The sequence below is a fragment of the Pristiophorus japonicus genome, chromosome 14 (assembly GCF_044704955.1).
Source record: "Pristiophorus japonicus isolate sPriJap1 chromosome 14, sPriJap1.hap1, whole genome shotgun sequence".
NCBI classification, from domain to species: domain Eukaryota; kingdom Metazoa; phylum Chordata; class Chondrichthyes; family Pristiophoridae; genus Pristiophorus; species Pristiophorus japonicus.
In genome coordinates, this window is record NC_091990.1 from 41,956,686 (window position 1) to 42,100,864 (window position 144,179).

The 144,179-nt window shown below is 42.6% G+C and overlaps 1 protein-coding gene across 4 annotated transcripts; it reads left to right on the forward strand.

Moving 5' to 3' along the window:
• The first annotated feature begins 26,525 nt into the window (after window positions 1-26,525).
• Window positions 26,526-117,577, forward strand: zmym4.1 (zinc finger MYM-type containing 4, tandem duplicate 1). 4 transcript variants are annotated; one of them, XM_070899193.1, is made up of 28 exons: window positions 26,526-26,597; window positions 32,754-32,823; window positions 40,175-41,146; window positions 52,781-52,842; window positions 54,501-54,668; window positions 57,678-57,756; window positions 60,891-61,158; window positions 68,444-68,606; window positions 70,086-70,298; window positions 72,742-72,895; window positions 73,772-73,887; window positions 80,774-81,037; window positions 81,475-81,625; window positions 82,806-82,978; window positions 87,781-87,931; window positions 89,336-89,458; window positions 93,710-93,753; window positions 93,854-93,998; window positions 95,038-95,153; window positions 96,728-96,899; window positions 99,518-99,739; window positions 105,641-105,744; window positions 105,910-106,081; window positions 107,313-107,464; window positions 110,128-110,242; window positions 111,550-111,798; window positions 116,723-116,849; window positions 117,037-117,577. In XM_070899193.1, the coding sequence occupies exons 1-28, from the start codon at window positions 26,535-26,537 to the stop codon at window positions 117,245-117,247; spliced, it is 5,019 nt and encodes a 1,672-aa protein (XP_070755294.1). In that variant the 5' UTR covers window positions 26,526-26,534; the 3' UTR covers window positions 117,248-117,577. The 4 variants fall into 4 exon arrangements, with proteins under 4 accessions (XP_070755294.1, XP_070755297.1, XP_070755296.1 ...); XM_070899196.1 differs by having other exon boundaries at window positions 93,710-93,741; XM_070899195.1 differs by having other exon boundaries at window positions 93,713-93,753.
• The last annotated feature ends 26,602 nt before the right edge of the window (window positions 117,578-144,179 follow it).

The window sequence follows — 144,179 nt, forward strand, 5'->3', positions numbered from 1 at the left end:
ATTAACGTCTATTTCAAAGTTGCCAGTTATTGTGTCTTATGTGCTCTGTTTATTTCAGGCAGAAACAGAAGATGCAAGATGCAGTGATAAACTTAAAAGAAGTTTCTCCTTGGGTACTGTCAACTGATAATAGGGAAAGCAAGGAGAAACTCTGCAAACCAAACCCAGATTAACTGAAAATACTGTCAGCGCTACCCTGCTATCTCATGACTATTCTGTTCCATACACAATGACAGTCAGTCATCAGAAAGCTCTCCTATTACAATAGTCTACCGTTTCACAAAGAACTTATTCCAAATGACAATAATAGATCCATTTTAACAGTCAATACAAAAAGGCTGTAATTTGATATAATCAGAGACACCGCTATAGTAAATTGTTAACGGTTATCTTGACAACTGCTATTGAATGGGTTCCAAGCAGATTTTTGTAAAAATGAAAACCATTAAACAAGAGTTATGTATTGGTTTTGAAGTTGACCAATAGTAATAAAAGCACAGCTGTAAAATACTTAACTGTGGCACCATATCAGCTATACCGAGGATCACAGATATTGGGCAAACCACGTACGCACAGACACGCCCAGTGTAAGTGGTGGGGACTGTAGATCATGGCTATCTGTACCTCAATTCCATTTCCCTTGATGCCCTCATTCAATAAAAATTTGTCGATCTCAGTCTGGAAAATTCCAATTGACCCAGCATCCACAGCCTTTTGGGGTTTGTGTCATGTATCTTACATTATTATATATAACTGTATCCTAACATGCTATACATGACTGTAATAAGATATGACCTGTAACCACCAGCATACCTTACCACCAGGGGTGCACTTGCAAGAGACAGGTATATAAGGACAGGTCTCAGGCAAGTGCAGCATTCCAGAGCTGTGAAATAAAGGTGCAGGTCCAGAGCGACCTTGACTTCACGACATGCCTCGTGTGAATCTGTACTGAGGGGACAGGACTTTACAGTGGCGATGAGTTACGGGATTACAGAATCCACAGAATGGCGAACAACGGATCAGATGAAAAGCACAATGCGGGAGACAATTGGGAGGACTTCAGAGAAAGGCTCCAGCAAAGCTTTGTAACCAAAGACTGGTTAGGCGACGATAAGGCAGACAAGAGAAGAGCCCATCTCTTGACCAGCTGTGGCTCGAAAACATACGCTTTAATGAAGGATCTGTTGGCACCCGAGAAACCAGCAAGCAAGTCGTTTGAAGAATTAAGCACACTGGTAAGAGACCACCTGAAGCCAGCGAGCAGCCTACACATGGCCAGACACAGGTTCTACAACTACAGACGCTGTGTGGGCCAGAGCATACCCGACTTCGTGGCGGAACTTCGGAGGTTGGCTAGTTTATGTGAGTTCTCCGATGAACTGAGGAGAGAAATGCTGAGAGACTTTTTCATTGAAGGAATAGGCCATGCAGGCATATTCCGAAAGCTCATAGAGACCAAGAACCTGACCTTAGAGGCAGCAGCACAGGTTGCACAGACATTCTTGGTAGGGGAAGAAGAAACGAGGTTGATTTACAATGCAGATACGACAACTAATGCAGTATCGGAACAAGAAGTTCACAGCATTAAACAAGCTGCTACCCCCACACAGACAAAACCAGCATACCTTACCACCAGGAGAACAGGCTCTCGACAGCAGGCAGAAGCCATCAAGGGCCACAGGAACGGCCGTTCACACCTCATCAACCCACAATGCGAGCAATTAACTACAAACTGAGAGAAGCTCAAGAGAGATCAGCCAGACGCAGCTCATTTTTTGGGAACACTTTGAACAATGGAACAGGTCTGTGCTGGAGGTGTGGGGGTGGGCACTTGTCAAGGGGATGTCGATTTCAGCAGGCTGTTTGCAGAAATTGTGAAAATACAGGGCATTTGGCCCGCATGTGCAAAGAAACGGCAGCTCGGCTGGTATACGAATCGGATGGGTCGGAAAGTGGACCAGAAGATGGTGGGGACAGTACCCGGGGCACCGATGTACAGCGGGTCAACACGATCAATGGCCGCTGCTCCTACAACAGGACGCCTCCTATAATGATGAGGGTCCTACTCAACGGGATATCTGTCAACATGGAGCTGGATACGGGAGCGAGTCAATCTCTCATGGGGGCTCAACAATTTGAACAACTGTGGCCGCATAAAAGAGACAGACCAAAACTCACACGGGTCGACACCACACTAAGGACCTATACCAAAGAAATCGTACCAGTCCTCGGCAGCGCCATGCTCTCTGTCACACACAAAGGGACAGTGAACTGACTTCCCCTGTGGATTGTCCCCGGAGACCCCCCAGCACTGCTGGGGAGAAGCTGGCTGGCAAAACTAAACTGGAAATGGGATGATGTCCATGCCATGTCATTAGAGGAACGGACCTTCTGCTCAACAGTTATAAAGCGATTTGAACATCTTTTTTAAGCCAGGTGTGGGCACTTTCAAAGGGGCCATAGTCAAAATCTACATCACACAGGATGCTAGACCGGTCCATCACAAGGCCAGAGCTGTAACCTATGTGATGAAGGAAAAGATTGAACACGAACTAGACAGGCTTCTGCGGGAAGGCATTATATCACCTGTAGAATTTAGCAACTGGGCATGTCCCATCGTCCCAGTCATGAAGCCTGATGGATCCGTACGAATTTGTGGGGACTACAAATCTACCATAAACAGAGTCTCCCTACAGGACCAGTACCCGCTGCCCAGAGTGGAGGACTTATTTGCCATATTGGCTGGAGGTAAATTTTTCTCAAAATTAGACCTCACATCTGCGTATATGACGCAAGAATTGACCGAGGAATCCAAGCTACTCACCACCATCAACACACATCGAGGCCTTTTCATGTACAATCAATGCCCATTCGGCATCAGGTCGGCAGCTGCCATATTCCAACGCAACATGGAGAGGCTGCTCAAGTCCATCCCAGGGACGGTTGTATTTCAAGACGACATACTTATCACGGGCAGGGACACCGACTCCCTTCTCCGTAATTTGGCTTTTACTGATACTGTGCCTGGACACCAAATTGCTTTGTTCCTCTGTGGATCCATGGGCTAGAACCTTCACTTTTTTTGCATGCTTAATGCCCACTTAATGCCCATTTTACCACTGAAATGACCTATATCGCCCATTTTGGCACACTGACGGGTATTTTTCAGAAACTTATCGCTGAGCGTTACTTTCCCCATTAGCTTAATGCCAAGTAAAAATATTACCGCCAGCCCAATTCTTTTGGGCGGAATCATCAGACTGGGCAAAATCAATGCCCATAATATTGCCCAGCGTTACTTTCCACACTGATTTAATGTCGAGGTTCAATATTAATGCCCGCACAGTTTTTGCCATAAAGAGCATATTTACCGAAACTAGTGGCCATAAGATCGCCCAGCATCAATTTCACCACCTCACACGCATATCGGCCACAATATCGCTCACCCAAAAAACTGCCCAGAAAAAGTGGAACTAACCGGAACTAATCACAGCATTATGGATGCCATGTTCTAAATCACATGTCGCGTCCTTTAAAAGGCTGCTGTGCTTCAACCTTGGCGGAGTTCGGATGTACTCTGCAAGTCATTAGAGTTGATGTGAACATCTCTACAAACATCTTGACCATACAGTGACCGATTGGAATTGAACAGGTGTCTTCGTCGGGACATTCCTTGGTTGTGACCAATCGGTGGAAAACAGAGAGCTACTGCAATGAGGCCTGTCCTTTCTCACCCTTTCTTGGTGACCAATTACATGCAGCAGATTCGAGATCGCCGAAGGAATGCTCCACTGCATTATGTGCCCAATGTAAGACGTGACAGACCAATGAGGAGAACCAGATGATACACGCCCTGCAAGTACAAGAGAAGCATTCTTACCTCGACTTTCCCGACACCACCTGCCTTCGGAGACTGCGCTTCCACAAAGAGGTTTTCACTGAGGTATGCCAACTGATTAGGGGAGATCTGCAGCCTGCCAACACCATCAGTACTGCACTGTCTGTCGAGGTCAAAGTCACCGTGATACTGTCGTTCTACGCCTCGGTTTCTTTTCAGGCCACAGCTGGAGACATTTGTGGACTTTCTCAGCATGCCACACATCGCTGCATTAGACAGGTCACTGAAGCCCTGTATGCACGCAGGAGGGACTTGATCAGCTTCCCTATGACCAGGGAGGCACAGAGTGAGAGGGCTCTAGGATTATTCAGAATTGCAAACTTCCCCAATGTGTAGGGAGCAATAGACTGTATGCACATCGTGATGCGGGCACCTTTTCAGAGTGCAGAGATTTTCTGGAATCGCAAGGGATTCCACTCCCTGAATGTCCAGCTGATTGTCGACCACCAGCAAATTATATTGGCAGTGAATGCTCAATTTCCAGGCAGCATCCATGATGCTCAAATCCTGCATGAGAGCACTGTATCTGACTTGTTTAACAATCAGCCACAAGGTCAATGCTGGATGCTTGGTGACAAAGGATATGGCCTCGCCACCTGGCTGATGACCCATGTGCGTGACACCTACAGCGAAGCCGAGGGGCGATATAATGAAAGCCACAGAGCAACTCGTAATATTGTGGAGAAAACCATTGGAGTGCTGAAGAAGCGCTTTAGATGCCTGGACCACTCAGGAGGCGAGCTCCAATACCACCTTGAGCAAGTAGCTCAGTTTGTGGTAGTGTACAACTTGGCTATCAGGAGGGGACAAGAATTGCCTGATGAGTCTGACAGTCCACCTCACCAGAGAGAGGAAGAGAAGGACACGGAGGCGGACGCTGACATCGGCCCAGTCAATCAGGCTGATGCTGAAGCCATGCTCCCGCCCCGCTGTAGACCACATGAAAGGGCCCATGGTGGCATGATAGCTGCAAGAGCCTTATGTCAAGAGCTCATCAATGATTGCTTTGCCTGAAAGAACATTAGTGTTATTTACAAGGCTGACACACTGCTGGGTGTGCAGGTCATAACATCAATGGTGGGCATCACCTTGGTGACAGTTAAAGTTTAAGTTGATTGAAGTTAAGTGTAATTATATCCTTTGATGTTAAGGAATCACCAGCGTGCAACGGTGCAGCTATCTGAGCCAATGCGCTACAAGGTTTTATTAAATAAAAAACATTTAAACCGAACATTATTCTGAAATCATCAGTATTTCTGCACAAACCAACTCCCCACTCCCCCCTCGCTTCTCCTCCCCACCTCTACCCCTTCCCCTTCCCCTCCTGACTCCAAACCGACTGGTCGAGGAGCTCCTCAGGCGATGCTTCATTGCGGGGGGTGGGGTGACAGCTGAAACGCTGCTTGGACGGATACGAGACAGGATGGTCCCGAGGTGGGAACGTGCACCGAGCCAGAAGCAAGATGCTGCTGCTGGCTCTCATGTGTGGTTGGTAATGGGGGTGCGGCACCTTGGATGCAGTGCAGTGCTCCAGGACCACTGGGAGCTCTCTGCCACCAGTTTTCCTGGCTCCAGGGTCTCCTCCATCCCTTCCATGTTATATCTTATTTGTTGGACGAAAACTCGCTGCCAACTATGTTCTTGTTGCTTGGTAGGCTTTTTGCTACTGGTGAATCTCCCTCGTGCTTCCCACAACAGCATGACAAGCACACACCACAGCCACACACGCTTTCAGTGCCTCTGAGCTCCCTCTCTCTCTGTCTTCTCTTCTGCGCATGTCATGATGACCCTTGACCTCCTGAATCGCGGGAATCGAGTATTGCTATGCCGTTGCTAAGGACAGCCACACTTTACGGCAGATGGTCAAAAAAAATTTATCGCTACCGCCCATTTCATATCGCTCGTGGTAAGGCTCATTTTTAGGTGCTTTGAGAATGAACGAGAAGCCGGCGATCTGAAAACCCTTTTTTAACCGCCCATGCCAGAAATAATGCTCATTTTTGGGCTATAAGCACAAAAGTGGAGCTTCTAGCCCCTAGTCTCTCGCCACAAAGAAAATATTCCGATTTGTCCAAAGTGGATGACCTGTCTATATCCCTTTGTAACTTCCTGCTCTCATCCTTACTAATGAACTGCTCATTTTAACTGCCCATCCACCTAGTTTCCAATGGATAAGTAGGATTAAAATCAACCTCTGACACTTTTACCTGAGGTAAGTACGTTTCAGGGAAATTCCGATATTTTTTTAATGATTGATTGCAAGATTTCAAAGAGGACCTTATTTACAAACTCTGTCCCCTAACCCACTAGTCAAGAAAAGCAAATTCTGCTGACAGAATTTTATTAGTTGAACATAAAAATAAATCTGTTCATTAAAACGGCCATGTGTTTGTTTACTATTTCATTGAGGTATAGAGTGGAATCTTAATATTTCTTTATACAACTGTGGTATTTCAGCAAAAAAAGGTGTTTATTTATTTTCCAAGAACCAGACAAAAACTTAATTCAATGTCTGTCCGGTGATCTGTTGCAGAAGTATGGAGACCTGCTCTGCTGCACAGACCTAATGCGCACACATATCACAGTGTGGACTGGCCCGTGCTGCCCCTGGGCCCTCGCCTCTTTTGGGCCCCACACCCTCATTTGCCACACCTCCGCTACGATCTTCCCGCTCCTCTTCTGTGCTTGGACCCTGCCGATGTTCTTGCCCACGCTCTAACAGGCAACCTGGGCCTTGATGATGCTTGATACAACTACTGAACGCACGCTTGTCATGATGCCCCAGGAAGAACCTCCTCCATTTACCATCATAAACTAGTATTGTCAGACACTCAACCTCCTACCTCAATGCTGACAAACCTGTGCACTCACCCCTCCAATGCTGGCACAGGAAACCCCAGAATGTCAAATCCCACATTCCATCCTCATTATCACAAGTGCGTGGTTTAATTGCACTTCCAATGTTTCACCTTGGCATCCCATTTTCTTCTATTTCTTATATGAGGAAACAGTAGCACAGTGGTTATATGACTGTACTAGTAATCCAGATACCTGGACTAATGATCTGCAGATGTGAGTTCAAATCCTGCCACGGCAGTTGGAGAATTTATATTCAATTAAATAAATCTGGAATAAAAAGCTAGTATCAGTAATGGCGACCATGAAACTATCTGATTGTCATAAAAATCCATCTGGTTTACTAACATCCTTCAGGGAAGGAACTCTGCCGTTCTTACCTGGTCTGGCCTATATGTGACTCCAGACCCACAGCAACGTGGTTGACTCTTAATTGCCCTCTGAAATAGCCTAGCAAGCCACTCACTTGCATGCAACTGCTACGAATAGCAATAATAAGATTAAAACTGGACGAACCACCCAGCATCGCCCTCGGCACTGGCTTCGGACACGAAAACTGCACACCCAGCCCATTTGACTCGTGCCAAAAGTGGGAGAGCTGTCCCACAGATAAGTCAAGCAACAGCCTGACATAGTCATGCTCACAGAATAAAACCTTTCAGCCAATGTCCCAGACTCCTCCATCACCATCCCTGTGTATGTCCTATCCCACCAACAGGACAGACCCATCCAAGGTGGCGGCGCGGCGGTATACAGTTGGGAGGGAGTGGCCCTGGGAATCCTCAACATTAACTCCGGACCCCATGAAGTCTCATGGCTTCAGGTCAAGAATGGGCAAGGAAACCTCCTGCTGATTACCACCTACCGCCTTCCCTCAACTGATGAATCATGTTGAACACCATTTTTTTTATTCGTTCATGGATGTGGGCATTTATTGCCCATCGCTAATTGCACTTGAGAAGATGGTGGTGATCTGCTTTCTTCAACTGCTGCAGTCCGTGTGGTGAAGGTACTCCCAAAGTGCTGTTAGGGAGGGAGTTCCAGGATTTTGACCCAATGACGATGAAGGAACAGCAATATACTTCCAAGTCAGGATGGTGTGTGACTTGGAAGGGAACATGGAGGTCATGGTGTTCCCATGCACGTGCTGCCCTTGTCCTTCCAGGTGGTAGAGGTCGCAGGTTTGGGAGGTGCTGCGAAGAAGCCTTGATGAGTTGCTGCAGTGCATCTTGTAGATGGTGCACACTGCAGCCATGGTATGCCAGTATTGAAGGAAATGAATGTTTAAGGTGGTGGATGGGGTGCCAATCAAGTGGGCTGCTTTGTCCTGGATGGTGTCGAGCTTCTTGAGTGTTGTTGCAGCTGCACTCATCCAAGCAAATGGTGGGTATTCCATCACACGCCTGACTTGTGCTTTGTAGATGGTGGAAAGGCTTTGGGGAGTCAGGAGGAGAGACACTCACCGCTGAATACCCAGCCTCTGACCTGCTCTTTTTGCCACAGTATTTATGAGGCTGGTCCAGTTAAGAACATAAGAAATAGGAGCAGGAGTAGGCCATTCAAGCCTTCCTTCCATTCAATAAGATCATGGCTGATCTTCTACCTCAACACCACTTTTCTGCACTATCCCCATATCCCTTAACTCCCTCAATATCCAAAAATCTATCGATCTCTGTCTTGAATATACTCAACGACTGAGCTTCCAGAGTCCTCTGGGGTAGAGAATTACAAAGATTCACCACCCTCTGAGTGAAGAAATTTCTCCTCATCTCAGTCCTAAATGGCCTTATTCTGAGACTGTGACCCCTGGTTCTAGACTCACCAGCCAGAAGAAACATCCTCCCTGCATCTACTCTGTCAAGCCCTGTAAAAAGTTTGTATGTTTCAATGAGATCACCTTTCATTCTTCTAAACTCTAGAGAATATAGGCCTAGTCCACTCAATCTCTCCTCATAGGACAATTCCCCCATCCCAGGAATCAGTCTGGTGAAGCGTCATTGCACTCCCTCTATGGCAAGTGAACAAAACTGTACACAATACTCCAGGTGTGGTCTTACCAGGGCCCTATATAATTGCAGTCAGACATCTTTACTCTTATACTCAAATCCTCTTGTAATAAAGGCCAAAATACCATTTGCTTTCTTAATTGCTTGCTGTACCTGCATGTTAACTTTCAGTGATTCTTGTACAAGGACATCCAGGTCCCTCTGAACACCAACATTTCCCAATCTCTCACCATTTAAAAAATACTCTGCATTTCTATTTTTCCCATCAGACTGGATAACTTCACATTTTTCCACATTATATTCCATTTGCCACGTTCTTGCCCATTCACTTAGCCTGTCTATATCCCCTTGAAGTCTCTTTGCATCCTCCGCACAACACATTCCCACCTAGCTTTGTATCATCAGCAAACTTGGATATATTACATTTGGTCCCCTCATCCAAATCATTGATATAGATTGTGAATAGCTGGGGCCCAAGCACCGATCCTTGCGGCACCCCACTAGTTACAGCCTGACAACCCGAAAATGGCCCGTTTATTCCTGCTCCCTGTTTTCTGTCCGTTAACCAATGCTCAATCCATGCACCCCCAATCCCATGAGCCCTAATTTTGTTTAATAACCTCTTGTCGAATGTCTTCTGAAAATTCAAATGCATCACACCCACTGGCTCCCCCTTATCTATTCTGCTAGTTACAACCTCAAAACACACTAACAGATTTCCCTTTCATGAATTCGTGTTGACTCTGCACAATCTTATTATTATTTTCTAAGTGCCCTGTTACCATGTCCTTAATAATAAATTCTATTTTACCTACTACTGTTATCAGGTTAACTGCTGTAGTTCCCCATTTTCTGTCTCCCTCTTTTTTTAAATAGCGGGGCTGCATTTGCTACCTTCCACTCCGCGGGAACTGTTCTAGAATCTATGGAATTTTGGAAGATGATAACCAATGCATCCACTATCTCTATAGCCACCTCTTTCAAAACCCTAGGACATAGGCCATCAGGTCCTGGGGATTTATCGGCTTTCAACCCCATTAATTTCTCCAGTACTATTTCTTGTCAATTGTGACCCCTGGGATGTTGATGATGGGGAATTCGGCAATGGTAATGCCATTGAATGTCAAGGGGCGATGGTCAGACTCTTGCTTGTTGAAGATAGTTATTGCCAGGCACTTGTGTGGCACAAATGTTGCTTGCCATATATCAGCCCAAGTCTGAATGTCGTCCAGGTCTTGCTGCATGCGGGCAAAGACTGCTTCTTTAAATGAGGAGTTGCGAATGGCACTGAGCACTGTGCAGTCATCAGCGAACATCCCACTTTTGACCTTATGATGGAGGAAAGGTCATTGATATAGCAGCTGAAGATGGTTGGGCCGAGGACATTGCCCTGAGGAACTCCTATAGCGATGTCCTGGGGCTGTGATGATTGAGCTACAATCCCCATAACCATTTTCCTTTGCGTTAGGTATGACTCCAGCCAGTGGAAAGTTTTCCCTCTGATTCCCATTGACTTCAGTTGTACTCGGGCTCCTTGATGCCACACTCAGTCAAATCTACCTCGATGTCAAGGGCAGTCACTCTCACCTCACCTCTGGAATTCAGTTCTTTTGTCCATGTTTGGACCAAGGCTGTAATGAGGTCTGGAGCTGAGTAGTCCTGGCGGAACCCAAACTGAACATCAGGGAGCATGTTATTGGTGAGTACGTTCCGCTTGATAGCACTTGGAAGAAGCTTTGAGGGTAGCAAGGGCACACAATGTACTTTTGGTGGGGGAATAAAATGTCCATCACCAGGAGTGGCTCGGTGGCACCATTACTGACCATGCTGGCCATATCCTGAAGGATATAGCTGCCAGACTAAGCTTGTGGCAGGTGGTGAGAGAACCAACACGAGGGAAAACCTACTTGACCTTGTTCTCACCAATCTACCTGTCGCAGATGCATCTGTCCATGACAGCATTGGTAGCAGTGACCACTGCACAGTCCTTGTAGGGGCGAAGTCCCATCTTCACACTGAGGACACCCTCCATCGTGTTGTGTGGCACTACCACCATGCTAAATGGGATAGATTCAGAACAGATTTAGCAATTCAAAACTGGGCATCCATGAGGCGCTGTGGGCGACCAGCAGCAGCAGAATTGTATTCCACCACAATCTGTTACCACAATACCCGGTATATTCCTCACTTTACCATTACCATAAAGTCAGGGGACCAGCCTGGTTCAATGAGGACCGCAGAAGAGCATGCCATGAGCAAAACCAGGCGTACCTAAAAATGAGGTGCTAACCTGGGGAAGCTGCAACACAGGATTACATGCATGCTAAACAATGAAGGTAGAATGCTACAGACAGTGCTAAGTGATCTCACAATCAACAGATCATATCAAAGCTCTGTAGTCCTGCCACATCCAGTCGTGAATGGTGGTGGACAATTAAACAACTAATGGGAAGAGGAGGCTCCATGAATATCCCCATCCTCAATGAGAGCGGAGCCCAGCACATGAGTACAAAAGACAAGTCTGATGCATTTGCAACCTTCATCAGCTAGAATTGCCGAGTGGATCATCCATATTGGCCTCCTCCTGAGATCCGCTCCATCACAGAAGCCAATCTTCAGCCAAATTGATTCACTCCACGTGATATCAAGAAACGGCTGAGCGCACTGGATGCAGCAAAGGCTATGGGCCCCAACACCATCCCGGCTGTCTTGTGCTCTAGCCAAGCTGTTCTAGCCAAGCTGCCATCTATCTGACAATGTGGAAAACTGCACAGGTATGTCTTGTCCACAATAATCAGGACAAATCCAATCCGGCCAATTACCGCACCATCAGTCTACTCTCAATCATCAGCAAGGTGATAGAAGGTGACATTAAAATGTTAGCAAGCGGCACTTATTCAGCAAAAACCTTTTCACCGCTGCTCAGTTTGGGTTCCGCCAGGACCACTCGGCTCCAGACCTGATTAAAGTTCAAACTTGGACAAAAGAACCGAATTCCAGAGGTGAGGTGAGAGTGACTGCCCTTGACATCAAGGCAGCATTTGACCGAGTGTGGCATCAAGGAGCCCTAGTAAAATTTAAGTCAATGGGAATCGGGGAAAACTCTCCACTGGCTGGAGTCATACCTAACACAAATGAAGATAGATGTCGTTGTTCGAGGTCAATCATCTCAGCCCTAGGACTTCGCTGCAGGAGTTCCTCCTAGGCCCAACCATCTTCAGCTGCTTCATCAATGACCTTCCCTCCATCATAAGGTCAGAAGTGGGGATGTTTGCTGATGACTGCACAGTGTTCAGTGCCATTCACAACTCCTCAGATAATGAAGCAGTCCATGCCCGCATGCAGCAAGACCCGGATGGCATTCAGGCTTGGGCTGATAAGTAGCAAGTCACATTCATGCCACACAAGTGCCAGGCAATGATTATCTCCAACAAGCGAGAGTCTAAACACCGCCCCATGACATTCGGCGGCATTACCATTGCCAAATCCTCACCATCAACACCCTGGAGGTCACCATTGATCAGAAACTTAACTGGACAAGTGATATCAGTACCGTGGCGACAAGAGCAGATCAGAGGCTGGGTATTCTGTGATGAGTGTCTCACCTCCTGACTCCCCAAAGCCTTTCCATGTGATAGAATACTCTCCACTTGCCTGGATGAGCCCAGCTCTAACAACACTCAAGAAGCTCCACATGGTAATGTATTTGTTTCATGAGTTCATTGCTTAAGAATTCATAGCAACACATTGCTATTAAGAACAGTTGGTTTATTAACAAAGGTTTAACAATCACACTACACATTACCAGTTCCTATACTAGGCTCACAACCGCATGCCTCATCATGGATGACTAAGATTCAATTGACTGGGGTTTTATTGAACCTTGTGAACATCACATGACTGACTAAGTCACTCACAATGCAATAGCTCTACAACTATTTTAGAAGTAACTTTCAAACAAGTGCTCCCTTTTTTTTGAGGCAACCAGAAACCACAAATTAACAATTAAGCATTAAAAGGAACCATATCAAATCAAATTAAATTAAAATGTTGTTCCCCGATGAGATGATGCACTCCAGTCCCTCTGGCGCCCACCTCTCGCAGAAGGCCGCGAGTGTACCAGTGAACACCGCGTGCTCCATCTCCAGGGTCATCCTGGCGTGAACGTAACCGCGGAAGAGAGGCAGGCAGTTGGGCTGAACGATCCCCTCGACTGCCCGCTGCCCTGGAGCAGTCCTACGAGGAGGCCCTCTGACCTAGCCGCTCCCCTCCACATTGGGTGCCCAAAGATCAGGAGCGTGGGATGGAAGTGCAGCCAAAAATCAAGGGCCAGCCTCTTTAACTAATGGAAGAGGGGCTGCAACCTCACACACCATAAAAACATGGAACATGGACTCTTCCAGACCGCAGAAATTGCAGGCGGCCTGGGAGTCCGTGAACCGATTAAAAAACTTATTCAAAAGCAAAATACTGCGGATGCTGAAATCTGGAATAAAAACAGAAAATGCTGGAAATCTCAGCAGGTCAGGCAGCATCTGTGGTGAGGAAGCAGAGTTCGTGGGCCCAAATTTGGCCCTCCAGTTTTTCCAGCGCACTCACTTGAGTTGCGCCGACTTCCTTCGCTCAAAACGGCGCCAAAAAGATATTCCCATATTCTCCCCGCTCTGTCAACTGTACTTGTGCTTGGCGCGGCGTGGCAATTCCATTGGGGGGGGGGAGCTAGGACCATGCGGCTGAAAGAGTGCCGGCGGGGGGGCGGGGCTAGGGCCCAGTGCGTGTAACAGTGCCGACAGCATTGCACATGCGCATTGGAACGTTCGCGCATGCGCAATAGGGAATAACATTGGCAATCGGCTATTTTTAAAGAGAAAGGAAGCTGATTGATTTTTGGTGCCTGAAGGAGTGTTGTGAGGAGTGCTGTGGAAGAAATCAGCTGCTGGAATCAGTGAGTGCTCTGTGTTGCTGCTAAAGTTCCAGAAGGAGTGCTGCATAGGTGAAAATCATTGCTGCATGCAAAATAAAGACTGTATTTTGAAAAATCACTGAGTTTCAATTCAATACAGCAATGCAACAACATGCACCAAGAAAGAAGTGGAGATACTAGTTAATGTCATTGAGAACAGATGGCAGGAGTTGGATACCAGCAACAGAGGTCGCTCAAAAGTGCTACCCAAAGAAATGAAGAAACGCTGGAACCAAGTTGCAGAAGATTACTGTGGAGTGGTGAATACCACGAGATCTGGAAGCCAGTGTAAAAAGAAATGGCAGGACCTTGGTCAAGTAGTTAGTGTAAGTAATATTTTCATTTATTCAATACAATTGCAATTGTAAATGTTACCAGCTGTATATGTCCCACCCAGCAGAAAGTTGCATTTTCATCTTTGCAGAAGAAATTGGCCCACAATAAAAGGGAAAGAACTCGAACTGGAGGTGGCCCGCCAAATCTGCACCAACTGACACCCTTGGAAGAGAGGGTCGCTGCTTTGATGGGTCCTACCTGGAGAAAAACAATCAGTACTGCACAAGCTGGGCCCACACGTGAGGGAGAGGGTAAGTCCTGAAAATTCAGCATGGCCCTTCAAATCAACCTGCTGCCTGGCCTGCTACATGTGAGTCTACTCATGCCACCCATCCTGCCCCCTCCTGCGCTGCTAACCATTTGACTGTTCTGTTATATTTTGCAGAACCTGATGCCAATCCTGAAGATCCAGAAGAAGATTCAAACACGTACGAGCCAAACCAACTTGGGGGAGGTGGGGGGAGGGGGAGGGCATGGCGATGTATGAAGGGGACAATGTTGAAATGAATATAGTTGAGGCCACGGTACAGGACTTCGCGTTGCCAAACACTTCCATGAGTTCTGGTGCGACATTCTTTGGTTTCAGTCCGTCCCCGTCCATGTATAGTGCTTTAAGTTCTGATGTCACATTCCATGGTTTCCCAAGTTCCGAGGTTGCGGGTCCTAGTGGTGGTGGAATGCAGCATGGAACGTCCAGGGCCCCACCGTCCAAGGTTGCGCCTCCCAGTGCTGGTGGAATGCAGCATGGAACACCCAGTGCCCCATGGTCCCAGTTTGCGGGTCCCAGTGCTGATGGGATGCAGCATTGAACACCCAGGGCCCCACCGTCCGAGGTTGCGCTTCCCACTTGGGTGGTGCCGCGAGGCAGACCCAGGGTGAGGGAAAGGAGAAATTGACCACGCTTCCTGAGATGCAGGATGCAACAGATGTGGTTCAGATGATGGCATTGGGTGTGGGGAGCAATGCCCTTACCTGATCACTCGTGCACTCCATCAGTGGAGTGAGTGATGAGGTAACGGGACTGTCGGGAGAAATAGCAGTAATGTCACAGGAAATGAAGGAGGTAATTTCAGAAGCAGTGGGAACAACAGCACAGGCCATCAGGGAGGGTATGTGTGAGGTAGCTGCTGCAGTAAGGGAACACAGCCAGGCCAACCAACTGCCAATCCCACTGCAATCCCCGCACCAGCCTCTGTAGAGACCCAAGCCGGGTCCTCCACATTAACACCTGCCCCCGCCCACCCCCCGCCCCCCCATGAAGAAGTGCACATTCACCGAGATGTGGATGAGAGATGGGTGCAGCCTTTCTTTGCTGCTGCTGCTGTTGTTGTTGTTGTTGATGTTACTGTTGTAACTGTTTTCAAATTGAAAGTTTTTTGTAAGTTATGTAAATTTACAATTTTATAAGTGATCTTAAAGTTTTTAAGTGATCTTGAAGAGTCATATTAAAGTAAAGTTTGATACAAGAATTATTTTATTACACTAAAGTGAAGTACATTGTAAACTTTTCAATAAAATATATTTTACATTAAAACTGAATCATGTTCCATTAACACAACACAATATTTAGGAACAACTGCAAAAATTAAACATGTCCATGCAGAACAGTTGTCGCTGAGCCCTCAGGCATCAGTAAAGCATTCACGGATAAGCTGCTGGCGCAAGTTTCAAGCAATCGTTAAAGAAGCACAATGGCCCGTCCTCCTCCGACATCATGCTCCGGCCTCAGGCACTTGCATGGTTTCCTGATCGCGCATCATCTTCCTCCAGCACGTCCTCCTGCTCGTCATCTGCATCTTCCAAATCATTATCATCAGCCACTCTCACCACAGGCGGGTCTTCTTCTTCCACTATCAGCTGCTGTTGCCTCATGCTGGCTAAGCTATGCAGCATGCAGCACACAATAGTGAACTGACCGACAATCTCAGGGGAATATTGCAAGTAGCCTCCGGAATATTGCAAGTAGTCCAGGTACCAGAAACACTGTTTCAAGATGGCAATGGTCCTCTCTATGTGTTGTAATGTGCGACATGTTGAATTGATGGTCAGCTTCCGTCCGGTTTACGGCAGGTGGCCAGGCCGTACCCTTTGTCTCCCAGTAACCAGCTCTGCCCTTCTGGCTGCTGCTCAAACATGTCAGATATAACGCTATCGCGTAGGATGAATGCATCATGGGTGCTGCCAGGGTATCTTGCATCGATTGACATGATGCGATGCATGTCGTCACACACGAGCTGCACATTAATGGAGTGGAAGCCTTTCCTATTCCTGAACTGCTCGGCATCCTCCCCAGGTGCTCGCAAGGCGATGTGGGTACAATCAATGCAGCCCCGTACATAGAAACATAGAAACATAGAAACATAGAAAATAGGTGCAGGAGTAGGCCATTCGGCCCTTCTAGCCTGCACCGCCATTCAATGAGTTCATGGCTGAACATGCAACTTCAGTACCCCATTCCTGCTTTCTCACCATACCCCTTGATTCCCCTAGTAGTAAGGACTTCATCTAACTCCTTTGGGAAACCAGCAATTCTGGAGAACCCCACAGCCCTGTCATGGATTGCTTGGGCGGTCATTGGGAACTTGATGAAATCATTCCACGGCGCAAACAGTGCAGCCGTGACCTGGTGAATGGAGACATGTATTCCACGTTGAGAGATGGCGCACACATCTCCAGTTGCAGCTTGAAATTATCCTGAGGCACAGAAGGAAAGTGCAGCTGTAACCTTCACTTCAACAGACAAGGCAGTCCACCTGCCACTTCTCGACTGTAAATCTGGTCTCAGCAACTCACAGATCTCACGGACAACTTCTCTGTGGAAACTGCAGCCTTCTGACACAATCTGCCTCACTCAGGTCCAGGTACAAACGCCTGACTCGAAGTGGGTAAGGCCTCCTGCCCAGCAATCTACAGCTATGATGTTCCTAATGTGATGAGCTCTAATCAATTCTCTTCTACGTAGCACAATGATGCTGAACCGTTGCAAAATTCGTGGCATTGATATTGCTCCACCCATACTTAAAGTAAAAGTTAAACTTTCAAAGGTCAAAGAAGGTGAAAAAGGGCAGCACAGCAGAGTTTTGCACTTCTCCCTCCCCCCAAGGTATGTAAATGGGTCGCACCCAAAGCTCCTTTGCTCTCTCCCAGTCTCCCCTTCAGCCATGTGACTTCTCTCTCCCTCCTCATCCACCACCCCCCGTCCCGTCCCCAGCCTGTTGCAACCTGGTTCATTCCTGCAGCCTGTGTGTTAGAAACATAGAAAATAGGTGCAGGAGTAGGCCATTCGGCCCTTCTAGCCTGCACCGCCATTCAATGAGTTCATGGCTGAGTTCTGCCGAGCCCAGCCCCCTTTTAAGTTCCCGCCTGCAGCCTCCGTGTTCTGCGAGCCCAGCCTGTTCCCTGTGGTCTCTCTCCCTATCGCCCGTGCCTATCCCCGGCCGAGTGGCCTTTTGTACCGGCAGGCCCACTGACTTCCCAGGCCGAGTTATGAAGGTAGGACTTAAGTTTTATTTTTTATTTTTTTAATTTATTATTGATGGTTTTTATGCTTCTTGAATGTTATTGGGAGGGTGTTTAGTGCTTTGCAAGGTCCTCTCCGCTTCCCTCCCTCGCCCCCATCTCTGGCTACCTGCGCTGATTTCTTAACTCTCTGCAAGGGTTTTCTATGCGGCCACAAGTGGCCACATACGCTGGCCTAAGTTAGTTTGGAGCAACTATTAGCTGTCCAAACTGGCTTAAATGGCCAAAACGGCATAGGTGGCTGGTAACGCTCCCTTTTGAAAAAAAAACTAAACTAAAAAAAATCCTAACTAACTCACTTACACTGGCACAAATTAAATGTGCAGAATGGGGATTTTTAAGATACTCCAGAAAAATCAAGTTGCTCCAAAAAACGGAGCAACTCCTGGGCAATTTTGGGCCCAATGTTTCTGATGAAGGGGCATCGACCCGAAACGTTGGCCCAGAAATCCCTGTTTCTTTTTCCTGCGGGCGTTTGACTAAAAGTAAAAGAAAAGTTGTGCACTTACCTTTTGCCTGCCAGAGATCCTGGACTCGAGGCCTCCTCCTCTTCTTGCACTCTGAGCGCGTTCACGTTGGGACGTCCATAGGAGTCATGTGGGCCTGGACACCCAATCACGGTAAAGTACTTTCTCATTCATAGTAATAGCAGTTTCGTAAATCCGAAACTGCTATTACTATGAATGAAACACCCCCAAACACCCAAACACTACATAAAACATAAAAAAAACCACCTCACATAAATACACTATAGAAATTAAAGTTGATAGAAATGTTTTTAAAAAAAAAAAAATTTGCCGATTTTTAAGAAAGTTTTAATTATGGTTAAAAATAAATGTAAATAGTGGGCAGGGTTTTTAAAAATAAATCATTTAAAAAAATTTAATTTAGTTATATTTTTGAATGTTTTTAAACTCTTACGCCTGTAAAAGTAGGCTTTTATCAGGCGCAAGAGTTTTGAGAACATTTGCTGGACAAGCTATGGGTAAATCCTGCAATCTTGCCCTGGCAAATGTCCTCGCTCCCGAGATGCGGAGGATCTGTCAAGCTAGAAACTTGACAGGTCGGAAAAGCCAGTTTTCAGCACATGCGTATTGCACGCTGAAAACCGGCTTTTCCATTGTCTTCCCGGGTCCGTAGAAACTTCGTACCGACCCGGGGAGGCTGCGATTTCTGGGCCGTTAACTCTGCTTCCTGTCCACAGATGCTGCCTGACCTGCTGAGATTTCCAGCATTTTCTATATTAAAAATCTTATTGCACGGGACTGCTCCCTGCAACACCCTCCAGGCTAAGTCTCCGATAAATAAAGGGAGGACTCCCGCGTAGAGAGCACTCCATTTGGGACCCCCCGCCTCCTCCGGACGGCAAGATGCAACAGTTCTACAAACCTGTGCGCACAGGTGTATACATTACACTACTTTCGCTTTTTTTTTAGAATCAGAGTATTTATACAATATTTCAAAAGATTACATATTATGATTAAAATTTTTACAAATTCGACTGCTGAGCCTGAGTATCTTGTTGTAAGCTTTTAGCTTTCTCCTGCTCCGACACCCATTTCTTTGCAATTGGCTGCAATGTCCATTTTCTATATTCTCATTTGACTCAGGAGACCATCTTAGGAAATTTCTGTTTTCAGGGCATGTAGCCCAGAGTTCCTGACCTCTAACTTCCTGTGTCTTCTTGAGTTTACTTGGAATCAGTCCTAGTATTAGCTTTCTTTCTAAGATCTTGATAGTCCCAGTTATCTAAATCCTGTCAAGTTGATTTGCGTTTTCTCATTGATCTTCTCAACTGAACCCCAGCTCCACCTCCCCCCTCCAAGATACAGAGTCTCTGCGAAACTGTCCCATACCTGCAGAACCATCTTCAGTCGGCAGCATCTGAGTTGTTGGGGATATGGACGTTGAGTCCATTGAAGTACTTGGACCTGCCAACTCACTCTGATCATCGTCCAAGTCAGACTCATAATCATCTACTCATGGTACTGAAGGTGCATCACTCGCTAGAATCATTAGATCCACATGAATCTTCCTGATATATTCACCAATTTTGACCAAGTACTGCTTGGTGCCACATACCCGAGTAATTGTATCAATGTCCCATTTGCGTGGACTTGCCCTTTTCGACGGACTGAGAACTCTGGCCTGATCACCCTTCTGAAAGCACCGCACTTTAATACTGGAATGATAATGACGTTTCTGCACCGATTGTGCCTTCTCTACCTTATCCGATAAATTCAGTTGCAATAAACTGAGACGCGTCCTCAGCCCACACTTCATCAATATTTCAGCAAGTGTGTATCCTGTTGTAGAATGGAGTGTAATTCTGCATTTGAAAAGAAAATTTGCTAACCTGTGCTTCATGCTCACCCATGATCCAGTCTGTAGAACTTGTTTCTCCAAATCCTCCTTGACAATCCTGACTGACCTTTCAGCAGCACCATTCGAAGCAGGATGATATGATGCTACCAACGTGCGTTTGATACCACTTGTGTCTGGCAAAATTCGCAAGTTGCGTGGACTGAAATTACAGCCCATTATCTGACACCATTTCTATGGGCAGGCCACAGCATGCAAAAATATCCTGTAATTCGTCCAATGTACGCTCTGTAGTCGTAGATGACCCTATATGCCGTACTTCCAGACATTTCAAATGGCTATCAATTAGAAGCAAAAAATGAACACCACCCCTCTCGCAAAAGTCAATGGGCTGGATTTTTGGCTTGTTAACGCCTCTGTTTTCGCCCCGGAGGAGCGGCAATGGCGGCACTGAGCTCTTCTGGGCGGGCGGCCAGCTTTTAGCACCTCGCCGGGATTTTCGGTGCCGGTTTCGGCGCAGAGCCATATCGCCCAGAAGGGGTGAGCCAGTTGCGACACTGGCTCGATTTTTGGCTTCTGCCCGATCCGTAGCGCTCCGTAGAGCACCGTGCTGGGAGTGCCTGTGCAAGCGGGCGGTCCGAGCTGTCGTGGCTGCAGGTAAGTGTGATTGTTTTTTATTTTATTTGCGATTTATATTGTGGTGGTGTGAGTTATTTATTGAGAATACTTTTGGTGTTTTTTTTTCATATTCCCCCCCCCCCCACCCGCCAGGCCTCTCTTAAATCACTCCGAGGCCGACTGTTTAGCTCGGGATTTTCGCTTGCTCAGCTGGCCGAGCGCCTAAGAGAGTTGTGCAACATCTTCCTTAGTGCTCCACCCCACACTCAAGGCCCAGCTGCTGAATTTTGCTGTCTGAGGTGCAACTGGTTCTGTGCACAAACTTTACTGTTCCGCCGCCATTACCGCCCCGAAATGAGCAGAGCTGAAAATCCAGCAATATGTATTCTTTGGGACTGGTCTCGTTGGCTAAGTCCATGTTTGCAGTGATGTTTTAGCTGGCATGGCCCTGCAGTCTTGACAGATAGTACACTTACTTACTAATATTACTAAGTCTTTATCCAACCCAGGCCCATAAACAAAACTTCGGGCAACCGCTTTCATGCCCACAATGCCAGTATGCTCACCGTGATATTTTGCCAAGACTTTGGCCTGTAGTACAATGGGTATGACTAATCTCAGACCCCATTTTAGACATCCCTGCTCACATGATAATTCGTGCCAATGATCATAAAAGGGCTTTATTCCCTCGTCTAAATGCATCTGATCTTCAGACCACACTTGCAGGGTGTCTCATAGGCCCACTGTAACGTGGCATCTTTCTGTGTGTGCTCTGCAATAATAGAGACGGTGACTGGAAAGTCCTCATCAATGACATCCAGAGTGAAGATTTACTGTTCGCGGCCAATTTCTGAATCTTCATGAGGCAACCTCGAAAGGGCATCCGCCACTGCATTCTACTTGGACGTACGATACTCAATTTTGTAATCATACTGAGATAATAAAATAGCTCATCTTTACATCCTGGAAGCCGGCATAGATGGAATTGCCGCCTTTGAGCCTAGGATAGCTAGTAACGGTTTGCGACTTGTTACTAACATGAATTGGCGTCCCAAAAGAAACTGGTGAAACTTTATAATACCAAATATAATTGCCAAAGCGTCTTTCTCAATCTGGGCATAATTTTGTTCGCTTTTGTTGAACATATGCGATACAAAGTCAACCGTTTTTTCCTGCTCATCATTCATTACATGGCTGATCACTGCTCCCACACCATACCCAGAGGCATCACATGCTAGTCTTAATTCATGTGTCAGCTTATAATGGATGAGAAGAGCACTACTTCTCAAGCGTCGCTTGCATGTGTCGTATGCATTCTGTTTCTCTTTGTCCCATATCCAACGCACACCATTCTTTAATAAATAATGGAATGGTGCGAGCACTATTGCTAGTCCAGGAAGGAAAAGAGCATAATATTGGACCATGTCTAAAAAGGATCGTAATTCAGTAATGTTTTTTTGGGTCCGGAGCCATCATGATGGTTTTCACTTTCTACTTAACTGGTTAGAGACCCTTTTCATCAACCTGCAATTCCAGATAAACCATCTCACGCTGTATGAATGCACATTTACTCCTCTTCAGCTTCAGATTATGGTCATTGAACCATCTGAATATTTCTTCTACGATCTCCAGGTTTTCCTTCTCTGTGCTGGTGCCTATCAACATGTCATCTTGATTGCATAAACAGTGATTTATTCCCTGTAAGCTCTGATCCACGGTAGCCTGAAATATCTTTGGTGAGGTCTTAATACCATATGCAACTTAGTGTATGAATATAAACCTTTGTGTGTGTTGACTGTCAAATACTGCTGACTATCATTGTCAATATGGAGTTGAGCATAGGTGTGGGAGAGATCCAGTTTTGTGACGACTTTGGCTCCCGCCCATTCTGCATACAGGTCCTGAGATGTTATAAAAAGGTACTGTTCATCATCAACTGCTTGATCAGGGTAATTTTATAATCCCCACCAAACTGTCCCGTTTTGTCTGCATTTAGAACTATAACTAACGGGGTGACCCAGTCACTCCTATCAGTCCTCACTAAAACTCAATTTTTCTCCAACTTATTAAGCTCTTGCTCAACCTATGATTTTAATACATATGTTACCGGCCTTGGTCTACAAAAAGTAGGTTTGATATCCAACCTAATCCGAATATATGCATTGTAGACCTTGATGTCCTCATATGAGTCCTGAAACATGAAAGCATATTTTTCCAGCAGAGTATCTAGCCGAGACTTAAGCATTTCTGTACTACAGACACTGTACCAATCCAAACAAAGCACTCTTAGCCAATCCTTGCCCATCAGTGTTGGGCAATTTACATATTTCTCTACACTTCATTTGTCCAAGTGTCTGCAGTTTTTCTCTTGAATATGTTTTCAGCTTCACTGAGCTCGCTTTTAGTGGCATCCAGGACAAAGCAGCCCGCTTGATTGGCACCTCATCCACCACCTTAAGCTTTCACTCCTTCCACCACTCATGCACCGTGGCTGCAGTGTGTACCATCTACAAGATGCACTGCAGCAAGTCGCCAAGGCATTTTCAACAGTAGCTCCCAAACTCGTGGGGGCTGAAATTCAGGGCCGCCAGAAAGCTGGTGGACCTACGTTTTTCTTGAAGTTTTTTCCGCCGGGATCGTTGAGGCGGCCTTTCCATTGATTTTTGGGACTTTGTAGTTTTTTTGCCATCGGACCGGAAGTTGGTCATAGTGGGGGCAGAAATGTGGCGGTAAGTGAGGCTGAGAAGTGGAAGTTGGGGTGGGATCGGAGCGGTGGTGATGTCACAGCGCGTAACGAGGTGTATGGATTTGTTAGTTAACCAGATGATTCCTCAACCCATCGACCATTGAATGAGACAAAAGAATTCTTTGCAATGGAAATTCTTCTATTTAACACAGACACCATCTGCAAGTTAACTCAATGAACCGATCTGCTCTTACATGAAATACACCATTTGAAAGTTCAAGTCAAGGAAACAATCAGTATAGACTTTGTTATGACAAGAAACATCACTCTGAGAGAAAACTATGGAGATTGAAAAGGAAAAAGGTAAGTGTCTCCTACTTGACCATCAAAAAGCATAGTTCTGGAGATTCTGCCTGGCAATATATCCATCTTTAGGAACAGTCATTAAGTTGTATGGAGAATAAAATCTTTCCTCGTTCTGTTTCTGGATCTCAATAGAAACCATTAACCTAACGGGACTTGAGATATCTGTGATGTTTTTTTGCACTTTTTCTGTTTCTGCTTCTTTCATTATTCACTTTCTTCGAACTGCTGAGCCTTTTTGGCTTCTTCGCTGGCTTCTTCCAGCTGACTTTGTTCTGCAGTATCTCTATTACCGTTAGGTTATTTGTGTTTCATTAACTTGCATGATACTTTATTGCTTAGATTTGCAGATTTCTGCAGGTCCTTTGCCCGCTTAGCTTTGAATGTCTCAGCACCTCCTACTTCTAGGCTTGACTTTATAAGGTTCTATGACCCTCTCTACTTCGTAGGTTTGTCCACCATCCACCACAGATCCTGAATCAGCTTCACATCTATTACCTCTTGTCTTGGTCTCGTCACTCCTATTATGCTTTTAGATTTTCCATAAATTGCAATATTCCCTTGGTTTTCCGACCTCAGTGCTCCATCAACAGTTTCTGCACTTCAAAGCAGTTTATTGTCTGAAGCATTTTGCAATGTTTCTGAGTCACGTGATAAGGTGTTATATAAATACAAGTTCATTGTTGCTAACTGCATTTGCTTTACAAGTCTTTGTACTAGACATCCTGCTGAGTACTATTGAATTCCTTACCAGAGCATTTATTACTGATCTGTCATCATCATCATAGGCAGTCCCCAAGAATCGAGGAAGACTTGCTTCTGCTCTAAAAATGAGTACTTAGGTGGCTGAACAGTCCAATACGAGAATCACAGTCCCTGTCACAGGTGGGACAGATAGTTGTTCTATGGCTTCTTCCAGCTGACTTTGTTCTGCAGTATCTCTATTACCCATTAGGTTATTTGTGTTTCATTAACTTGCATTATACTTTGTTGCTTACTTTTGCAGATTTCTGCAGGTCCTTTGTCCCTCTTAGCTTTGAATGTCTCAGCACCTCCTACTGCTAGGCCTGACTTTATAAGTTTCTATGACCCTCTCTACTTTGTAGGTTTGTCCACCATCCCCAGCACTGAAGCACTGACCACACTGATCTATAGAACCATGCCAGATAGTGGATTGGGTGAATACTTGTAAATCTCAGATGCATGACATTTGTTAATATCTCAACCCCATCATCTCTGCTTTCCAGTTTAGCTTAAGTAAATATACATATAGACATAGTAGTTGATCTGTCGTGACATTGCACATGGGGAGTAATGACCAAGTATAGCCTTGAAGTGAAGTGGTTCGGACCAGTGTATGCAGATGCAATTCAATTGCCATTTAGAATGTATTCATTCTGACCTTATTTTTTAACTTTCCATTATAAATTTCTATGTCCATATTTAAAATGGAAACTGCTTATATATATTTATCATGCTGTATTTACACCATCCTGCCAGTGATGGACGTAGGGATTGATAATGGAAAAAATGACAGGAAGTGCACGCAAATGTAACCTATTACATTTCTAACTGTATCCAGTTCTGACGAAGGGTCATAGACCTGAAACGTTTACTCTGTTTCTCTCCACAGATGCTGCCTGACCCGATGAGATTTCCAGCATTTTCTGTTTTATTTCAGATTCCAGCATCCGCAGCATTTTGCTTTTGTATTAGTGTTTAATTTGCTGCCACTTCTCTTCTAGTAATAAGTTTATTAGTTTCCTTTGGTTTTGTGGTTAATGTCTTTTGGATGGGACGTTAAACTGAGGCTCCGTATGCCTTCTCAGGTGGATGTAAAAGATCCTGTGGCACTATTTCGAAGAAGAGCACGGGAGTTATCCCCAGAGTCCTGGCCAAAATTTATTCCTTAATCAACAACACTAAAAAAAAACAAATGATCTGGTCATTACCGCATCGCGGTTTGTGGGAGTTTGCTGTGCACAAATTGTCTGATGCTTTTCTAATGTTACAACGATGACTACACTTCAAAAAAGTACTTCATTTGTTGTAAAGCGCTTTGGGACATCTGGTGGTCATGAAAGGCACCATATAAATGAAGGTCTTTCTTTTTATTAGTTGTGTCTCTTTGCATTAGAGGCTTTTCAAAAAAGATTCATGAGGTTGATTCCTGAGATGAAGGGGTTGCTTATGAAGAAAGGTTGAGCAGGTTGAACCTATACTGATTGGAGTTTAGAAGAATGAGTGGTGATTTTATTGAAACATATAAGATTCTGAGGGGGCTTGACAGGGTAGATGCAGAGAGGATGTTTCCCCTCGTGGGGGAATCTAGACAAAGGGGTATAGTTTCAGAATAAGGGGTCGCCCATTTAAAACAGAAATGAGGAGGAATTTCTTCTCTCAGAGGGTCATGAATCTTTGGAATTCTCTGCCCCAGAGAGCTGTGGAGGCTGGGTCATTGAATATATTTAAGGTGGAGATCGACAGATTTTTCAACGATATGGTTGTGGGGAGCGGGCGGGGAAGTGGAGTCGAGGCTAGGATCAGATCAGCCGTGATCTTATTGAATGGCGGAGCAGGCTCGAGGGGGCCAAATGGCCGACTCCCGCTACTATTTCTTACGATCTTTAAAACGGGGGGGTGGGGTGGTACTTTTGTTCGGTTGTGCAGCGGGTGACACTGGGCCAACCCAGTGCCTGCTTCTGGCTTGATTTGAGAACAGAAGTGCAGTGAGCACCCAAAGGTGGGAAGAGTGTAGCTGAATTCTCGCGAGGCTTCACTCCCCGGTCTGGAGGCGGGACATGAAAGAACCGCCCCACGCCCCCCCCCAGCCACTCATTAGCCCCGCCCCTTAGCCCAGTGACGTCGCCGCGCGGTCGCCCCTGGTGCCGCTGTGCGTGTGACGTAGCCGGGCGGAGCGGCGCACGGCGGTTTGCGTGACATTTTAGAGCTGGTGCCACCAACATGGCGGACCCGAGAGAGGAGGGCGATCCGTGCGCCTCCAGATGCCCAGGCTCGCCGCACACGGTAGGTCTGGCAAGCCCGCTGCCTTCGCGTCCCCCAGGCCAGAGCCGCCCCGGTTTTGTTATCTTTGTGGGGGGAGGGGGTAAATAATAAAACAAATATAAAACCGCCGCATTGGAAATAAAGGGGGAAGCGCATTGAGGCGAGCGGTGTGCCGGGGAGGGGGTCACTTGTCAGTCCAGGAGACACAAACACACACACCACACACACATGCAAGGCCTTGGGTGCCGGTGCGAGGGAATGATGCGGGCACCCCCCGCCCCCGCTCATGTACCTTTAAATACGCCCAGTTGCATTATTTACCCGTGAGATGTGCAGAGCCTTTGCTGCCTGCAGCCTCTTGCAGTTCAAAATATTGGCCAAGTGGCGGGAGGTTGCTCCGTCCTTTGTAGTTATGTTTTATGTATCTTCTACATGACACAAGGTGGAACTTTGGCGATTTTAATATCGCGATAGTGGCTCGGTGTGGCCCATGCTAAGTGGTCCTGCTTTTGTGTGTGTGAGCGAGAGGGAGTAAGGTTTCTTTCTCAAGACCCACAGCATTGCTTTCAAATAAAGAAATCTATACAATACAACATTAATTTTACAATTTGCTCATGATCTTTGTTAAGGTGCGCCTACTTTTGGATCAAAACTTCAAAAAGGAGGAAAACTTCTGTATGCATATCATTTAATTTTTTTTTTACTGAAACTTTGGATGTTTTTATAAGATAGTTGGATGCTGCAATGCTTTATTGAGTATGAGTGTGTTAATTGTGGGAAATTAATACTCGGGATTTGTGGTGATAGTTTGGATAAATGCTATTGGTTTTGGGGTTTTTAACAGTTTCACAATGGTTCTTATAACTGGACCTTTTCTCTACAATCCCAAAGCTGTACTCTTCCTTGTTGAATGGTGCAAGTCATGGATTAAGAATTACTCCATGTGTAATAACTTTTACTGGATTAAACGTGGTCTTCTACAAACACAGAATCAAAATACTGTAGATGCTGGAAATCTGAAAGAAAAACAAAATACTGGAAGTACTCAACAGATTAGGCAGCATCTGTGGAGAGAGAACCTTTAAGGTCGGTGACCTTTCATCAGAACTAGAGAAAGTTGGAGATATAATAGGATTTAAGCAAGTGCAGAGGCAGGGAAAAAGGGGAAAGGAAGAGCAAAAGGAAAAGTCTGTGATATGGTGGAAGGGAGGAGAGATTAAATGACAAAAGGTATAATGGTACAAAGCAAAAGGAGATGGTAATGGGACAAGTAAAGAAACAAAAGATGGATCTAGAAGAGGTGTAAATGGGAATGGTAGAATCATCAGCAACAACTGCCATCAGAAAAAATGGGTGCAGAGGTTATGATTTGAAATTGTTGAGTCAAGAAGGCTGCAAAGTGCCTTATCGAAAGTCGTCTTCTATGTTGCTGTACTCACTTCAGAATAGCATGTTAAATTTAAATAGGGTTGTAAAGGTAAATTTAATGTTACATTTATAAATAAAGTTGATAATACAACATATGTAAAATCAAAATATGTTTATCCGAGTGTGAATCTGAATAGATTTATTCCAATATTTATTTGCAAAGATTATTTAATTCACAAGTAGCTAGATAAAAAGGTCTATTAGCCAAAACATAACCAAACATACAATTTAGCTTGTTCAGATGGCAGGAAATTTGAATTGATGTGGTCTTTAGCAATCACAATCGATTTAAACAAGCTTCATCTATGATCAAAAACACCTCTGTATTGTGGTAGAAACCACAGTCTGCTCTTTAAAATTAAATGTGCACATTCAGTAATTGTGATGTATACTTTATTTGCAATTTTTAAATGTTGAATACATATTAGAGTCCCATATAAAAAGTGTAAATAATTTGTTCATGGGCTGCTGGCAAAAGAAAGAGAGAACTCATTTATATAGTGCCTTTCATGTCCCAGGATGTCCCAAAGCGCTTTACAGCCAATGAAGTACTTTTTGAAGTGTAGTCACTGTTATAAGATAGGAAACACAACAGCCAATGTGCAAACGGCATGATTCCATGAACAGCAATGACCAGATGATCTGTTTTAGTAATATTGATTGAGTGATAAATGCTAGTCAGGACATTGGGAGAACTCCCCTGTTCTTCGAATGTTTTAGTTCCACCTGAGAGAGCAAACAGGGCTTAGATTTAATGTCTTGTCTGAAAGATGGCATCTCTGTCCTGAAATATAAGCCTAAATTATGCATTTGAGGCAAGAGATGCTACCACTGAGCCTTGGTTGACACCTGTATACTCGGTGATCAACTGATCAGAAGCATGCTTGTTGTGAGATGAAACAACTTTAAAAGTAACATTCATTCATGAACCAACTCAATGCGAGTTGATTTCTAGCTTTGTTGAGTCTGGAAAGCAAAGCAACTCATTAATTTGCAAAAGGCAGCCATTTGTTTACCGTTTCATTTCAGAACTTTCCTTTCTGCATTCCTGAGGATTTGATTCAATATATTGCAGCTTTTATCCCATAGCACTGATTTTTCTCTTCTAAAACTAGAGATACGGGTTTTTCCTCCTCTAGCTTTTACTTTCCTTCACTACTGAAGGGTGTGCCATGCACCAGAGTATGATTTGAAGGGCAGTGGCATTCATCTGAGGAGTCATTGCTCTGTGAGCATGGATAGAGTGTGCTGCTCATGCACGAGGACATCATGGCCAAGCACAGTTCTGCTCTTTGTTCAGTGTAATGATCAAAAGTGAAAACTTGCTAATTTTTGTTTTGTACTTTCTTTTACTTGATGTTGAGGCCAACTTTAACAGCTGTAATGCTGAGGTTGGCTAAGTCGATGCAGATCTGGGATTGAACTGTCTAGTCGCTCTGGTCCCAAGTCACGTGGTGCATTGGGGAACTATCTAAATGTGATGTATTTTGTTCCTTTATTTGAATTAAAATGAACTGGTTAAAGTTCAAGTTTATTTGTGGCAAGTTTAATACTTTGGGAAATTAAAACAAAATAACCAGTTAATAACTTTCAAAATAATATTTTAGTGCTCGAATATAACTGTGCCAAAGTTGTGTAAATCGTGGGATGGGAGAGGAAATCAGAAACAGTTATTCATGTGAGTTTTGAAGCTGAATACTGACAGGCTATAAAACTGTGGAAATAATCACAACTGACTCTATCTGTTGTATAGTGATTAGGAGTGAGAATCTTGACAAGTTTCCCCTTCCCGAACCCAAGGATGCTGTGGGCTATTGTAACATCCTTATTCCAGTCCCCCTATGATCCCAAATAAAATTACAGGTGAGGAGGCCGTTTGGCCTATCTAGTACATTCTTCTATAGAAACAACAACTTGTATTTATATAGCATCTTTAACGTAGTAAAATGCCCCAAGGTGCTTCACAGGAGTGTTCTAAGACAAAACAAATACTTTTGACACCGAGCCACAAGAAGAAATTATGGCAGATGATCAAAAGCTTGGTCAAAGAGGTAGGTTTTAAGGAGCATCTTAAAGGAGGAAAGAGAGATGGAGAGGTTTTGGCAGGGAGTTCCAGAGCTTGGGGCCTAGGTAGCTGAAGGCACGGCCACCAATGGTTGAGTGATTATAATCAGGGATGCTCAAGAGGGCAGAATTTGAGGAGCGCAGATATCTCGGGGTGGTGGTGGCTGGGGGTGGGGGGTGGGGGGGGGGGGGGGGTGGGGAAGAGTGTTGAGGCTGAAGGTGATTTCAGAGCTAGGGAGGTGCAAAGTCATGGAGGGATTTGTAAACAAAGATGACAATTTTACATGATCCCTCACCCCACCTATATCTTGGCATCTAACTGCCTGTTGAATAACTCCAGAGGTTTTTCCTCTATTACCCTACTTCCCAGATTTGGTCAGTGTTTGTGTGAAGAAGCATTTCTTGACATCAGTCCTGACTTGATATTACCAGTTAGCTATGTAGCCTTGTCCCGCAGTATAAAATAGCACTCGGGGTTAATTATCATATACCACTGTAAGGTCTCTTCTCAAATCACCTTTTTTCAAGGTTGATTTAACCAAGGTTGTACTCTTTCCTCATAACTCAGTATTCTGACACGAAGGATTGGCCTGGATAACTTCCAGGGCTTGGGTGCTTCTCTTGACCAGTTAGCAGAGATAGTATTCAAGGTGGAGCCCGATCACAGCAGTGCACTGTGTCAGCATGATGGTTTCTTATCAGCTTATTTAGTGCAACTTGGGGATCAACTGTGAACCTCTTGGTCTTTGTGGAGGTTTTACTTTTGAACCATTGGGATATCTTGCAAACATTTATATAAGAGTAAGTATCCTAATGGGATGAGTGCATTTCCTGATGCAAAGTTATGATATTAAATACTTAATGAATTGGCACAAAACAAAAGCCCTATCACTGTTTTTTCTTTAAGGTAGGAGACAGGTGCTCACATCTCTTGGAAACATTTGACCCTGACAGCCTATGGTACTGATGCTGATCCAAAATATAATTGTCCTTCAGTGTTCCAACATTCGTCTTTTGAATGCTACTAATATTGTGGCAGAATTTAAACACTGCAACAATAGAGTTGATTTACTCTCCATTGGTCCATCGATCTTTATAGACTTACTGATTTGGGGATGGGGTGCCTATCTTCAAATAGTGGCACTGAAATTTTCTCCATGTGGCGTCTTCAGTTTTGTAATTTAATTGTTCATGTAAAAGTCAAAAAACGAGATCCCTTTATTTGGTTCAAAAATGCAGATTGTTCAATTGTATGCTCAATATTTAAAAGTGTATTCTATTTAAGAGAATACTATACATTCAAATATAATTTGGAATAATCCCATGATATATATGCTTTATGACTTATTTGGTGGGGCAAAAAATTGGGCAGCATTATGAATTAATGCACTAGCAACTGATCTGTGCAGTGTGTATTCAGATTTAGTTTAGACTGATGACTCCAAAGAAGGTGCATAAAATAATTATGGACGATTTCCAAACAGTTCGTAATGTTTGTAGGTTCACATCATTAAACTGACTAGATTTTTACCGAGGCCATAATAACTGGTAGAGTAACTAAATACTCATGCTGACTTGTGTGAGGGGCGTTAAAGTAAGCATTTGGGTCGAATATTGCGAGCTTTACACTGAAGCTGTTGGTGTGCGATGCTGTCATTGAGCACTCATCCCTCACCTTGATAAACACAGCAACATGACAGTGTCAGCCAATTGGCCACTTCATCACTCGATTTCAGCAGCAATCGCCAATCCAACTTCCTCAGTCGGAGCTTGCTTAGTTTTCAATTTTTCCAGATGTCAGAACATTAGAAAACACTTACTGGAAGTTGTGAAGGAAAGTATGAATGGACAATCACTTGTACTGTATTACATAGGAGAATTGATCAACCTGTTCATTCTGACATTCTCAGTATATTGCAGCAGATGCTTTATTTTTACTCAAATTTCAATGCATAACTTAATAATTTGCTTTTAATTTGTCTGTAGTATATGTTCTTTTTACTACTAGTATTTTAACCTAATCTTCACACAACCCAGAGATCTGTCACCATATGGAAATATATAGGTCTGTTGTACTCTCTACAATAATGATCTATTTTAGCAACCAGTGGCTGTCCTGATAGAGATGAGCTAACAGAATATACTGAGAATCAAACATTTGACCCATGGCCTCTGTGTCTTAATGCTACACTGGATGTTCATTTGTGTTTTATTTTAGAACAGAATTCTGTTCTGTCTTCTAAAAGTTCTGACAATTGTGCACCATTAATAATTGCATTTCTGTGGGTTCAGAAGTGCTTCTGTTAAATGCCTTTTTATATGATATTGCAGAATGGTTACATTTGCTTAGCAATTCTATCGAGGTTGGAATAAACTTGGACTGATTATAATAAATATGACTACGATTAAGAGAGAGGGGTGATTGAAGGTGTGATCGCAATGTGTTACAACAAGTAAGAGTGACACTTGGAGGAAGTGTACATAATGTGCAGGACTATTACATAAATATTTAATACACTGGAGTATCATATATATAACTTACTGAAATAAATTAATGATTTTTGAGCTGAATAACGTTCAGGAGGATCATTTCTCCTGGTGAGAAGTGGAACAGAGTGCAGTTGTACTCAATGATTACTTGTCAGTTGTTTCACTCCAACATTTTTGCGACCTTTCTGCTTACAGGATGATGACGAATTTCTCAGCAATGCTGCTTGTCAGTCTCCTGGAACGTGGGAGGAAGATGGCGATGCTAGTAAGTGCCTTATTTTTGAATGTTGAAGAATTCAGAAAATGTTTCTTAACAAAAACATTCCATTGATCCTATGACAGGTTAATTCTCCATCTGTTGAGATTGTACAATAAGATTGGAGAGTCAACAGGTCACTACAAAACTAATCACCATTTTACCATACGAAACATAGGAAAACCATAAGTTAATTGGAAATAAGCATATCAGATATACTCTTGGTGGGATGTATGATTGGGCATCGAGTAAGGAAAAAAATGTTTGTTGGAAATCGATCCCAAATGTAAAATTTTATTGAACACTAATGAATCTCCTATGGCGTTGCTTATGCTGAGTTGGTTCAAGAGGGTAGGGGTGGGAGGCATGTGGCTGCTGAAGGGATTTTGGAAAGTTTGTAAGAATTCTACTCTGTGAGGCAGATGTTTATTGATTGGTGTCTGGAAAATTTGAGCCGGTTGGGACATTTTGTGTGATGGACACTGAGACCAATCGTACTGCCCTACTGTATTACTGGCTGAAATCAGATAACTAAACACAGATTGGGAAGTGAAGCTGGACCTCCTGGTCTGCATAGCTCAGATACTTGCTGAGAAGAAACAGTCCCATTACAGTTTGTACTTCGCAGCAATTTAAAGTTGAAACTGCAACATCACTGATGATGGAGCTTGATTTGCTTTTCTGAAGAAAAAAACATGAGAAGGGGAGGAAGGAGTTGGAGAACCATCAAAAATTTGCAACGTTTATGAAGAACTGGTAAGATTTCTTTCTGAAAAGTCTACATAAAGTTTTGCCAACAGTGCTGAAGGATTTAGTGGACTTCTGAAGGTATTTGTTAGCACTGCTTGGAATTTAATTCAAACTGTTGTGTCTGTGTGGCTGCCAGTAGTTTGTTATTTTTTAAAACAAAATTTATATTGTAAACTGGTATTTCAGAGACAACATTTATTTTTTGTCTCCTGAATTGGAGAGGGTTTGAGAGTGTAATAGATGTGTGCTATATGTTAAGGTTAGCTGCCTCCATATTGTTGTCTGCCGTCACTAGGGCTGTTGCTCCTATGCCAGATTATAGGGCCCATGTTTCCACATGATTTGCGCCTGATTTTTAGGAGCAACTGGTGGAGAACGGACAATCTTAGAAATCCAAAAGGGGGTGTGACCAGCCACTTACGACTGTTTTGGCCATAGAAGAAAATTTGGCCAGCTAAAAGTTACTCCAAACTAACTTAGGCCAGTGTGTGTGGTCACTTTTGTAGGCACAGAAAAACCTTACCTACATTTAAGAAATCAGTGTAGGTAGCCAGGGATAGGGGGGTGGGAAGGTGAGTTAGAGGATTCTAAAGCACGAAACACCTTCACAGCATCAGCACAACATCAAAACAACTTCAGCACAACATCTTCACGACATCATCAAAAATAAATGAAAGATAAATCAGCTACTGAAAATAGAGCAGTCCTGCCTTGCTGACTGCAGAACACACCGGCTAGCCCTTCGGCCAGGGCTAGGGGCGGCAGGCACGCATGACTGTAGGGGCGAGGGATGTATTTTACAGTTCCTAAATGGTGTGTGGTGATAATAGAACATGATTCAGTTTTAATACAAAAAAATCTTTTATTGGAAAGTTTACAATGCACTTCCACAACAGCAAAGAAAAGCTGCACCCATCTCTCACCCACATTTCTGGGAATGTGCACTTCCTCATAGGGGAGGTGATGGTGGTAGGGAGGGGCATCTGGGGGCGCAGCTTGGGTCTCGAGAAGCTGGTATAGGGATTGCAGTGGGAGTGACATTTGATTGTCAGGCCTGTGTGCCCTTATTGCAGCAGCTAGCTCCCTCATGGCCTCTGCCATCGTTTGCACTCCCTCTGACATGCCCGCCCTCAGTTCCCGTCTCAGTGCTGATATTTCTCCTGACAGTGTCGCAACCTCATCACGCACCGCACTGACGGTGGCCACAAGTGATCGGATAAGGGCATTGGTCTCCTCACCCAATGACATAACCTGATGTACATCTGATGAAGGCTGCATCTCAGGAGAGACTGGTCGGCTTCTCCTTCCCCTTGCCGTGGATCTGTCTAGCGGCACCCCTCCAGTGCGAGGCGCAGGCTGGGATGGTGGAACCCTGGGTGTTCCAACCTGCATTCCACCACCGCCACTGGGACCCGCAACCTTGGAAGATGTGAAACCAAGGATTGTCGTGGCAGAGCTCAGGAGGTGTCTGGCAAAGTGATGCCCTGTACCATGGACTGATCCATATCACGATCAGCATTCTCCCATGAACACAGATCCATGGACCCCTCCTCCCCCCACCTTGGTCTGGAACGGACGCATCTGGATCATCTTGTTGATCTTCAGGATGTTAAGGATTATCTTCTTCTGAAAAATACAACAGATCAGTCAAATGGTTAGCAGGAAAGGAGGGGGCAGGATGGGTGGAATGAGAGTAGTCTCACACGTAGCAGGCCAGTCAGCAGGTTGATTTGAAGGGCGACGATGCATTTTCATGATCGACCCTCACCCTCGCGTGTGGGCCCAGCTTGTGCAGAGCTGATTCATTTTCTGCGGGTGCGACTCAGCAAGGCAGTGACCCTCTGTGTTCCAGTGGTGATAGTTGGTGCAGATTTGCGGCCCTCCTTCTGTTCTCTCCCTTTTGTTATTGACCAATTTCTTCTGCAAAGATGAAAATATAATTTTTGCCACATGGTGAGCTTCTGATGGATGGGACATAGACAGATGATCACAGTAACAATTGCAATTCCATTTAAAACTCAAGATAATACTTAGACTCACTACTTGACAAAGATCCTGCCATTTCTTTTTACACTGGCTTCCAGTTCTTGCGGTATTCACCCCTGTGACTAGGTTCCAGCGTCTCCTCATTTCTTTGGGTGGAACTTTTGTGGGACCACTCTTACTGATATCCAGCTCCTGCCATCTGCCCTCAATGACAGTGACTAGTTTCTCCACTTCCTCATGCAAGAAGTTCTTTGTTCTTGTTGCATGCTCTTGCGTCATTGGTGTGTCGGATTCACACTCCGGTAATGTTGAAAGAACATTGTGTTTTCACCTTGCATGCACCTATGCAGCATTCCTTTCCACTCCCTCAGCCACCAAAAAATTCAATTTTAACACCTTACCTTCCAATATGGCCCACTGCCAATGCTGCTGATGCACTGAGGACGCTCTCCCTTTAAATGGCCGATTACCAAGGTTCCTGGCCCATTGTGCATGCGCGTACGCTTCAACGTGCATTGGCAAAAACGGACATGCGTCCCCCTGCCGGCACTCGAAGACACGCTGGGCCCAAGCCCTGACCCCTACTGACTGCGCTGAGCAAGCGCGACCCAAGCTCCGCCCCCCGCAGGTTTCTCAGCGCCACACCAGGGGACCACAGGGATCCAGAAGCAGCCAAATTATCCCGGTAAGTTTTTTGGCGCGTTTTCTCCACCACGAAGTCGGCGCACCACGTCTAACTACGCCGCTCTAAGCGGCTGGGGAAATTTGGGCCCTTAATATCTCCTTTTAAGACTCAGTGTCAGTTTGTTGTCTGATTACACTTCTGTGAAGTGCTATGGGATATTTTTTCTTGTGCTAAAGGCGCTATATAAATGCAAGTTGTTGTAAATTCGAGAAACAGTTTTGTATTTTTTAATGTGCATTTCCCAAGAAGGTACTAGTTGGTATTCCATTTTTTTGCTGCAAGAAACCTTTTTAAAACATGCAGTTTAATGTTTTATTTATACTGATCTTTCCAAACTCAATCTTGAGCTAAGTGTAGTAGTTCTGAATCATTCAGTACAGTTCAATTTTTTGAATATTTGTACAAATATAGAAGGCAAAATTATGATGCTTGATAAAAATAAACTCTGTACTTTTTTTCTTGCTAAAAGCTAAACAAAATCTGACCCATGCATTATTTTGCATAATCATATGTTGCGTAGATGGTCATATTGAATAGAATTGTTATGTATTTACTTTAACAATGTGCTCTAAAAGTACTTACATTTTTTAAAATGGGTGCCAATGTTCCCTCTAATTTTATTTTGGGTACACGACCCCTTTAATGGGTTGGGCACCCCATTTCAATTTCCGCATGTGCATGGTTTTTCCATTTAAAAGCCGGTGAGCCGGCTGTGCGGGACTTTTCAATTGCTATGTGGCCGCGCAGCTTAACGGGAACGTTGGTGCCAAGTCTTGTCACACTGTAGCGCCACTCAAATTAAGTTGCAGGATTAGTTCCATAAATACTGTTTAGGCATTCTAGATCCTTGGGTGAAAATTGTTTCCAAATAAATGTTTCATTGCTCTTCCATAATTCCATAAATAAATAAATCCAGTCTTCAACTTAATACCAGCCAATGTAGAGCTGTGTACTTGGAACAGACTACTTAAACTATTAAAGGTCAATCATAATTGTCTTTTTTAATGAGTTTAAGAGAAAAACTACATTTCTAAAGTGCTTGTAATTGATACATATTGGATATATGGGAATGATTACAAGGCAGTAATCTCATTGAGCGGCTGAGGTGATGTCATAAACTATGCAATGAGACTACAATCTTGAAATAACTCCAGTAATATCCTCCTATAACGTGAAGCTCACAATGTGGTTTTTATTCTGTTTTTTTTGCTGACATTGGCTTTCATGATTGGTCCTAACTGCCTGTGCTCTCCATGTCAATGATGCACGATGACTTCCATACTGAAGTGTCAATGATTTTAATGTAATCAATGCAAGTTACTTTGGATGCATGTATAAATTGAGCCCCATTTCCCACAGTGACAAAATGGCATTTATCATTAGCCCTTTCAGTACCCGACTCACGTTTGTGCGGATATGTTTTTAAATTAAACCATATTCTCTGAATTATGGACAAATATTTGGGATTAAACCATATTAAGTTTGATTCTGGCGTGGAGTTCAATAGAAATGCTTTGTAAAAAGCCAATTTGAGAATTTTGCAGATGTATATAAAATAATGGTAAGAATGTGCTGATTCTGCACAAATGGAGTAGGCAGGCTCATGTATTTGGCAATCTATTGAAAAAAAATAATGCAAGGCGGGAACTTTTTCTACTTTTGAAGTAAGTGTTTTCAGATCATTCTTGCACAATACTTTGAACCTTGTTAACCACAGAGCTTCCAATGTCACAGCAGCCAAAGTTCATGTGAAGGGTCTGCAGATAATTGTACAATATAATGCAGAAGCAGTTGATGAACTACTTTTAAAAAAAAAAACATTTTTATTAGCATAATGCCAATTGAGCATGAGTAGGAACAGAGCTGTTTTGTATCGTCCTTGTAGCACACTTTAAGCTTCTGAAAATTAATATGTAGGCTAACGGAACACTAGTTTTAAAAAAAAAGCCTTATAAACAAAATCCCTTATACATTTTGTAGTTGGTGATGGAGAAAAAATCTTAGGTCGGAAGTCTTTTATTTTTCTGTCCTCATCTGAAGGATTGACTCCCTTTGCTAGAATATGATTCTACTGCTGGTGGTCACCCTCTGGTACTACACCCAAGTAACTATTACTCGTGTGCAATAGTAAGCATCAACAGGCTATCTCTCACTAGAGGACATCTCTGGCTCAGCTTTATTTTGTCCTCACTGGGTGATCACATGCATACACTTCTAGCCAATCTTCATATAGCAGAGAAGCAGGAACTGTGGCTGATACTTTTGCCTTCGCTAACCCAAGGTGCTTCAGCTAATTGGAGCACCTCTGCTGCTGCACTGGCTGTTACCAGTTAACTCAAATGTGGCACCATCTAACTCCATATGCCTCCGAGAATGTGAACTTCCCTCTGGGTGTCAGCCATGCCAGCTGTGGCTCAGTGGATAGAACACTTGCCTCTGAGTCAGAAGGTTGTGGGTTCAAGTCCTACTCCACAAACTTGAGCACATGGATCTAGGCTGGCACTCCATTGCAGTACTGAGGGAGTGCTGCACTGTCGGAGGTGCCGTCCTTCGGACGAGACGTTCAACCGGAGCCCCATCTGCTCTCTTGGGTGGATGTAAAAGATCCCATGGCATTATTTTGAAGAAGAACAGGGGAGTTTTCCACGGTGCCCTGGCCAATATTTATCCCTCAATCAACATAATAAAAACAGATTATCTAGTCATTGTCACATTGCTGTTTATGGGAGGTTGCTGTACCCAAATTGGCTGCCATGTTTCCTACATTACAACAGTGACTACACTCCAAAAGTACTTCATTGGCTGTAAAGCGCTTGGAAATGTCTGGTGGTCGTGAAAGGTGCTATATAAATGCAAATCAGGAGAGCCCAATTTGAAGATCTATGCTGACGTCTTGCTGTCTTCTGGCAATTTCATCTTTGAAACAGATGGTATTTGCAGAAGCTCTTGATTCTTTAAAAAAAATATTCACATCTTCTAGGGAAATCCATTGGTGCTAATCTGGAGGAGTTTTTTTTATCATTGTCTGTTAAAATTGTGCTCAAAAATAAATGTGTTGGCAGCAGAATGTAAAATCCAGTGCTTCTCAAATAAGCCATCTTCTACAGAGCATAATTAAATATCGAACAGTTGAAAGAGAGGAATATTTGAACATGAAAAATCGATAGCAGGAAGTGGTTACAGGGTACGAATTCAATTAAAAGGTTCAAATAGTCTCAAACTGAGAGCATGGCTGTTTTGGTTTATAATCCCAAAATTAGATTAAGATTGAAATCACAATTGGCATGCTAATTTTAGTCTGCTAGGTGATCTATTGCTTACTAACAATTTAAAAATATTAAACAATATTGAAAATGATCTGCGATCCCCGATTATGCACACTTTGGTTGCTTTCTATCAGTTTGCTTTTAAAATTTCTCTTCATAATTGGCTTGCAAACCGCAGTTTACTTTTGTCGTCAGTGTAATTATCTATTGTAATTACTTCTGTTGCTTCAGATTATGTTTACATACACTTATCTTTGTATGTTTCAATCTGTGCATGTTTTCAAATTAAGTACATGCCCCTCAATAGTATATATTGTAAAGCAATAATTATGTCTCAATTTTTTTTAAAGGTAGTGGCAATGGTACTGGAGCAGTGATCAGCACTGGAACATGTGCAGTGGAAGGGCCTGAGCTCAGGCCAGGAGTGGGGCTTATAAGGATAATGAGAGCAGATAGAGTGGTGTTTATAATCCAGGCGAACAGGCTTGGGGGCAGAAGGTAGAGACCAGGAGGGTGTGACATGTTGTGGAGCTTAGGGCTTCTGGGAGTTAGTGTACTTTGCTTTGGCCCAGAATGCCATAAAGTATTGAAGAAAGGATATTTGCAAAGTATGCATTCTACATGAGCTTATTAACAATGTATAAATACAACTGTCTTTCTGCTTTTTTCTCAGGTGAGGATGAGATGGATACTGAGGGTGGTTGGCAACAGGTTCTATCCAGAGAATCTTCTCCCGAGGCACTTGACTTCAGCACAACAAATAGAACTAAAGCTGAGAGAAGACTTGAACTGTCTGTAACTGTGAATGAAGGCAGCTTTGGCCAGAGAGACTCATTTGGAAGGCAAAGTGAAGTTTTTAACAATAAAGAGCAAACTTTGTTACACAGAGGACATCCTCTGTCGGATGAAGATGAAAATGACTATATGAGCTCGAGTGAACTTGTTGCTGTACCTTTAGGGGAAGATAATGACAATGAAGTTGATTTTGATCCAGTGGACAGTCCACAGGTTCAGGACTCTCCAAGTAACCAGACTGCTCTTAGTAATGACTTTGAAGAAGAAAATGGAGTTGAACAGGACATGTTTAAAGAAGCTGAAGAAAAGAGGAGAAAGCCTGAGCTTGATGAGCTAAAGTGTCGAAAGCAGTCTATTGGAAGCAAACCAGATGAATATGAATCAGATTGTGCTAACAACTTTGAGAAGGATTTCCTATTAAAAAATGATTGTGGCAAGAGCTTTGACTGTGAAGATGAGAATCGTCATGCTCACAAAACAACTTTGTCTAATGAAGATGAAGATAGCTCGACCTTGCATGAAACAGAACTATTTAATATTGCTGAAAATGGAGATGATATTGAGAGAGCTGGGGGTAAGCCTGCTCTAGGTGAAGAGGAAAAGACTGCCACATTATCACGCAAAGCAGTTACCCTAAAAGACTCTGTGGGATTTCCCGTGAAACGGCCAGAGAAGAAAGATTTTGTGTCAGAGAGTATGTTAACAATCAAAGATGGTTTGCCAACTATGGTCGATTCTCTCCCGAGAGTGACTGTGGAGAGACAAGGTGAATCTCCAAGAGCTGAAGTCCTGGCTAAGGGAAGAAATGAAAAGAAACAGAAAGTGACTGAGCACGAAGATATATCTGCAGGTTAGTTCCAAAAAGAAGGAATGTGTCGTACAAAGCCAGACAAGCTCTCATCCTATTCTGTGCTAAGTCACCTGGTCTGAGCCAGGAAAAACGCTGTTATTGGCCTTTGCTCCTGTTCTAGGAAAGGAAAGATTAGTCATACTTCCTCTCCTGTTCATTATCCAGTAATTCTTGAAAGGGCCAATAATTTCAGAAAAAGTAGTGTGAAAATTGGAACAAGAATAATTTAAAAGTTGTAAATAGTGTACAAAGTTGAAGGAAATCTCCAGGCTGTAAGGCGTTCTATTGGTGCTTCAATGCTGTGTAGGGATAACACCAGCTGAAGCCACTTTCCCCTTTTACTTTCAATATCATGTGCTAATATTGTTCGGTTACACCATGGAATATGGAGACCCAGCTGTTCTCATCAGTAGAAACGTGGAGGATTGGCGCTTCATGTTTACTTCACCAAAATTGGGTTACTTAAACTGACAGTGGCCGGGAATCTGCAGTCAACGGTGAAGTGATGGCGCTTGCCGCTGACCTCGAAGAAAGCTGCCCACAAAAATCTTGCGATCTCGGCGGCAAACACTTGAGGTTTCTCCATGTTAAATTGATTGTGGTGCTGTCAAAAGGAGATTTCAAGCGTAGAGCAGCAGTGATGTCATCAAGCTGTCTAAGCAGCCAATCACATTGAAGAATTCTCATAGACAGCAAACCAGGAAATAAAAAGCACTAATTCAATTCCCTTTTTAAATATTTTAGAGAGCAAAATAAACATCGTGACATACACATGGGGTTAAGGTAGAAGCTGACGATCATAAACTTTAAAAAGAAATTGACTTTTTTTTGTTTAAAAATCTAGTAATTTTCTATCATGGAGAAATTTGACATTCCACAAATATAAAATTCGTTTTTCAGGGCCAGAATGGTTGTTCAGCAGTCAATACGCTGTTAAAACCCCAGGTGCACATATTCCAACAAGGCTTAACATAACAGAAAAATTAGGAGCAGGAGTAGGCCATTCGATCCCTCGAGCCTGCTCTGCCATTCAAAGATCATGGCTGATCTTCTACTTCAACTCCACTTTCCTGCACTATTTCCATATCCTTTGATTCCCTTAATATCGAAAAATCTATCGATCTCCGTCTTGAATATACTCAAAGACTGAGCTTCCACAGCCCTCTGGGGTAGAGAATTCCAAAGATTCACCACCCTCACACCTCCCCTTCATTATTTTAAATCCCTGTCTACTGCCCTGGTTAATCGATTTGCCAGTGCACTAGTTCCAGCTAGGTTCAGGTGGAGCCTGTCCCAACGGAACAGCTCCCTCGTTCCCCAATACTGGTGCCAGTGCCCCATTAAGCAAAACCCCTGCCTCCCACACCACTCTTTGAGCCACGCATTTAACTTTCTAATCTGTTTATCCCTGTACTAATTAGTGCATGGCTTGGGTAACAATCCAGAGATTATTAACTTTGAGATCCTGCTTTTTAATTTGGACCCCGACTCCTCAAACTCTTTTAGTATAACCTCATTTCTAGTTCTACTTAAGTCGTTGGTTCCTACGTGGACCACGACAACTGGATCCCCCCACCCCCCCCTTCTGACTTCAAGTTCTTCTCCAGCCGTGAGATGTCTTTAAACCTGGCAGGCAACACAACCTTCGGAACGCCAGTCGTGGCTGCAGAGAACTGTATCTATCCCTCTGACTATACTGCCCACTACCACAACTATATTCCCTTTCACTCCCCCCACTTAATGGCCTCCTGCGCCATGGTACCATGGTCAGCCTGCTCATCCATCCTGCAGGCTTTTCCCTCATCCACGCAGGCAGCAAAAACCTCATTCTTGTTGGATAAGGACAAAGGCCTGGGCTCCTCCAGCACTGCATCTGTTCCTGACCACTAACCGGACCTGTACCACTACCTAACCTAAGGGGTGTGACTGCCTCCTTGATGAAAGTGTCCAGGTAACTCTCCCCCTCCCTGATGCATTACAATGTCTGCAGCTCGCACTTCAGCTCAACAACTCTGAGCCGAAGTTCCTCGAGTTGCAGGCACTTGCTGCAGATGTGGTTGCTCGGGATCGCGATGCTCTCCGCCAACTCTCACATGCTGCATTTACGACAAGCCACCTCCCCTGCCATCTCTAACCTTGTTTTATTTATTAATTAGTTAAAGTTTTTATTCAATCGATATTTTTGTTTTATTTAATTATTCTATCTGTTAAGTTATTAGTTTAGTAAGTTATAGTTTCTCAGCTCTTAATTTAAACCCCTTCCTTAACTTAGAGAGCAATAAAAACTGTAACACTCGCCAGTCAATCACCTACCTGCTCTCCTGTGACATCACGCTTTGATTTTTCTTTCGGCATGTTCTTTCTTCAATTTCCCTCCACTCTGGCTCCGGCACTTTTTAAGCTCTCCACTCTGGCTCCAGCTCCCGCGCTTTTTAAACTCTCTGCTCTGGCTCTGGGTCCTGCTCCTTTTAAACTTTCCGTTGGCTCCGCCTTAACTTTTAATGGGGTGTTTAACAGTGTAATTAGATGGGAAAAGCTTAAGTTTTCATCAGTTCAACTGATTTCAGTGATTACACTGATTGTCGACTATGTGGGGGGTGGGGGCGGCAGGGGGTAAAGAGGGGATGGAGTTCCACAGCGCAGTCTGTGTCGGAGCAGCGAATGACTGACCGCAACTTTAGGATTTCCGCGTTTATCTGCACATGCGCTAAATCCTGAAGCTCCGGTCAGTTTCTGAGGGGTAAAGAGGGCAAACGCTGCCCTCTACCTTCACCATCATTATCATTGTAAGATCGGGGCCATTATATTTGTGGGCCCATTTTTGTTGTCTTCTCTTGGGCAGTCCCTTGGAGTCGAGGATGACTTGCTTCCACACTAAAAGTGAGTTTTCCGGTAACTGATGAGTCCGTTGCGGGACCTACAGTCTTTGTCACAGATGGGACAGACGGTGGTTGGAGGGATGGGTGGGTAGGGTACTTGGGTTGCCGTGCGCTCCTTCTTCTGTGTACTCTTGGCTTCAGCTTGCTCCCAATGCAGAGACTCTAGGTATTCGGCGCATTCCCGGATGCTTTTCCTCCACTTTGCGGGGTCTTGGGGCAGGGATTCCAAGGTGTCTGAGGATGTTCCACTTTTTCAAGGGGGCTTTGAGGGTGTCTTTGAAGCATTTCTTCTGCCCACCTGGGCCTTGCTTGCCGTGTCGGAGCTCCGAATAGAGCACTTGTTTTGGGAGTTTCGTATCGGGCATGCGGACGATGTGGCCCATCCAACGGAGCTGATCGAGCGTGGTCAGTACTTCGATGCTGGGGATGTTGGCCAGAGTGAGAACGCTGATGTTGGTGCGCCTATCCTGCCAATGGCGTTTCCCAAGCATGGGGGCCTTTATAATTGTGTAACATAAAAGCACTTTATCTCAAACACAGAACTTTCTAATACTATAACTCATTTCTGGCACATAATCAATTTGTATCAGTAAGCTTATAGAGTGAAAACATCTAATTTACAATACATTTACTGCTTCTAACTCAGGTGAGAGTGTGACCACTGAACCAAAGTGACAGCCTTAGTACTCTTGCCCTGTCCGAAAGCTGCGGGCTCAAACCTCACTTCAAAAACTTGAGCACATAATCTCGCCTGACTCTTCAGTCTAGCACAGCGAGTGCTGCACTGTCGCAGCTGCCGTCTTTTGGATTAGATGTTAAGCCAAAGCCTACAGGTAGATGTAAAGGATTCCCTGTTACTGTTTGAAGATGATCAGGGGAATTCTTCCAGTGTCTTGGCCAAGATTTATCCCTCAACCAGCATCACTAAAACAGAGTATCTGGTCATTGATCTGATTGCTGTTTGTGGGATCTTTGTGTGCATTGGCTGCTGTGTTTCTTTACGTTACAACAGTGACTACACTTCAGAAGTACTTCATGTTCTGTGAAGCACTTTGAGCGGTCCTGAGGTCGTGAAAGATGCTGTATAAATTGCAAGTGCTTTTATTTCATTGTAGAAATTCATTAACCAGTAGATTCCAGCTGCTGCTGCAAAATAAATAGGAAGCTACAGATAAGAACATAAGAAATAGGAGCAGGAGTAGGCCATTAGGCCCCTCGAGCCTGCTCCGCCAGTCAATAAAGATCATGGCTGATCTGATCATGGGCTCAGCTCCACTTCCCTGCCCGCTCCCTATAACCCTTTATTCCCTTATCGCTCAAAAGTATATCTATCACTGCCTTAAATATATTCAATGATCCAGCCACAGCTCTCTGCGGCAGAGAATTCCACAGATTTACAACCCTCTGAGAGAAGAAATTCCTCCTCATCTCAGTTTTAAATGGACAGCACCTTATTCTGAGACTATGTCCCCTAGTTTTAGTTTCCTCTATGAGCGGAAATATCCCCTCTGCATCCACCTTGTCGAGCCCCTCATTATCTTATAAGTTTTAATGAGTTCACCTCTCATTCTTCTGAACTCCAATGAGTATAGGCCCAACCTACTCAACCTATCCTCATAAGTCAACCCCCTCATCCCCAGATTGTTTGTGCAGGAGGCCTTTTTAATGGAAATTGAGTTTTTCTAAAACAAATTTTTAACAGTGATCAGACGGTAGAATTTTGTCTGTGTGTGCGATTGCTGTGTACATTGAAAGAGTGCAGTTAAAAGTACTCTTTAATATAAAGGACCAAACCTACAGTGACTCAGCCAGATTATCATGGGTCCAGCCAACTGCGGTCGGCCACCCTTTACAACTAAACAGGAGGATCCAGACTCTCCTTTTTAGCAGTGAGAATTGTGGATGTGCAGCCCTAATTGAAGTGGCAGAAGGAAGTAAGATAATTAGGGGAGAGCATGGTATTTAGGTTTTGGGTCCCTATTTGAGCAATTCTGTCCCAGAACTCTATATGGCCATGTAATTTCAGTCAGCAGCAAAGAGTGAGCTCGGGATGTACCAGGAAGTTGCTGCCAGTGAACTGCCCACTGCAATTGGTGGTTAATCGCAAAATGGAAAGCATCAACTTTGAGGCTGGTCTTTACTGCGTAAGTAAAGTGAATAAGAAGGGAAAGGAATGTGTGAGGTACTAAATAGAAATTGAAGCCCTTTTATAATTGGTGCATTAGGAAATGGATTTTGAAAAATGATTAGTCTGCAGGTTTATAAGAACATAAGAAATAGGAGCAGGAGTAGGCCACCTGGCCCCTCGAGCCTGCTCCGCTATTCAGTAAGATCATGGCTGATCTGATCATGGATTCAGCTCCATCATATCATCATCATTATCATAGGCAGTCCTTTGGAATCAAGGAAGACTTGCTTCCACTCTTAGAATGAGTCCCTAGGTGGCTGAACAGTCCAATGCAAGAGCCACAGTCCCTGCCACAGGTGGGACAGACAGTCGTTGAGGGTAAGCGAGGGTGGGACAGGTTTGCCGTGCGTTCTTTCCGCTGCTTGCGCTTGTTTTCTGCATGCACTCGGCAATGAAACTCGAGGTGCTCAGTGCCCTCCCAGATGCATTTCCTCCACTTGGGGCGGTCCTTGGCCAGTGACTCCCAGGTGTCAGTGGGATACCGCACTTTATCAGGGAGGCTTTATGAGGGTGTCCTTGTAACGTTTCCTCTGTCCACCTTTGGCTTGTTTGCCATGAAGGAGTTCCTAGTAGAGCACTTGCTTTGGGAGTCTCGTGTCTGGCATGTGGACAATGTGGCCTGCCCAGCGGAGCTGATCAAGTATGGTCAGTGCTTCAATGCTGGGGATGTTGGCCTGGTCGAGGACGCTTATGTTCGTGTGTCTGTCCTCCCAGGGGATTTGTAGGATTTTGCGAAGGCATCTCCCTGCCCGCTCCCCATAACCCTTTATTCCCTTATTGCTCCAAAATCTGTCTATCTCCGCCTTAAATATATTCAATAACCCAGCCTCCACAACTTTCTGGGGCAAAGAATTCCATAGATTTACAACCCTCAGAAGAAATTCCTCCTCATCTCAGTTTTAAATGGGTGGCCCCTTATTCTGAGACTATGTCCCCTACTTTTAGTTTCCACTATGAGTGGAAATATCTTCTCTGCATCCACCTTGTCGAGCCTGCTCATTGTCTTATATGTTTCGACAAGATCACTTCTCGTTCTTCTGAACTCCAATGAGTATAGGCCTAACCTATTCTCATAAGTCAACCCCCTCATCTCTGGAATCAACCTAGTGAACCTTCTCTGAACAGCCTCCAATGCAAGTATATCCTTCCTTAAATACGGAGACCAAAACTGTACGCAGTTCTCCAGGCGTGACCTCACCAATACACTGTATGGTTGTAGCAGGACTTCTCTGCTTTTATACTCTATCCCCCTTGCAATAAAGGCTAACACTCCAATTGCCTTCCTGATTACTTGCTATATTTGCATATTCACTTTTTGTGTTTCATGCATAAGGACCCCCAGGTCCCTCTGTACTGCAGCACTTTGAAATTTTTCTCCATTTAAATTATAATTTGCTTTTCTATTTTTTCTGCCAAAGTGAATAACCTCACATTTTCCCACATTATACTCCATCTGCCAAATTTTTGCCCATTCACTTAGCCTGTCTATATCCTTTGCAGATTTTTTGTGTCTTCTTCACAATTTGCTTTCCCACCCATCTTTGTATCATCAACAAACTTGGCTACATTACACTCTGTCTCTTCATCCAAGTCATTAATATAGATTGTAAATAGTTGAGGCCCCAGTACCGATCCCTGCGACACCCCCACTAGTTACTATTTGCCAACCGGAAAGTTACTCATTTATCCTGACTCTGTTTTCTGTGAGTTAACAAATCCTCCATCCATGCTAATATAGTACCCCCAACCGCGTGAACTTTTTTATCTTTGTGCAGTAACCTTTTATGTGGCACCTTATCGAATGCCCTCTGGAATCCAAATACACTACATCCACTGGTTCCCTCTTATCCACTCTGCTCGTTACATCCTCAAAGAACTCCAGCAAATTTGTTAAATATGATTTCCCTTTCATAAAACCATGCTGAATCTGCTTGATTGAATCATGCTTTTCCAAATGTCTCGCTACTGCTTCCTTAATAATGGATTCCAGCATTTTCCCAATGACAGATGTTCGGCTAACTGATTTATAGTTTCCTGCTTTTTGTCTGCCTTTTTTAAATAGGGGCATTACATTTATGGGTTTCCAATCCGCTGGGACTGCCCCAGAATCCAGGGCATTTTGGTAGAGTACAACCAATGCATCCACTATCTCTGCAGCCACTTCTTTTAAGACCCTAGGATGTAATTCATCAGGTCCAGGGGACTTGTCCGCCTTTAGTCCCATTATTTTACTGAGTACTACTACTTTAGTGATGGTTATTGTAATAAGTTCCTCCCTCCCTATATGCCCCCTTGATTATCCACTATTGGGATGTTTTTAATGTCTTCTACTGTGAAGACCGATACAAAATATGTGCCAAGTATCTTCCTTATATCACCAGGAATTCAGTGACAAAGTCGGTGCTGAATTATCTTTACTTGCACTTGCTAACTATATAGTATACTAACATGCTCTGATTATAAAAAGAAAGAAAAACTTGGATTTATATAGTGCCTTTCATGGCCACCGGACGTCTCAAAGCGCTTTACAGCCAATGAAGTACTTTTGGAGTGCAGGCATGGTTGTAATGTAGGAAATGCAGCAGCCAATTTACGCATAAGCAAGCTCCCACAAAGAGCAATGTGATAATGACCAGATAATCTGTGTTTTGTTATGTTGATTGAGGATTAAATATTGGCCAGGACACTGTGGAATAACTCCCCTGCTCTTCTTCGAAATAGTGCCATGGGATCTTTTACGTCCACTTGAGAGAGCAGACGGAGCCTGGGTTTAAGGTTTTATCCGAAAGACGGCACCTCTGACAGTGCAGCGCTCCCTCAGCACTTGACCCTACAATCTTCTGACTCATGCGAGTGTGCTACCCACTGTGCTCTATACTAACATGCTCTGACAGTCAGCTGTCATGTGTTTTGATTTTGCAATGGTATTTTAAGGATTGTTTGCTGGGTTGTGGGTTGTCCTATAAGGAGAGATTGTATAGAATGGGCCTATACTCTCTGGAGTTTAGAAGAATGAGAGGTGATCTCATTGAAACATGTAAAATTCTTCGAGGACTTGACAGAATAGATGCTGAGAGGCTGTTTCCCCTGGCTAGAGAGTGTAGAACTTGGTGTCATAGCCTTAGGATAAGGGGTTGGCCATTTAGGACCGAGATGAGAAATTTCTTTGCTCAGAGGGTTGTGAATCTTTGGAATTCTCTACCCCCAGAGGGCTGTGAATACTGAATTGTTGAGCATATGCAAGACTGAGTTTGATGTTTGGGCACTAAGGGAATCAAGAGATATTAGGGTAGGGTGGGAAAATGGATTGATGTAGAAGTTCAGGGTAAACCTGCCTAATTCAGTAAGACCAGTTGTCAGAAAATCCTGGTATAATTTGAGTCTTTCTGGCCACTGCCTTGGGGATGTCAGCAACTTTATTCCGGCTAATTTATCTCAACAGCAGAATCATGGCTCTATTGTTTGTGGGTTTAGAGCATTTGGAGGTGTGGGAATGAGGTCTGTGAATACCTGTACCTGTACTCTGCACGCTCCATACCCAGTACAGGCTGGCCCACCCCAAGCACTGGGTTTGCCAGCTGGCAGAAAATTGTCTGCATCGCACTTCTGCTTACACGCATATTGTGCTACATCACCCCTCCAGATCTTGCCTCACTTGGCTGTTCTGTTTCTAGCCCTGTGCTTAGCCCCCCTCAAGATTTCTCTGCTCCATTCCCCACTTAACTGTTCTGTTGCATGGCCTTTGTCCTATCAGTGAGCAGTGCCACAGGGAATGCACTAGTTGGCTTACAAAAGTATATTAGTTGAACTATGTTTAACTGTAATTTCTAATGTTAATTTGAAATTCTGTATAAACTAAAATAAATTGGATGCAATACATGATGGAGTCGTTTTACAGAGCTTCATGTTTGTGCTTCTCTGCAGTAAGTCTTAAGACACCTTTATGCTGGAGTTGTTTTAGTTTGGATTTTCTGAAACTAGAATCCGTAAGCTGTCTCCTGGAGTTTGCATGACTATTCGCCTCCTTATCCTGAGGCAAAATCATAGATGGATTTTTCTTTTTTTGTGGCACAGGGAAGCTGAGTACAGTGTGTAAAATCTGGAAGCCATATTGGAGACTCTAGTCTCTCGTAATCTGCACGAAAACAGTGGCAGTCGGGGAGGTGCCAAGTGGGGTTAGATATCTTTCCATAGATAAAGACACAGGATTGGAGGCAGTTAACCTTGGACTGTTCTGGTATGCCTCCTAGTATCTGGCAACAGATATTGTCAAAAATCTTGAAGTAGATTGCTTTTCTGCTGCTTCTGCTGTTTTAGCTTGGAGAACATGCGCTAAAGAGAAAGAGAGTGTAAAATAACTGACCAAACAACATACCATTATGGAAATTACTGGTAAACTAAGCAATGTTTGGAAATGCCTCCATGATAAACCATGGGAAGTAACTAACCCTTCTGCTGATCTGGCTTGTACAGCTATACTAGTTGGGCTCTGTTTTGTGCTATTAAAACTTTTAATGCTATGACCAACTTTATTCACCAATTGATGTTGCAATTACTGTTTCAAAATTATGTCGGTTTCACATGCTAATTTTCTGAGTCGGGTTCCTTTAAAACACAACTGAACTTGAAGTTTATCAAGATATACCTCAATAGTTCAGGATTTACTCCTTGAAACAATTTTCAACTTCAGGGGTGTGCTGACCACGCAATGGGTTTACGTGGTTTATTTTCAATCCTGCAGGGCAAAAAAATATGGCTGCCAACTTGCTTGTTCGTTCTCTCTTTCTATGGGCAGCAGTCATCTCCATTCAATGGGTTCCCCCCCTCAGGTTACCTTGGCCAGTCCATTGGAATCAATCTTTGAAAAATCAGAACTGTAAATAAAAAGAAAATGTGCTACACACTATTCTACGTGTTCATGTATGCAGAGATTTAAAAAATGTAACTTCAGGCTTCTTCACTTGATCCTTATCCCAATACATACCAGATGGGTGGAAGAGCAGTGGTAGAGGTAGCTGGAAATGAACAGGATCTGGAGATTTGGTGAAGAATACTCCCCAAGTCCCCTCTCCCATGTGGCTGGCTGCTGTATAAGAGCGTTTAGTTTTAGTTTAGATGGCACCCCATCCATCACCTTTAAACATTCACTCCCTCCATCACCAGCACACTGTGGCTGCAGTGTGTACCATCTACAACATGCACTGCTGCAACTCGCCAAGACTTCTTCGGCAGCACCTCCCAAACCTGCAACCTCTGTCACCTAGAAGGACAGGGGCAGCAAGCGTGTGGGAGCACCATCACCTATAAGTTCCTCTCCAAGTCACACACCATCCTGACTTGGAAATATATTGCCGGTCCTCCATTGTTGCTGGGTCAATATCTTGGAATTGCCTCCCCAACAGCATTGTGGGAGTACCGTCACCACATGGACTGCAGCGTTTCATGAAGGTGGCTCACCATCACCATCTCCAGGTCAATTAAGGATGGGCAATAAATGTTGGCCTATGATACCCACATCCCATGAATGAATAAAAAGGATTTTGAGCATGGGTGTCCAAGGTTATTCATGGACAGCTTGGGTGCCTCCAGTGGGCTTCATGGGCCTTGTATAAAGTTTAAATCAATGCTCCCATTCATTTTTATATACCTCAACCTGTGGATACTAATCGACTTCGGTGCTCTGATTCAAGATTTTTCCAACAATGGGGAACTTAATCTCTGATCTATATTTAGTGGTTTCTCCACAGTATATTTGTGAGTTCATACTCATTGAATTGTTGCCACTACTAGATTTGTTTTCACTTATGGCTGAATACAAGAAAACATAGGAAAATAATCAAGGACTTGCAGGAAAACATTTCCTTCAAGCGAGAGCTGGACCTGTTTCTGGCTGGGCTGGCGATCGCCTCTTACAGAAGGTAGGTACTGCAAGAAATTCAGGGTCAGTGATCTGGATGAGTTTTGATCATCTAGATAAGTCGGAAAGGAATTTTCCAGATTTTTTCCTGCCAAATTAACCTGGGTTTTTTAATGTTTTTTTGCCTCTCCCAGGAGATCACATAATTTTGGGTGGGGTGAAAAGTATGTACCCTGTATTGTGTTATAACAATTGTGTGGGACAGGCTCGATGGACCAGAGGGTCTTTACCTATCCGTCATTGTTCGTTTGTTCGTAGTATAGAGGGAGTTGTGCAGATGGCATCTTAACAATTTTACAAATGCATGGAATCGGCTAAGAATGGAGCTCAAGGGGAAATTATTGTGCAGCTCAGCCAAGAAGACGACTAAACAGCAGCAGATTTTTTGGTGGGTGAGGTGGGGAAGGGTGGTGGCAGGAGGTAGATACAAGCCTGAAATTTTTAGAAAGAAATAAAGTCTTAGATTTATATAGCGCCTTTCACGACCACTGGGCGTCTCAAAGCACTTTACAACCAATTAGGTACTTTTGGAATGTAGTCACTGTTTTCAGGAATCAAAATTTTGATTGCTTTTAGTTTCTAATGTGGCGTTATACAAGTGCAAATTCATGTTGTAAATAATATATTGAAATCCTTTTTGCAATTTTTAGATGAAGTCATTGATGGTGTCGAACCAGAAACAACTATAACAGCAGTAACAGCATCTCCTTTGGTAAGAAACAATATTGTCAATTTTCTGAGCATTTTAACTACTATTGACCTGATACAAACTTGTTTTTGTATTGAAAGCCAAAGTCCCACATAGTGTAATTCAACATGCTATTCCTCCCATTGGTTGTGCTGCCCACAAATCTGTTGTATTAATCAGGTTGTGCTGGGGGAAAAAGGAACAGTCCTTTAGGGAAGAAAGAAGATTGCCTGCAAATTAAATTCAAATGTCGTGGGATTGCCTGCTCTTAGTGCTACTCACCAGCACTTTAAACAATCAAGCAGCAGAGGGATAAGCATGGGACTTGACGGGATTGACATGATGAAACAAACTAAAATTGTGATTTTTTTTTTAAAGCCTCCCTGGTTCCATCATTATTAACATTTTACAGTTGATTTATGAAGCATATTATGGGAATGTAATGTTTCAGTGATTACAGTTTTAGGTGTGTTATTTACAATCCTCACAAAGTAGGATTTTTGTCTGATGTTTTGTTAATTTACCTGATAATATTTTGAGATGTAGGCATGAGCTGGTCAGCAACCAGAAGATTTCTACCTGATTGAGTCTGCTCCAGCCAGCACTCAGCTGAAAACATGAAAAAAGACCAAAAAGTTTAAATGACTGCCAGAGCACTTCGATTCGCAATTTGTTGCATTTTAATTTAATTTTTAGACATACTTTTAATATTCCTCCGCTGGACTTTAATTAAAGGAAGTTGATCTTTTTTGTGGGAGAGTATTTTGGATGGTGTACCGTTTGAGCAACACAGCAGCTGTTTACTGATAACTGTTTAAATCTCTGATGTGCTACACAAACTACCAGTATGACGGGCAGAATGCCTTCCCAAGGAACAGACGCTCCATTACACTGAGGTCCATCAAAAGAATGTTTAAAAAAAAATGCCTAAACATTCAATTCAGATTTAACTGGATTGTCTGCTCTGCGAACTGCTTGACAACCCTTTCCGATATAATGATCATCTAGTTATTTAGATCATTGTAGCCAAATGCCATTGTAATCTGCTTTTAATTGGAAACTTCACCAGTGCAATGAGACTAATGAATCCATTTTAAATGTAGATAATGTGCTGAAATTATACCTCTGCAGGAATGGAAGTAATGATTCCATACTGACAAATGTAAATAGGCAGTGGGCTTCTTTGCTTATGGACACCAAATTTAACTATATAGAACTTTAAAACAGTCTAAAATTGTGATTTTTTTTTTTAAAAAGCCTCCCTGGTTCCATCATTATTAACATTTTACTATTGATTTATGAACCATATATGGGAATGTAATATTCCATTGATTTATTACAGTTTTAGGTATATTTACAATCCTCACAAGGTAGGATTTCTGTCTAATGTTTTGTTAATTTACCTGATAAGAATTTTTTGAGATGTAGGCATGAGCTGGTCAGCAGCTGGAAGATTTCTACCTGATTGAGTCTGGTCCTGGCATTTTCTGCTCCTTGTACTGCTCCAGCACTCACAGCTGAAAACATGAAAAAAGTAGGCCAAAAGTTTAAATGACTGCCAGAGCACTTCGACTCACAATTTTCAGGCTGTGAATCAAGTGATTGAGCAAGGGATAGCTGGTGAGTTAACGTTTAAAAATGTTTTGAACAATATTTAAGTTTTGTTTCTCACCTCATTTTAGGAAAAAAGCTCAAATTCACACCGACACACTGAAGCTCCGAAAAACTCTTCCAACTCCAGTTTTATGCTAGGCATGAAAATAAAAGACGAACCTTTAGATGAAGGATACGAGAAAGCTGTGGCACCACAAGGAGGTGTAAGAATTAAGGACGAGCCTGATTCTTTACAGGTAAAGTTACATTTGCTTTTAACATGCAAAATACAGTAACAAACTTCAACAAATGAAATAAATGAACAATGAGAATATAATGTGATGAGATGTTATATAATGCAAGTCCTGCTTTCCTATTGATATGCAAATTCAGTGTCCTTTGGAAATACTAAATGTAGTACAAATATCTCTGGTATTCGCCTTCACATTGGTGGGGCAGTGCTATACTTTTGAAGGTAATGACAGGGTGGAACAGAGCAATTTTTTGGAGCTCCAAATGTATTATTGTTTTAGCCATAAAGATAGCAACTTCCCTATTGATGATGTGGGAGAATCATATGTGTTATTTTACAACATAAAAGTGTTTGCTACTCCAGTCTACTCCTGTAGTAGTAAGCCACTCAACTGACCATGCTTCATGCACAACCAGCGTTGATGGGGTATTCAATTGTGGTGGGCATGTTAATCAAGTCCAGTCTGTCTTCACTTGAAGTCACTTTGCAACCGAGGTTACTTTTCAAACCCCTTCTGCAGCCTGTGGACATTGAGGCTATTCATTGTGCTACTTTGCTGCTCAAATTTGGGTCAGGTAACTTGGGGAAGGCTAGAGTTTGAACTGAGAGCTTCTTGATTTCAGTATCACATCGTGTTGCAGTTTTTCCTTTATTTTGTTACCAATTTTATTCCCATGTCTCCTGAAGACTCTGCTGCCTGCTGGAGCACTGCTGAATGCCAGGCACCCTCCAGTGCCATTTTTGTTGTTACCACCTACATTGCTATTCTTCATTTGTGAGGCTAGGTAGTGTGTGTCAGTGGGGTATTCAATTATGGGAGTCACCACAGCCATGCTGGATCCAGTTTTCACCTGACATCTATACACTGGCACTTTTCAGCACAGGGTCATTCTATAACCATCGAGTTCACAAGCAGTGCCTGTTTTTGTGTTTTCTTCTTTCCTCTTCTGAGCGCAGAAACAGCAAGGCAATTGTTCCAATTGCTGCCCTGGATAAAATCAGCTAACTCGGTACTGCTGGAATTAATCCTTCAACCTTTTGGTTTATATAGTGTGGTATTGTGACAGGTGGCGTTTTTAATCTACAGGACAATCTAGGTGACCTGATTCTCCATTTTTTTCGAGGAAAAAATTGTTTATCCTTCTGGCAAGTTGGATCGAAAATTGGTTCAGAGGCAGGAAGCAAAGGGCAATGGTTGATGGGTGCTTTTGTGACTGGAAGGCTGTTTCCAGTGGGGTTCAACAGGGCTCAGTACTGGGTCCCTTGCTTTTTGTGGTATAAAATCAATGATTTAGACTTGAATGTAGGGAGTATGATTAAGAAGTTTGCTGATACAAAAATTGGCTGTGTGGTTGATAATGAAGAAGAAAGGTGTAGACTAGGAAGATATCAATGAACTGGTCAGGTGGGCAGAACAGTGGCAAACGAAAGTCAATCCGGAGGTATGAGGTAATACATTTGGGGAGGGCCAACAAGACAAGAGAATACACAAATGGTCATCATCATCATAGGCAGTCCCTTGGAATTGAGGAAGACTTGCTTCCACTCTTAAACTGAGTCCTTAGATGGCTGAATAGTCCAATATGAGAACAGGTGGAACAGATAGTCGTTGAGGGAAAGGGTGGGTGGGACAAGTTTGCCACACGCTCTTTCCGCTGCCTGCGCTTGATTTCTGCATGTTCTCGCCGATAAATGGTAGGACACTGAGGAGTGTAGAGGAATAAACTAACCTGGGAGTGCATGTCCACTGATCCCTGAAGGTAGCAGACCAGGTGGATAAGGTGGTTAAGAAGACATATGGAATACTTGCCTTTATTAGCCGAGGCATAGAATACAAGAGCAGGGAGGTTATGCTTGAACTGGAAAAACACTAGTTAGGTCACAGCTAGAGCACTGCATGCAGTTCTGGTCACCACATTACAGGAAAGATGTGATTACACTCGAGAGGGTACAGAGTAGATTTACGAGGATGTTGCCTGAACTGGAAAATTTTAGCTATGAGAAAAGTCTGGAGGGGTTTTCTTTGGTGCTGAGGGGAGACCTTATTGAGGTATATTAAAATTATGAGGGGCCTAGATAGAGTGGATAGAAAGGACCTATTTCACTTAGCAGAGGGTTCAGCAACCAGTGAGCATTGATTTAAAGTAATTGGTAGGAGGTTTAGAGGGGATTCGAGGGGAAATCTTTTCACCCAGAGAGTGGTGGGGGTCTGGAACTCACTGCCTGAAAGGGTGGTAAAGGCAGAAACCCTCACCACATTTAAAAAGTACATGGATATGCACTTGAAGTGCCATAACCAACACAGCTACGGACCAAGAGCTGGAAGTGGGATTAGGCTGGATAGCTCTGTGTTGGCCGACAGGAAAAGGTTGGGCCGAAATGGGGTCCTTCTGTGCGTTAAATGGCTATGATTCTTCTCTGTATCTACTAAGCCTTAACTTCTATGGTTCCCCAATGGCAGGGCTGAGTCCAGGACCTTACTGTATGAGGAATTATGAACTCCTACAAAAGTCAATTGGGAAATGAGAAGACTTGTAGCATCTCATCATCTCTTTCAGAAATTTCTCGAAATACGTCACATACAGTGTGTTACTTTGAAGTGCAAACGTGACCGCTGTTTTGCTTACAGTAAACGGGAAATAAGCAGCTATTTCTGGTTTAGCAGGCAAAAGAATATTGTCTAGGACATGAGTAAAACTTGGTGTTCATTTTCAAATAATGCCCTTAGATCCTCAAGATTCACTTGAACACGTAGGTAGAGCCTTAATTTAACATCTTATTTGAAAGATAGCACCGCCAACGTTCCCTCTGTAGAGTACTGCACAGATTACGTGCTCAAGTCCTGGATTGGATCCAGAGGCAAGAGTTATCATCAACTAAAGCCATATTTCCAAATTATTTTTCTTGCTCATCTGTGGCACGGCATTTTGCAGTAATTTAAGAAGTGCAAGGCTGGGAGTATATTGTATATGCAAGTGTGAAAACAAAAATAATTTTTTGTTTTTTATTTCAGGTATATGGCCAACATTCCAAGCCTCAGGAGTCTGATATCCGAATCAGTGCAGTGTTCTCAGTGAGTGGCAGTCCCCTTGGTAAGCATTGTACATTACTGCTACGGAGTTAGAGACCAGTGAATTTCTACACGGAGGAAGGAGTCTTAAAAGCATAGGAAAGAACTCTGCATTCGTCGTCCTGTCGCTACACCTTTCTTTGCCCACTGTTCCACACAGGCTCTGGCTCGACAGTTAGAAGTCCCTCAGATCTTTAGATCTGCATGGCTCTGGTAGTGGAGGACAATCTTGGAGATGCTCCATTGTTTGAGATACCTTTCTGCAGTCGCAGTCGGTAGTATCAGTTTGTCTATATCCCCACTTCTGAATGAGGGCTCTGCAGTGGCTGTTGCCAGTCTTGAAGCGATTGAGACACAGCCAAGTAGGTCATATCTCACTGGCTCCTGTTGGAAGATCAAAAAACAGCTTATCTGACTTTGTCTGCAGATCCTTTGGCCAAGCATCTAGTCTACAGCTGTGGGGATTACATTCCAAGGGGTGGACAGCATGTAAGAAACTGATCCTGGACTTGAGCCTCTTAGTTGCTGGCTCGCGTTGAGAAAGTGGATGACAGGGATCACTTGTCTGCTTTGACGTTTCCACTCTTGATGAAACTTGCCTTCAGGTGAAGATCATCCACCTTCGTAGGTTTCAGCCAGCTAGAAATAGCTCTGCAGGCGGCGTTGAGGACTGGCATGTGAGGAGCGTTCCCCTACTGGACAGGCATATTCAGCTGCTGAATAGCACAGGGCAAGAGCAATAGTTCATAAGGTCCTTGGATCAGTTCCCCATTTAGAGTTTCTTGAGATGTTTCTGGCTCCCACCTTTACCTTTGCTTTGATGACAAGATCTTTGTAGCTGAGGGTACACCCCACTCAGCATTAACAAACACATTAAAAAAATGTATTGTGCAATAGAGCACCATTAATCTGAATGGCACTAGACCGCACCCATCAGTAATCTGAACAGAGGTGATCGTTTTAAAAGGAAAGCTTGTTGGCAATTCCTAGGAGCTGTTTGACACAGACCCTTTCCAAATTTAATAATCATGCTTAAAACATTAGCTTTGGGAGCTAGGCTACGAGTAAAGAGTAGGAAGGGAGAGTTTTTTAAAAATATCTCAGTGGTGGAGGATTGGAGCACATTGCTGTCAGCTGCACTCCTCCAACACTATGCTGCTGTACATAAATGGTACTTTCTCCCAGATTCAAATTTTACATGGTTAGTCACACTACTCCACTTTCATTAGAGCCATCAGTATTCCATACATCAAATTGTGAGCGATGAATCACCAGTGTAAACTGTCTTCAGTCCCAACGGGTTAGGATTGGTATGTTGTACTATACTGGAATGCAGGAAAAGCTCAAAGGATTCTGGACCATTGCAAACATCTTCCATTTAAAATGACTGGATTTGCTGATAATGATCAGAATCAATCTAATACTCTTATTGTAGTCATTTTAATTGTCAGTGCAGTTCAGTTGCACTGATCACTTTGGTAGCAATTCCACATTATTGAAAGACAGTTGCCGCAGTTGTAACAGTACTAATCTGTAGGAGTTATGCTGTACTGTTAAAACCTTGCTGCTCAGCATTGATGAGCCTTTTAAACATCTGAACCGTAAACTGTTAATTAAATAGCTGCTCAACTTCTCTCTGATGCAGGGTTCAGAATGAAAGTCCGAAAAAGAATGTTAATGCTTCTGGTTTGTACCATTCACTGCTCTCACCTCAAACTAGCATTCTGGCATAACACTGTTCAGCTATTAAAAGTACTGCCAAGAACTGACCAGTGCTCCTTTCAGAGAGCCAATATTGGGCTGAAAGCAATGAATGCAACAAAATAAAACTCTACCATTCTCAGCAGTGCTTCAAATAGGAAAGGCTGAGAAGCTTACTGGCTAAATTCATCACTAATTGGATTCCGTTGTATCCACTTATTCCCAATAAAACTTCAACTACAGAAAGTCAGGTCTAAGAAGAAAGATTAACAAAATAATACAAACATGATGCTTCTGAAATAGATTCCTTCTGTAACGTTTTGTTTAAATTCATAATTTCTTTCCATTTATGTTTCCCTGTGGTCTCCCTGGCTAATAGGATAGGACTTTTAACTACTAGCTGAGAGGTGTGCCGACAGTAGGCTTGGACCTCACTTGCTGTCACTCATGTCCTTGCTCATGCGAGCGCTCTCATGAGCGTGTTCACTCACTCCCATCAATTCCCCAATGAGATTCCAAATGTACAATCATAGAAGGTACTTTTACATTAGAACTTTGCAGTTGCTAAACATAAACAACGGGCAGGGATGGTGGGGGGGGCGGGTGGATGTGAGGGAGAGATCGCTCCCCTGAGACAGGAGCAAAGTGAAACCAAGTAGAGAATTGCAGTCTCAAACTTGCGTCTCCCCACTCCATGGCATAATCAACATTCTGCTGCCTCAAAATTATTTTTGAAAATATAGGTATTCTTAGCTCTTCTATACATTAGAGAAAAAAGGACTTTGCAACATTAAGTTACTGCAAATGCTGTTGAATATATTGGAAATGAAATGGCATATAAATAAATGAGAGCATTATTGTAGGGATAATTACTTAATATATGGTCTGCTAGCAAGAATTGAGATTTATAGTTATTGATTTAATCAGAACCGGTTTTGAATGTGCCACTGTGAAGAACTTTGCCCATTCGTACTTCTACACTAATGTTCCCATTAAAAGGACATTTGCATCAAGGGAGGCAATTGTATTTACATTAAAAAAAAAATGTGCCAAATATTTAGCAGTCTTTTTCCTTGTTGATTTTTCATCTCTTCCTCCTGGCTGAAGTGTGGTTCCATTCGTGTTGGTTGTCCTCCGGATGACCCTTATTCACATGTAAACTTTGACCGTGAGGGTCAGCAGGATTTTAGACCGTGGGGTCATCAAAGCTAGGCCAAATCCAATTCTTGCCTAATGTCCAGTACAGATATGCACTTCCAACAGGGGTCACTAGATGGTGATCAAAAGCATGATATTTTTCCCCTCTCGAACTTAAGGAGGCTGCACTTGGTGTTTGGAGCTAGGGGGAAAAAGTTTGTATATTCAGCTAAAATAAAATAAAAAGGGCACAAGCACATTGGAATTGCAAGTTTGTTCAAGCAGATTTTTATGAGGCAGTGTCTTATTGTGTTACAGTATCTCAGTTGGTGCAGCAAAATACACCAAGTACGCTCAGCACAGCAAAGTCACCTGCAGGTGGCAGTGGACAGCCAGCCCCGACTCCAACTATGAGTGTACGGGTCACCTGTTCGGGATGCAAGAAGATTCTACAGAAGGGACAGACTGCCTATCAGAGGAAAGGTTCAACCCAGCTCTTCTGTTCCACTCTCTGCCTTACTGGATTTTCAGCACCTACTCCAAGACCTCTTCCTCCTTCAAAAAAATCCTGCTATCTCTGCAGCAAGTATGACCTGCCTTTAATTTAATAGTATTTGGTTTAACTGTCCACTTTGAGGTGAGCATGAAAGGCCTTTCCTTCCTAATAAAGGTTAGCCTAGGAGAATGAGAAGTTATGCTTTCTACTTTTGATCAGTAGAGTTGTAAGTCAGCACAGCAATTCCTGCCAAACCCCATCAGTCAACCAGTGGAAAGAACAGTTATGTTGTCGGGAAGATATCCCAAAGCAGCTTCAAAATGGCCATTTTTTTGTTCAGTTACATGTAAACTGCTCAATTAGATTACTGGTTTGTAATTATACCAAAGTATCCATATATATTTTAACTTGCTATCCTTTTTTAAAATAAGGCTAAGTAACTACATTAACCAAGTGGATAATTAACTAACTTTGTACAGAGACCAATGGACAATATGTAATATTATGGGACGTTTCTATGTCTAACACTAGTTCAAAGCACCATTGTGTTTGTGTTCAAAACAGGTTACTAACTTTAAAGGGGAAGTATATTTTATTGACTTGGAGGCCATTTTTACAGACAAAAATTATTTATGAACAAAGATCACGTAGTTCTTCAATTTTATTCCAAGGCTGTTTATTGCACTGCCTCGTTTATACAGTGACGTCCACGTGTAGTTCTTTATTTGTACTTCATTCAATTATTCCATATTTCTGCATTATTTTCATCTTCCAAGAGCCACTTGTGACAGATCAACTAAAATACAATTGAATCAGTAACTCGGTTGAGCAGCTGATTAGTTAGCTGTGTGTTGCTTTCGAGCAGGCTCATTGTTTGACCAATCAACCAATAGTAATAATTGTTACCATAGATGACATTGCAAAGGAGCTACAAAGTAACGTTTTTCTGGTTTCTTGCTTACCAGTCTTGGTATGTCTGCCAGAAGCCATGCTGAATATTGACCTGTTTGTGGCGAGCTGCTTGAGAGGTTTCATTCATGGTCAGAGAAAATAAGGAAAGATTTCAATGTGTTGTCAGATCAAGATGCTATGCCTTTTTAACTTTTTAATGCAAAAAAATTTTGTTTTGTTAAACGATGGTTTGTGTGCCCTTGAGTCTAAAGTGCCTACTGGAAATATTTCCGCAGATAAAGATATAATTTGACTCCAATCCAATTTTTCTTCCTTTTTTTTCTATGTGATCAGTGAATAATTAGTGTAATAAAATTCTTGTGTCTGACTGCCAGTTCACCTTTCAGTTTTCTGACAAATTTATTGTAGGCTGAAGTTTGAGCTTGGATGGTTTTCATGGTAGAAACAGGGAACTAATCAGAGAGTAGGGGAAAAAATAGCTGTGGTTCATTGCTGGCATTCTCGCTTCCGAGTTAGAAGGTTGAGAGTTGAAATCCCTCTCGAGACTTGAGCACCAAAGCTAGTTTAACACTCCAGTGTAGTTCAGATGCGATGTTAAGCCTCGTCTGCCCTCTCAGTTGGACGTAAAAGATCAAATTGCCACTATTTTGAAGACGAGTGGGTGAGTTCTCCTGGGTGTCCTGACCAATATATATTCCTCAACCAATATTACTAAAAAAACAGAATATCCGGCAATTTATCTCATTGCTGTTTGTGGGAGCTTGCTCTGTGCAAATTGGTTGCCGCATTACAACAGTGATTACACTCAAAAGTACTGAATTGGCTGCAAAGCTATTTAGGATGTCCTGAGGTCAACAAAGGTGCTATATAAATGCAAATCTGGTTCATTACCCTTTTTGTAAAGAAATACTTCCTACAACCTATCCTAAATTTACACTTTACAACTCTGGACTTGGCCCTGTTGTCCTGCTGCCATGACATACCGAGAACCATTCTGGGTTTACTTTATCCAATTAAGTATCTCATATCTCTCTCTCATGCCCAGTCTGAGATATCTTTTTCCAAGGCTGACATCCCCACCTATCATCCTGGAGGTGATGGGTATGTGCCCAAAGGAAGAAAAATCATTAGATGGCTTATACCAGGCTGCCAGGGCAATACCTTCCTTGTCTTTGATCGCCTTACAGATAGCTGATAGTTGGAGCTTGTTCTGTGGAGAAAAGGCCTCTCCCCATTGTTCCAGTTACATTATTTTTATAAGGCCTCTGTTATTGGTTGTGGAGTAGTGTGTCTTAATCAAAAAAGGGAGAGCAGAGTGTTTGTAACTGGATATTTGAAGGGGGACCATTTCAGACCGGATCCTTTTGCTCTAATGTATTCAAACTTAGTTGGGAAAAATGCTTCCTCAATTCTGTAATATGTGACAGTGCAATTTTTTTAATGCCTTGAATGTAACTGAAAAGTATAAAAACAGTGTGAATGCTTTCCTACTTAAAAATTGCTTTTGCTGCAATGTGGTCACTAAAAAGTGAGTTGCAGCTGCTGCAGATTGGAATCTATCGCTCTGTCATGAAAATTTTAATTGACCCAACATTCACTGCCGTTTTCCAGATTTCCATTAACCTTTGTGTGAGAAAGCGCTTCCTGATTTCACTCCTAACCATCCTAGCTCTAATTTTAAGATTATGCCCTCTTGTTCTGAATTCCCCAGCCAGAAGATATAATTACCCCATCGAATCTCTCTCCCATTTTAAACACCTCTATTAGATTGCCCCTCAACCTGCTAAACTCAAACGGATTTAAACCAAGTGAATGCAACCGGCCCTCATAATTTTAATCTTGAAGACCCAGTATCATTCTGGTAAAGTGCACTGCACCCCCTCCAAGGTCAATATGTCTTCCCTGAGGTGTGGTCACCACATCCGAACACAGTCCACCAGATGGGGTCTGACCAAGGCTCTGTATAACTGAAAAGCGTCACTTTCTCACTTTTCTACTCCGACCTCCTTGAGATAAAGACCAACATTCCATTATCCTTTTTGATTACTTTTTGTAGCTTTTAGTGATTGGTGCACATCGAGACCCAGATCGCTCTGCCCCAGCTCCTCATCATCTTATCATTCAGAAAATATTCTGATTATTTCTTTCTCGGATCCAAAGTGGATGACCTCACACTTTCCTACATTGAGTTCCATCTGCCATAGCTTTGGTCACTCACATAGTTTGTATGTGTCTCCTTATAACTTCCTGCCTTCACATACACAACTTACTATATACTTCTTAACTTAGTGTCATCTGCAAACTTGGATATAAAAACATAAGAAATAGGAGCAGGAGTAGGCCATGCGCCCCCTCGAGCCTGCTCCACCATTTAATATGATCATGGCTGATCCGATCATGGACTCTGGTCCACTTCCCTGCCCGCTCCCCATAACCCCTTATTCCCTATCGTTTAAGAAACAGTCTATTTCTGTCTTAAATTTATTCAATGTCCCAGCTTCCACAGCTCTCTGAGGCAGTGAATTCCACAGATTAACAACCCTCTGAGAGAAGAAATTTCTCCTTATCTCAGTTTTAAATGGGCAGCCCCTTATTCCAAGATTATGCCCTCTAGTTCTAGTCTCCCCTATTAGTGGAAACATCCTCTCTGCATCCACCTTGTCAAGCCCCCTCATCATCTTATACGTTTCGATAAAATCACCTCTCATTTTTCCAATGGATAGAGACCCAACCTACTCAACCTTTCCTCATAAGTCAACCCTCTCATCTCTGGAATCAACCTAGTGAACCTTCTCTGAACTGCCTCCAAAACAGTATATCCTTTCGTAATTATGGCAACCAAAACTGCACGCAGTATTCCAGGTTTTGCCTCGTCAATACCCTGTATAACTGTAGCAAAACTTCCCTGCTTTTATACTCCATCCCCTTTGCAATAAAGGCCAAAGTTCCATTGGCCTTCCTAATCACTTGCTGTACCTGCATGATAATCGTTTGTGTTTCACGCACAAGTACCCCCAGGTCCCGTTGTGCTGCAGCACTTTGCAATCATTCTCCATTTAAATAATAACTTGCTCTTTGATTTTTTTCTGCCAAAGTGCATGACCGTACATTTCCAACATTATACTCCATCTGCCAAATTTGTTGCCCACTCACTTAGCCTGTCTATGTCCTTTTGCAGATTTTTTGTGTCCTCACACATTGCTTTTCCTCATCAGCAAACTTGGCTACGTTACACATGGTCCCTCCTTCCAAATTGTTAATATAGATTGTAAATAGTTGAGGTCCCAGCATTGATCCCTGAGGCACCCCACTAGTTACTGATTGCCAACCCGAGAATGAACCATTTATCCCGACTCTCTGTTTTCTCTTAGATAGCCAATCCTCTATCCATAATATATTACCCCCCAACCCCGTGAACTTTTATTTTGTGCAGTAACATTTTATGTGGCGCCTTGTCAAATGCCTTCTGGAAATCCAAATACACATATCCACTGGTTCCCCTTTATCCACTCTGTACGTTACATCCTCAAAGAACTCCAGCAAATTTGTCAAACATGACTTGCCCTTCATAAATCCATGCTGACTCTGCCTGACCGAATTTTGTTTTTCCAAATATCCTGCCACTGCTTCTTTAATAATGGACTCCAACATTTTCCCAACCACAGATGTTGGGCTAACTGGTCTATAGTTTCCTGCTTTTTGTCTGCCTCCTTTTTTAAATAGGGGCATTACAGTTGCAGTTTTCCAATCTGCTGGGACCTCCCCAGAATCCAGGGAATTTGGGTAAATTACAACCAATGCATCCACAATTCCTGCCGCTACTTCTCTTAAGACCCTAGGATGCAAGCCATCAGGTCCAGAGGATTTATCTGCCTTTAGTCCCATTATCTTACGGATTACTACCTCCTTAGTGATTGTGATTGTGTTAAGTTCCTCACCTCACCCCCCCCCCCCCCCCCCCTCCAATAGCCACTTGACTATCTACTGTTGGAACATTGTTAGTGTCTTCTACCGTAAAAACTGAAACAACATTTTGTTCAGAGTTTCTGCCATCTCCATGTTCCCCTCTTCATTCATCCAAGTTATTAATATATATGGTGCAAAGCTGAGTCCTGGGGAGCACCATTTGTCACACCTTGCCAATCAAAGAATATCCCCTTTATCATTACTCTTTCTAGCCTAACTCCCAACTAATTATCAATCCATGCCAAAAAGTTACCTCCAATTCCAATTTCATTTTTATAATCTCTTGTATGGAACCTTACCGAATGTCTTCTGAAAATCCATAAACACTCCCCAATCCACTGTACCAACTCTGATTTTCATCTTTGTTGGTAGCGCGCTTTTGAGCCAGTTTAGTCCTCCCTCTTACCTGAACGAATCCTGTATTTTGTCTATTTGACTGCCAGCAACAATTGCCATATAAGTTTTTTTTTAAATTAACCAAGTTTCTGTTCTCCCTTTATTCAAAACCCTTTTCCTGAAACCAACAGAAATCCTAAGAACTTAAGAACATAAGAAAAAGGAGTAAGAGTAGGTCATTTGGCCCCTAGAGCCTGCTCCGCCATTCAGTAAGCTCATGGCTGATCTGTTCTTGGCCTCAACTTCACCTCCTTGCCCGCTCCCCATAACCCTTTACTCCTTTATCGTTCAAAAATCTGCCTATCTCCTCCTTAAATATATTCAATGACCCAGTCTCCACAGCTCTCTCGGGTGGAGAATTCCAAAGATTCATGACACTCGGAGAAATTCCTCGTCATTTCCGTTTTAAATTGGCAACCCCTTATTCTGAAACTATACCCCCTAGTTCTAGGTTCCCCCACGAAGGGAAACATCCTCTCTGCATCCACCCTGTCAAGCCCCCTCAGAATCTTATCCATTTCAATAAGAATTAATTTTGTAAGATTACATATTTTGTGTTGGGTTAACCCATGAATTTTAGAATCAAATTCAAAAAGAAAATTCCTGATGGACCTCGAATCAAAATGTACAAATCTGAAGTACTCATGGTTCTTGGAAATATTGTCATGCAAGTCCTCGCCAGTTCCGCTTCCGACCGCAAAAATGTCTCCGAAAGTACCTGGTGGTTCCGGAGATTCGGAGACTTGCGGCCCTGGGCCTCTCTGTGAAGATCTTCATAGACGCACACGTATCCCAGAAGCGTAAGGGTTTTGTATGCATTAATGGGATCACGTGGGCCAGCCCACCTATCAGAGTAAGGGGATCCCAATTCACTCTTATAGTAATTCTGTATATACGGAACCAACATAAGTATGAATGGGAGTACCCCCCAAAACACACAAACACTGAAAATAACTTTTAAAATATCACACATTTCAAATTAATAAAACTGGAATTTAATTAGTTAATTAAAACACAAAATTAATTTTTTGAAAAATAAATTAAAATATTTTAAAGGGTATAAAAATAAACTTAGCTTATTTAACATGATTTTAAATGTTTGAAATGTTTAAAGTCTTGCGCTGATAAAAGCAGACCTCACGTCTGCTTTTATCAGTCATAAGAATTTGAAGGACATTCACTGGGCAGGAGCCCAACTCTCCGCCCGCAGAGGGAGGCCCTTTAGTTTCGGATGCATGCGATCTGTATTTTTGACAGATCACAAGTGCTGGGTTTAGGCGCATGCTCTTCACATACCTAAACCCGGAACCTGCGGAACCCTGCGGCCGCGGCTCACCTTGTACACGTCCTTGGGGAGCGGATTTCAGGCCCTTTGTGTCGTACCCTTTCAGAAATAACTTGCCAAGTAATACTCCAATCCAGTATAGTTTGATCTATTCAAAGTGTTCCATTAGGCCAAGATGCAAAGATCAGTAATAGGCTGTCAGTTGGCATAGTCCATCAGCAGTAACCGATTGGATTCCCAACCAAGGTGGTGTGTCTGTGAATTCCATCCATGACTTTACATTCAAACTTGAGAGAACTCTCGACCTTCGTCATTAAATGGAACTGCTTACTACACTTTGGCAGCAACTACGGACAGTTCCTTCCAGCTAAAGGAGGGGCAAACTGGGGTACGGAAGAGGGGAAAGTGGGGAAATTCAAAAAATAAAGCAACGAATGGAAGTAGCTACCTGAAATGTAAACCAGATATCTAGAATACCACACCCAGTATTGTTTCATACACTCAGTGCATGGACTATTTTATCTGTATTTGGACAGGATGGCATTTATATTTTGTTTTAAACTTTCAGCATTTATATTTTGTTTTAAACTTTCAGCATTTATATTTTGTTTTACTTTGATCTTTCTGGCATAGTTTTGAAACTGTCCACTACTCATAACATGTCTACTGTTCAGAATGGTTCTCAGGCTAGCATATTGGAGTTTTATTTTAGTCACTTTGGAAAAAGCAGCATTTTTACTATTCATAATTTTTGTTTTTAAAATGAAAGGAGTTGCTGAAATTTTCTTTAAAATGTCATTTAATTTTTTTTTCCAGAGAAATCATGAACCTAAAGGACTTAGTAATGGGTCAGATTGATGGTAGGGGTCCATACAAGGAATTCTGTAACCATAACTGCTTATTTGAGATGAAAAGAAAGTCTGCTTCAACGACTAATAATATCACCACCAAGTGCAGCATTTGTCAGAAAGTGTCTGTTGTAAGTTTAATATCTATTCATGTCTGTCTCCTTTGTATGATCCACTCCTAGTCAGTGTGTAACTGGTTCTCCACAATATTTTATTCATTGATCAGGAATTCAAAATTAAAGTATCATAAGAATTATATTAGTTTCTTGTATGCTTTGAATTGTAAAGGAAATAGTCTGTTGTGAAAATAGAGAACAACTTAATAAATGACTAATTTGGATAATAAAATGTGTTCTACTATCTGTGAGGACATCTCTAAGAAATGTTCATGGCTTTTAGAAATTAGATTAGTTGAGAGGCCGCATAATGGAACTGCTCTTACCAGAACCCCTACTGTGATCCAGTTCCTAATTCAAAGTCAATTTTAACTTTTTAAGCAGCTCAATTTTGCTTACTTACCCTGAATATGGTATAAATGGATTTAATGAACAAGATATGTTTTATGTCTCGCCATTTAATGATGTTGGTTCTGAATCTCCTGTACCTTGTGTAGTACAGTCATCATAACAGGTTGGGGATAAGTATTATGAAAAAAGCTAATTTTATTATGGGGGCTGAAATTCAGGGTCAGGATAAGGCCAGTTACCGCCGTTATGTGGCGGAATCGCGTGTCCGCCGGTGTTGCAGTCGATTGGCCGCCACGATCCAAATACACCTCGGGGATTTTTCGGACGGACCCCACTTCCGCCCCGCTGCTGCCGACTGCCCCAAGCGCGTCTTCAAAGCACGCACCGCCGATCTCCCGCACCTTCATCCCTCTCCACACGAAATTTACCTGAAAAAAAAATCCATGATCTGCCGCAAGGTGCCCCCAGCAGCTTTTTCTGTCTGTGCGCCTGTTTCCACGGCATCGTGGTGGCCCCTCAAGGGAAGGGCGCACTGCCTTGACCGTCATGTTATTTTTTTGCCGGCCTACCTCCTGATAGGCTGAGTGACAGCGGCAGAGACTCCGACCACTTCCACCCCTCACCAGCACTTACCACCGCACTTCCGCCTCCATAATGACCGACTTCCGGTCTGGTCCAAAAAAAATTGCCAAAGAGATGAAAATGGATCAAGAGTATGCCTCGTCGGACCCGACGGTAAAAACATAGAGAAAAAAGTAGGTGCGCCGGCTGTCTGGCGGGCCTGAATTTCGGCCCCTATGTGTTTAGTTGTGTTGGTTATCCTGTCAGCATCTGGACTGTAGAATGCATTCACTATATTTTGGCAAAAAAAGGCCCAGCATAGAGAACAAATCCAGCTGACCATTGCTGCTCTGTAATCAGCTGCAAGGAGGTACATGAGAACAGTCTTGAGTTGGTTTCATATCTCTTTCCCTGTGGAGCTGTGCCTTCTGGCATGCGATCGCACCAGAGGAGATTGAGCTCTATTTGGGGAATTAAGCTTTGTGGTGAGCACTTCAGTGCCACAATTCTTCGTAATGCCATGTTCATCACTATATTAACTGTATCTCATTATGCATTGTAAGATTTTATTCTTTATTTCAGGTCCGCCATGAAGTGAACTACCAGAACGTTGTACACAAACTTTGTAGTGACGTATGTTTCTCCAAGTTTCGAATGGCTAACAATCTCACTATGAATTGCTGTGACAACTGTGGAGCTTATTGTTACAGTGGGTCTGCGCAATGTCACATGCTTCAGACCGAAGGACAGTGTAAGAAGTTCTGTGGCTCTGCCTGTTTGTCCACATTTAAACAGGTTTGTTGCCTTTTAAACCATCAAGACAATAGTGAAATCTGACTTCAATCCTCTATCTCCCCCAAAGTCTCAAAACAACTGTTTGCACTTTACTTAACACGATGCCACATACCTGTGTTTTCCATGAATTCAGATTCATTTTTTAAACATGTTGCTCCATTCCTATCCAACTGGAGATAATATCCTCTGTATAACTGGCCTCATTTCAGGGACATAAAATGAATGCTGGCTTAACTAACGTTTGTCAAGCTGTCCATTATTACTGTAAATCTACTGATGAGATGAATAGATGGACAGCGCAAGTGGAGTAGTTAGTTAAAAATACTGCTGGTAGTGTTGTCGAAGCACCAGTACACCAGTGAAGTTAACTGCCTGCCTGCCTTATTTTCAGACCTCAGTTGTACATGATTGTACTTGATCACCTGGTATTATTTATTTAGATCTAATTAAGGGCTGTTACATCTGATAAAGGATGTCCTCATAAGGTGCTTCAGCAAGTGAAAGGGTGATCTTGAGTCATTTCTTTAACTGTGGCAGGACCAGCAGCTGATCAGAGTTATATGGACTATATGAAGAGAACTGAGGAAAGCGGGATGACTGAAGGGCAAACTTAACCAGTGTATTATCCCGATTCCCTAATTGAATTCACGTCGTGAATGTGTATTTACATAGCACCTGTCATGTCCTTGTGATGTCCTAAAGTGCTTCATACCTAATTAATTACTTTTGGAATGCAGACATGCATGTTGTAATGTAGACAAATGCATCAACCATTTTGCAGATAACCAGGTCCCACAAACATAACATTAGATAAATGATCAATTAATCTGTTGGTGGTTTTGGTTGAGGGCTAAGTATTGGCCAGGACACTTTGAATACTCTCGTTATGTGAATAGTGCTTTCTGATGTTTTACATTCACGCGCAGACTGTGGTATAATGTCTAATCTTAAAGACAGCATGTCTGACAATGCTCCCTTAGTACTACACTGATTATATGCTCAAGTATGTTGTCAGCTTGAACCCATGACCTTCTGACTTGTAGGTGAGAGTGCAACCATTCAGCTATTGTTTAATATTGGTCAGTGATCCCACAGCAATATTAATTCTTACTTTCTCCCCATCTCCAAGTGTTGGTACTATGCTAATTATGTTTATTCCAGACTCTCTAACTGCAGCCACAGTGAAAAAAAACCTTGTATAAACTTTTGGGGAAATAACTGATATTTGTAATGAGTATATTAACGCATTTATATGGAATTCCTCTATGCTGTTGCAACTGATTTATTAAATTGTTTAAAGTAAACCAGTTATAGAATAGGTTACAATAGTGCATAAATAAATGTCATACTAACATAACTGGTTTGTTCTCATAGAATCATAGAAAATGACGGCACAGAAAGGCCATTCGACCCATAATGTTGCAATTATAGCTGAGAGGAATTGCGCCTCGTTTTTTGGTGTGATTCGAGGTTTTTGTGTGGAGAATCTTCATGAAATAAACTTAAGACCTTGTTGCAAGCAAAGTTGCAGTAAAACATGGATCTTGCATCTCTGTCCTGCATTTTTTTCCCATAATGATTTGAACAGCCAGTATAACTTTGAGTTCCTCCACCTCCTAAACTTCTACACAATTGGAGCTTATATTGGAGTCCTATATTGCCTCCAGTCTGGAGTGCAGTTATTCAACATCTATATGGTTAACTATGTGAAATGTTGGTAGATGTCAGGCCCACTCTCAAATAATGACTATTAGAGACCTCAAACTCCAGAATGTGAGGCTTTCCCATTGGCTCAATTGGTCAGTGTCCAGTCTGGAACTGAGCCATACCGACAAGTAGGGTTCTTGACTTCTGTGTTGGATCACAATCAATCACAGCACCGCTGGAGTAGAGAGGGGGAAATTCATCCAAAGATTCTGTTCCTGATTGCTACCCATTGACTTTTAATGTGGACCAGATAAAGACAGGATTGGACTTGACTGAAACCTGCCAGGATCAAATTTCTTGCACTATTTAGGCTCCTGTAGAAAGAATGGTCACTTGGGTGAGATCCTGGACTCTTGACACTGTTCTCCAGCATGAGCAAATGGATTCAGGAAAGCAGGAACAAAAATTGGATTGAAAATAGAACTTCAGATTCTGTTGGTTCATTTCTTTTGCACTGAAGAGCTGTACAAACTTCGAGCCTCTTATTCTCTGCTTGGAAAAATGATTTTGTATGAAAGAAACCCAAGCTGCAAATAATGGAAGGTTGGTTGAACACCACCTGCCCCCGCCCCCCACCATTTCCAAGTCTTAATCTATCTTTATATTAGTAGTGTGTTTCATGGTTGAGGTGCTTCTAGACGGATAAAAAAACTTCCCTTGTCCTTAATTATCTTGTAAATGAATAAAATGGGCTGAATTCTTGTTTCGCACCTAATACTTTCTATTCTTCTTCCAGAAAAATGCAAAGATTATTCCCTGCACTTGGTGTAAATCTCTGAGGGCATCCTCCGAAATGATTGAAAACACAAACACTTTTGGAAAAGCTGAACTATTTTGCTCAGTTAACTGCCTTTCAGCCTATCGAGTGCAAATGGTAACTACACAAGGTAGTGGTATAATTTCTTCAAAATATTGAGTAAATCTTTGGAAGGCTTAATTGTTTGACATCTCAGGCACTTTTTAACTCCAAAGCCATAAATTTCCTGGTATTAAGCGGTGCGATGCACTTTTTTGTGGGTCTACTGATAGCACCACAGTCTCCCCTTGTTGGCCTCGCAAATATGCCAGTTTGATTGTGCCATGATCCAGTGCAGAAAATGTCATTTTGCCTGCACGAGGGAACTATGGAACTGCAAGTTTTTTGTCATCAGAGCCACCCTTCATCGAGATCACTTTCCCGAGACTCTGATTGCATAGAATTACATGACAAAAGCTAGAATAACCGTGAACTTTAAAAAAAAAATATAACGTCCCGGTGGTGAGTCTCTCTTTATGCACTTGAAAGTGTTTCATATAAAGCCTGATTGAAAGTGCATGGATCTTTTTTTAATTCAGCTTCAATTGGAAAAGGCTGAATGTGAACTATGGTTTGTTGAATAACTGGAGATCTAAAGTTATTGTATAATTACATTGAAACAACTTATTTATTTGACTTCTGTTTTTTGTTTAAACACACCACATTCTTAATTGTTAAATATTTAATGTGATTCGGACACTTTAATCTGTCTTCAAACATTCCATTGAGAAATCTGTCATTCTAAGCTATTGATCACTACTTGTAATTATGCAGGACTGTCGGCCTCTATGTGAATGCTGCATCACATGACTGGGATTAAATGTGCCGTTCGGTTTAGAATGGTGACTTGTCTGCTTTAGGACTGTCATTCGTTTGTATTTCATTATATTTCTCTGGTGTTAGGTGTTGCTTGTAGCTTATGTAGCACTTTTGGACATTTCATGACTTTGTATGTGTTGTATCCGATTAGGTACCAATGTTCAGTGCAATTACTGTAAAGTGACGATGACACCTCAGTATCACCTTGCCATGTCAGATGGCAGTATTCGGAATTTCTGCAGTTATAACTGTGTGGCATCATTTCAGGTACGGGTATTTTATATTAAATTTAAAAAAAAATCTTTTTCTTCACCCCTGGGCACCTCTCGCCTCGACAGAATAACAACATAACTTGCTGTGTTGGGTTAGTTGGAGACAATGCACTGCGCATTTTTGGATAGCCAATGTGTTCTAGGCATTTGTAGTTAATGTTGGGGAGGAAGTGACAGGACGTATTAAAATAGAAAAGACATTTTTTCTACATGCTTTTGATCCTATTCACAATTTCTACTGGCAAGGGTTACACAAAAAAGAATTATATCTGATTTAATTTTTTATGGCATTACTCATTCCCAAATGTACACAGGACTTTAGTAACAGTTAATTAAATTATCAACTTCTTCCAAGGAGTATCTATTTACATCATTAAAGAATGTGTGCAATCCCTTCACTTCTGCATGCTTCATATCCGTACGATCTGTACGCAGCCTGAACTGAACCCTTGCATGTCGATGTGCTAAATGTGTAAAATGATTAGAGTGAGACTGTGAATAAGAAGCCAGCTGTTGTTCAGGTGGTTTGTGTTTGTTACAGCATAGAATTACAACTTGTAATTAGGCTGCCAGTTGAGACAGCTTAGCAAATCCAGCCCACCTACTCTAATTAGGGGATTGCTGTTGGGTATATCAACTGGGAGAGCCTGGAAAAGTGGTGGAATGATAAAAATAAGTACAAAAAATTTGGTTTAATGTGTGTTATATTAATTTACATAATCTTTTATGTTTATTCAGACATTTAATTTTGCACATCTACCTAAAGATTTATTTTGGAATATTGTTAACGAGAAGTATAACTGAATATGTTTTCTATTCATTCTCGGGATGTGGGCGTCGCTAGCAATGCTGCCATTCATTAACCACCCAGAAAAGGTGGCCGGGGGGGCCCAGGGGGTCCCGGGTGGCGGGGGGAAGGGGTGGACCCACTTCTTGAACCGTTATTCTTTATAGCAGTTTGATGCAACTAAATGTTTTGCTCGGCCATTTCAGAGGGCAATTGTGGGTGTGGGACTGGAGTCACCTATAGGCCAGACTGGATAAAGACGGCAGGTTTCCTTAAAGTGCATTGGTGAACCAGTTCGGTTCTTGTCGTAATCTGGCAGGTTCATTTTTACTTTTTACTAATACCCGCTTTTTATTTCCAGATTGGTTTTTAAATTGAATTCAAATTCTCAAACTGCTATGGTGGAAATTGAACTCTTGTTCTCTGGATTAATGTTGCACTACAGGTGTTGTGCATCATTGTACCCTATTAATAATTCAAATAAAATCTAGGAAATCTAGCGAGTGTAAAGCTGGCCATCATGGGTCTCCTGTGCTTTTACAGGGTGCTGAAAGTGAGATGACTATCTTGCCAAGTTTGTTCTCCAATTGAAATTTTGTGTTCAGTGCCCAAGTTGGACTTGGCAACCAGCACTTCCATTCTGATATGTGCCATTTTTGGGTGCAATATTGCTCTCATAATGATCTTGGACATCCCTGGTGGTATCCATCCTATTATATGGAATGGCTATTGGAAAATTTAGAAAGGAACATGCTATCTGTTATTTTTAACTTAATTTTTTTGGTGTTAAGTAATAACAGATGCTACACAGAAGGCTCACAATTTTTAATGAGTCTCCCCGTGGTATTCCTTTACGTGTTAAACCATCTAAACTTCCAGACTGCTTTCAAAACCAAAATACAGTCTATTCCACTGATTCTGTGTACAGTTATGTTGCCCAGTTATATTACACTATTCCCATTGAACTGAATTCTCTGTTTGTACTGTGTTGTGAAATTGGCAGCACTGCATTAATTGCAATGACTGAAAATTGCAGTTCACAAAGTCACATGTTCACAACAGTTCCTTACCTTTACTATTGGTGGCACTTTGCCCCTGAAGTCAAGTAGTGCACTTTGTATATGTTTCAGTGCTGACTTCTGAGGCAGTGATGCAATATAAATGGGGTATGAGACGTACAGGGTTGCGTCCAACAGCAAACTTGGCCTCAGACACAGCATACAAAATGCAGCATATAGGCTTCTGCTGGACCAAACTTTCCCTCAAAACGTTTTTTTTTTCCTGCTGATTCCAGAAACAAAGTGCAGTCAGTGGCAAAATTAAGCACTTGTTATGCTTCTGGCCAGCGAACCCCTACAGGGGGACAGAATGAGCTAGTGACATTCATTTTAACTGGACATAAACCGATATTGGTGTTGCCAAATTAGCCCCACAGGATAAGAGCATCGTACATCATGCTGCTGTTGATGGCAGCTCTGTAATGTAAACGGTGTAACTAAAGAAAGCTGGTTCAGTCAAGAGTATCAAAGATTTTAAAAAATAAGTAAGCACCGCTCTGTTCTTTGTCACTTTTCAGCTTAGTAACACTAATGGAAGTTTAAGTGGAAACTTCACACTTATTCACACTTATATTTTTGAATGTATTTGAAGCCATGGTTGAAATAACTGATCTGGTATTGTGAGATGGTAACATATTTCATGCAGATACGTGTACAACATACAGACTTTGTGAAAAGTGCTTGCATTTATATAGTGTCTTATCACATCTTTCATAAACAAGAAAAATACCAAGAAAGAGCAAAAAATCGACCTTTTAAAAGATGGGTGCTTCACCCTGAAGTGTTTTTTGTTGGTGGTTTACAATTGATGTATTTCTGGCAACACACATCTAAACCTCATCACAATAGGATGTGATATTCCCAGAATTTAAAACAAACCAAGCAAATTTCTTCCAAAAAGTTACACTTACACGGATATGTGTTGTATACAAGATATGTGGTTTGGCATGAATGACTTTTGGAAAAAACAGCACTCAAACTGCAACATAGCTTTTGTGGTGCCCAGTGTTTTTCTCTTTTACTTGTGGTTATCCACCACTGCTTGCACTCCTTTTTTTTGGCTGATATGAGTGGACTAAAAAAGTCTGATATATCAGACATGCAATAACAGTGCAGGCAGTTTAAATTTTGGGTAGTTCTTGCATTGTGAATACCTGCTTTACAAGCTATACAAAGCCCTGGTTAGACCACATTTAGTGTACTGTGTACAGTTCTGGACACTGCATCTTAGACAGGATATGTTGGCCTTGGAAGGAGTGCAGTGCTGATACACCAGAACAGTACCAGGGCTCCAAGATTATGAGGAGAGAATACATAAATTAGGCTTGTATTTCCTGGAATCAGGCTAAATATAGAAAGTTCAAAGAAGGTGAAAAAAAAAAGAGGGGCAAAGAGTAGGTATGAGAATAGAATGGCAGCTAACATAAAAGATAATCCAAAAGTCTTCTATAGGCATATAAATAGTAAACAGGGAGTAAGAGGAGGGGTGGGGCTGATTAGGGACCAAAAAGGAGACTGACGCATGGAGGCAGAGGGTAAGGCTGAGGTACTAAAAGAGTACTTTGCATCTGTATTCACTGAGGAAGAAGATGCTGCCATACACATAGTAAAGGAGGAGCTAGTGGAGATACTGGATGAAATAAGAATTGATAAAGACGAGGTACTAGAAAGGCTGGCAGGACTGGATGGGATGCAACCTAGGATGCTGAGAGAAGTGAAGGAAGCAATCACGGAGGTACTGGCCATAATCTTCCAATCCTCCTTAGAAACGGGGGTGGTGCCAGAAGACTGGAGAATTGCAAATAAGAAATAGGGACAGGTGAAGGCCATACGGCCCCTCCAGTCTGCTCCGCCATTTAATACGATCATGGCTGATCTGATCATGGACTCAGCTCCACTTCCTTGCCTGCTCTCCATTACCCCTTATTCCCTTATCGTTTAAGAAACTATCTATTTCTGTCTTAAATTTATTCAATGTCCCAGCTTCCACAGCTCTCTGAGGCAGCGAATTCCACAGATCCACAACCCTCAGAGAAGAAATTTCTCCTCATCTCAGTTTTAAATGGGCGGCTTCTTATTCTAAGATTATGCCCTCTAGTTCTAGTCGTCTCTATCGGCGGAAACATCCTCTCTGCATCCACCTTGTCAAGCCCCCTCATAATCTTATACGTTTCAATAAGATCACCTCTCATTCTTTTGAATTCCAATGAGTAGAGGCTCAACCTTTCCTCATAAGTCAACCCCCTCATCTCCGGAATCAACCTAGTGAACCTTCTCTGAACTCCCTCCAAAGCAAGTATATCCTTTTGTAAATATGAAAATCAAAACTGCACGCAGTATTCCAGGTGTGGCCTCACCAATACCCTGTACAACTGTAGCAAGATTTCCCTGCTTTTATACTCCATCCCCTTTGCAAGGCCAAGATTCCATTGGCCTTCCTGATCACTTGCTGTACCTGCATACTTACCTTTTGTGTTTCAAGCACAAGTACCCCCAGGTCCCGCTGCACTTTGCGATCTTTCTCCATTTAAATAATAACTTGCTCTTTGATTTTGTTACACCCTTGTTCAAAAAAGGGTCCAAAGATAAACCCAGCAACTATAGGCTGGTCAGTTTAATTTTGGCAGTGGGGAAGCTTTTAGAAACAATAATCAGGGACAAAATTTACAGTCACTTGGACAAGTGTGGATTAATTAACGAAAGCCAGCTCAGATTTGTTAAAGGCAAATAGTGTTTAACCAACTTGATTGAGTATTTTGATGAGGTAACAGAGGGTTGATGAGGGCAATGCGGTTGACGTGGTGTCCATGGATTTCCAAAAGGCGTTCGACAAAGTACCACATAATAGACTTGTCAGCAAAGTTGAAGCCCATGGAATAAAAGGTACAGTGGCAGAATGGATAAGAAATTGGCTAAGTGACAGGAAACAGCGTAGTGGTAAACGGTTCTTTTTCGGACTGGAGGAAGTGGTGTTCCCCAGGGGTCGGTACAGGGATCACTGCTTTTCTTGACACATTAATGACAGATGTGGGTGTACAGGGCACAATTTCAAAATTTGCAGATGACAAAACTTGGAAGTATAGCGAACGGTGAGGAGGATAGTGGACTTCAAGAGGACATGGACAGACTGGTGGAATGGACTGATACGTGGCAGATGAAATTTAACGCAGAAAAGTGTGAAGTGATACATTTTGGTAGAAAAATGAGGAGAGGAAATATAAACTTAAGTGTATCCTAAAGGGGTTGCAGGAACAGAGAGACTTGGGAGTATATGTGCACAAATTATTGAAGGTGGCAGGGCAGGTGGTGAAAGCAGTTAGAAAAGCTTACAGGGTTCTGGACTTCATGAATAGAGGTATAGAGTACAAAAGCATGGAAATTATGAACCACCTATATAAAACACTGGTTTGGCCTCAACTTGAGTTTTCTGTCCAATTTTGGGAACCGCATTTTAGGAAGGATGTGAAGGCCTTAGAGAGGGCACAGAAAAGATTTATGAGAATGATTCCAGGGATGAAGGACTTCAGTTATGTGGATGTACTGGGGAAGTTGGGGTGGTTCTCCTTGGAGCAGAGAAGGTTGAGAGGTGATTTGATAGAGACGTTCAAAATCATGAGTGATCTGGACAGAGTAGATAGAGAGAAACTGTTCCCCTTGGCAGAAGGGTCGAGAACTAGAGGACGCAGTTTTAAGGTGATTGGCAAAAGAACCAAAGGTGACATAAGTAAAAACTTTTTTATACAGCGAGTGATTATGATCTGGAATGCACTACCTGAAAGGGTGCTGGAGGCAGACTCGATCACTGCTTTCAAAAGGGAGTTGGATAAGTAAATGAAAGAAATAAATTTGCAGGGCTCTGGAGAAAAGGCGGGGGAGTGGGATGAGCTGAAGTGCTTTTGCAGAAAACCGGCACGAGCTCGATGGGCCGAATGGCCGCCTTCCGTGCTGTATAACCATTCTATGATACAATGAATATAAAAGATTAAGCGGTGATTTGATTGAGATTTTTTGGATTTTGAAAGGAATTGTTAGGGTGGGGATGGTGGGGAGCCAGGGCATGTAACCTTAAAGTCAGAGGCAGGTCATTCAGGAAGGAACTTAGAAAAGATTTCTTCACGCAAAGGGTGGTAGAAATATGGAACTCTCTCCCACAAAAAGCAGTAGATGCTAGCTCAATTAATCGTTTTAAATCTGAGTGATAAATTTTTGCTAGTCAAGGGTATGAAAGAATGTGGAGCCAAGGCAGGCGGATGCAGTAAAGATATAGATCAGCCATGATGTAATCGGATGCTTGAGGGGCTGAATTGCCCACTCCTGTTTTTATGTTCCAATGTTCTAGTTTTAACTTTTCCCAGTCTCCATTGATAGACATGTTAATATAATACACTTTATCTTCTCTAACGTATTCTTCCTGTTTTGATGAGATGAATATTATGCTTGATGTCCTAAAATGTAATCTTGAATGTGTTGCGAAAGTAGAGAGCCAAGACCCAGTAGGCTGAGAGGTAATGCAGTGTTATCACTGAAATTTCTGTAAAGTACATGAACATTTTACACTGCATAATCTGCAACAATGGAAAAACTTGCAGCTACATCCTTGAGTTGTACTGGCGCTTGCAGGTGTGGCAGTGCTAGCAGGGAGAAATTGGATGTGATGAAATAGCAGTATCACATGAGAAGTATATCGCATAGCATTTAAAGTATGTTTGCTGAAGTGGGATTCACCACCTGCTCCCATAGCATACTGATGCACCTAGTGACAGCATTGTGGTATAACTGAAAGCCTTAATGAATGTGGTGACTATGTGTGGTTAGCTTCCCTTTTTCAACTAGTATTACTAATAATTTGAAGCAAAAAGTTCAACCTTTTAATGTGATTTGTAATCCTGCTTTAACAGAACAATTAAATTACAAGAGAAAAAACATTTTGTAGCATAAATTGAAATCTGTACGAGAGAAGTTGGTTGTATGACATCTGTGTCCAATATAAAAAATAAATTTGGTTTCTATAGTTTCTATTTTTCTTTTTCCTATAGGGATTATTCAACCAGGCCGCTCCAGGCTCACAAACGGTTGTACCCCTGTCCCAGGGTCAGGTAACGGTAAACATTCCATCAACTGCTTCGGTAGCGGCTGGTGCTCCCGTGGTTTCTTCGACCTCTGTCACCACATCGGCGGCAGCGGGGCTACAGAGGCTTGCACAATCCCAGCAGGTGACAGTGGCTCGCACTCTTGTCAGGTTGAAGTGTCAGTTTTGCCAGCGGGTTTTCTCCTCTAAGCCTGAACTTCTTGAGCACAAGGTAAGAATTTTTGATTCAAGTTGATTTAACTTTTATCTAATATTTCTGTCACTTTGCAAGGGTAAACCCTCCAATGTTGATGCTGTTGGGAGTTGAAGAGCATACTGATTCTTTCTCAAAAGTGGGTGTAATGTTCAAAGTTTCATAGCCTCTTATTCTGTAAAATTCTATGATTTCATTTTAAACTTGTGTCCTAACTTTTATAAAATATTGAAGATTTAAATTCAGAATTTTAGAATACATTTTCAAATAAGGAATTTCTATTTTTGGAATGTAAAAATTTATTAGACAAAGGCCTTTTGGGTTTAATTGAACCCACTTTATCATAAGTTAATCATTTATTTTTCACTGTTAAATTAGTTAGATCTGTGCAATAAAACACTTTTTGTGATACCTTTATTCAAGTGCCTACAGTAACATTTAATTTCCTCTCTCAGGGTAGAATGGTTCAGTTCTGTGGAAAGTCTTGTTGTGATGAATACAAGCGGATCAACTCTGTGGTTGCAATATGTGAATACTGTCGGTCAGAAAAGATTGTCAAGGAGACTGTAAAGTTTTCAAGTGTTGACAAGCCATTTTGTAGTGAAGGTAATGGATGTGTTTTGAAATAGTTCATGGGTGCTGAATGAGCTAAAACTTTAACCCTCAACAGTTTGAGAGCAATAATTTCTGATGAACTATTTTGATCTGAGATTTTCATTAAAGCCCTAAGCTGGCTGATACCTTTCTGTGGGTGGAGAAAATTGGGATATTTTTGTGTGCATTATGTTCAGAATAACTTGGAATGTGACAAAATACCCCCATTGGATCTAGAGGTGTTTGAGCTGAAAGCCATATAATTGTATGAAAACTGCTGACAAATAATTTAAAAAAATGTTAGTTCAGAATATATGGAATGAGAAGGGGCTATGCTTGACCCATCAAGCATGTTCTTTTCAACCTTTCATTCACAATTTCCATTCTCTCCCATTTATTCAGTCTTTCAAGGAAGATAAAATACCCCTTGGTAAAACTTCACAGAAGGTAAAATTAAGATTTTCTCCCTGTCCCTTGAAATAAATTGAGGGCAACTCAACGATTCACTGATATTATTGTCTACATTATTTAAATCTGACTTGGTTTTATTCTACTGGTGATATTTCCAAGGTTTCTGCAAAACTGGATGACATTGCTTTATTTCTTGACTTTATTTTACTCCTTTAGTAGAGCCCCCACTCTACACCATGCACCATTTTGTAGCCAGGTGATGGAAAGGAAGAAAATAGAAGGCATAGATAAGGTCAGAAGTTAATAAAAATATATGTTCAGGCTGGAGAGTGTCCAGCAGAAAGATGAGATGCTGTTGGTGAGGTTTGCATTGAGCTTCGTTGGAACAGTTTGGGAGACCAAAAATCAAGAGTTCAGAGGGAGAACTAAAAGTGGCGAGCTAGGGGAAGATCAAGGCCACCATCCCTGCTGAGATCAAATATCTGAGTACAGACACAGGATTGGATCCTGGAGCCTTCCTGGTTTCCATGGGCCAGTACCACATGGGGACAAGGCATTTAACCACTGAGCCAAATGGAGCTCCTAAAACTGATTCAGAACAGGCATGACTTAATTAAACTGCAACTGTGCAGATCCCACTATTGGGAGAGGGAAAGGAATGAACATATGGCGAGGAGGTGGGTTGAGGGTTGAGATCCAACAAAAAAAGAGGTGGGCTTGTTTCCTGTTCCTGAAAATACTATTTTCATTTTAAAAACACTCTTCATTATTTCATTTGCAGGTTGCAAGCTTCTTTACAAGCATGACTTGGCAAAACGTTGGGGACTTCACTGTAAATCTTGTAGTTCCTGTTCACAGTCTTCAAAACGCCTACTTAACCAGCAGTTTGGGGGGAAAATAGAGGAGTTCTGCAGTGAAGAATGTTTGTCCAAGTTTACTGTGTTGTTTTATCAGGTAGGTAAACATGTCCTCATTTGTATAAGTCGTAATCGAGTGGCTCTGAATTTTAATTGGTATGGAATTGGTTTATATTCCTTTTCAATTGTTTGTGCCGATAAAATATTTTCTAAACTTTTCCTGAATCACATGAAATCTTTCAGGAGTCAAACTGTTAGGACTGTTTAGAGTGTACAGGGTAGATTTGCATCCATGGCAGCAGTTCTCAGGGCACTGAGCCTAATGTGATTAGGCAAAGATCACCTTCATATACAAGTTTCATATTTAAATCCATTTGGGCAGACTTGAGTGAAGTGTACCAATTGTGCATCAGGATTTCAGAGCTGTTCCCCAGAGAAAAATATTTTTTCAGGCATGCATACGAGTGGGACTTGGGTGGGGTACCAGAAAGTTACTGATGCCTGTGGAACTGTACAGGAGGAAAAGGCTTATAAATCAAGCCTAAAGCATTAATGTATTGTAAAAGGACTTCGCTTTGTATTACTTTAAAGTTATTGAAGAAACTAATAGGCCAAAGCAGCTTACTTTGAGTTATACAAAACCAAAATACTGTGGGTGCTGGAAATCTGAAATAAAAACAAAGTTCTGGAAATACTCAGCAGCAACATTCCCCCTCAGCTGCGTGGTGCGTTGCAATCGGGAGGTCCTGTGCAGGTCACTCACAAGCTGGAAGAGATACCATGCACATTGCCCCGCAGCAAATTTAAAGGGACAAAAAAATAGAGGAAACAGTCTTCAGCAGGTCAGGTAGCATCTGTGGAGAGAAAAACAGAGTTAACATTTCAGATCGATGACCTTTCATCAAAACTCTGTTTCTGTTAACATTGTTTCCCTCTTCACAGAAGCTGCCTCACCTACTGAGTATTTCCAGCATTTGTTGGTTTTATGTCTGGTGTCTAGGTAACTATGAATCATTCCTTTTAGTCCTCCTAACACTAGATGTCCCTCCTGCCCCTGCAAAGTCTGCCTCATTCAGTTTGTTTACCTAGCACTGCAGGGAAGTTCATTTTTCATTTAGATTGCAATGTCTTTCAATTTAAGTTTATCTTTAAATATAATTCTAGAATCACACAGATTTTAGTCAATGTAAGCAAGGGGTCTTGATTATGATCTAAATACTAAAATAAATATTGCATAACAATTTTGCACTGGAAGGCATTCTGCATGTGAGATTTTCCAGTATGCCTACCTATTGAATCGTGATCGTTACTGATCTGAGCTGTGGAAGTTTGGCATTGTTGCAGAATCCAAGCTATAACACTATATTTGTGGTCCTTAGTTAAGGCTTGAGCCTCTCACTTCTCTTCCAACCCCCCTCCGCCGGCTGATTCGCTCCATTCCTTCTTCTCATTAATCTTAACTTTGCTGCCTACTCTGATTCCTCTATCCATTCTCCTGCTTCCCAGTCCCCCCTGCCTTTATCTTCTCCATCCTTTCCTGCTCTCCCACTTTCCATAGCTGGTCACTCACCCGTTTTCCAGCTGATTTCATTTCCCAGCTCCAGCCTTAATTTTGCCAAATCCTGGTGATTGCAAATTTTTTTAATTTTTTTTTTACAAGCTATAAGGGAGGCATTTGGAGCAAATGTTGTGCTGGGAAAAGGAGGGTTTAGAGTGAAGGGAAAATGATGACATCTAGGGTGTAGCACGAAGCAGGAGGGGCACGGAATGGAATTGGGGTACTGAGGGGAAGGTGGAGGTGCTGGAACTGGGTATAATACAGGAAGCAATAGGAGAAAGGGTGTAGGGTAGGGGCATAGAGTACAAGATGGGCATATGGCTATGTGAACAACCATGTCAAGTAAAGTGCACCATCTTTACATTGATTTCTTCGAGGGCCCTTCCCCACCCATGATCTGAAACTTTGTCCTTGCTCGGATCCCTCACCTTCCCATCTTCCCCCTCAGCTGCCACCCATGGCTAGAAGGTCTGCCACCGTGTCACCCTGGCCAAATTCTCCCCCATCCAACATGCAGTCTGCATCTCCTAAAAGTCCACTATCCCAAAACAACCAAGCAACCCTACCCAGATTACTCCTCCCACCCATTGATTGTGCTCCTGTAACCGGTGCCCCATACAAGCCACCAGAAATCGCAGCCTATATTCCTTCCTTGCCATGCCATTCTCCACCTAACAACCAAAGGACGATAAAAGTAATCCGATAATAGAGGGAGTACCAGAAAGGGGGAGAGAAGCAGAGGTGCAGACAGAGAACCAGGACCATGAAGACAACCAAGTCAGGTAAGAGACAGACGTACGCATCGAGTTAGCGTGAGCTACGCAATGGGGCATCTAGTTTTTAAAGAGATACAGGGCCAGAATTTACAATAGCCAGCAAAAGAACATAGTTTGTCAGACTTGTCCTTGCCCATTTAATTCCAATGGCCTTTTGCACTGAAAGTTGCTGTAAATTAGAGATCCAAACTGCACGTGTCCTCTACCGGGCATCTGGGACCTGCGTGAACAGGCCAAGCAACTGTGTGTCTTCTCAACCAATCAGATTGAAGTATTTGTTAATGAACAGCACAGAGTCTGAACCAGAAAGTGCAAGTTAGATTAGTGAATTCAATGTCAATTCGGGTACAGAAAGCAAAATCGAGGGAAAGAAAGATTGGAATGAGAGAGAAAAGGGACAAAAGAAAAAGTTATAAACAAATTTAAATCTCCACAATTATTAAAATCTGAAGGAATGAGACTCCACACTTGTAACTGTTAATTTTCAGTGCCAAAGAGGTTGTTTGGCAGTAATTAAGTCTTATCATGCCATTAAAAAGGGAGTTTAGACTGAAATGGACAAACCCTAACTTTCTGTGGCGAGCTTAGCCCATGTCTATGATGTCAGTACAGGAACTTCGTGCAGTTCAATAGATTTGAATGGGAAGTCAGACAATGAGATGCTGTCTTTGCGCAGTTTACGGAGGAGCATCACCGACAGCACTTCTGGATTTTCACATTTAACTGTGCATGCAGTTGCTGTCCGATTTGCACATTAATAACAGTGGGCGTTGTTAGCCTCCTGGGCCAGAATTTACTGTAACAATGTAGTAGCAGACAGTGCCACTTTCCTACCACAAGAGGGTGTTGAAGCACCAAATGTTTACCGTGTTTACCAGACATTATATACCATCCAAAAAGTCACCAATTAACTTTGTCAAAGTGTTGGCATTATGTGGGGAGGGGCGGGGGGGTGTAATTTTTTTTTCTATGTTGCCTTTTTGGAGTTGTACCTGCTGTACTTACTGTACTTAGTTCGAAGAGTAGATCATAATCAGGACCACTGATTTCTGATGTCTGTTATTTTGACGGATTCTAGGATTTTTACCTGTGCTTTAGGGATCATACTCACGATTTTGTCCATTTAAAAAAAAATGAAAACCACAAGCCAGTGACCTTGATTTGTGGTTTTCACCATGAAGCCTATAGCTGTGAAGTACCTGCTTTCTTATGTATAATGCATAGGTTATTCCAACAAGCACATAACTGAACCAGAAGTCCAAGTTAGATTAGTGAATTCAATGTCAAATCGGGTACAGTGTGCTGGAGCAGTATTCAGAAAACTGGTGGGAACAGCACTAAAATGTCAATTAATCATAGTATTTCTGCTATATAGAATCTAAGAATGGCAGCCGTATGGCCAAAAGATGGTGTCTTGCTTTTAAGAAGGTATTAAACCACTACAGTTCATGACATTGTCAGATTTTCTTCCAATTAAATGTGGGGTAAATATTGAGTATGTACGTTACTCTTTGGAAATAGCAGTTTAGTTTACCCACTGAGCCTCAGTTAGCCTCATACTGTTCTCTGCAAGAGGTGAGAATTCAGGAATGGCTCAGCAGGGTTGGTTTCCACTGTAACTTTTGGAGGTGCTGAGCCAGCATGGCCAGGGTTAGTCAGTTAGCGGACCAAAGACAGCGAGGGATTGATTGAAAGTGGCACCTGCAAGGAACTGACTCCGAGACTGGTGTGGAAGCGATGCCACTAGTTTGTCGTGGCACCTGCTGTTCCATTTCATGATCACTGGGCTAGTTATTAAGACTAATTTTTAACCGCAGCTGTTCACATATCACATATCTGCGCGCACCTAGATATTTTTTTTCTGAGTACAGTGACTTAAGTTGGTGTTTGGTTTCATGGTCCAGACAACCCTCGAAGATCTCACTCAAATAGATATTCTTCATGATTGACCCTGGGCGATGCATTTCAATAAGCCATTTGATTTGTAGCAGATCATGTGCATGGCCCAACTACACACAAGTTCACTTTTCAGAAAGGGCACTTGGTGATCAGGAGTAGGAACTTCAGCTAATTCCTTTTTTTCCCCCTCTCCCAAAGCACTTCAAAGCCAGTGAATTACTTATTAAGTTTAGTTATTGTTTTGTAGACAAATTTGGCAGCTAATTTGCACAGCAAGATCCCACAAGCAGCAAATGAAATAAATGACAAATCAATTTGTTCTGGTGATGTTGGTTGAGGGAGGAATGTCATCCAGGACACGGGAGAGCTCTCCTGCTCTTCAATTAGTGCCATTCATCTGTACACCCGGTTTAATGTCATCTGAAAGCCAGCCCCTCTGACAACACAGCACTCCTTTAGTACTGCATTGAGGTGGCAATTGAGATTGTGCTCAAACTCTGGAATGGGACCTGAACCCACGACGTTGTGATTCGAGGCGAGCGTGCTACCACTGAAATGATTGACGTTTCGAGCAGAGACCTCCAATTAATTTACAAAATATTTGCTCTATCATTTACTTAGAATGGAGTTGGACATTTTGAATTTAATTTCCTTTTTCTTCTGTAGATGGCTAAGTGTGATTGCTGCAAACGTCAAGGTAAACTAAATGAGTCCATTAAATGGCATGGACAAACCAAAAATTTCTGTAATCTTCATTGTGTCCTCATATTCTGCAAAGAGCGTCACCTAACAGAAACAGCACCTCAAGATGGGAAAGGTACTATATGCTGTTCCTATAGTTCTGCGTATGTTGCATTTTTTTTAGTGGCTTTGAAACATAAATGTTCCCATATGAGAGGGGTGCCGAACCTGCTCTCTTGGGTTGCCTACAGCCCCAATCACTGGAAATTTAGCAATTGAGCCAAGCCAACTCAGCCCTATTTGCATTTATTTCCTGGTTTCTAGCTGACTGGAAATTTAGATTTAAACCAGTTGAAACTAATTGATGGCAAATCATGCACAGTGCACGCTTGAACTCTTGATGCATGCTCCCAATGGCTTGCTAGTGGGAGTGCAACATCAGAATATTTGCCGAGCCCTCGAGGCTTCATAGTACTTGCCTTAGTGTCCCAGGAAGACACAAGTTTGGACATCCCTGCCCCATGATGCATGCAATGCACGAGAGCGTTTAAAAAGTAATTCACCTCTCCATCAAATCCTGAGCTTCCTTCAAATGGACTTTGAGTGAAGGGAATGCCGCTCACTGATGGCATCTGTATTTAACAGCAGAGAGTCACAAACAATTGACCAAAAACACAATTTCAATCCCCAAGTAAGTTGAAACTATATTTTTAAAAAGCAACTGTGAATAAAGGGGAAGAGTTCATCTGAATTGCTACACAATGTAACAAAGGAAAATCTGTGCACTTATTAGTATCCCACAAGCAATTCCTTGTTTACATGTTTTAAGCTCTTAATGTAAATTGCTTAAGGTAGCTTGGGAAAAGACATTTAGTACTGAATCCCCTGTTCAGTTGCAACACGATTGGGATGTGCCCCAGTAAAGACCTATGATTCTCTAAAACTTGTATATGTATGTGTGTTTGCATGTACATCTGTAATATATTAAAATTGAGGTAAAATCAATCAATTGTTAGTAATAATTAAGGCCACTAATTGCAGTTTTCACACAGAATTTGAGCCTGAAATTTTCACTAACACCTCACCAATTAATAAAAATGCAATTTGACTTATTAAACCATTATAAATCAGTGGCCATGATTTATTGTATTTTACATATATACTTTGATTCATTGAGCAATGCCACTGGCGGTGTGTGCCTGCAAAACCAGCATGCTGCAGCACAAGTTATCCTGTGCTGTATCCAGTTCCCTAAAATTTGTTTTTCTGTGCTTTTTTAAATGTCCATGTAAAATTGTTACAAATGTACACTATCCATTTAAAAAAAATCTTAATGTATCCTCTAAATAAAATTGTAATTCTGATAATTTGATTTGATACAGAGGTACTGCTTTGGTCCTCGCGGGTTACTTTAAAACTTAGAAATATATTTTTTTAAATCTAACTTCAATTGATATTTGATGAACTACAAACTGCTCAAGATGAAATGTTTTGTATGATTACGAAAGATTTTTTAAAAAGCACTATCTTCTTTCAACAGTAACGGTACCAAACGTTCCCAGTGGCCAGAGGAAGGATGCCACGCCTGTCATAGCAAATGTGATGTCATTGGCTAACACCCCACCAGTACAGAATGCTGCTAGTTCAACCACAACTTTAAATGGTATGGAGGCTGCTGCAAGCTTGAATTTAACATTTGCCCATCTTGTAACAAAGCCAAGTACATGGAGAATTATATATGTGTTGAATGCTAATAGAGCAACATCAATTCCCAGCTAAACATGATGTGCTGCCTGGTCTTCAGTGTATTTTTTCTTGCTGTTTGAAATTTGTATCTCTCCTAGCCCTGAAAGAATGTCTTCATATTGTGCACCGTTTGCCAAGCATTCCATTCCATCCATTCCATTCCATTCCATTGACTCTGGATCAGTTCCTATGGAGTGGAGGGTAGCCAATGTAACCCCACTTTTTAAAAAAGGAGGGAGAGAGAAAACAGGGAATTATAGACCGGTCAGCCTGACCTCAGTAGTGGGTAAAATGATGGAATCAATTATTAAGGATGTCATAGCAGTGCATCTGGAAAATGGTGACATGATAGGTCCAAGTCAGCATGGATTTGTGAAAGGGAAATCATGCTTGACAAATCTTCTGGAATTTTTTGAGGATGTTTCCAGTAAAGTGGACAAAGGAGAACCAGTTGATGTGGTATATTTGGACTTTCAGAAGGCTTTCGACAAGGTCCCACACAAGAGATTAATGTGCAAAGTTAAAGCACATGGGATTGGGGGTAGTGTGCTGACGTGGATTGAGAACTGGTTGTCAGACAGGAAGCAAAGAGTAGGAGTAAACGGGTACTTTTCAGAATGGCAGGCAGTGACTAGTGGAGTGCCGCAAGGTTCTGTGCTGGGGCCCCAGCTGTTTACATTGTACATTAATGATTTAGACGAGGGGATTAAATGCAGTATCTCCAAATTTGCGGATGATACTAAGTTGGGTGGCAGTGTGAGCTGCGAGGAGGATGCTATTAGGCTGCAGAGTGACTTGGATAGGTTAGGTGAGTGGGCAAATGCATGGCAGATGAAGTATAATGTGGATAAATGTGAGGTTATCCACTTTGGTGGTAAAAACAGAGAGACAGACTATTATCTGAATGGTGACAGATTAGGAAAAGGGAAGGTGCAACGAGACCTGGGTGTCATGGTACATCAGTCATTGAAGGTTAGCATGCAGGTACAGCAGGCGGTTAAGAAAGCAAATGGCATGTTGGCCTTCATAGCGAGGGGATTTGAATACAGGGGCAGGGAGGTGTTGCTACAGTTGTACAGGGCCTTGGTGAGGCCACACCTGGAGTATTGTGTACAGTTTTGGTCTCCTAACTTGAGGAAGGACATTCTTGCTATTGAGGGAGTGCAGCGAAGGTTCACCAGACTGATTCCCGGGATGGCGGGACTGACCTATCAAGAAAGATTGGATCAACTGGGCTTGTATTCACTGGAGTTCAGAAGAATGAGAGGGGACCTCATAGAAACGTTTAAAATTCTGACGGGTTTAGACAGGTTAGATGCAGAAAGAATGTTCCCAATGTTGGGGAAGTCCAGAACCAGGGGTCACAGTCTGAGGATAAGGGGTAAGCCATGTAGGACCGAGATGAGGAGAAACTTCTTCACCCAGAGAGTGGTGAACCTGTGGAATTCTCTACCACAGAAAGTAGTTGAGGCCAATTCACTAAATATATTCAAAAGGGAGTTAGATGAAGTCCTTACTACTCGGGGGATCAAGGGTTATGGCGAGAAAGCAGGAAGGGGGTACTGAAGTTTCATGTTCAGCCATGAACTCATTGAATGGCGGTGCAGGCTAGAAGGGCTGAATGGCCTGCTCCTGCACCTATTTTCTATGTTTCTATATTAAGCAGGCAGGTGACCTCTGTTAATTATTCCACGTAACTATTTACGAGCAGGTACAGGCAACAGGTCTGAATAAGTGACTTGCACCATTCATTTCTTCTTTTCTTCTCTTTCTCTCATTATGGGAGTTTCTCATCCATTGCTCAATGCATCCCCCGACCACGAGGCCAATTTTTGAAGCTTATTCTGTGAGGCAAACCCACGATCTGCTACTCTATGGCGCAGCATCATAGAGCTCCACTGTTCTGCAGGCCTGCAGCCTTCAAGTACGCCCCCCCCCCATCCCCCCCATGGCTATTTTTCAGGTGAAAGGCTTGAAGGCAGTTCAATTGAGAAGTCAATAAGTGGTTATTATGTCAGCTGTGTATTCTATCTTCGTTAAACAGCTATTCAAACACTTCCAACAGGATCAGTGGATAGCAACTATGAACCTTGACTGATTAAAATAAAATAATAATTCTACCAGGGCCTAAACAGACTGACCACATGATTTTGGATGGCTGATTGCTTTCTATTCTTCAAGAGCTTTCCTCTGTACCTGAAGTTCTTCAAATATATTTTTTTAATTGTCAGTTAATTATGATTAATTATACAACCGTATACAGCACAGAAGGAGGTTATTCAGCCCATCATGTGTGTATAGAATATTTACTTGAACAATCCAAAACTAATCCCATTGTCCTGCTATGTCCCCATATCTAGTGCCGCCTTCTGCTTCAACTATTTACCTTCTCTTTCTTAAAAATCCACTGATATCTACCTCAGTCACTCTTGTAGCATAACATTCCATACTCTTAACAACTCTTCGAGTAAGGAAATTTGTCCAAACCTCCCCTTTCACTCTTTGGGGGAATCAATGCAAAATTCTCACTATCAGTGGAACAGTCTCTCCCTATTCACCTAGCCCGTCCTAATTTTAAAAAGCTTCTATTAAATCTCCTCTTGGCTTTCTCTGCTTCAGTAAAAAATAGTTCCAGTATCTCAAGTCTATCCACATAACCATAGTTTCTCACCCCTCTTATCCTGGTGAATTTACACTGTATATTCACTGTGGCTTTAATGCTCTTTCAAAAGTGAGCCATCCAAAACGTCTCGACTCCAACCATGCCCTAACCATTGTCTGGTACAAATTCATCACAATCTCTTGGCTTTTGGACACATGTTCCTGTTTGTAAAAACCCAAATGCTATTGATACCTTTAAGGGCTTTATTTTTATCATCTTGTACTCGTACTTTCAAGGAATTATACATTTGCACCTCTAGGTGTCTCTTTCTCCCTACCTTCAGCACCTTTTTATTAATTCTATAGCCCAGAATTTGCGGTTGTATTGACAGTGAAACTGTCGGTGTTTGCCGTCATTACTCTGAAACTGACATCTGTCAGTGATTCCCTACTCCTCCAATGGGTGCGCTGTTAAAGTCCTCGTAGGTGGAAATCTTACACCAGCTCCAATGCACGCAACAGCCATTAATTCTAACCATTTCGGTCTGTCAATCACATTTCTGTCCATGCTACTACATATGCCTGAATTTTTATACCAAGCTCCTGCGTGATACTTTATCAGGCTAATACAGAAGACTGTTGAGGAAGACATCTATTCATGTGAAGATTCTATTTTATGTTAAAAATGATCTTTTTCTTTTGACTCGTATCATACTTTTTAAGCATATTGACACAAATGAGTGTAAATAATTAATGTGTATGTGCTTGTTTGATGTATTACATGTACAGATTTCTTCATATGCATGTTCATAAAGAGTTTTTCTAATGAGATTATTTCTTTACTCTTGTTATGCTAATTCTTTATATGATTGCAGAATAATCTCTTCCTTTAGTCCCAATAATTCTATCCCTTTCCTATTGCATGACAATGGAGTTCCACTGACTTCAGTTTGCCACCCAACCAGTTTGCAGTAACAACTTAAACAAAAAGGCAGTTGCCAAATTGGCCATGATTAGAGTTCAGATCAACAAAGGATTAAATGAATGCTTTACTAATAACTCATTTTATAATTGACTTTCTCTTTTGTTTCTTGGTCAATGAAAGTTTTGTTTGAGAGAGGAATGCCATCTCTGGAGCATGCAGTGGGAAAAATATTTACACAATCTGTAGCATAGCTTTTTACAGACCTCTTTGACCAAGCTTTTATCTTGACTCCGTGTCCATTTTGTGATTGTATCTATGTGGAGCACCTTCAGCATTGAAGGCACTATATAAATACAAGCTGTTAGAGAGCGGTACCACAGATTCAGAAAGGCATTTTCCTTAATCTTGTTTCCTTGTCTGTGTATGTAGTTGTTGCACATCTGTTTAAAAAGTACACCTTTGTCCTATGTTGAGTGGCTAAATGTTGAGAGCAGACAGGATAGGAGGAAAGAGGTGTATGTTCAGAGGATGATGTGTAAATTAGTTATACTTTGTGCTCTTGTACATTCAAGGTATTCTGCATTGTGTTTCCTGCATAACTAAGCAGGCCATGATTGTGTACTGAGATTTATTTATTTTTAGCAGGTGGAACTCGTACCACTTCAGGAACTCAGGTTAGTGGAGAGGTAAGTAAGGCGTTTGGTTCGTGTTTAGTTGAACTATTCTGAATTGTTTACAGTTAACAGTGTCTTTATATCAGGTTTTCTTCAATCTGTTGATAATTAGATCAGCACTCAGACGGAAGCTCCTCGATTACCACCTTCTGCTCCACCCAAGGTGCTCAAGAATAAAGCACTACTATGTAAACCTATCACACAGACCAAAGCAACCTCCTGTAAGCCACACACTCAGACCAAGGCTTGTCAGACAGGTAATGAGTGTGTGCACTTGTACACGTGTAGTAATAGTTTCATTATGTATGCAGTTGATTATCTTGAACTAACTTGTTAAGAAATATTATATTTGAATGAAGATTTCTATTAACTCGATATAAAAACAGTCAGTTTCCAAAGCATTGTGCCACAGTCCACGTAACCAGTCAATTAACAGTTCAATTTGGCCAGCAAATAGTTGCTCCAAACTAACTTAAGCCAGCGTATGTTGCCACTTCTGTCCACACAGAAAAACCTTACCTAGAGTTAAGGAATCGGCCAAAGTAACTACATTTAAAGCACCACCAAGCACCAAACAAAGCACAAAAATTAATAAGCAATTAATTAACAAATAAAATAGAAGGCACCCTGCACCTAAAGCACCAAGACCAAAGTAATAAGCAATCAATAAATAACAAATAAAAAAAATAGAAGGAACCCTTCACCTCAAGCACCAAAATTAATCAGTAAATAACAAATAAAAAATAGAAGTCCAACCTTAGGGAACACAGCAGGCCGCCGATGAGGGAGCCCATTCGGCCAGGGCTAGGGACAGCGTGCTTTGGGCCCCTCCCACACAGCCTGCAGCGCGCATTTTCAGAAATGGCCTGCAAGGAGCTACTGCACATGCGCGCAGACTCTAGTGCACATGTGTAGATGTCCCGGCACTGTTTTCAGCGCCAGGACCTGGCTCCGCCCCCAATCCATTGCGCCATGCTGCGCCACCACTGAGGAGAGGCTGGGGAGTGGCCAGAATACGGACGTCTTTTTTTCAGCGCGCTTAGAGACCGACAAAAGCGGTGCACCTCGGGTGAGGGTGCCAGAAAAACAGGTTAAGGAAACTCTAGCCCATAGAGTTTACAACGCACAAGAAGACATTCTGAAATAGACCACCTGGCCTTGTAGCCTTGTTGAAATTGTCAATTTTTGTTGATGGAAAGCTTTGGAATTGATTGAAGGTGAAACATTTTGTATCTGTTTACAAATTATCACATGGTTCTATATTATTGTTCCTATCTGCTTTGTCTTTTTTTCCAGAAGAGGATTGGAAGCCACAACTGATCGTGCTGCCCATTCCTGTGCCAGTCTATATTCCTATGCCTCTACATCTTTATTCACAGTTTACACCATTACCACTAGGGATGCCTGTGCCCGTAAGTTACACTCAAAACAGTAGGCGTCTGTCAAAAAGTTTCCTATCGGCTGTTTTAGATAATGCAATGCAGAGGCTTCAATGCGTTATAAGGCAGTAATATTGTTCTGAGGACCAATGGCCATGATTTTTACTACCAGCTGAACCTCTGTGCTAAATTGGTGTTTTTAAAGGCATACTAAAGTTGGAGTTTCCGGGACTGGTTTTAATACATTTTCAGAAATCTTTATGTTGGTGTTGGATGATGGACACCAACAAATAGCAAGCTTCACTACCATGTGATCTGAGCAGCATTGATATTAGGACTTATCTCATTAAGTATTACAGATTAGATTGTAATTGTAATAGATAATGACAGCATATTACAAAGCAGTAATTCAAGCAAGTGGTTCTGATAACATCTCAGCAACAAATATCAAGACAGTAACTGTCAGAGCTCGCCATATCTCTGTTGCTAGATGACATTCATATAAGAAGACTATCACATGGGGTGTCATTACAGCAACTTGCTCAAGAAATCTTCAGTTAAAATGAAGAAATTCAATGCAATGTACTATATCGATTTAGCAACGACACCAAAGTCTGAGTCTCGGTAGATTATGTGAGAGAGATACATTGCAGACCTTGGCACAGCTGTCCTGCAATAAGTTTTTGGAAACTTGGAGTTTTATGCCAACTGTTACTGTGACAGTCTGCAGATGTGAAACTGTACCTGGTCATCCTGTACATTCCAAAAGTTCAAGTCCATAAGTATTAAGCTTACATGAAGGGAATAGGTCATTAAGTTTCTTTGCCTTTTTTTTCCTCTCTGCAATTTTTTTTTACATTTCTAAACAAAACCTCTTCACCCTAATCAGAATGACTCTGCCTGCGAGGATAGCCACATTTTCCCTGGCTGATCAATTCAAAATGGTTAAATAAACAAATTAGATTTATTCTGTGAAATGCTTGGTCAACATAATGTAAAACAAAATACCTGGTATTATCTTGTTTCCATGAGTTCACTATGACTGTATTGGCCTTCTGCAATTGTTTGATTGATTGAGATATTGTCCTGAGCAATTATGGCCATGTCATAAATACAAAAGAAAATTATATAGAATTGAGGCTCTAATAGTATCAGATAGTGATACAACAGCATGTATTGCTGGTGGTACTTCGTGTTTTCTGGAGGCACACTGGGTGCTAAGATAGAGAAACAGGAAAAACCAAATCTGGAATATTTAGAAATAAAACAGTCATCGCTTCGAGTAATTTAACAGAATTTGATTGGTAAAGTCAAATACTTGTAACTGTTTCTCCAAAGGATTTCCATCTCTTTGGTTAATCTCTTGTAATTGCCAAAGCACAATAAATACTCCATGAGGTAGATTTTCATTTGACTGCCTGGAGGAGCAGATCGACCACTCCTTATTGAAACCGTCTGATTTTCACTGCATTGATATCCATAGAATGAAAGTCAGATGGGTTATATACAGGGCAAGTGAAACGCTCGGCCAAATTATTGCGAAGGCGGGGAAAGATGAAGATTTATTTCTGTATTCTAAGAAAGCAACATTTTCCCTTACATTTCAGCTGCCAGTTCCAATGTTCATTCCAACAACGCTGGACAGTGCAGACAGAATAATCGAAACAATCCAGGAAATAAAGGAGAAGATTCCCTCAAACCCTTTTGAAGCAGATCTTCTAACTATGGCTGCAATGATCGCAGAAGAGGAGGAGAAAGAGAAAACCATTTCACATGGTGGTCAGTATAGATTAGAAATACAATGTCCAGTTTCAAATTCAATTTTCTGATACTTAGTTTGGAGAATGATTACTTACAACATCAAACCTGTTCCGACGGTGGCACAAATTTAAATGTTTTCAACATGAGAGTTACAAGAGCCGAACTTTTTAAATAGTTCAATGAAGACTTTTTTAAAACTCTTGGTTTCTGATCTTCACATAACCTGAGGTCAGCAGTGTGAGTGCACAAACAATTGTATGCCTGGAATTAATATTCACTATTATTTAAGTCAGTGGGACTAAGGTAAACATTATTGGGGAGATAGTAAGCTGTTACAAAAACAGCTTGCATTTATATAGCATCTTAACATAAACAATGTCCCATGCACTTTAAGGGAGGAGAGGAGAAGGGGAATAAAGGCATGCACAAGAAACTGGTGCGAGAGTTGGGGGAGATGACGAAATTTGGTTGGAAAAAATGGATTTCAAGAAGCCTCATAGAGACTGGCAGAGATTGCAGAGATAGAGTGGGACAAGGCCATGGAGGGATTTGAAGATGGATAATTGAATGCATTGGGGGTCAGGAAGCCAATATAGAACAACGAGAATGGAGGCGATAGACAAACATAACTTAGTGCAGAAGCAAAATACTGCGGATGCTGGAATTTGAAATAAAACAGAATGCTGGAATTCTCAGCGGGTCAGATGGCATCTGTGGAGAGAAAGCAGAGTTAACGTTTCGGGTCGACGACCCTTCGTCAGAACTGTTAGTGCAGGTACTAGATACAGGCAGCTGATGTTTGGAAAAAGTTCGAGTTTTGCTGAGGGATGGGAAGCCAGTAAAGTGGATATTGGGGAAATTGAGACTAGAGGTGAAGAAAAAATCGGTAAGGCATTGAGATGCAAGGTGGGCACAGGCGAACAATGTTGTGAAAGTGGAACTAGGTGGTCTTGATGATGGATAGGATGTGGAGTCGGCTCTGGTTTGAACAAGGCGTCGAAATTTCAATCAGCCTGGTTCAGGTTGTGCAGGTAGCTGACAAGGAGGATTGTCAGTGACAAGGGGACGGAGATGGTTGTTTTGGTTTTCTTGATGTTCAATTGGAGAAAATCTTGATTCATCCATGACATGATTTCAGAAATGCAGGATTTTAGACTTGCTCTACACGTAATGTAGTGCAATCATGTCAAGGAGCGCAAAGGTGCTGCTCACCACTTAATCGTACATTGTGCGCTAGAGTACAAGGGAACAGCTTTGTGTCTACCATACCCTAAAGTGAAGGCTTGGTAATCCTGGAAAGCTATTGATGGAGCTGCTGACAGAGACCAAGCACGTCTCGTGGAAAGGGAAAGGAAACTTAGTGATGCAGGCAAGCCCGGAATACACGCACATACATCTGTAACAACTAATTACAGAATAGCATTGCCAGATATTTGGAGTAGATTGTTTGCCTATCTACATGCCTGCATGGAATACTAAAGGAAGAGAGCAAATTTAAAATTCAGGGATGTCATTTTTTTAGATGCCTAGTTAGCATCGAATCTCAGTTAGCTGGAGTTAGTTTTTAATGTTGCAAGACTTTGTGTTCAATGAAAAACAATACTAGGGGATTTGAATATAGGAGCAGGGAGGTCTTATTGCAGTTGTACAGGGCCTTAGTGAGGCCTCACCTGGAATATTGTGTTCAGTTTTGGTCTCCTAATCTGAGGAAGGACGTTCTTGCTATTGAGGGAGTGCAGCGAAGGTTCACCAGACTGATTCCAGAGATGGCTGGGCTGTCATATGAGGAGAGACTGGATCAACTCGGCCTTTTTTCACTGGAGTTTAGAAGAATGAGAGGGGATCTCATAGAAATGTATAAGATTCTGACGGGACTGGACAGGTTAGATGCGGGAAGAATGTTCCCGATGTGGGGAAGCCCAAAACCAGGGGATAAGGATAAGGTTTAGGCCATTTAGGACTGAGATGAGGAGAAACTTCTTCACTCAGAGTTGTTAACCTGTGGAATTCCTTGCCGGAGAGAGCTGTTGATGCTAGTAAATTGTATATATTCAAGAGGGAGTTAGATATGGCCCTTACGGCTGAGGGGATCAAGGGGTATGGAGAGAAAGCAGGAAAGGGGTACTGAGGGAATGATCAGCCATGATCTTATTGAATGGCGGTGCAAGCTCGAAGGGCCGAATGACCTACTCCTGCAACCTACTTTCTATGTTTCTATGACATTGGTTGGGTTAGAACCCACCTCCTATTCCAAGAAGTCCTGTGCAATGTTACTGTATCTTCACTCGTGGATGTCCTTATCCAGGCATGTACATACTGCTTGATTAAGCTCCATCTACAATTGTACAGATTTATACTTGAGTTTGTTGCATTTATGACATTGCACTACTTTTAGAAATTGTTGACTTGTTTCATCTACATTCCACATCAGTAAAATTATTTTTGACCTCTTGCTGCTTAAAAATAGCTCTAAATACAATCTCCACTGCAATTGGTATACAAAAAAACTAATCGGACCTTTTCTTAAGGGCTAAAAACATGCAATTATTTTTTTCCTTTTGAGGTAAGTCATGTGGCAAAGTTGAATACATTATCAACCTGAGCAAATGTTCTATTCTTTGTGCTTCCCCTTTCAGATCAGGGTAGCACGTACAGTGGGGATCTTGAGTCAGAGGCAGTGTCCACTCCACACAGCTGGGAGGATGAACTGAGCAACTTTACTCTAAAACAGTCTCTCACATCTGCACCTGCACCTCTGCCCCCACTTCCACCTCCACCTCCACCACCACCTGAGCCAGAGATACAGTCACTCCGCGCTGAAGAACTTGAGGATGATCTGGAAGCCGACATTACAGTAGGTCAGTAATAGCAGACAACAGAGATTTTATAGTAATGTTATTGAAAGTAAAATCTAATTTGTTCAAAGTACTATAGTTTCCCCCCCCCCCCCCCCCTCGACCCTTACCCACCTAATGTTTGACTCTTGGAATTTAATTAAATAAAATGTTTTAAATCAACTGGGGTTTCATTATAACGCAGTGGATAAATGTGCTGTGTGGTATGGCACTGCACCAGTGGACTAGAAAATGTTATGATTCAATACCTACCGTGTGTTGCATTAGTTAATGCCAGTCTGGGTTGCATTAAGTATTGTTTCAGGCCCAGGAAAGGGCAAAATTAAAGAGTTTCTGTTGCTCGTTGCTATATGCTGGTTTCTGCTTGAAAGTGCATATATGTGGACATCAGATGAAAACAGGATCAAATTCAACCTTGGAGCCTTTTGTGGGCAAATAGCCTGTTGACATTCATTGTTTAGGCATGTACATAGAAAATAAGCATTTGGATGAAATACTGGACTGTTGCTGCACTTGGGGAATGGCACCATAGCATTAGTCAGCGTCATTAGGAGACAACAAGAGGCAATTGGAAATGATGGGTTCAATATAAGAAAAAAAGTATAAGGGTTAAACCAGAAGTCATGCTTAGTCTTAAAATTATACCGACCCGGAACCATTAGCCCGGATTTTGTGGTCAGTGGCGAACAAATGGCACTCAGCATTCATTACAGCTGCACTTGCCCACAACTTTCTATGGGCTTTTACACTGGAAATTGCAACTATTAGAAATCAAAAACAGCGTGGCACCCTCTACTGAAAATCTGGGACCTATGTGAACAGGGCAAACAATGGTGTGCCTCTTTAACCAATCAATTAGATTGAAAAGTCCTTACTGATGCACGCAGTGTCTAAACCAGGAAGTGTAAGATAGAATAGTCAATCCAATGCCAGATGGGGTTGAGAGAGAGTCAAAAGAGACAAATAAAAAGTAAACAATACAATTTTATTTACATGTTTACATTTTTAAAAATTTACAACAATAATTAAAATCTGAAGGAATGGAACTCCACATTTGTAAAAGTTTATTTTCAGTACCAGGGAGGTTTTGGCAGTAATTAAGACTTATCATACCGTTAAAAATTCACTTACACTTGACTGGACAAGCCGTAACTTTTTAAAGCATCTTTAATAGAGATCTATCAAGTAAGTACTGCAGCTTCAAACACTCCCATTTATTTTAATGCCAAGTCTCAGGCTGAGATACTGGTATAGCACAACTTCTGGAGGAGCAGCGCAACTCGCACAGCAACTTCCTGATTTTTGTGTTTGACTGAGCATGTGCGGTTGCTGGAAATTGCTGTCCAATTTACTCTTAATAACGGTGAATGTTGATAACCTTATGGTTATTTCTACTGCAAAATGTGGACCGTTGGGTAAGGGCAACTCACTAAAAACAATTACAGTGCAGGTCTTTACAGCAAAGTCATGTTACTGCAACATTTTACCATGTTCTCTTGTACCAGGAGCCAGAAGTTTGAGCCTTGGATGAAGGAATAGAGTTATATATCCAAGTTTGTAGATGATGCTAAGTTAGGAGGAACAGTAACTTATGTAGGTGGGTGCCGGAAGTTACAAAGGGACATAAACCAATTAAAAATGGGCAAAATAGTGGCCGAAGGAGTTCAATGTGGGGAAGTGTGAGGTAATCCACTTTGGATCCAAGAAAGACAAATAGGAACATTTTCTAACTGGTAACAAAAGGTTAGTATGCAGGTTACAGCAAGTGATCAGGGAGGCCAATGAAATCTTGGCCTTTATTGCAAAAGAGATGGAGTATAAAAGCAAGGAAGTCTTGCTACAGTTATATAGGGTATTGGTGAGGCCATACCTGGAATACTTAATGCAGTTTTGGTTTCCATATTTAAGAAAAGATATACTTGCTTTGGAGGCAGTTCAGATAAGATTCACTAGGTTGATTCCGGAGATGAGGTGGTTGACTTATGAGGAAAGGTTGAGTAGGTTGGGCCTCTACTCATTGGAATTCAGAAGAATGAGAGGTGATCTTATCGAAATGTATAAGATTGAGGAGGCTTGATGAGGTGGATGCAGAGAGGATGTTTCCACTAATGGGGGAGACTAGAACTAGAGGGCATAATCTTAAAATAAGGGCCGCCCATTTAAAACTCAGATGAGGAGGAATTTTTTCTGAGGGTTGTAAATCTGTGGAATTCGCTGCCTCAGAGTGCTGTGGAAGCTTTGGGACATTGAATGGATTTAAGACAGATATAGACAGTTTCTTAACTGATAAGGGGTTATGGGGAGCGGACAGGGAAGTGGACCGGAGTCCATGATCGGATCAGCCACGATCGTATTAAATGGCGGAGCAGGCTCGAGGGGCCATATGGCCTACTCCTGCTCCTAGTTCTTATGTGAGAGTCTGGAAACTTTGGAGGAGCAAAAGGATTTGGGTGTCCAGGTTCACAAATCACAAAGGTACAAAAAGTAATCAAAAAGGCTAATGGGATGTTGGCTTTTCTCTCGAGGGTTGGAATAAAATGGGAAGTTGCGCTTCCATTGTACAGAGTATTAGTCAAAGCCCATCTGGAATGTTGCGTTAAGTTCTGGGCATCGAACTTCAGGAAGGATATATTGGTGCTAGAAAGGGGTACAGTGCAAATTTTCCAAAATTATACAAGGACTAAAAGAGTTAAATTATGAGGGCAAGTTGCATAAACTTGGGTTGTATTCCCTTATGTGTAGAAAATTAGTGGATGATCTAATTGAGGTGTTTAAATGATATGGATGCATTAGAATAGATATAGAGAAGCTGTTTTCTTTGGTTAGGATTCCAAAGCGAGGGGGTGCAATCATCAGGAATCACTTTTTCCACACACAAGATAGTGGAAATATTCAGTGAGTTCAATTTAGAGTTGCGACCTTCTGGACATGAGCTTAGGCTCACTGTAAAAGCATGACTGTCTTTCACAGACAGGACTTCGCGCATGTTTCCCAGGCTCCATGGTGCTCGTATGGGACCTGTAGTTACTGAATAAAACTTCTATGTCAAACCAGATATGTAACCATAATCATCCCTTACCTGACTGAAGCTGCTATTTGGAATGATCCCATTGCATTTCTCCCAACGTCTAAGGAAAACTCTTCCTATTCTAGTATTAAACATCTAGGTTGATGTAAAAAAAACACATGATTAAGATCAAAATTATCACAGAGCAGTTCATAATTGCATGTGGTCTAGTCTATTGCTCGTGACATTGCCGACGGGCACTCGATGAATATGTTTTGTTATATACAAGATATCATGGGAGTTCACTTCAGAAGCTTGCTCCATTAGTCAACCTCCCAACTGTCTCGAGGCTGCAATTACATTTCCACAGGCAACTGTTTACACGTAGGAGTTTCATTCTAAACGTTTGGCTAATTCTAAATCATTAGCTCCCAGTTAAGCAACGCCTCGATTTCAAAATTTTCATCCTTGTTTACAAATTCCTCCATGACCTTGCCCCTCCCTAGCTCTAATCTCCTCACAACTCCCCGAGATGTCTGCCCTCCTCAAATTTGACCTCTTGAGCATCCCTGATTATAACTGCTCAACCATTGGTGGCCATGCCTTCAGCTGCCTGGGCCCTAAGTTCTGGAACACCCTCCCTAAACCTCTCCACCTCTCTCTCCTCCTTTAAGACGCTCCTTAAAACCTACCACTTTACCAAACTTTTGGTCATCTGCTGTAATTTCTTCTTGTGTAAGTCGGTGTCAAATTTATTTTTTTTGTCTTCTAACGCTCCTGTGAAGCGCCCTGGGATGTTTTATTACGTTAAAGGTGCTATATAAATAAAAGTTGTTGTTGTTTACATAGGCAGTTTCATTCTTAACTGTTGACCTAAAATGTGATCACTTTTATATAGGCATACTTTTCCCAAGCTGACTGATTATAGTTTCACGTTCACCTATTAACCTATGAGTTCATTATCTCAGCCATGTCAAGTGAAGACCAGATGCTTCCTGACTGGAAGGCTAATTGTCCTAAGCTATTCTTAACTTCCCAACAGCTGGCTAAGAAGTAATATTAGTGTTATCTTGGGAGTAAGTCATATATACGAACAATAATGGATAGGAAAAGACCCACAGATCCATCCAGCCTGTTCCACACAATTGTGATACCTGTGTGGGTGTCACAATATATACACTGTCTACCTCATCCAAAGCCATGTGATCCCCTAGGAGAGGCAATAAACCCAGGCAAATTTTGGGGGCGGGGGGGGTTTAGAAAAATCTGTGACATTGCTCTCTGACTCCCCTCGGTGATCGAAACTAGTCCAGGAGATCACTCTGAATTTGATAATTCCTTACAGTACCTACCTTTTGTAAGAAGTGATCTCCGCACCAGCCAGAAACGGGTCCAGCTCTCGCTTAAAGGAAATCAATGAATCACCGTCCACCGCACAAGCCAGCAGCCTTTTCCAGAGGTCCACTATTCTCTGGGAAAAGAACCACATCCAGACATCTAACCTAGATATGGCCTTATGCAACTTAAAATTGTGATACTTCATCCTCCCTTCATCATCTTATAAACCTCAATCAGATCACCCCTATGTCTATGTTTTGCTAAAGTGTAGAGACCCAGCTCTTTTAACCTATCTTGCTCACTAAAATGGGCAATAAATGCTGCCCTTGCCAGTGGTGCCCACATCCTGTGAATGGAAAAAAAAAAATTAAACTGGGAACTAGCCTAGTAGCCTTCCTCTGCACACTTTCCAAAGCCTCAATGTCACCTACCATGTGAGGAGATCAAAACTGGACACCGTATTCCAACCTGACGCCTGACCAACGTCTTGAACAAGGACAAAATAATATGCTTCGTCTTATTGTCACTTCGCTTACAAATACATTCCAACATCCTATTCACTCTAGCCACTGCTTCAAGGCATTGCCCATGAACCTTTAGAGATCTATGCACTGGAGTGCCCAGATTCTTTCCTTTTCCACCTTCTTTAATGCTTTTCCCTGAAGGGTGTATATATGTTTAGCATTCACCCTGCCCACATGCACAACACTGCACTTTACAAATTAAACATCATTTGCCAGCCATGAGCCCAATCCTCCCAACAGATCAAGATCTGGCTGAAACAGTTGAGCATCATCTTCAGTTCTAGCATTCACATGTATCGACTACAAACTTGCAGATCGTACCCCCAACACTACATCTAGGTCACTAATAAAAATGGTAAACAGCAATGGTCCCAACTGCAGGACACCACTGATGACCGAACTCCAATCGATTCAAATCCATGTATAACTACTTTCTGCCTACAGCCTCGCACAGCATGTGTCCCATCACCCTGAGGACCCTTGGCTGGGTATCATCCAGCCTGGCTGCTCTATCTATTTTCAGGTTCTTTATTCTATCTAAAACAATATATTCATCTATGTTGATATTACTAGTTTTATTATTAACATCATCATTAAATTTTAACCGTCGAGCATTGTCTTCAGGAGTGAAGACCGATGCAAAGAGCTCAATGTTTCCGTCATACCCTGTGAGTCCTTCGTATCCAGTCTTGGAGCATCCTCCAATGGCTCAATACAGTCTTTGACAATTCTCTGACCCTTCACATAACTGCAAAAGCTTTTCCCATTATTTCCACAATTGTCTACAATCCTCTTTTCCATTATCCTTTAGCTGTTCCTTGTACTGAACTGTTTACTTCAGTATCAGATGCCTTTAGCTTGCTCAGCCTCTTATCTATGAGGAGAAAATAAAAAGAACTCTAAGACCTGTCCAGATGCGCAGTTGTCAACACTCATTCCACAGGGAGATTTGAATGATGAAAGTTGTTTGCTTTTCCATTTCAAACAATGTAAAGACTCCTACAACTTAAGCTTTTTACTTAATTTTTGAAATAGCTACCTTTGAATCGTCCCGTCGAGACCGAGTAGCAACAGCACGACAACATAGGGCTAGACAACGTGCAAAGAACAAAGATGGCTTCTCGCAACCAAGGAAAAGGGTGAGCTTAATCCTATTCATTTTGTAATCAAATTTGATTAGTGCATTTGATTAAATACATTCATACAGCAAAAATGCTACTCACTGGGGAGACACGCACAATAGTTCTGGCCATTGAACTTTTGTGAGAAGAGCTATTAAAAACTGTTTTCTTTTAACTCTTTAGGGAAGGAAGAAATCTATTGTTGGGTACACACGCAATGTCTTACAGGAGCCTGTAACTGGAAGGAGTGACGTGGGTCTGTTTTTAAAATACATGTATGGTGTGAAGGCTTGGAAAAGATGGGTACAATTTAGGAACGAAAAAGGGGATCCCATAGAGGAGCTGCGATTTGGATGTAAGTCGTTCGAGGAGATGTTGACCTCAGATTGGATCTAAAATGAAGTTAGTTCTTTATTTGTTGCCCTCCACATAAGTCAGGATATCACCCAAGACAGCAAAAGAAGAAAGTGGCAGGCACACTGAGTGTGTACCAAATGATAGATCTACCTATCTAGAAATATACATCTCGTCATTGGCAAGCAGTTCCTATCTCATTTCCAGCTGCCAGTGTAGTGGATCCACTTGTTACCATTTTTGATCTCATTCTTTATCTATTATTTTCTACTTTCCCTTTTTTTAGGCATCCACACATCATATCTAAGCCAAGAGAATGGGCATGCAATCTGCTCCCAAGGTTTGCTTAATGCTGCATTCGAATAATGCGAGGTTTCTAAAAGCAGCCTTGAAGGTCGATCGCACTCATTATTTTTTCTCTTCACTCCATGTGGATGAATGCCAAGCCTCGGCTTAATGTCTCAATGGCACATCATGCTGTGATACTTGTGAGATTCCATATCTGTTCCGATTTCTCTGCTCATATATGCATATAAAGAAAGAACTTGCACTCGTGTAGTGCTTTCAGCTCCTCAGGATCCCCTGAAACGTTTTAGTCATTAAATCACTTTTGAACTGTCGGCACTTGTTTTGTAGGTAAATGAGGCAGCCCATTTTTGCAAAGTCCCACAAGCAGAAATGAGATAAATGATCAGTTGATTTGTTTTGATGGGAGTTGACTAAGGGATAAATATTGGCCAAGACACCAGGAGGACTCCCCATGCTTCTTTGAAAATGTATCATGAGATCTTTTACACCCACCTGAACAAATAGGCAGATCCTCAGTTTACTCACTCATCCTCTGATAATGCGGGACTTTAAAACAGTACTACACTGGTGTCAGTTTAGATTTTGTGCTGAAATCCTGGATTGAGGCTTGAACCCACATCTTTCTGTGGTTCTAAGTTGGTTATAATATGCACAATTAAATTAGATGAGTTTTGGTGATCATGCTGCCCAACATCCAGGCTAGTGCCAGCTGCTAGGAGGTGCACAGAGAACCTAAACCCTTTTATCCCACTAATATCCCAGCCCAGGTAGATACCTCTCAGGTTGGGGAATTGCAGAAGTAAACCTGTTGTGCATCAACCCAATGTACTACTGTTAAAAAGAAATTCTTGGTTTCAGTAACCGTGTTTGTTTTGTGATTAGTAATGCCAATTTATTAATGATTTACACAAATTTATGTGCAGCTCGACCAATGAAATTAAAGGAGGACATCCTTTCATGTACTGCTGCTGAGCTCAGTTATGGGCTGTGCCAATTTATTCGAGAAGTACGGAGACCAAATGGAGAAAAGTATGAGCCGGACAGTATTTTCTACCTTTGCCTAGGAATTCAACAGGTATCACACAATATTAACAATACTAAACTGACTGAAATTTATATGGAGCTTCTAATCTCACAGTTTAAAAAGACATGATGATATCTGGGAGATAGTTTTTTAAAATAAATACGCATGTAGACTCCTGTTCTAATCAGCGGATTAAATTGTGTTTTGGGGGTCGACCTTCAATCGCTCTAGCACTTACCTGGTATTAGCACCTGTATATTCTAGTAATGATTGGGAGAGAAGCAGTGAAAAATTGCACTAATATTCTACCAAGCCAAAGAATGATTTGTTCCTTTGTTTTAATACCTTTATTGGCTGATTTTCATTATAAATACAGCTCTGTGTAATGTACTCTTGTGACCAGGGGATGGCATCAAACTTCTTGCTGCTCTTTTTATTTTTAATTAAAAAATGTATTTAAAAGAAGCATTCATTATTTGCCAACTAACAGAATTCTAATAAGAATTTTACAGCAGTTAAAGGTTTAACAAATAGATTTGTCAGGAGAAAAATGAGAAACTGGGAGCGTCCAAAACATTCAGACCCTGGAAGAAATGATCAACTTTCAATTCTATTTTCATAAAAGAGAAACTGCTCCTTGTATAGGTCAGCAATGGACAAATACTGTTTATAGTCGGTCGATGCCAAAGAATCACAGTCATTGCTTTAAAAGAATGTGACCAGTTTGCTTAGTGATGATACATACTGTTTCCCTCAATATCCCTCTCCCCCCTCCCGTCCTTTTTCCAGCCAACAATAGGACACGTACCTCCTATCGCCAATGATACAAAGCCTCTTCACAGGCCTCTGCCAATCCTGCTCTAAGCAGGCCGCCAAGTGATTTTCTACCCCATGTGAGAACTCATCTGACCTCAAATTTGTGCTCGTTAGAGGTCAGGAATTCAGCAGGACAGGGGATTGAACTCCATGACGATGTTTAACATTCCAATGTGCAGCTTCACACACCAACAATCCAGCAGCTTTAAACAGTCCTAGGCTGCTATTAAAGACTGCCTCACTGTAAACAGGATCTGGGTGGCATAGTCAATTAAATGTTGAATGACCTACGTAAACTTGAGGTCATCCAAAACTCGGTTGCCTGTGTCCCAACTCGCACCAAGTCCCACTCACCCATCATCCCTCGCTGGCCTACATTGGCTCCCAGTTAAATAACGCCTCGGTTTCAAAATTCTCATCTTTGTTTACAAATCCCTCCATAACCCCTCCCTATCTTTGTAATCTTCTTCAGTCTCAACCCCGAGATGTCTGTGCTCCTCAAATTCTGCTCTCTTGAGCATCCCTGATTATAACTGCTCAACCATTGGTGGACATACCTTCAGCTGCCGAGACTCCAAGCTCTGGAACTCACTCCCTAAACACCTCTGCCTCTCTACCCCTCTTTCCTCCTTTAAGACGCTCCTTAAAACCTACCTCTTTGACCAAACTTTTGGTCATCTGCTGTAATTTCTTCGTGACTCGGTGCCAAATTTATTTGTTTTGTCTTAAAACACTCCTGTGGAAGCATCTTGGGATGTTTTATTCCACTAAAGGAGCTATATAAATTCAAGTTGTTGACCTCAGAACTGTGTCGAAATCTAAGCGAGAGAGGTTGTTCATGTTCTCAATGTGACATGACTTTGCCCATCTTAGCCAGCTGCCACAGTCTATACTACAAAAGCACTTACTGTTCAGCATTAATTGACAGGCTTTGTTAGAGGTCAGAGAATAGTTAGTAAATAGTATGGTGCAGTAGCTGCTCTTCTGATGTAGAGATAGTTTGGGGAGATCTTTACACTGCATAGAACTGTTATTGAATCCATAACCCATTAATGTTTAATGCTGGCATTGTGAGTGAAACATGTGGAAGGTTTGCCATTCCCTATGAACATAAGAACTATGAGTAGGCCATATGGGCCCTCGAGCCTGTTACACCATTCAGTAAGATCATGGCTGAACTTCCAAGTCAACTCCACATTCCTGCTCTATCCCCATATCCCTTGACTCCCTTAGTGCCCAGAAATCTATCGATCTCAGTCTTGAATATACTCATTGACTGAGCATCCACCCTCTGGGGTAGAGAATTCCAAAGATTCACAACCCTCCAAGTGAAGAAATTTCTCCTCATCTCAATCCTTATCCTGAGGCTATGACCTCCAGTTCTAAGCTCTCCAGCCAGGGAAAACAGCCTCTCAGCATCTACCCTGTCAAGCTCTCGAAGGATTTTACATGTTTCAATGAGGTCACCTCTCATTCTTCTTAACTCCAGAGAGTATAGGCCCATTGTACTCAATCTCTCCTGGTAGAACAGCCCTCTCATCTAAGGAATCAATCTGACAGTGTTTAGCATAAAGTCACCTGAAAAAGAGAGGGGGAAAAAATTCTTGTCTTTGTGCAGAATGTAATATTTCATCATAATTAAAATGACAGAAGATGCTGGATATACATGGTATGCAACAGCCATCGGCATCTGAAAATAGGTAAATGTTTGGGATGGAACATCACAAAGATTCCAACAGAGGCCCATCAAATTTTAAAACTGTCTTGTCAAATACTGAAGGAACTTCCAGTATTTTTATTTCTGATTTCTAGCATTCGAGTTTTCTACCTATAATTAAAATTGCCATGGAGATTATATTTTGAGAACTGTATGATTCAGATGTTCTGCTTTCTTTCAGTACATATTTGAGAACAGCCGGATTGATAACATCTTCACAGATCTTTACTACACAAAATTCACATCGGAGCTTACGAAGGCCCTGAAATGTTGGCAACCGCAGCTTCTCCCAAGTGGTAAGTGTCTGCACACGGAATCCTTGCCTGTTTGAGAGCAGCAGCACCATTCTTTACCACTTTTTGAAAATAATTTTTTTTAAATCTGTCTCTTTACATTACTTGTACAGTGCCTCAGTCATTTCATAAATGCTAATTATTCTTGGGAGTATTACATTAGAGTCTATTGGAGTTATAGCAAGTGGGATTGCAGCTTTCATGTGTACTGAGTGGGAGAAGTATATGTTCCATTCCTTTATATATTGCATAATCTTATAAATGCTGTTTTTGTTTAAAAGTAGTTATTTGTCAACTCTTTTTTAGTCAGAAGGGCAGGTGTTTTCAGCTTTCGGTCCTCCATTAAGGGTATCTCTGCTCCACAACAGAGGCTTGTATCATGGGACACGAGTCAATTATGTGTGTTTCTTCCAAATTCGAGTTTCAAAGTGCTCCTTTGACTGGTATGACTGGAAACTGGAAAATTGTAACCAGCAGGGAGGAACATTTATATGGTGGTCACTTTGAAATTCAACCCATTGCTTTATCCCCTTACCTTTGGAATTATTATGCACTTGTGGAAACTTGTCTTGGGAACAATACCAAAAATACTTTTTCTGAGGAAAAATAAATGATCTGTTCCTTCAAAGAACTAATTTCTAATGAACGTTTTAAAAAAAATTGCAAACTAGTTTGCATCAAAGTAAAGTTGATGCTTCATGTGGTCGAATGCCAAAACTACGCAGTTGTGTCCCCTGGTAATATAACGATTGGGTTATTGGCCTGCTTTTAGCAAGGTGGTTACAGGATGATGCCCCAGAATTACTTTTTGGCTCAATTTACTGAGAGCTTGCCTGCCAACAACTGAGTCTTGCAAGTATTCATAACTTCATATTCCTCCAATCTGATTGATTAAGGAAATACATATACCCTTGCCCTGTTCATTCAGATCCCAGATACTCTGTTTCCCTCGCTGTGCCATTATCAGCTTGCACTTTCATCAAGTTTTGTCCCAAAAATGTTTTAAACCTACGGGTGCAGATCCCATTAGTTGCCCTGCTACAGCAAATTATGGCCCGTTGTCTTTGTTATAGTCAAAGTAATTTATATATGAACATTAAGTTTGATGGACATTTAATGCAACTTTACAAATTTTGTATCTTTATCTTGTGCCAGTTGTGTACCATTTTATTGAAGTTTTTACATTTTTAATTCACTATTTTGGTGCAATTTACATTTGGTGAGAAATATTTACAAGAAAAGTGAGGAAATCAATTATTTTATAAGCAAATTACTTGTGCTTGATGCTGTACTGTCTGTTTTGTCTGCAGGCCAGTTATTTTGTCGTATTGAAGAGGAACATTTATGGGAATGTAAACAACTTGGAGCATATTCTCCAACAGTTCTTCTCAACACGTTACTGTTCTTCAACACCAAGTACTTCCAGCTGAAAAGTGTCAGTGAACATATGAAGCTTTCTTTTGCTCATGTAATGAGATGTACAAAGGCTTTGAAACATAACACGAAGCTGACCTACCTTCGATTCTTCCCACCTATGTATAAAAAGGACAAAGATATAGGTACAAACAAATCTGTTTTTCTTATGGAAGGTAGCATAATGAGGTACAACTTGATGAAGTCGTATCGCAAAATTGATAGTTTTTGAGGGTACAAAATATTTTTTGCGGACTCATAAAGATCCAAATAGGTTGTGCTGAGGCAAAAGTAGGGAAGCTCTGAGTCTTCATGTAGTGTCATGCTTGGTGATCATTTTGTGATCTGCAAATTAAGTATTACCCATGAACTGCAGCTGCCTGGCTCACAAAGCAGTTCTGCCCAGTGCTGTACGGCTAATCCTGCAATTGCCAATCAAACTACACTGGCTGTCCGTTATCTGAATCCGGGTGTAGTTTGCATACTTGTCCTACCTTCAGTACATGTTGCTCAGGAAACAGTGGCGTTGGATGTGTATACCACTTTGCTGCAATAGCTGTGGAACTCCTTATTCTTATGAGTAAGTGTTTAAAACAATTGTGATTTCAAATATTCACAGCAGTAAGAAAATTCCTCATTCTGTGTTTTGCATGGTTATGTTTAAAAAAGGGGGCAGACAAAAGGCAGGTAACTATAGGCCGGTTAGTTTAACATCTGTAGTGGGGAAAATGCTTGAAACTATCATTAAGGAAGAAATAGCAGGACATCTAGATAGGAATAGTGCAATCAAGCAGACACAGCATGGATTCATGAAGGGGAAATCATGTTTAACTAATTTACTGAATTCTTTGAGGATATAACGAGCATGGTGGATAGAGGTGTACCGATGGATGTGGTGTATTTAGATTTCCAAAAGGCATTCAATAAGGTGCCACACAAAAGGTTACTGCAGAAGATAGAGGTACGCGGAGTCAGAGGAATTATATTAGCATGGATAGAGAATTGGCTGGCGAACAAAAAGCAGAGAGTCGGGATAAATGGGTCCTTTTCGGGTTGAAAATCGGTGGTTAGTGGTGTGCCACAGGGATCGGTGCTGGGACCACAACTGTTTACAATATACATAGATGACCTGGAAGAGGGGACAAAGTGTAGTGTAACAAAATTTGCAGATGACACAAAGATTAGTGGGAAAGCGGGTTGTGTAGAGGACACAGAGAGGCTGCAAAGAGATTTGGATAGGTTAAGCGAATTGGGCTAAGGTTTGGCAGATGGAATACAATGTCGGAAAGTGTGAGGTCATCCACCTTGGGGGGGAAAAAAAACAGTAAAAGGGAATATTATTTGAATGGGGAGAAATTACAACATGCTGAGGTGCAGAGGGACCTGTGGGTCCTTGTGCATGAATCCCAAAAAGTTAGTTTGCAGGTGCAACAGGTAATCAGGAAGGCGAATGGAATGTTGGCCTTCATTGCGAGAGGGATGGAGTACAAAAGCAGAGAGGTCCTGCTGCAACTGTATAGGGTATTGGTAAGGCCACACCTGGAGTACTGCTTGCAGTTTTGGTCACCTTACTTAAGGAAGGATATACTGGCTTTGGAGGGGGTACAGAGACGATTCACTAGGCTGATTCCGGAGATGAGGGGGTTACCTTATGATGATAGATTGAGTAGACTGGGTCTTTACTCGTTGGAGTTCAGAAGGATGAGGGGTGATCTTATAGAAACATTTAAAATCATGAAAGGGATAGACAAGATAGAGGCAGAGAGGTTGTTCCCACTGGTAGGGGAGACTAGAACTAGGGGGCACAGCCTCAAAATACGGGGGGAGCCAATTTAAAACCGAGTTGAGAAGTAATTTCTTCTCCCAGAGGGTTGTGAATCTGTGGAATTCTCTGCCCAAGGAAGCAGTTGAGGCTAGCTCATTGAATGTATTCAAGTCACAGATAGATAGATTTTTAACCAATAAGGGAATTAAGGGTTACGGGGAGAGGGCGGGTAAGTGGAGCCGAGTCCACGGCCAGATCAGCCATGATCTTATTGAATGGCGGAGCAGGTTCGAGGGGCTGGATGGCCTACTCCTGTTCCTAATTCTTATGTTCTTATGTGGGGAGCTCTCTGGGAAGCAGAATGGACGCACCGAAACACAAAGTTCCGACACCCCTGGCTGGCCCTAATGCATTCTCTTGCAGTAGCAGTCCAGCCATCATTATAGGCAGTTCCTTGGCATCGAAGAAGACTTGCTTCCACTCTTAAAATGAGTCCTTGGGTGGCTGAACAGTCCAATACGAGAACCACAGTCCCTGTCACAGGTGGGACAGATAGTCGTTGAGGGAAAGGGTGGGTGGGACAGGTTTGCCGCACGCGTTTTCCACTGCCTGCGCTTGATTTCTGCATGCTCTCGGTGATGAGACTCAAGGTGCTCAGCGCCCTCCAAGATGCACTTCCTCCACTTAGGGCGGTCTTTGGCCAGGGACTTCCAGGTGTCAGTGGGGATGTTGCACTTTTTCAGGGAGGCTTTGAGGGTGTCCCCGTAATGTTTCCTCTGCCCACCTTTGGCTTGTTTGCCGTGAAGAAGTTCCAAGTAGAGCGCTTGCTTTGGGAGTCTCGTGTCTGGCCTGCGCAAACGATGTGGCCTGCCCAGCGGAGCTGATCAAGTGTGGTCAGTACTTCAATGCTGGGGAGGTTGGCCTGGTTGAGGACGTTGTTGGTGCGTCTGTCCTCCCAGGGGATTTGTAGGATCTTGTAGCAGTCCAGCAGGCAATAGTTAACTGCACTTTGAATGGAAAACAGGCAACAAGTGATTGTTGATTTTGACACTTCGCCAACAGTGCATTCACACTAAGTTTAGTGTCGGTGTGAAGTGGTTTTAGATTCGACTCAAAATTCAGGCAGCATTTACATTGTAACTCAAAGGTACAACACTACAGTTAATGTAAACGCACTCCATTGCAGCCCATTAAAACATCTATAGAGAGGTTAATGGAAGGTTCTATTCAGTTTGAGAACATGTGCTACCTTATGCCCTTTCTACAGTAGAATTTGGTCAAAATTTGCACCCTTGTGCATTTTATTAATGTCTTTGAAATTCAGGAGGCTGACTGTACAATTGATGAATACAGATTTTTATGGAAATTCAAAGCATCTCGAGATGGTAAAGAATGCATCTTTCTGATGCCAAACAAATTATTTGGCAGCTTCAGGGCATCAGATGAAGTCAGCTGCCTATGTGGTTACCAATAAAATAGCACAGAAATGAAAAAAAGATGTAGTTCAACACAAATAATAGTTTTAAAGCAAGATCTACTATGCTTTTACATTGAACAATAGGAGTGTTCTTCTAGGATAGTAAGGGATAGTGTTAGGAAAACCAGCATATAGCATATGACAATAAATGTGCCAAAAAGGACTAATGGCATGTAGTGACTTGTCTTCGAATATAAAACAAAGACTTCCAATGTGAACAAAGAATTCTTGGGTTGGGGTTAGACAGACATTTTTTTTTTTTAAAACCCTGCATTCCACAATTCCTGTGAAAATATTCATTCTTGAGCAGTTTACCTTTGATATAACATTGTGAGATTAAGATGAAGGCAGAGGTTGAAGTAAGTTTAAATTTATTTATTTATCTCAAATCCATTGGGCTCGAAATTCGTTATAACCAAGGAATGGGCGGTGTTATGACAAATGATTGTGAATTAGTACCAGGTGAAAATGCTCTAGACTGCCACTCAAAATTTGTCCTCCTTGCTCAATAAAATGATTTCAGTCTTGAATCAAGTCTAAAAAACCCAAGCTCATTGGAGTTGTACTTAAAGGCTGGATCAATATCGGGTGCAGTCTAATCGCAGCTCATGATTGCGACTGGCTTTTTTTCACTACTTAAACAGGAAGTTCACTAATGTTGCAGCACCTCATTCTCAGCATTATTGGGTGTGCTGCTAGCCTAACAACTATAAGGAGGAGGACAAGAAGAAGGAGCACTTAATTACAAATCCTGATGGAAGATTGCCACCCCCCGGGAGAGAGCCTGCAGGTTTTCCCATGAAGTTTTGCAGGCATTGGTTTTGGTGATGTGGAGAAGGTGGGCAGCCCTGTACCCACCAACTGGCAGGAGTCACTCGCCACAAGTCTGCCGCACTGTGGAGGGAGATGGCACACCACATTATAGACCGCCCATCTGGAAGCCTGATTGTCTGGCTGCCTCCTTCCTCCCTTCTGTTCCTCGTCTTCCTCCTCCCTCTGTGCACATAATCCCGTCTTTCTGGCTGCCTCTGCTCCCTCTGCTGTAGATTCTGGAGGGTGAGGTGGACGGCCAGTACAGCTCCCATGACTTTGAGCAAGTTTCGTAGTTTGAATCTTTCAAGAATAAGTTTTGCACTCTTCTACTTGCCACAACACTCCTGATAACAAAGAACCTTCAAATCACTAAGTAAAATTGTTGCAGTATCAGGAACTCTCACACAGGCACTATAAGTTCACTAACCTGTCCAGTGCGAGCTAGTGGAGATTAATGCCTTTAAATAATGTCCCTGAAGCCAGCTTCCTGATGCTGCAAGCCAGCTCTCCCTGTTGGTATTTGTTCCAGGTGGTGAGGTAAGTAGCTATAATCAGTTTGGGAGATTAGATGTTAGTGAGTGTTGCGCACTCACTGACTTAACAATCTCCCTGGTGTTGAAGACTGGCAATCACTGTTACCAGTAGCGCGGCGGGGGGTCAGCATTTGGCAGGTGGCGCTGGATTCGCCAGGAGCTGGTCTCAACACCACATTAACGCCATCTACTGGTGCTAACAGGTGGCGCTAAGGGGACAAATTTTCCCTCCATTGTCTCTCTTAGCAGTGACGGGTGCATTTTAATTATTGAGTTGAGTTTTTGTTCAGTGCAAGTTATCCTATTGTAATGCCAAGTAATCAATGTGGTGCTGACTTTTTATTTCGCCCATATTTTAAGATTTTCTGTCGTGCTTAGAAACAAGAGAAGAAAGTAAAAGGCTGAGAAAAAGCTCCGTACCGATGGTGTCACAGGATCAGAGGAGATACTGTTGCATTTACTAATTTGTATTTCTAATGTAGATAAGCTACAGTTTGGAAAGAGGAAGCGCAGTGATGAGGAGGAAGAAGGAGCTATGGAAATGGCTGAAAACACAGATAATCCACTCAGATGTCCAGTGCGCCTCTTTGAATTCTACCTATCTAAATGGTATGCAGTCAGTTTTCTGGTAAAAGACTTGAAAGATGAAATTAAAAGTACACATAATGAAACAAACTTAATGTTTGCATCTTAACATTCTCTTAAATTAATATAAAAATTAAGGATCCTTTATCATTAATTAAAAAAAATACATTCATTTCTTCTAACCAGTTTTGTTATTTTTACTTTTCCATAGTTCTGAGAGCGTGAAGACAAGAAGCGACGTTTTCTACCTTCAGCCTGAACGCTCGTGTGTGCCTGATAGCCCCATGTGGTATTCAACCTTACCAACTGACCCTGCAATTCTGGATGCCATGTTAACACGTATTCTCATGGTGAGGGAAGTTCACGAGGAGCTTGCAAAGGTCAATCACGAGAATGCTGAAGAGGAAGATGTGTCTGAATGAACTAGATTTTTATCCATTTTTAAGCACTGAATTTTAGAATGCATGTACCCATGAAGAGTAACAGACTGCTAGGAGGATAGCGTACTCTTCCTCTGGGCAGGGAAGGGAGGATCGATGAACACACTGGTCAAAAAAAATCTATGTTGGGAATTAAATTGACAGGAAATCTTGGTGCTTTGAAATAATTGCAGTTGAAATAATTTTTTGTTAAAAAGGAGAAGTGATGTGGATTTGTTTTTACCCCATGCTCATTCACTGGATTGTCATTGTGAAAACCAATGTTTTTTTTAAAAACAATTAGTAACAAATTCATTTTTAGGGAGAGCGGGAAAGGAGGTCACGGGGGGTGGGGGGAAGGGCACGGGAAGCACGCCAAGAAGTATTTAAATGGCAATATGGTAGTACCATTTTAGAATGTTACAGCTGAGTTTAAAGGACATATTTTGGATGAAACTCTTGGTGAGACAGTATATTTCGGCCATTTAAATGTTAACACCTATGAATGAAAACAACGTTTAGTTCCTAGATTGCTGTTAACCGTGAAACTTTCTTTGAAAAAAATTAACATTGAACTGCATCTACTAACCCCTTGTTAAAATGTCCTGTGCTCGCATTTCATTTAGAGGAGATCCGTGTGCTGTAAGTTTAGGTGTAGATGTGCACATGAGTATAAATTTGTATATTTTGAAGGTGATGGGGCAGCTAAAAGGATGTTGTTATAAGTTTAGGTTCTTGCCGACATGTTTTTGTACATACATTTTAATTACATTTATATCTTTACTGTGTATAAAATAAGTACTTATGTGAAGCCTGGTCAGACTTTACATACTGCAGACTCATTACATTTGTAGAAAAACCCAATGTACTCCCTGTTATATAATACAGTTTGCATTGTAGTAAACAGGCGTTTGTGTGAAAGTACCTTTTACCTCTACATTAACTGAGAAACGCACTGTTCCCCATTTGCATATACAATGGGAAACTTGAAAGTAGTTAATACACTAGATACTGTTTTGAGTTTGGTTTCAACAAAGACAATTTGTACATGGAAATTGCTGTGAACTAAACACATTGAACCTTTTTCATTGTTAAGGGAAGGACTCCGTTATAATGCAATTTCTTTCTGCTTCATTCTATAAACAAAAGTGCACAGTTTGCTTTGATATACAATTCCCCAACCCAAATGATAAGCAGGCAGTGTGCCCTCTACTGGACTGAAAACTACAACTGAAGATGCACAAGAGCGATGGAGGGGAAAATTGATTTGTTTTTATAATTTGCTCTGTCCCTTCCTGTGGATGCACATCTCTGGCTTATGCTCTGCCAGGTAAATTCAGTCACGGTCTCAACATTGAGCCATATTCAAAGGAGCTCCAATTGGAGAATTAGTGCTACAGTACTGCAGCCCTACCTCAGATTCTCACTCCCTTCGAGCATGGCTCAATGATGGAAGCATAGAATCACTGAATTTACCCATACATTTTTTTTTGGAACGGGAAAGCAATCACCAATCAAAGTTGTGGCCTTTCACTCCATGGCATAGCACAGTGTGTTGGTGAACATGATTTCAGTCAATTATTAAAAAAAATTCTTCAAAAGCTCATTTTACTAGGGTATAACAAGCTAGGAATAGTCACTGAAACGTAGTTTAATACCTGGGGGAACTGACTGCTTTTCCACTTCAGCGCCCTTGGCACATGCTAGCAGCACCTAACCGAAAATTGTGCACCTTCATGATTTTTCATCTGCTAATCTTAATGAAAGGAAAATATCCCCCATAATGTGTAGCTTTCCTTCTGGATTTGACTATTGTCTGCATTTAGTAGTGTTTTAGGAACATAAGAAATAGAAGCAGAAGTAGGCTATACAACCCCTCGAGCCTGCTCCGCCATTTAATGCGATCATGGCTGATCTGATCATGGACTTGGGTCCACTTCCTATTGTCCTTTTTTTTTCAGTGAACTTTAAAGCAGAAAGCCGATGCTGGGAAAACAAAGATTTTCACATAATGTTTGCACCTGTGTCAGCCTTCCCCAGTTCGGGTATACCATTGGTTAAGATACAGGGTGAAACGCCACTATCCCAACGATGTGCCTTAACCACTATCTAGAAGAGCATCCCTACTGCACAATGTAAATATTCCATTTCCCATCATTATGTGACGATACTAATTTAGTGTCAATTTGTACTGAATTCTGAGCAGTATTGTGCTGTGGGCTTGCACTGGGTTGTGACTGCCTGAATTTCGTTCTTTTCGGGCCATCACAACCAACAAGAGAGAGGAGGCATTCATACCATCAACCTGGTATGATGGGGTCAAATCCAGATCCCAGAGATAAAAGGATAGTATTTCTGGCCTATTGCATCACCTCGTCCAACTCCAAGTGGTTATCTTCAAAGTTGCATTACGCCCCTCGCATGCCCCCAAATCATGCAAGTCTGAGGGCGAGTAATTAAAAGCTAGTAAGTTTTCATTTGATAAGGAATGAGGTGAAGTTGAGGGGCGGCGATGGGGCGTGGTGGGGGGAGGGGAAAGAATCACCTAACTTGGTTTCAGACTTGGTATGTTTTGCAAACTTATCAACAACTCTTGAATGTTGTCACCAAGAAATGAATGGTCTTACATATAGTGATCAGGCTTTAAATAAAACTGTACGTGTTGCAAGATGCTATTGTTTGTTTCAAATAGAACCAGCAGTTCTTTTCTGATCATTGAAGAACATAATGCCTTTTAATGGCCTAAAGTAACTGACTGTTATTTTATAATCCGTGCATTTTTCCATATTTCAACTTTGTTCAAATCATATTACAGTGCTATAAGTACATTTTAAAGGGGCACTGTCAACCATTTTTTGTGGGGTGGGGCGTTCAAGCAGGCTGAATTTGTGGATCAACCAGAAACATGTTCGAAAATCCCAGTTGATACCTGGGTATCTTTTCTGCCAGGATCATGGTCCTGCAGGAATTGTTTTTTTTGCACAGTACTACCTTTTTTTTAAAAAAAAGATTCTTTTCAAAAGGTAACAGACTCTGATCATGTCGTGGGTCATATTTTTTTTACACTTCTATTCGCAAACCTGATATAAAAGTACAAGACATTGTACCAAACGACCATGCCCCTTTAATAAAATATTTATCAGTAAGAACTACAGAATTCAGCTGCTGTCATTTATGAGCCTTTTTAAAGTTTTTAGTGAAACCTTAATTCAACTTATGGTAAATGAACAAAAATAAGTGACTATTTATGTTACCTGAATAAAAAAACACTTTTTTTTTTAATCTACAGCCATTTGTATTCGTTACTGCTTGGATGTGTCTTATGGTTTGATTGTTATTGTCTGTTGTATGTTAAAACGAATGTAGAAAATCTTCCATTGTAATTAAAGGGAATTATATCAGTAATGTTCGTCATGCCCTCTTGAGGCCAAGGTAAATCCTGCCAGTGTTTTAAATAGAAAATTGGTCTTGAACAGGTAATACTGGAATATTTGTGAACATACTAAGTTTGTCAGCAATGGGAATTATAATAGATGGAAGATATGCAAATTACTGGAATGGCTCTTTTTAAAAAGTATGAAAGAAATTTTGCCACAGAAAATCCTTACGGTACCTTACTGTTTGTAGCCAAATGATTTATTAATGACTGTACCCAGGTGTAACTAGTTAGCTGAAAAACAGAAATTGCAGGGAAAAAACAGCTAATTGCAGCTGGATGAGACAGCAGTATCTTCCAACATGTACAGTGATGTTCTAATTTGATCGCTACAGAGCAGAACATCCCATTTTCAATTATTAACTTCTTTTTTTTTTAAATCCAAAATTGGTGAATTTACAGAACACGAGCTAAGCTTGAAAACCATGACAATTATTTTTTTTTAAGTGTAAATTACTTCTGATTTTAACAGCAATTAACATTTCAGAAAACTACATCCCTCATTTCAAAAGTATAATATTTTTGTAATCTACAGGTATCATTGAGAGTACTGCAGTGTCCATCAGGGAATAACCTGTAAGGTTCTGTGATTTGACTTTCTGCTGTAGCTTTTGTAAGTCACATTGTTTTATGTGCCACCTTTTTGACCAGCTTTTGGTTGCCTCTCCTGTAATATTTATTTTTTGATGACACCTGTGAAGTGCTTTGGGACATTTTTCTATGTTAAAGGTGCAAGTGTTGCTTGCAGCTTATGACAGCAAACATTGCAGCAAAATTCTAAAGGGGCAAAGACAAGCCTGAAGGCTCTGTGCCGCAATACGAGGAGTATTCGGAATAAGGTGGACGAGTTAACTGCGCAGATAGCAGTTAACGGATATGATGTAATGGGCATCACGGAGACATGGTTCCAGGGTGACCAAGGCTGGGAACTCAACATCCAGGGGTATTCAACATTTAGGAAGGATTTACAGAAAGGAAAAGGAGGTAGGGTGGCATTGCTGGTTAAAGAGGAAATTAATGCAATAGTAAACAAGGTCATTAGCTTGGATGATGTGGAATCTGGGTGGAGCTACGGAATACTAAAGGGCAGAAAATGCTAGTGGGAGTTGTGTACAGACCATCAAACAGTAGTAGTGAAGTTGGGGACCGCATCAAACAAGAAATTAGGGATGCGTGCAATAAAGGTACAGCAGTTATCATGGGCAACTTTAATCTACATATTGATTGGACTAACCAAGCTGGTAGCAATGCGGTGGAGGAAGATTTCCTGGAGTGTTATTAGGGATGGTTTTCTCGACCAATGTGTCGAGGAACCAACTAGACTGGGTGATGTGTAATGAGAAAGGACTAATTAACAATCTTTTTGTGCGAGGCCCCTTAAGGAAGAATTACCATAATATGGTTGAATTCTTTATTAAGATGGAGAGTGACACAGTTAATTCAGAGACTCGGGTCCTGATCTTAAGGAAAGGTAACTTCGATGGTATGAGACGTGAATTGGCTAGAATAGACTGGCGAGTGATACTTAAAGGGTTGACGGTGGATAGGCAATGGCAAACATTTAAAGATCATGGATGAGCTTCAGCAATTGTACATCCCTGTCTGGAGTAAAAAATAAAAGAGGGAAGGTGGCTCAACCGTGGCTATCAAGGGAAATTAAGGATAGTGTTAAATCCAAGGAAGAGGCATATAAATGGCCAGAAAAAACAGCAAACCTGAGGACTGGGGGAATTTTGTAATACAGCAGAGGAGGACAAAGGGTTTAATTAGGAGGGGAAAAATAGAGTATGAGAGGAAGCTTGCTGGGAACATAAAAGCTGACTGCAAAAACTTCTATAGATATGTGAAGAGAAAAAGATTAGTGAAGACAAATGTAGGTCCCTTGCAGTCAGAATTTGAAGGCTAATAAATCCTCGGGGCCTGATAGTCTGCATCCCAGAGTACTTAAGGAAGTAGCCCTAGAAATAGTGGATGCATTGTGATCATTTTCCAACAGTCTATCTACTCTGGATCAGTTCCTATGGACTGGAGGGTAGCTAATGTAACACCACTTTTTAAGAAAGGAGGGAGAGAGAAAACGGGTAATTATAGACCGGTTAGCCTGACATCAGTAGTGGGGAAAATGTTGGAATCAATTATTAAAGATGAAATAGCAGCACATTTGGAAAGCAGTGACAGGATCAGTCCAAGTCAGCATGGATTTATGAAAGGGAAATCATGTTTGACACATCTAGAATTTTTTGAGGATGTAACTAGTAGAGTGGGCAAGGGAGAACCAGTGAATGTGGTGTATTTGGACTTTCAAAAGGCTTTTGACACGGTCCCACACAAGAGATTAGTGTGCAAAATTAAAGCACGTGGTATTGGGGGTAATGTACTGACGTGGATAGAGAATTGGTTGGCAGACAGGAAGCAGAGAGTCGAGATAAACAAATCTTTTTCAGAATGGCAGGCAGTGACTAGTGGGGTGCCACAGGGCTCAGTGCTGGTACCCCAGCTATTTACAATATACATTAATGATTTGGATGAGGGAATTAAGTGTAATATCTCCCAAGTTTGCAGATGACACTAAACTGGGTGGCAGTGTGAGCTGTGAGGAGGATGCTAAAAGGCTGCAGGGTGACTTGGACAGGTTAGGTGAGTGGGCAAACGCGTGGCAGATGCAGTATAATGTGGATAAATGTGAGATTATCCACTTTGGTGGCAAAAACATGAAGGCAGAATATTATCTGAATGGCAGCAGATTAGGAAAAGGGAGGTGCATCAAGACCTGGGTGTCATGGTACATCAGTCATTGAAAGTTGGCATGCAGGTACAGCAGGCGGTGAAGAAGGCAAATGGTATGTTGGTCTTCATAGCAAGGGGATTTGAGTATAGGAGCAGGGAGGTCTTACTGCAGTTGTACAGGGCCTTGGTGAGGACTCACCTGGAATATTGTGTTCAGTTTTGGTCTCCTAATCTGAGGAAGGACGTTCTTGCTATTGAGGGAGTGCAGCGCAGGTTCACCAGACTGATTACCGGGATGGCAGGACTGACATATGAGGAGAGACTGGATCGACTGGGACTGTATTCACGAGTTTAGAAGGATGAGAGGGCATCTCATAGAAACATATAAAATTCTGACGGGACTGGACAGGTTAGATGCAGGAAGAATGTTCCTGATGTGGGGGAAGTCGAAAACCAGGGCACATAGTCTAAGGATAAGGGGCAAGCCATTTAGGACTGAGATGAGGAGAAACTTTTTCACTCAGAGTTGTTAACCTGTGGAATTCCCTACCACAGAGTTGTTGATGCCAGTTCATTGGATATATTCAAGAGGGAGTTAGATATGGCCCTTACGGCTAAAGGGATCAAGGGGTATGAGGAGAAAGCAGGAAAGGGGTACTGAGGTGAATGATCAGCCATGAACTTATTGATTGGTGGTGCAGGCTCGAAGGGCCAAATGGCCTACTCCTGCACCTGTAAATAACTGTCCATTCCATGAATTTTTCCCTCGGTGTGACCAATTATAAAACCAAGCATCAGAACTCTCATTCACAGGTATGCTATTTGGTTGAGGGGAAGGGCGGGAGGGGGAGTAGATATCCCTACAGAGTGGAGAAATATCTGAGAGATTCACCCCAAGTCATGTGCATTAGCAGCTGGTAACTGAAGGCTATTGACCCAGTTCTGAGGACATGTCATTTGCATTTTTCCATTTCCAATATCGATGGCATTGAGAATCCTAAAAGCAGAATAGAAATGACAGTAACAGGAATAACCTTCATTTAATCTAGACTTTAACATTGCGGCATCTTGGGATGTTCTCGGAGATCTGAGGAAAACACGCTGAGCCAAAGAAGCAGAGATTAGGAAATGGTCAAAGAGATGGGTTTCAAGGAAGGTGTAAAAGTAGAGGCTTTATGAAAGGAATTGCCGCAAGTGAGGTTTACATGGCTAAAGGGCTGCCAATGATGGGGCGAAGGGAAGATGCGGCACAAGATGATGGACAGTTCGGTGGATGGGCAGGGACGAGGGACATAGGCTTGGAAATTACTGAAATTGGGAAGGACAATATAGATTTAAAGACGAGAACAAGAATTGAAAATTTAAGATGTTAGTTTGGGAACTGATGTAGGTTAGCAATGACAGGAGCGATAGAAAATTGAGGCTTGATGTTTTGGACAGACTGAGGTTTACGGAGCATGTTGGATGGGAGGTCATAAGGACAGCATTGTAATCAAACCTGGAGGGGATAGAGACATGGATGTGGGTTTCAGTGGCAGAAGGGTTGAGGTGGGGGGGGTTGAGGCAGGCAATGGTACGGAAGTATGCAGTCTTTGTGATTGCGGGTATATGGGGTCAGAAATGGCTCTGGTCAACTACAGTGCTGAGGTTACAAACCGTCTGTTTCAGCCTTTGATGATGGTTGGGAAAAGGGAGTGGAGTCAGTGGCTAAGGAGCAGAGTTTGTAGCTGCGGCCAAAGTATCGTATAAGGCAGTCCCTCGTAGCGAGGATGACCCGCTTCCACACCAAAAAGGGATAAGTACCAAAGATGATGGTAGTCTTTCAAATGTTTAGAGCAAGTTAAAACTCATAAGGCAGTTTAACAAAAAGAAATTAGTGGTCACTGGCTATAATGCAAAGGAAGATATTCTCTTGATCCATAATTTTTTTTAAAGTTAAAGTTCAAAACATTTTTGGGAATTTTTAATCAATGAAATTTGACATTCCGCAAATATAAAAAAATTAGTTTTTCAGGGCCAGATGCGCTGTTAAACCCCCAGTTTATACCTATCCCAACAAGGCTTAACATTTAATGGGTTATTTAACAGCGATATTAGCGTGAAAAAGCCCAGGTTTCCATCAGTTTCATTGATTGCCAGCAATGGGGCGGGCAGGTGGGGCGGGGCGGGGGGCTGTGTGCGGTGTCGGTGTCGCGGGGAGTGGGGGGGCGCTGTGTGCGGTGTCGGTGTCGAGGCGGTGTGCTCAGCACAGTCAGAGTCGGAGCAGTGAATGACTGACCGCAACTCCAGCATTTCTGCGCTTAGATGCACATATGCCAAATCCTGAAGTTGCGATCAGTTTCAGAGGGGTAAGTTTGCTGTCATTACCCACCGCAAATTCTGAGCCAATGTTTATCAAGGGAGCAGCTCACTGATCAACAATCTAATCCTATTGAAATGTCGAGAAAAATCTATCAACGGAACAAACGTCAGCCCTGATCCAAGTGTTTAGCTATATGAGTAAATGAAAATATTTCTTGGTTAACTGTGCTATGATTGATGTGTGCTGGTGGGCTGACTGGACAACAATTATTGAGGAGACAATTATTGTAATTTATGGCTGACCCTGACATTGATAATTTTTTAGCTTGCAGAATTAATAATGTAATAATGCACTCGAGAAGCTGGCAGATTGACCAATCTCATTCTTCAAGCAGCCATCCGTGCTCAGTTCCATGAAGCTATACAACCAGTAATCATTTTTAAATGAACAACAAATTGCATTTATGTAGTTGGTGCCTTTAATGTAGAAAAACATACAACGTGTTTCACTGAGACCTAATTTTAAAAAATGGATGCTAATATTAGCAGGGTGACGAAAATCTTGGTCAGAGGTGTGTTTTAAGAAGGAGAGGGAGGCGGAGCCGTTTAGAAAGGGACTTCCAGAGTTTGGGGTCTAGGTAGCTGAATGCACAGACACTGATGGTGAAGTGATGAGAGCAGGGATAAGCAGGAGGCCTGAGTCAGATGAATGGAGCGATCAGTGGGGGTTGTAGTGCTGGAAGAGGTTAGAGCTAGGGAGGTGCAAGGCTATGAAGGGATGTAAACATGAGGATCAGAGTTTTAAATTTGAGGCGTTGAGGGATCGGGAGCCAGTGTCGGCTAGGGGTGATGAGTAAGCTGGACATGCTGTGAGAAGATACGGAGAGCAGAATTTGGGATGAGCTGAAGTTTACTAAGGGTGAAGGATGGGAAACGGTCAGGAGAGCAATGGAATAGTCGACTCTGGAGGTGACGAAGCCATGGATGAGGGTCAGAATTCAACGTGGTCAAATTGGTCACTGAGTTTGCAAACAGTCTGGCTCAGTCCCAGGGAAGTGGAATGAAATCTGGTAAGGTATGAAGTTTGTGGCGGGAGCTGAAGATGATAACTTCAGTCTTCCCAATGTTTAGCTGGAGGAACTTGCAAGACTGGATATCTAATAAGTCTCACAACACAGGCAGTGGATAATTCGAGGTGGTGGAGAGATAGAGCTGGGTGTCATTGGCATAGCCGCAGGTTGAGAAACATTAAGCTTTTTATTGGAGGGAAAAAAAAGGGAAGGTCTGTAAGAGGGTGGAAGGCGTTCTGCGGCCACACGACACAATCTTTGCATAAATTAAAGTCCCTCAGTGAGTCCACCCCTTCTGGTTGAAAACAGGAGATTAACATCATTCTCACCATTCGGAACCAGCACAGTGCCACCCACTTTACTGATCGACTGCAGGGGAGCTTGGGGTCACGTGGCTCCTGATTTGAACCTGCACATATTCGGGTCGAGTTTCCTGAACCAGAGACTTCTGGGGATATTGTTTGCCCGGGGACACAGTTCCTCATCTTGTGGCTGTCCCTGGAAAACAGGGACGAATGGTCACTCAAGTGTAAATGGGGACAGCAGAATCATCGCCAACAGCTGCTGTCTGGAAAAATGGGGACAGAGGTGATGGTCTGAAATTGTTGAATTCAATGTTGAGTCCAGAAGCCTAATCGAAAGATGGTGTACTGTTCCTCGTGCTTATGTTGAGCTTCATTGGAAAAATGTAAGAGGCCGAGGACAGACTGGGAGTAGGGCGGAGAATTAAAATGACAGGCGACTGGAATCTCAGGGTCACGCTTGAGGACTGGATGGAGGTGTTCCGTTTTCTCCTGTCTTTCACCCTATCACAGACACTCCCCTTTTGTTCCCCCCCCCCCCCCCCCCCCCCCCGGCCATTTCCTGCCTCTGCTTGTTTAAAACCTGTTCCATTTCTAACTTTCTCCATTTCTGATGAAAGGTCATCGACCTGAAATATTAACTATATTTCTCTCTGCAGATGCTGCCTGACTGGCTGAGTATTTTCAGCATTTACTGTTTATTTCAATGCACATACTGTTTCTATTCAAAGAGCAAAATATTTCAGCTGCTGGAAATCTGAACCAGAAACTGAAAATACTGGAAACACTCAGCAGGTTGAGCAACATCTGTGGAGACAACAGACAGGACATTTCAGATATAGACCCTGCCTCAGAAGAGTTTATATTTATTCAGGCAAATTAATCACACAAGAAATCTGTCAACTGGAGTTTAGGTCAATTGTTAAACTGGTTAAATCGACTGATAACTGCGAAGACTAAATGCAGATTAGATGACCATTTTAGCTAAATGTCTGCAAGCACGACCCCAAGCCCTCTGTCTATGGCAAACTTCAATTCTCCATCCAACTCCCTTGAGGAACAGCATTTATTAATGCTCCGAATAATGCCCCTCCAGGTGCATATGAAGTGCGCACGCACGTGGCGAGGCCTTGCAAATGTCGGTACACGGCACGCGATGCACATGCACCGAAAACTAGCTTTTCCGATCTAAAATGTCTTCTGACAGATCCAACACATCCCCGCAGGAAGGACATCCGCAGGGCAGAGATTGAGCTATTTACCCAACTCTTGCTCAACAAATGTCTTTCAAACTCTAATGCCTTCTAAAAGCAGGCATATAGTCTACTTTTACCAGCGTAAGAGTTTTAAAACCGAAAAATTACATTTAATCACTCATTTTTATATTTAAAAACCCTGTCCATTAAGTAAGTTTATTTTTAACCCTATAAAAATTTAATTACATTTAATTTCAATTAATTTTAAATATGTGAGGTGTTTTTTTAATTTATTGTGTTGTGTTTCTAGTTTAAGAGGGGTATTCTCATTGATAGTAATTGGAGCCCCTACAAACGGAGCTCCCATTATCAATGTGCATTGCGTGCCGTGTACCAGGCCCACATGATTTCAGCATATGCATACGTATCTGGAAGACATGTTCCCATATGCTGTGCAGCGAAAGAAGGGCTCCGACTGGAATCCTATGTTCCTATGGGGCAGCCAGGTATTTTTGTAGATTTTCTTTGGGTCGAAGATGTTCATCCAAAGGAAGCATTCGTCCGAAGAAAGCCTCCGACCGCAATTTTTGGCCCAACATTTTTATTGGGTACTTCACTGCCCTCTGGCCTTAATATTGACGTTACTGACATAACTTTAACTATAGCTCCCATTTACAAAAGCAAAATACTGCGTATGCTGGAATATGAAATAAAAACAAACTGCTAGAAATCTCAGCGGGTCAGGCAGCAAGTTAACGTTTCAGGACAATGACCCGTCGTCAGAACTGGCGAATGTTCGATAAAAACATTCTTCAGGGGAAGAAAGAAAAAAAGGGAAGGTCTGTGATAGGGTGGAAGGCAGGAGAGATTAGCAAGGCAAAAGGGCAGTGACGTACCCAATAAAAATATTGGCCGAAAAATTGCAGTCGGAGGCTTCCTTCGAACTGAAATGGTAATGGCAGAAATTAGAAAAAGGTTAGACCAGATTGGAGACAGAGAAAAAAAAACAAGATGGGGGAGGGGGGGGGGTTGGGGAGAGAAGGGAGCCAAAGATGGGCAGAGGTTAGGCTCTGAAATTGTTGAACTCAATGTTGAGTCCAGAAGGCTGTAAAGTGCCGAAACGAAAGATGAGGTGCTGTTCCTTAAGCTTCATTGGAACAGTGCAGGAGGCCGAGGACAGAGATATCAGAGTGGGAGTGGAGTGAAGAATTAAAGTGACAGGCGACCAGAAGCTCAGGATCACACTTGCGAACTGAACGGAGGTGTTCCACAAAGCAGTCACCCAATTTGCGCTTGGTCTCCCCAATGTAGAGGAGACCACATCTTGAGTAGCGAATACAGTACACTAAATTGAAAGAAGTGTAAGTACATGTCAATTCGGCCCATCATCCCTTTTGTCTCGCTAATCTCTCCTGCCTTTCACTATCACAGACCTTCCCTTTTGTTCTTTCTTCCCTTCCCCCTTTCAGTGCTCCTTAAGCATGTTCTTTTTGAACATTCACCAGTTCTGGTGGAGAGTCATTGACCTAAAACATTAACTGTTTTTTTCTCCACAGATGCTGCCTGACCCACTGAGATTTCCAGCATTTTTTGTTCTTATTATAGCTCCCATTTTCTCTTTGATAGGATGTGCTAGGATGAGTGTGCATGGTTAATGATGCAGGGTGGGGGGCTGGTGGTTGTAAAGAGAGGGACTGGATTGGTTGTTGGGATGGGGATTCTCTGTTGGGATACTCTGGTGGTGTAGTTTGTGCCCTTTGTCTGACCTGCTTTTTTCTTCCAGACTTCAAGGCTGCTGGAACCTGCTCTAGTTTGCCTGTTTTTTGTGCTTCAATTTTTACTTGCCTTATATCCCACTTCCTTCAGCTATCCACACGCTCTCTGTCTTGTCAATGTCCTTAATTTCTTTGATTTCTCTCAATATGCCTCCTATTGTCTCCGGCTAACAGCACTTCTACATTTAATCATATCCAGTTTTCCATTTAAGCACTTTACAGGTCACCGTATTTCTTATCTTGAGTGTAATTTACCATCACCTGACCCTTTGATCTGTCCCTTTTTAAGTTCTGCTCATTTGTTATATCCTCTAGTTTGACCAAAGTTCCACACACAAAATATTAACTCGTCTCCTCTCGACAGATGCTGCCCGGCCTGCTTAGTGTATCTGGTGATTATCATATTGCTGCATGTGGGACCTTGCTGTGCGCAGATTGGCTGTAATATTTCCTACCTTACAACAGTGAGTACACTTCAAAAAGTACTTAATTGACGGTAAAGTGCTTTGGGATGCCATGAGGTAATTAAAAGTGCTATATAAATGTATAAAAGCAAAAATGTAGAAAGTGTATTTGAAGGACAGAGAAAACAAGGGCTAAAAAGTAGTCAACAAGGAGATCTGGCGGTACTAAAAGGTATACACTTCAATGCAAGGAGTATAGCAAACAAGGCAGATGAGCTGAGAGCACAGGTAGACACTTGGGAGTATGATATAGCTATTACAGAGACATGACTAAAAGAGGGGCAGGTATGGCAGCTCAACATTCATGGTTACAGAATCTTCAGACAGGATAGAGAGGGGGGTAAAAAGGGAGGGGGAGGGCTCGTGGTATTAATTAAAGAAACTATTACAGCTGTGAGGAGGGATGATATGTTAGAGGGATCATCAAATGAGGCCATATGGGTTGAACTGAAAAACAAAAAAGCGGTGATCACATTGCTGGGAGTGTATGATAAACCTCCAAACAGTGAGAGGGAGATAGAAGAGCAAATATGTAGGCAAATTTCTGAGAAGTGCAAAAACTATACGGCACTAATAGTAGGGGATTTCAACTATCCTAATCTTAACTGGGACAAAATTAGTGTGAAGGGTATAGAGGGTGCGGAATTCCTAAAATGAATTCAAGAGAACTTTTTTAGCCACTATGTAACAAGCCCAACACAGGAGGGGGCGGTTCTGGATTTAGTTTTAGGGAATGAAGGTGGGCAGGTGAAGGGGTATCAGTAGGCGAGCATTTAGGTGCTAGTGACCATAATTCAGTCAGATTTAATGTAGTTATGGAAAAGGACAAGGATAGACCAGGAATAAAAGTTCTAAATTGGGGAAAAGCCAACTTCATTTGACCATAGTGGACTGGAAACAGCTACTTGAAGGTAAATCAGTGTCAGAGGCAATCAAGGAGGCGATCCATAGGGTTCAGGCCAAATATGTGCCCTTAACGAAAAAGGGAGGGACTAACAAATCTAGAGCCCCCTGGATGTCGAGGGACATATAGGATAAAGAAAAAAAGGGAGGCTTATGACTGATAGCGAGGGCTAAATATTGCAGAATCTCTCGGAGTATAGAAAGTCCAGGGGTGAAATCAAAAGGGATATCAGGAAAGCAAAGAGAGAGCATTAAAAATTCTTAGCAAGTAAAATCAAGGGAAACCCAAAGATATTTTATAAATATATTAAGAGCAAGAAGATAACTAAAGAAAGGGTAGGGCCTATATGCCGGTATGATTCTTAATGAATACTTTGCATCTGTTTCCACAAAAGAGAGGGGTGCTGCAGACACTGCTATCGAGATGAAGAAGTGTGAAATATTAGATGAAATAAACAAAGTGAGAGAGGAGATATTAAGGGTTTTAGCAGCTTTGAAAGTGGATAAATCCCCAGGCCCGGATGAAATGTATCCTAGGCTGCTAAGCAATGCAAAAGAGGAAATAGCAGAGGCTTTGATGATCATTTTCCAATCCTCTCTGGCTTCAGGTGTGGTTCCAGAGGACTGGAGGACTGCTAATGTGGTACCTTTGTTTAAGAAGGGAGAAAGGGATAGACCGAGTAATTACAGACCAGTCAGCCTAACCTCAGTGGTGGAAAATTATTGGAAAAAATCCTGAAGGACAGGATAAATCTTCGCTTAGAAAGACATGGATTAATCAGGGACAGTCAGGACGGATTTGTTAAGGGAAGGTCGTGTCTGATTGAATTTTTCAAGGAGGTAACCAAGAGGGTCGATGAAGGCAGAGTGTATGATGTAGTGTATATGGATTTTAGCAAAGCTTTTGCTAAGGTCCCATATGGCAGATTGGTCACAAAAGTTAAAGCCCATGGGATCCAGGGCAAAGTGGCAAGTTGGATCCAAAATTGGCTCGGAGGCAGGAAGCAAAGGGTAATGGTTAATGGGTGTCTTTGCGACTGGAAGGATGTTTCCAGTGGGGTTCCGCAGGTCTCAATACTAGGACCCTTGCTTTTTGTGATATACATCAATAATCTAGACTTACATTTGGGGGTATATGATTAAGATGATACTAAAATCGGCTGTGTGGTTGATAATGAAAAAGAAAGCTGTTGACTGCAGGAAGATATCAATCAACTGGTCAGGTGGACAGAACAGTGGCAAATGGAATTTAATCCAGAGAAGTGTGAAGTAATGCATTTTGGGAGGGCTAACAAGGAAAGGGGAAGGTAGGATATTGAGAAGTGTAGAGGAACAAAGGGACCTTGGAGTGCATGTCCACAGATCTCTGAAAGTAGCAGGTGAGGTAGATAAGGTGGTTAAGAAGGCATACCTTTACCTTTATTAGCCGAGGCATAGAATACAAGAGCGGGGGGGTTCTGCTTGAACTGTATAAAACACTGGTTAGGCCACAGCTGGAGTGCTGCATGCAGTTCTGGTCACCACATTACAGGAAGGACGTGATTGCACTGGAGAGGGTACAGAGGAGATTTACGAGGACGTTGTCGGGAGTGGTGAATCTAAGCTATGAGGACAGATTAGATAGGCTGGATTTGTTTTCATTGGAACAGAGGAGACTGAGGGGCGACCTCATTGAGGTGTATAAAATTATTAGGGGCCTAGATATAGGATAGAAAGGGCCTATTTCCCTTCGCAGAGGGGTCAACAACCAGGGGGCATATATTTAAAGTAATTGGTAGAAAGTTTAGAGGGGTTTTGAGGGGAAATTTCTTCACGTAGAGGGTTTGTAGGGGCCTGGAACTCACAGCCTGAAAGGGTGGTAGAGGCAGAAACCCTCACCACATTTAAAAAGTACTTGGATGTGCACTTGAAGTGCCGTAACTTGCAGGGTTACGGACCGAGAGCTGGAAAGTGGGATTAGGCTGGAAAGCCTCCTGTTTGTCGGCACGGACACGATGGGCCGAAATGGCCTTCTTCCGTGCTGTAAACTTTGATGATTCTATGATTCTATAATAAATGCAAGTCTTTCTTTCAACCAACCAATCAAGCCACTGAAACAGATTAACTCATCTTTTAAAACAAAACAACATGCTGGAAATATTCAGGTCAGTCGGCATCTATGGGACATTAACATTTCAGGTATGGATAATTCGTCAGAACTGTAATTCTGATTTGCTGAGTTTTTTCAGCATTTCCTGATTTTGAATCCGACTTTCAACCTCTGCAGTTTTCTTGCTTTTTGTTAAACTTTTTGATTAATGCCTTGAAAAGTTTTACTATGTTAAAGTCGCTAAAATGCAAGTAGTTGTCGTTTAGCTGTTTGTGGGATCTTGCTGTGCACAAACTGGCTGGGTTGTTTTGCCCACAAAATAACAGTGACTACACTTCAAAAGTAATTAATTGTCTGTGAAGCACTTGAGGATGCCATGAGGATGTGAAAGCCACTGTATATACCAAAACTCAGCTGCCTGTGTCCTAACTCGCACCAAGTCCTGTTCACCCACCACCCCTGTGCTCACTGACCTACATTGGCTCCCGGTTAAGCAACGGCTCGATTTCAAAATTCTCATCCTTGTTTTTCAATCCCTCCATGGCCTCGCCCCTCCCTATCTCTGTAATCTCCTTCAGCCCCACAACACCACCCCCCCCCCCCCCCGAAATGTCTTCGCTCCTCTAATTCTGCCCTCTTGAGCATTCCTGATTATAATCGCTCAACCATTGGTGGACATGCCTTCTATTGCCTCGGCCCCAAGCTCTGGAATTCCCTGCCTAAACCTCACGGCCTAACTACCTCTCTTTCCTCTTTCAAGATGCCCCTTAAAACCTACCTCTTTGCCCAAGCTTTTGGTCGCCTGCCCTAATTTCTCCTTATGTGGCTCGGTGTCAAATTTTTTGTCTCTTAATACTCCTGTGAAGCGCCTTAGGATGTGTCACTCCTTTAAAGGTGCTATATAAATACAAGTTGTTGTTGTATATAAGTGCAAGTTTGTTCTTTCTCTTGCATTCCTTTTCATGCTGCATCTTGTATATTTTCCCTCTCTATCAGGCTCTCTCTCCAACTATTTCACATTCCACTGAAATTCTGAGCTGTGAAGAGTGGGGAAATGTTAGGAGTGACATTCGTCATCAGCAGGAAAAACATAAATTGCAAATTCCTCGAAACATATAGTACTGGGTTTACTTTTGTATGCCCCAAAATAGGTTACATTTCAAACCAGAATGAATGACACTTGCCAAATCTGCTAAAATATTCGGCCTCCAACTCCTTTTCTCCTCTCACTCACTGCTCTATCACTTGCCTGACTGGCAAAGCCAACAATAACAGCTGGCAGTGGATGGGGAAATGATGGAACTGGCATTAACAGACCTGCAGTTCTCATAACCCTTATCACCATTATTGTTTTCTCATATGTTTTAGTTGTTAAAATGCCATTCGTAAAGGCCACAGAGCAGAAAGGGAATGGCCAACACACTGCTCTTAAAAAAAACATTACTGTTAAAGAAACACGCTTCGTGATTACAGTTTCCCCCAACTAAAAACATCAAAGATCTGACTAATCGGTAAACAGTAATTAACTAATTAACCACCTAATTAACAAGTAAAGATAGGAAAGGATAAGATGTTTTGAAGTAGGTAGCAATTTACTGTAAAGTATGCAATACAACACCAGATTTAAGGACACAACTCCTGTAACTATGGCACCAGGCACTTCCTGCAGGCGATGCCATTTCCGATGAAACAAATGCGTTTTAGACTGACCTCTCCCTCCAAACTGATAGCGTTATCAGAACAAACATTTCCTGTTTACCTGGTGGGACTTGTTATCTAATAAGTGTTTCAGTGCTTGAGAAGAATTTCTATTTCAGGTAATTAAGTAAAACAATCTTGTTTTCCTTTTACTTTTATTTGTTTGATTAGATAAAGCAGAAAGCAAACTCTGACACGCTATCATATATCATTTTGATAAATGAGTCATTTCGTTTGAGAGATCAGTCAATATTTAGGCATATTGTTATAATGTCAAGAATGCTTTGTGATTATAGAGATGACTGTTGGATGCTGTCATGACAGCTCAGTTGATGTATGCACTGCTCAGTGAGGACTGAGTCATAGAGGCCAGGAAAGAAAAATAAATAACTTGCATTTATATAGCATCTTACCTGACCTCAGGATGTCCCAAAGCACTTTACAGTCAATGAAGTCCTTTTGAAGTGTAGTTATTGGGATATAGGAAACGCAGCAGCCAATTTGCACACAGCATGGTCCCACAAGCAACAATGGGATAATTGACAAGGTAATCAGTTTTAGGGATATTGATTAAGGAATAAATATTGGCCAGGGACAGCGTCTCTGCTCTTCATTGAAATATTACATCCACCAGAGAGGGCAGACTGAGCCTCATCCGAAAGACGGCACCACTGACAATGCAGCACCCCCTCAGCGCAGCTGCCCCTCAGATCTGCACTGGAGTGTCAGCCTAGATATTTGCACTCAATATTCACTGGTGTCACAAGCAGGCTGAATTCAACTTGGGTGATGGTAGGTCAACTACATTTTCATACCTACCTCTGTCTAGCGAGGGAAAAAATAAACTAGGGCTCCTATTTCTGATCACTTCGTTGACTCCTGCTGAAAATTGAGCATGTGTGGGTAATGGGAGAATAGAATGATGCATGATTGTGATTGCCTCACAGTCAACTAGCCTGTCACCGTCGCTGTCTAGGCTCACAAATAAATTATGGCACTTGGGTGAAGTGCAGAGAGTTACTGGTGTCTGTGAAACTGTACCTCAGCATGATTCAGTGACTAGAGATAGGGGAGAAAGTATGGCTTCTTCAATAGTACAACAACAACAACTTATATAGCACCCTCAACGTATTGAAGCGTCCTAAAATGCTTCGTAATCAGACAAAATTTGACACCAAGCCACATAAGGGATACATTCCGACAAGTGATGAAGGAGAGAGATGTGGAGAGGCTAAGAGGTTCAGTGAGGATATTCTGGAGCTTTTATGGCCGAGACGGTTGAAGGCACCGCAACCAGTAATAGGGGCTGCGCAAGGGGCCAGAGTTGGAGGGGCGCAGAGTTCTCAGAAGGTTGTAAGGCTGGAGGAGATTACAGAAATAGGGAGGGGCGAGGCGGTGGAGGGATTTTAAAATGAGAATGAGAATTTTAAAATCAAGGTGTTATTGGACCGGGAGCCAATGTAAGTCAGTGAGCACAGGGGTGATGGGTGAATGTGACTTGGTGCGAGTTAGGATGTGGGCAGCAGAATTTTGGATGAGCTCAAGTTTGTGGAAGACCGAAGAGCATTGGCATCGTCGAGTCTGGAGGTAACAAAAGCATGGATGAGCGTTTCAGCAGCAGATAGGTGGAGGCAGGGAGCGAGATGGGGGATGTTATGGAGGTGGAAGTAGGTGGTCTGGTTGGCGGAGAGGATATGGGGTCGGAAGCTCAGCTCAGGGTCAAATATAACGGTAAGGTTGCAAACAATCTGGCTCAGCCTCCAACAATGGGCAGGGAGGGGTGGGATCGGTAGCTAGGGAACCGAGTTTGTGGCAGAGGCCATAGAATAATGGGGAGTTTACTTGCTTCTAAAGCCTGTTCTGGAAACTCTTGCAAACCTGTCTTGTTGCTTGCAATAGTAACTGTGTTCTGCACTGAACCTCCATGTCTGTCACGGTGTGGATTTTTAAAACTTTCCTTTTTTCTTTTTGTATTGCATTAAATATAATTTTGGCCTTCGAGATACAATCAGCAATGTGAGGACATCATTTCCAATCATCATTGGACCTTCCTCTGTGCAATAACATCACAATAACAGCCTTTAAATGAATCCTGTACACAATACAAAAAGCCAAATGTTAGAATCTGCTCTAAAATAATACCAGTCAGTTAAAACCATTTACTGTCGTGATGCATTCATTTATCCTGGCAAATTGGGTGCAAAAATTACTCCAGTTTGAACTCCATTATTGAGCAAACTCATCAGTGTAACCCTTGCTGTCAATTTTCCCCTCTGTGTGCTGCTTTCTCATCAGTACAATATTTCTGGCTTTCAATTGTGGATTTCATGCTTAAGAAAGCAAGAACTTGCATTTATAACATTTCTATGACATTTTCATAACATCACAAAGTGCTTCATGGCCAATGTAGTACTTTTGAAATGTAGTCACTGTTGTAATATTGCACATAATAATCACATAATGACACAATGCCCAGCGGCAGGCTATGATCTCCCCCTGTATCTTTGGGTGATGAAGGACTTTGATGGCACTCAGCTCGTGTGTGCCAAAAATGAAGCATTTTTCTTTGCATTAGATTTAATGAATTTGGATTATAACGTCACATAAGGATTTAAAAACTGAGGTTTACACATTATTTGTCATTTCTGATATACAACTGGTAAAGCTGGATGAGTTGTCTGTATGGGCATTGATGGGTTAAACATAATGTGCTCAGGGATTTCTGCAGGGAGCTTAATATTATTTAAAGGCCGAGTTTTTATTTTGAAGCTGCTAAATAGTATATGGTAACCCAGAGGTTGTGACTTCAAATCCCACCAGTTGTAAAATTGAATTTAATAAGTCTGATAATTTTTGGAGTGGCACCAGAAAAAATGTCCGTGAGGTCTGCCAGATTGCCATAAAAGCCCAACTGGTTCACAAACATCCTGCAAGAATGGGACCTGCCACCCCTACCTGGCCTGGCCTATTTGTGATACAATCCTACCATGGTTGACTATGCCCTCAGGGCAACTGGGTTTGGGCAATAAAGACTGCCTTGCCAGTGTCTCCCAAAAACCAAGTAAAGCAGTGGCTTATAGACTTGTTCCACAAGCATTGTCTGTTTTTGAACATTGCAAAATGGCAGCCAATCTATGCAATTAAAAGAGCTAGGGTTGGATTCTCATTTTGATTTTGCCTCTCTTAGCGCCCCTGCAGGGTGCAGTGACCCTGCACCTTACTACAAACTCACACGAGGCATGGATATATTAGACACGATCACTCTGTGACCTTCACCTTTATTGCCAGGACCAAGGAGTGCTGACCCGGGGTGGGACCTCCCCTTTTATACCTGGAAACCCAGGTGAGGAGTGTCTCTCCCGTGGTCAGGGTGTGCATTTCTAGGGTTCAGAAACAGTGTACATGAGTTACATGTTACATGACTATGTCATTGCAAGATGGTTAAATACATGACATCACCTCCCCCCTTAAGTCTTTTTGTTTCAGAGGTTAAGTCTGTCAAGTGGTCGACGCTGTCTCGTGGAGCGCCGCAGTTGTGGCTCTGGTGGCTGAGCCTCGGCACCCGTCTCTGTCACTTGAGGTGATTCCGGCCTGTCCGGCCTGGCCGCAGAGACTGTGCATGCTGAGGGCTGTCTTTGTTGCTCGTCCGCTGGCAGTGGTGTGGGTGCCATCTCATGCTCTTCTTCAGGTTCCGCCGTGTCTCTGCTGAACCTTTTCTTTACTTGGTCCAAGTGTTTGCGGCATATCTGCCCATTGTTTAGTTGGACCACCATGACTCTATTTCCTTCTTTGCCAATTATGGTGCCCTCAAGCCACTTGGGTCCCAAAGCATGGTTAAGAACAAATACCGAGTCATCTATTGTTATACACCTCCCCCTTGAGTTTCGATCATGGAGCTCGGTTTGGGACTGGCGCTTGCCCTCAACAATGTCTGCCAGGGTTGGGTGAATGAGGGACAGCCGCGTCTTGAGCGTGCGTTTCATGAGGAGTTCCGCTGGCGGGACTCCCGTGAGCGAGTGCGGGCGGGACCGGTCGGCCAAAAGGAGGTGCGATAGGCGGTGCTGAAGGGAGGGTCCTTGGATGCGTAGCATGCCCTGTTTTATGACTTGAACCGCCCATTCCGCCTGGCCATTGGAAGCCGGCTTGAACGGCGCTGTCTGGACGTGCTTGATACCATTGCCCGACATAAACTCCTGGAATTCATGGCTGGTGAAACAAGGGCAATTGTTGCTGACCAGGATGTCCGGCAAGCCATGGGTCGCGAAAACCGTACGCAGACCCTCCACGGTGATGGATGTCGTGCACGAGTTCAATATGATGCACTCGATCCACTTCGATTATGCATCGACAACGACAACCATGAACGGGCCTGCATAGTTTACGTGAATACGTGACCATGGTCTGGTGGGCCAGGGCCACAGGCTGAGTGGGGCCTCCCTGGGGGCATTGCCCAGCTGGGCACACGTCGTGCACCTGCGAACCCAGTGTTCCAGGTCTGAGTCAATCCCCGGCCACCATACATGTGACCGGGCAATGGCCTTCATTAACACGATGCCAGGGTGCTCGCTGTGGAGTTCCCTGATGAATGCTTCCCTTCCTTTCTGGGGCATGACTACCCAGCTGCCCCATAGCAGGCAGCCGGCTTGGATGGAGAGTTCATCCATCCGTCTGTGAAACGGTCTGACTTCTCGGGGCACGCCCTGTGTGCGGGCGCCCAATCCCTAGTCAGGACACATTTCTTTATCATGGATAGGAGGGAGTCCTGTTGGTCCAGAGTTTGATCTGGCGGGCTGTGATGGGGGAGCCCGCAGTGTCAAAAGCCCTCGACGGCCATGACCATCTCAGTGCTTTGCTCTGACACCCCCTCGGTGGTGGCCAGTGGGAGCCTGCTGAGTGCGTCAGTGCAATTTTCGATGCCTGGCCGGTGCCGTATGGTATAGTCATACACAGCCAGCATGAGGGCCCAGTGCTGTATGCGAGCTGACGCATTGGCGCTGACAGCCTTGCTGTCGGACAACAAGGATGTTAACGGCTTGTGGTCCATCTCTAGCTCGAACTGTCTACCAAAAAGATACTGGTGCATCTTTTTCACATCGTAAACACATGCGAGTGCTTCCTTCTCGACCATGCCTTATACATGTTCTGCCTGGGAGAGTGACTGGAGGCATAAGCCACCGGTTGGAGTCGGCCATCATCGTTACTCTGCTGCAACACACACCCAACCCCGTAGGATGACGCATCACATGTTAAAACCATTTTTTTTACAGGGGTCATACAAAGTCAACAGTTTGTTGGAACACAGCAGGTTCCTCGCCTTATTGAAAGCCCGTTCTTGACAGTCCCCCCAAAACCATTCACAACCTTTACGCAGGAGCATGTATAACGGCTCCAACAATGTGCTTAAGTTCGGCAGAAAGTTCCCAAAATAGTTCAAAAGTCCCAGGAATGATCTCAACTCCGATATGTTGCCGGGCCTGGGCGCCCGATGGATCGCCTCCGTTTTTGATTCAGTGGCCGGATCCCGTCTGCGGCAACCCTCCTGCCCAAAAACTCGACCTCTGGGGCCAAAAACACGCACTTGGCCTTTTCCAGCCGCAAGCCGACCCGATCCAATCGGAGTAGCACTTCCTCCAGGTTGTGGAGGTGTTCTTCAGTGTCTCGACCCATTATGAGAATGTCGTCTTGGAATACGATCGTTCCAGGAATGGATTTGAGCAAGCTTTCCATGTTTCTCTGAAAGATGGCTGCTGCAGAACGAATGCCAAACGGACACCTGTTGTAGACAAATAATCCCTTATGCGTCGTGATGGTGGTCAGAAGCTTGGATTCTTCAGTCAATTCCTGAGTCATGTAGGCCGAAGTGAGGTCCAACTTCATGTACAGCTTGCCACCTGCCAACGTGGCAAAAAGGTCCTCTGCTCTCGGAAGCGGGTATTGGTCTTGCAGCGATACTCGGTTGATGGTGGCTTTGTAGTTGCCACAAATCCTAACCGAACCATCTGCTTTGAGGACGGGAATGATGGAACTTGCCCAGTCGCTGAATTCAATGGCCGAAATTATGCCCTCTCTGAGCAACCTGTCCAGTTCACATTCAATTTTCTCACGCATCACATACGGCACCGCTCTGGCTTTGTGGTGCACTGGTTTGGCATCCGGAGTGATGCCTATCACTACTTTAGTGCCCTTGAACGTTCCGACACCAGGTTGAAACGGTGACCTGAATTTTTGCAGAACCTGTGAGCATGAACTTTGCTCCATGGATGAAATGGCGTGCACATCCCCCCCATTTCCAATTCATCTCAGCTAGCCAATTCCTCCCCAAAATTGCGTGACCATTTCCCGGAATGATCCAGAGTGGCAGCCGGTTCTGTAATCCATTATGTGTTACCACCAAGTTTGCACTGCCCAGCACTGGGATGATCTCTTTGGTGTACATCCGTAGCTGCGTCTCAATGCGTTCCAGTTTGGGCCTGCTAGCTTTGTGTGGCCATAGTCTCTCAAATTGTTGGGCGCTCATGAACGACTGCATAGCTCCCATATCCAGCTCCATGTGCATCGGGATACCATTCAGTAAGACCTTCATCATCATGGGTGGTGTTTTAGTGTATGAGCTGTGGACGTCAGCCACATGAACCCGCTGAATTTCAGCATCGATGGCTTCACCCCAGGCCTCATCCTGCATTGCAGACCACTCGTCTGATTCCTCTGTCTCGCAGATTATCTTCGCTACTGCCTTTTTGCACATCCTGGCCAAGTGTCCACTGACATTACAAATCCTACAGGTATATTGCTGGAATCTGCAGCTTCTCGCAGTGTGTCTACCCCCACACCTCCAGCATGAGCTAAGATTGAGATTGCTGTTAACAAAAGGACTATTACCAGGCATTCCGCTCTGATTGCCCATTTGGCTGTTTCTAAGCACTCTGATGGAGGGTATTAATGGTCCCATCGCGGGACGCATTGTTCCTCGAGATGGCGTGAATTGCCGATCCCCTTTCCATTGTCCTTGTTGCAGGCCCACCCTAGAGCCTGTTGCTGCCCGGGCGGTTTCAAAATGCCCTAGCCTGCCTGCGGGGTCCCAAGCCGCGTTCACCATGTTAACTCCCTGGTCCGTCGCCACGTTTGGACCCAGGGCTGCACGTGTAAATTAGCTTGGTCTCCTCTTCCCCTGCCATAAAGGTCTGAGCTATCAACGCCGCCCCTTCTAAAGTCAAGTCCTTAGTCTTTATGAGCTTCCTGAAAATGCCAGCATGATTAATGCCCTCGATGAAAAAGTCCCTTAACATCTCCCCCCTGCAGGCATCAGAGAACTTACAGAGACTGGCCAAGCGCCGCAGTTCCGCCACGAAGTCCGAGACGTTTTGTCCCTCCCGACGCTGGTGAGAGTAGAACCAGTGCCGGGCCATGTGTATGCTACTTTCCGGCTTGAGATGCTCACTGATCAGCTGGCTGAGCTCTTCAAAGGACTTGTCCACCGGCTTTTGGGGTGCGAGCAGGTCTTTCATCAGAGCATACATCTGTGGTCCGCAGCTGGTCAATAGATGCGCCCTCCGCTTGTCAGCCGCTGTCTCTTCCAGCCAGTCCTTTGTGACAAAGCTCTGCTGGAGTCTTTCCACGAAGTCATCCCAGTCCTTACCCACACAGTAACGTTCCTCTGTGCCACCGGTGACCATCCTCGTGGTTCGGTGATTCCCGTTTCTCGTCGCCAAATGTAGTGTCCCTGCACCTTACCACAAACTCATACGAGGCATGGATATATCAGACACGGTCACTTTCTGACCTTCACCTTTATTGCCAAGACTAAGGAGTGCTGACCCTGGGTGGGACCTCCCCTTTTATACCTGAAAACCCAGGTGAGGAGTGTCTCTTGCAAGTTCACCCTCTGTAGTCAGGGTGTGCATTTCTAGGGTACAGGTACAGTCTATATGAGTTACAGTTACATGACTATGTTGTTACAAGATGGTTAAATACATGACACAGGGAAGCCCCTCTTGGGGAGCTCGAGGCCGGCTCTTTAGCAACGGATTTTCAATTGCTTATCCAGCCTAGCGCCTTAAGAGAGGTGTGGAACGCCTCTTTAGCGCTCTGCTCCACACTCAGGGCCCAGCTGATGAATTTTGTGGCTGCAGACACAAACCATTTCCCAGCGCAAAATTTACCGCCCCGCCGCCATTATCGCCGTAACTGAAAATCCAGCCCCCTACAGTTTGTTAATATTCTTTGACCTCACATGCCTTGCGGGATCTTGAAGGCACCGGCAAAAACAGCTGGCACAGATCAAAGAACCAAGCAGGCCTCAATTGGTAGTATTGCTTGGCAGTTCTGTCTGACGTGTGAGGAGAGCAGCATCAATGAATGGCTGTAGTTCTTTGATGGACAGCTCTGTGACCAGAAGCCTCCAATTGAGATTTATCTGTGGTCACTTGAGCCCAGCTTGACAGTCTGTAGTCTAAACTGTCAAAGAATTCTTGTCTGTCTTATCCTTTCGATGCCTGCTATCTGGCGGTTTCAGAAGACAGGAATTTGTAGTTCACGTACTCACAGGCAACCATTCAACAGAAAGACTGGAGTGATTTGACAAGAGGGAAACTGTGGGGAAGTGAATGATAAAAGTTGATTTAGATTGCCCTGTCACCTCTAGGAATACCACCCAGATTGATAGATGAAAGTCTCCTCTCTTTGCCAGCCATCAGGTTCCTAAGTAAAGTAAGTTTGGGCCAATCGCAACAGTTTCAAGTGGCCATGATCCCAGAGCACAAAAGTGCACATAATCGGACAGAAATTAGTACTAAATTGTCAGTCTCAGATTGGCCAAGTGTGTGGCTGCTTTCAATGGTGTGACTGATTTCCTCCAATTAAATATTAGGAAACCATTGTCTTCAATCTTCGCCCCAAACTCCATTCCACTGACCATCGCTCTCCCTGGCCGCTGTCTGAGGCTGAACCACATGCATGGGGCGGTCAATTGGGAGAA

Excerpts from the sequence above, each read along its gene's own strand:
- zmym4.1 (XM_070899193.1), top strand. The coding sequence starts at position 26,535 with ATGGCGGACCCGAGAGAGGAGGGCGATCCGTGCGCCTCCAGATGCCCA. Across the intron at positions 32,824-40,174 it reads GGAGGAAGATGGCGATGCTA|GTGAGGATGAGATGGATACT; the intron begins GTAAGTGCCTTA and ends CTTTTTTCTCAG. Across the intron at positions 52,843-54,500 it reads CAGTAACAGCATCTCCTTTG|GAAAAAAGCTCAAATTCACA; the intron begins GTAAGAAACAAT and ends ACCTCATTTTAG.